This window comes from Aulonocara stuartgranti (genome assembly GCF_965226115.1).
Source record: "Aulonocara stuartgranti genome assembly, chromosome: 8".
Lineage (NCBI taxonomy): Eukaryota > Metazoa > Chordata > Actinopteri > Cichliformes > Cichlidae > Aulonocara > Aulonocara stuartgranti.
The window spans coordinates 8,628,700-8,771,770 of NC_138959.1; the positions used below are offsets into that span (position 1 = coordinate 8,628,700).

The window sequence follows — 143,071 nt, forward strand, 5'->3', positions numbered from 1 at the left end:
CTATGGAAAAACGGAAGATAATAGAATAAATCGGCAATATAGAGTTAAATGGCTCCTAAAATTTAATAAAGCAAATAAAATAAAATGGCTTAATAAATGTAGTTAAAACAATCACAGCAAATATCTCATAATATAAAATGTAGTGGACAGTCCAGCTTTGAAATTAAGCGCAATAAAGAGTATTTTTTGCTAAACATGTGTCACATTATCAAGAGTTACAGCATGGGGTAGAGAAGAAAGAGCTTTTGGCAGCTGCTTCCTAAAAATATCGTTGCTCACTCAGGTTGTAGGCAGTATAAGACACTACTGAATAAACCAGTAGTGCTGTGAAATATTCATTTGGCCAACAGTTTAAATAAATCATTGAATACCTGGTGTTAGCATGACATTCATGTCTATGACAACTGCAAACTTATGATTATAACACATAAATATTGTTAGTGAGACAGCGCTAAACACGCACAAAGGTTTGATGAAAGACATTGTGAAAAGAGCATCAGGAGATTGGGCCTTCAGTGTTCCAATTGCATTTGGTAAACATTTAGCAACACTGCAGCTCTCACATCCAGCCACAAGGAGAAAGAAGAATAGACCGTTCAGGGAAAGGCCTGGCTTTGATCAGCATAAGTATCTGGCTCGTGTATGTGCCAGACACTGTGTTGGTTCTAACTGCCAAGATAGCAAATGACAACAAGAACATCAATGAAAGCAATAGAATATTTTTTATCAGCTTGCCAGACAACGTTTACTGCAAACACTGAATTTTCATGTTTAATAATGTTTAAGCAAAATTTTAATTTGTCCAGTTTGTCACAGTTTGGTCTTGATTTATTAAGCAATTACTTCCAAAGTAAAGTCATAGTGGGGCTTTATTAACTCAGTGTTTTTGATTCGTTGTGAAGACATCTGGTTTGTGTTGAGCTTGTGGACCCCATACCTATGAATGATTAGGCTTTATCATTAGCCCTACTGTCATGTCCATTACCTTTGTCAACCATCTGCTGAAACTTGTGCTGCTCCTGATGTGTTTGATCAAGGCAACCATGACCACATGAACACTCAAACCAATTATGGCCCCTGGCAGCAGCTTACGATCAGGCTCATCTTCTGTAAATTGGATCAGGGTGCTTACAGGGGCTTAGCATGACGTACTGCAACTTTGAGTTTAATCATGAGGATCCCCGGCCATCCTCAACCTCTTTGAGAGAACGCAACATTAGCTTCTCCTGTAAAGGTTTGAAGAAATAAACCCTTTTGAACACTGAAGTTTAGGACTCAATGGTGCAGAAGAACCTTTAAAATAAGGATCCGGTGCTGTTCTCCTGAGTTCTTTATAGCGGTTCTTTTGCCATAGGATGGATTACAGTCTGAGCTGACTCTTCTGTTCTTTCGGACCAGCCAGAGGACATACTGATTACAAACAAACAGGGAAGTGCAGGTTAGCATACTCAAGAACTTTATCTAAACCGAAGTGGAAATCTTGGAACTCCTGCAGTGTTTTTTACAAGCAAGGACACATCACAGATTGAAGAATGGCTTTGTTGCCAGTTAAGTTTGATCTGAAAAAGCGAGTAAAGTTGGCTCAGACAGTCTGGTTCATGTACTGGTTTGCTGTGTTGGCCGGCGTGTTGGTCCTCAGCATGGGTCTGTTCTTCAAGATCGAGCTGCGAAAACGCTCTGAACTTATGGACAACAATGAAAGCCACTTTTTGCCCAATCTGCTTATTCTCATGGGTCTAATAGCCTGCAGCATCAACGTCTTTGGAGGCAAAGTGTGCTATGACTCACTGGACCCCGATAAGTTTGCAAAGTGGAAGCCCATGTTGAAGACCTACTTGGTATTCTGTGTAGGATTCAACGCCCTGCTGCTTGTCACGGCCGTGCTGTGTTTCTTGATGAGAATCCCTATGCAGTTCACCCTGGCTGAAGGGTTGAGGAACGGCATGAGGTACTACAAGGACACCGACACACCGGGACGCTGCTACATGAAGAGGACCCTGGACTTGATGCAGATTGAGTTTCGTTGCTGTGGAAATGACAACTACAGAGATTGGTTTGAGATTCAGTGGGTCAGCAACCGCTACCTGGACTTCAGCTCAAAGGAAGTCAAAGAGTAAGTGACAGAGATTTTTTAAAAAAAAGTTAAATCCTTTATTGTTGGCCTTAAAAGTTGCAGAGTTATTTAATGTGGAAGTAAAATGAATGTGTTTGGATTGCCGTTGAACCTAAGTGCACCAAGCTGCTGAGGTGGGGTGATCTGTGCAAAGTTAGAGTTCAGTATAAGTGGATTTGAAATGAAGGTAGATCAGATCAGGCGTAATACTTACTTTCATCCACTGAGGATTACCATAGCAGAAACGGTGACTGCTATAGTTCATAGCAGAGATGTGTTCTTGGGGTCAGAGAAGAGATCTGGGGGCACTTATATGTGAAGATCTGGACTTTAGTGAATGGTTGCAGAAAAAGATACAGTCAAGTCCCACGAGAAAGCTTTACACTAGCCTGTTTATGTCTCGGCCAACCAGCACCACTTAACTTTTTGTAAACAATTTTGTGTGCCGGGACATAATTAGTGTTTAATCTCCAGGATTACAGTGTCTTGTCCTTCATGAACCAGTGTCTTGTCCAATCAGCAGAGGACATGGCAGCACTCCAATAACAGCACTGCCAGTCAAAAAAAGTGTAGCCAGAGATGCTCACATTAGCATAAACTAAGGACAACAGCGTTATCATGAAAACAGGAAACAGCTATGCTTTAGAGCCTTCTAATTGGGCAGCATTTGGGGTCAGTGTTGTTGTGGTGCCATTACAGGTTTTTGTTGTACTTATACATGCAAGATATCACATTCACTGCCAACTTTCTTTGTAACAGTAACTCCAGAATTATTCTACATCATAAAGTCTCTGTGCTTTTGACCAACAAGTTGTCTGGGTCATAATTCGGAAAGCTCAAATAGGTGGTGACATTTCTTGCAATAACGGATACATATCTGACACCCCCCAGTTCTTTGTGATCCAATTACACTTGTCTTTCCATTGACCTACTACTCTCAATCATAGTCAAGATCAGCTACTCAGACTGAGCAGTGATTCTAATTTCAGTGTTTGAGTGCCTGCCTTCTTGCTTCTCGCAGTTGTTCAGACCTTAATATGTACTCCTTGAGATAGTTTGAAACAGCAGTGTATGATGGAACATTTTAGCTGACGACTGAATGCCAATTCAGGCTAGCTTTGTGGAGGTTGGATAGCTGATTTAATGTTGTTTATTGTCAAGGTAAGATTGTACTGCAAAGTATAATACAACAACTTTTGACCTGGAGTAATGTATGGATTCCAGTTAAATCTGAACGAAGGGAAGTCTAACACAGGTGTGCTAATTCAAGTAACAGCCCATTCCTGGCCTTCAACATCATCTTCCCCTTTACTGTTCCTCTTCTTCCTAGCCGCATTGGCAGTAATGTTGATGGCCAGTATCTGATGGATGGAGTGCCCTTCAGCTGCTGTAACCCCAGCTCCCCCAGACCCTGCATTCAGGCACAGATGACCAACAACACTGCCCACTACAGTTATGACCACTACACAGAGGATCTCAACGTGTGGAAGCGGGGATGCCGCGATGCCCTGCTGTCCTACTATGGTGGCATGATGAACACCATCGGAGCCCTGGTGATACTGGTCACTATGCTGGAGGTCAGTGCCACAGACTTACTTAAATATATTAACTGAAACAATGTTCACTTCTTAGTTGGAAAATGTAGCTCTTTTCAACTTCATTTAAAAGTTAGAACAATCCCATGCACTATCCACTGCATGGAGGAATGGAGATCGTGCATAAATGTCTAATTAAGTCTTCTACTGTAACATTGTCTCTGTCTAATGTTGGTTTTGCAAACAGTATGTCCTCATTAATCTATTCACATGGAAAGAAAATAAACAATAGAGGGGACTGCTTGAGAGCTGTTGAGTGTTTCAGTTGTAGTGGGCGTTTTTTTTAAATACCCCAATTGCAGAAGTGACCTTAATGCACAAAATATTGTTGTTGTCACAACTATTACAGAAAAGTATATATTTCCATGTCCACTGGTGGAAGGCTTGTTTGAAGATACAAACAGCTGGTCTTGGCATATCAATATCTAGAAATAGCAACAACCTTGCTGATAGCTAAATTGAAGCCAGGCAGGTGTGTTAGTCATTTTAATCAGAAATACAGAGTTCTTTGGAGCACTACTCTAGCCTTGAAATCTGTTGGTGGAGCCTACAATAGAAACAACTGATAGGTAAATGGGCACCAGACAATGTTTTCCCATATTCCCAATGGGCTTAACATCCCAAGAATTCTGAACAGGGAAAAGCCTCATTTGAAATGAGAAATAGTCTGGAAAATTGTTATGTTCAGAAAAATAATACAGATAATTCAGCCTATTCGATCTGACAAATCAGAGATATTTATGTGTCTAAGTGTTTTCTAGCAGTACTTCCCATTTTTTTTATATCAACAAAGACAAATTGGTTAGTCTGGCAACTGGTTAACCTCCCCTTCTGTCCTTAACCTATGACTTCAGTCCAATTCACTTTCATGCAGTAGGTTAGACAGTCTCTAACAGGCCTAGCAATACATTTCAGTTTGCAAGAGGCACTTTGAAGAACAATTGGAACTAAATATGTTGATTTTTTTCTTCAAGGAAAATCAGTTCTCAGTTTATTTTTTACTGAAATTCTCGAGTTACCTCATCACATTTGCTCCAGTTGGATAGTGGGCCTAAAACAATAGATACCAACTTATAACATTCCTGCACACATTAAGGACCGCAGCTTCCCTTGTCAGCAGATAAAAGTAACAACAGCCTTCTTAAGTCACAAATATTGTACCTGTATCCGACTAGATTTTATTCATTTTTAAATTGTTCTGCATTTTCTCCTCAGATCATTTTCAGTTAAATGACTGAAATTGAGAGAAAGTCTTTAATGTCCAGCTAGTAGGAAGTCAGGTGAATAAACATGCAAAGCCTTGACCTAGTTGGCATTTCTTCCATCAGTTTCCTCCATCCCTGCTTCTTCCCTTCTTTCCACAGTCTGCCCACGCTATCAGTAATACCCACTTACTGCATCTCCTTCCCAAACACCGCTATCCTCTTTACCTAAATATATTTTCTCCTGCCCTACTATCGAGATACCCTGTGCCACCTTTGGCACGATTTAGCTCACCTGCGGTTTCTCACCTGCTACTTTCTACCTAAATCCTGTAACAGCCATGTGTGTCCTCTTTCCTCTCTTTACTTTCTCCTTGGCCTCCACTGCCAACATCTGTGGTTGTTTGTAAAGCCAAAATATCTGCTTATGATTATGCAGAACAAATAGACATGTACAGGTGAATCCTTGAAGCCAGTGACCACAGCGATGATATAAATTGTTTGGGTTCCTGCATCACCTTGAGGAGACAGTAAATAGAGCCATACAGATAACATCTTTGCTCCAGAAATCCAGCAGACAATTGTTTGTTGTAAAAACACAGCTTCAGCTAATCAGATGCACGCTCGGAGGAATCCTAGATTTAAAAGAGGAGTTACGCAAGCATCTCTGTGCCGACACATATGGGTTAATCTGCAAGAGGTGACAAGGAAATACTTATTTCCAGGAGTCTGATCTCCTGATCTGATGTCTCCATTTACAGTAACTGGATCTTAACTGTCCTAATGAGATGTTAGCCCTATAGGCTATAGATTACTTCAAGAATTTAAAAAAGCTCCTAATTTCATTTTCCTTGCTTGAATATTTGCCTTAACACAACATATTTGCAGTATATTACACAATTTCTGACTCAGATACATTTATTGAAAGATGTAAAGTTGTATCATCTTTTCATGTCCTACTTATAAAAACCATGCAAACATTTCTAAGCATTTAGAAGATATTCAAAATAATAGCTGAAGATTTTTTTTAATTATTAGTGAAACTGGAGTTCTGAATTTAATATTATTACACTGGAAAACATCAGATATTTTCCATTTTTGCTTTAAAATTTAATTAAAGGATTTATTAAATTATCTGAAAGAGCATTATTAATTACATTTCAGCTTAAGTAATCAGAATTGTTATGCTGCAGCAGATTTTTAGCATCCATGAGTGCTAAAATTCACTACGTACAACTGATGCATTACAGTGGACCTATTATACCTGGTTTGTTAAATTAAAGACAACTACATAGCGGAATTATAAGAATGAGGTCATCCCACATCTGCACTGAATGCTCCATTTTTATACTTTTGGATTTGTGTGATGTCTTAAAGAGGGGATATTCAAATGTGGGCATCCCACACAAACAGCACAGTCTGTGAACACCGCCTATTACTCCAATCTTCTGCTTGGGCAGGGCAGCCAATCAGAGAAAATCATGCATCATGCAGCACCAAGACCCAGTAGAAGATAAAAAATTTTTTTTAGCTGAAACAAGCAATGTTATTTAAGTATAGTCCAAGAATAAAATATGGAACTATAGATGAGTAGAACAGGCCCATTAATTTGGAGCTGAGCAATGGTGATACTTTTCCTTTGCTCTGATTTGAAACTTCCAGTAATGATGAGAATACAGATTTTTGTCTAGATATCCTCTGATAATTAGCTAATTGTCTTGATAATATTATGTTCTAAACCGCAAACAACATTTGTTTAACTTCAATTCAATGTCTTCCTTCATATAATATCATTTTTCTATCTTTCTGATTAAACTGGAATTTCAATCAAATTATTGTAGCACAAGTGTATAATAAATTCCCTTCTTAAACGTTTTCTTTCATGTGGCATGGCTACATTTCACATTAAGTTTATCAGATCTGTGTTCCTGTTCCTTGCAGGCTAGTGTGACTGTGGGCATGCAGTATGTCCACAGCTCCCTGTGTAACCTTGCTAATCCGGAGGATCCAGAGAGCGAGAGCGAGGGCTGGCTCCTGGAGAAGACAGTGAAGGAGACGTTCACTGACATCATGGACAAAATGAAGTCCATGGGCAAAGGCATCAAGGTGGAGGAGGGTGAGCCAGTGGTTGAAACAGTGAGCTGAGCTAGCGCCACCTGAACAAACTGACCCCACTCCCACCTGAGGAGAAAATCAAAGACATGTGAGATTTTTCTACCAGCATTTATTTTGTAGGCCTACTCATATATTTGGTTATGAACTCATTAGAAATGGACGTGAAAAGATCATATTGCATATTCATACTTTGATAAATAGCAGCTGGATGGGTTTTTAGTTTTGGTTTTCCCCAGTAAAACAACCACCAGCATGGTTTTTTGTTTTTTTGTTTGTTTTTGCACCAGCATGTTTTTAATTAGGTTTACAGTTCTGCTTTCTGACACTTTGTGCATTTTTTTCTCCAAAAAAAGTGCAAAGTTATAAATCAAGTAAATGTTATATGTATTGAAAGCATGTAATTTTCTCCTTTATTTTGCTGTCACGTAGTTTGGCGGGGATGGTGGTTGCTATGCAATCCCCCCCTCTCATGGAACCCAATGGTGCAGATTGAAGATATTTAACTCAGGTTTTGCAATGTTTTATTTTTGCTAACCCGTCTAGGCTACTTTATAGTCAAAGCAGACAAATTAACCCCTCTGACTTGCCCCCATTTATACTCCAGTTCACTGGATAAGCAGCTGAGATGGAGTATAATTTTCAATTAAATGAATCAGTCATGCATGAACAGTGCAACACATGGATCAAGACTGAGCATGGGAATCAGGAAGTTCAGAAACATGGGGTGACTCCAAACCTGTGGCCTGAAATTGGCAGCTAAATCTTGGTTCCTGACCCCTGTACTGTAATCTCAGATCCTCTTTGATATTTCCCTAGTGCATTCAGTATCTGTATATTGACATATGTGTATGTACAGTATATAACTTTGTATATGACGTAGAAAAGATGAAAAATTACTTTTTTAAAAGAATGTAATTAAGTTGAATCTTTTATTTGAATCAATGTAAAGTTGTTTTTCTTTTTTCCAAATAATTTTCTTGGCTTTGTGTGACTGTGTAGAGGAGAGATTATGCTGACTGTATACGCGAATAAAGGATATTAGAGACGACATACAGCAGTGCAATGATGGCGTTGTGTTGTCTCGACCTTGAGTCATGAGGCATGCTGTGAGTGCCACTGGGTTCCTTATTAAGCCAATAGGATAAGGCCTATTAAGGTATTACTGCTTTCACATGGCCATGGGATGACTTTTCACATGCCCAATGTAAGGACATGTGTGTACAGTATGTGTGTGTGCTTGAGGAGGAGCTATGCACGGGATGCATTCTCAAGAAACATGCAACAAATGTTACTCTCACTTGTTCTTTTCTTTGGTTTTATGCACTTTTTGTGACTTAAACCTACTCTAAAATGAGGTTTGACTTCAGAGGGCGCAAGTCGGAAAATCCTTTGATCTCTTTGGTTGATATATTGGTAAATAATAACCTGTAAGGTACTCTTTATCCATCCTGTTGAAACTAAATCCGCTAATAACGTGTGTATCTGAATCGAAAGCCACATGTTCTCAAAACTTTAGCCATGAGGAATTACGAGCCATGATATTAAAGCCAGTGTGGTGTTGTTAGAGCAGATGTGAGGGAGTGCTGTGAAGAGTCAGCAGGAACGGCAAAGAAGCCAACTCTGTGCTGTATTTTTGTTGGACCAAAGCACATAACCAGCGCTGAGTAGATAAGAAGCTTAATCGGCTTTAGATTAGCATGAACCCCTCGACCAGGTGAGCAGGTGATGTCCTGCTGCAGGATTCGAGACACGAAAGACAGAGATAGAGACAAACAAGGGAAAGTGAAGATCAGGGTGGTATGAAAGAAAAATAAGGCACCACTTTATTGAATTTCTTTCTTCTTCTTTTTTAAATATGTGAAATTAAAGTAACTTCTTGAAGTATCACATAAAAGCATTTATTATTCATCAGGTAATCACTGACATTTTAATGTTGGGGCTTTATAAAATGTAGTAGTCAAAAAATAGCATTGCAGTTCAGTATCTAAATGCAAGTTCTTAATTTCCACTAGAGCTATAGTGTCAAGTATTTAGCTGAGTACCTAACCAAAAATAGCATTGCAACACAGAGAAAGTACTCAGGTGCAAGTGAAAATACTACATTCAAAAGTCATAATTACACAGCTTTATTGTAGGTCTTCACCCAACATTATAAAGAGGTTTGAAGTGTTGGTTGTGATTGTGAATGTTGTGATTTGGCCCGATATGAATTGAATTGAACATGACTCCATATAGGTGTTGTATTACTGAATAATTGGATCATTCTTGTCATTGTCAGTTTTTAGTAGTGGAGATATTTTTATGCTCTTTAATTTCTTGGATGATTTAATCTATTAAAAAATACATACTTTATTAGAAATAGATATGTTTTGTCTGTTAAAATGCAAAGTGAAAAGTAATTGGGTGGCTAAATTATTAAATGGACAAGAAATAAAACATATTGGCCAAAATTGGAGATATTGGAAGTAAAGAACTGTGCTGACTAGATGTAGATACTTTGTTTCCACCCCTGTGTTTATGTTTCTAATGGCACACTCATATTTGTTTGCATACTGCAATAAAAAAAGCATCTTCTCCTTTTAATGGTAATACACCTGCAGAATATGTGACCATGCAAACAAGGTTGAGTATTGTCTTCAGACAGTGAGTACTCCCTCCCACAGAGGCAGCTTCTAAACTTTTAATCTGCTAAGAGCATCCTATACGTCGTCTGTATTCTGCTGCTCTCTGTTGGTGACTGCAGGTAACCAGCTGTGACCAAATCATGCTGACCGTCATGTTGATCTATTTAATTAATTAAGTCCAGCAGTGACAGTGTGACTGTTCTGTGACAATGTAATCTGTAACAGAACAATCACGCTGCCACAGCTGTTCTCATAAGTACAGCTAACTTTTATAATCTGCCTCTTTCGATTTATTTTATTTGGATTCCAAATTTCATATTTTTCGGTGGCAAACTGGGTGCTTTGTAGAGCTTTAACTGAATGATTTCATTTACATTAGAAGCCCACAAGAGGGTGTCTTTCCATCAGTGATAATGCAGCAGGCGTGGCCTTCTCATTGTGGAATGAAGAGGAACTATATTGCTTGAGTTTCGTTTAATTAATCTGTTGACAATTTCTTTAAAAATAATTTAGACTTAGAAAAGAGAAAACTGTTTAAAAAATGACACCAACTTTTTGAAATTGTTAAGTAAATAACCTATTATTTACTTCCTTCCTCATAAAATAGTTTGCATGTAAAACATCAGAAACCATTTTCAAAAAGTTCATTCCAGGCAGCTGCTCTTTCAAAATGTAAAATATAACATGCATACAACGATATGACACAATAACTCTTATTGCTGTAAAAGCTGAGACACACTAAACAGATCGAATCAGTTATTAAAAAACAAATAAAATGAGAAAAAAATGGTCATTTCTAATTGGTGATTGAAATTCTTCCATCCCAGTGAGACATAAGAAAATATGCAGCAGTGTTGGAGTTCTTGCTATGTAAATACTTAAAAAATACTAACCAAGCCCCCAGTCTCTCATATATGAGACTTGTTTAAAAATCAGTGCATTAACAACTGATGCTGAACATTAATTATTCATAAAGGAGTGGCACTTATGAATACATGCAAGATTCGAGGTGTTTATTAATTATTTAACGCGATAATGAACATGCAAGGTGTGATGTGGTTGCAGAGAGGCAATGAGTGACACGAGCTCTAATATTAGCCCGTTGACCTTGACGCTTCTGTCAATGGTCAGGGACGCTAGCTGCTATCACATCTCACTTTACACTTCACTATGGGCCTGAATAAATATGGCAGACAGAAAGAAAAGCAGAGAGAGAAAGTCAGAGAGAGAGAGAGCGAGCGAGAGGCCCGTGACTGGTAGATGTGTGGCCTGTTCAGAGGGGCATTGTTAGAGCTATGAGAGGACAATGCACTGCCCCCGCCCTGAATACTCGCCATACCAGCTGACCAGCCATTACCAGCACTGCTGCACCGTTACAATTCCTGCTGCTCGGACACACACAAACACGTACACACACGGCCTCAATCATAAGTTTGGTCTTACAAGGAAAAAACACACTGTGTGTATAACACTGGAGAGAGGAGAGAAACCAGGTGGGAGGCCAGCACCGCCTGACAAAAGGCTTAAGCTGAGGCATGCATGGGCACACAGACTGTGTCGCCACTATGTGTGTGTGTGTGTGTGTGTGTGTGTGTGTGTGTGTGTGTGTGAGAGAGAGAGTGGACGCGAACATGCGTGTGATTTACAACAAGTTAAGTTTAGACCCTCGCACCTATCTGTTTCTTCAGCAGTAACATTTCTCCTGCTGGAGCAGCAGCAGCAGCCGTAACCACCCACAAAGGACAAATGCAGCACTCACACCATCTTATTATTTCAGTGACAAAAGTCTTCAAAGCAGTGAACAGGAGAGGAGAGGAGAGTTTTCCACTGGAGGATGAGTACAGTACTACCAACAAAAAGCAATTAGAATATATACATATACTAATTAAGAGGCACCTCAATGTTCAATTTAGATCTTAGGGCTGTGTATTCTTAACTGATAAATATAATCTGTGTAAAACTGTAATCTGAAAAGAGAAAATCTGTCAATTTTGAATCTATTGGCCAAAATCTCCTTTCAAATAGGAAATTTTTGCTGCTTTTCTCTCTATAGGTGGCTGGATCAAGTGACCATTTCCTGACATTAAAAGCAATCAACATATCAATCATTAATAAATGCAATCAGCAGTGTTGGGAAGCTCTTCGTTCATTTATTCATGTACTGTACTTGTGCACAGCTGTGAGGTGCTTATATTACTGATTTAACACCTGCATATGAAACACTTTTTTTATTTGACAGCTTCAGCCCACTTCAAGGTTATTTTTTATATACATGTATAGAATACACAGCTCAGAGTAAACCAGTGATTTCCAACATGTGTGGCTTGCGACTTCTTATGAAAGCAATGTTTCAGACATTTAGGAGCATTTAGGTTTCCCGTTAAACGTCTCTGATTAAAGGATCAAATGTAGGAATAAAAGTGTTGATAAAAGCTTAGATTTTTGCAGTTCGTATTCCATTAATCATCTCATGTCCCCTTAAGCTTATCTTAGAGGCTGGGACTCCCTGCTGTATAGGATGAATACTGCTGTTTTCAGTTGCTTCAGTCACAGTAATATCATGTCTGATCATTTGTCAGTCACAAAGGTCATTTTTCAGAATACCTATCTTTGAAGTTTTGATTTTAAGTATTACATTAAATCATGCACAACTTTTTTTCTAGTATTTTTACTGGCTATTATTTGGCAGTTTTACTTTTTATTTATTTCTATGTTGTCATTAGTTATTGTGATTGATTATTGTTGTGTACCATCAAAAATATAATATTTTCCATAAATGCCTTTTCCTGAAAATGTTTGTCAGCATAACCAGTTTGAGGAGGTGTTGGTGCCTGTGTTTAGTGAGACTGGGAGGTATACTGGGAGAGTATACCCCCCCGTCTGTGTTTGTACTGGTGTACCGTTCAGTTCTGAACGTCACATCTGCTACCCCTGACAAAATATAAGCCGTGCTACCCATTACATAACGAAGGAAAAGGAAAATTAGTACTGAAAACTCGTGAAAACTAAACCAAAAATCGAACATATTTATAAGAAAACCTAAACTGTAATGAACAGATCTACTGAAATCAAAAGAAAACGAATCCAGTAAGGTAAGAAAAAGTACAATCGTCCTCTCTGCAGGACTTTAAGTTAAAAAATAATAATAATAAAGTGCATGAACCTCAAAACATTCAGATCCTGGGGGCGTACACCCTTCATGATTCGAGTGATGGACAGTAACTGTTGTAGAACAGGTGTGCATACCTATGCTGAGCTGTTTTATTGTTATTCAGTGTGTGTGTGTGTGTGTGTGTGTGTGTGCGGGGGTCAGGGAGAAAGAGGGGTGCTGCTTCTCAGGCTGCTGCTGCTGCCGAGGGGACGGGCACGAGCCTCCTCCTCCTCCTCCGCCCATCTCACAGATATCGGCTTCGCGCAGCACGCTCCCGATAGCCCACTCGTCTCGCTGCTGTACTGTAATCATATGATAGTGAGCCGATCCCCGCTGCAGAATACCCACACACCGGCGGACATAAGCAGAGGAGCCGCGGCGGATCAGACTAGTTGATGGTAAACTTGTAACCGCCGGAGACGTGCGCGGAGTCGGGCAAAGTGTCAAACCGAGCTGAACTCTCTCCCCGTACAGGAACTTTTTCAAACTCTGGAGAGTCGGGCAGAGGGGGAACCGTGTGGAAGAAGACAGGGCTCGCATACGAGATATTAACCGAGGGACAGTCGATTTTACAGGAGTTGAGAGTTGAATTTTCTCAGTAGGTGGAGAAGCGGTCAGCGGGTCGCGCTCGGCGGAGTCCTCTGGGATCCTCGCATCGCTTTTCGGGGCGTGTGTTTCTCCCCCTCAAAAAATAATAAATAAGAAAAAAGAAAATAAACCCTTCATCAAGTTTTCCCTGCTCGCTAGGTCACTTTATTGCTTAATCAAAAGCCATGGTTGGGGAGACAGAGGTGAAGGAGAGACCCAAGTCCAACCCGGACTATCTAATGCAGCTGATGAACGACCGAAAGGTGATGAGTTCCCTGCCCAACTTCAGCGGCATCTTCACGCATCTGGAGCGGCTGCTGGATGAAGGTAACCCCCGCATGTGTTTGAAGCTTTGAACTCTGTAGCCACTTGTCACACTACAGGGGGAGATGAGGCCATCTTCTCTCTCTGTCTCTCGTCCAGTTTAGTGGTCAGTGTTCATAAAACGTGGCCGTTATCGACTGACTTTATTGAATTAGTCATTAACTGAAGGAATTCCTCAGTGGCTCCTCAGAAACGTAACAGCAGTGTTACCCACATCACACAGTGGTAAATTATCCTGCTCACAGTCCAATAAGACTGTTTGGATATCAAAACATTTGCCGAGCTGTGAGTGTAAACCCACATTCTTGGCTTCAAATTGTGGATGTAGGGGATGTGTTTGTTGCATGAAGTCACATTTTAATTTGTTGAGAGAAGCAAAGCTCTCTCTCTCTCTCTCTCCCTTTCTCTTTCTCTCTCTCTCTCTCTCACACACACACACACACACATTCACAGAGGGGCAGTTGGTGATGGGAACAAACAGACAGTTGTTAGTCTTTCCCAGTGACCTAATGCGCAGGCTTGTGTGAATGCTTGAGCCCATCCCTGAGCAGGAACGAGACTCTGTCACTGTGCAAAATATTTGATATCTGTATCTGGCTGCTTACACACCCTGAAGTCATGCTTTCTGCACAGAGGATCAATGCACCTGATTAGTTGTACTTGTTGATATGCAAGATAAAAGAGAGGAATCGCAAAGAGACACAGCTCAAATGTCTCTAGTTGCCACCAGCTATCAAGGCCTGTTTTTGCTGCGGTTGCTGCACATCAGGATCACAGAGGTCCCGACTTTGCGCTCTGTGACAAGTCTCGTGACGCAGCAAGGTTGTTCTCATATCAGACGACCTCTACAGCTCGGTAAAGAGGTCGAGTTAACATCTCTGGTTGTGTTCGTGTTAAGGACTGACAGCTGAGCGTATTCATCCCTCAGTGGCGATAATGTGACACCCATGGTTAGCATGAAAGACATTGTGCCATTCCCATTTTTGAGGCTGCCTGTGTCTTCTGCTTGAGTTATGTGGTCAAACTGCTCAGACGTAAGGCCTCTATATCAGAAAAAAAAAGTTTATGTAAGGCATTGTCAGGCTACTTGACTCCTCCAAGGCTGCACTCTTGCCCAGTCTATATATAAAGTCCTATGACAGGCTGAAGTGTTAAGATAAGGCCTGCTGCAGCTCCCTGCTTTGTCTTTTTCTCCTTGGACTTTCTTGTTCTTCTTTCACTTCTCATTTTCCTCGAGCTACTTTTAACTCAAGTGTGACAAAAGCCGTGTTTGTCTGCACAGATTTGTTTGTGTGCTTGCTTTAATAGTCACTTCTGGTGTCCAATAGGTTAGAATTGGTCATTAGGGGATCATCGGTGTCACTGCGGCAGTGGCTGTAATTATAGCGTCCTACTGTAGTTATTACGGTCAGACTTATCACTCTCAGAGCAGGGAGACGTGCCTGTCAGCGTGCTTAGGTCAGATGATATTTGCGCCTCAAGGCAGTTATTCTGCCGTGTGTGTGTGTGTGTGTAAGTGTGTTTGTCAGTGTGTGAGTTCAAACCAGGGGTCTGTGTGTATGTGTCACATATGTGTTTGTCTGCTCCAGTACCAGTTATTATTGTGCTAGTGTGTCATTACAAAGGCATCAGAGGCTAGCATTGGTCATCGAGACAGCACTAAACAAACACACAGGCAGACAAACATAGTCTGTTTTATAACGGTGCTTCTGTAGCAAACCCCAGCCACAGATTAGACCTTTTAAGAAATTAATTTTTACACTTAAGTCAGCTGTTCTGGTTTTTCAGTGACTGCGTATGCTAATATGTTTTATAGTCTCTTCTGATGTTTCGTCGAGCTGAAACGTTTCAGAAAATCATTCGGGATCTATTTTTAAAGTTAATTTTAAAGCCAAATTCATTGATTGTAACTTATCCAAGTGATATTTGGACAAAACAAGATATTCGTACACAAAAAAAATGCTGATAAGTGAAAAAAGCGATTACAGATTAAAATTCTTGCTAATACTAGTATTAATACTAATACTTACTCATATTGCTTTATAAGATACCTTTTCCATATTTGCCTCTGAACGACTGCCCTGCACAGGACCCTCATTGACTGGTAGGTCACTAAGGCCCCCAGTAACTTCTGTTTTTCACTCGCATTATTTACACAGCGATCTGATCTATAGTTGTGTGTGTGTGTGTGTGTCACACAGAAAGAAATAGACAGGAGGCTGTCAGAAATGGAGGACACCTTATTGCAAAGCATTCAGATTTTACATTGTGGTGCAGAATGCTTGTCTCCTGCCTGTTTGTCTGTCAGAGCTTCCTTTAATTCTGGCGACGGTGAGTCATCGTCCTAAGAAACGGACAGAAGAGAAGAAAGAAATGTGAAACTTGCTGTCCCCCTCCTCCATGGACAGACTTTCATAGTTCCTCCTCCTTTCTCTCTTTCTCCCCCCCCCCCAAAGAAATTGGCAGGGTACGCAAAGACATGTACAACGACACGCTGAACGGCGGCATGTTCAACGGACGGGACATGGAGGAACTTCCCGAAGCTGTCGGTCCCGTGGCTCAGCTGCAGGAGAAGCTCTTCGTGCCTGTCAAAGAGTACCCAGATGTGAGTGGGCAAATCAGTGACCTTTGACCTTTCTGTTTACTTTTCACTGTTGTCGCTTTATCTCTTCTTAGTGCAGAAAGGATGCCAGAAAATCAGCGTGGCTCCTGATCACAGGGACATTTTGATTTAGATTTCATCTAAAAGCTGATTTCATTCTGAGATCATCTTTGTCTACACCCAGTGATGTAATCTGAACTTAAAATAGATCAATAATGAACCATAGCCAGTGGGTCCAATGGCATATAAATGAATAATTTGCAGGAATATCTCGGTTTGTTTACTCCAAAAGCCAATATTGTGATGTAAATCTCCCCACTGTGACGCTGTTTTCACCTTTAGGTTTATACCATAAATATTTACAGGAGCTCAAAACAGTGGATTAAGATTTTCCACCAAATATAAAGACAAGTGCACTGCAGCGAAGAGACTTTACCATCCAGCACATCCCTGCTCACGCCAAGTACAGCTAAGCTAAGCACTTCAATATGAGTTATGCTGATCCAGATTGAACGACTCACATGATTTTCTCCACGCATCAGCTCGCCAAATTACCAAATACAATGACAGGCTGTCCTCGCTCACATGACAAGAGACTAACAGGACACATGCAGGACTACATTGGAAAATGGTTGAGATCAGGGTTAAATTTAGAGAGGAGTGTGCACACAAACCTGGATTTGTGTGAGTGTAGGTGAAAGTCGAGGGTGACCTTAGAGGTTGAAATATGTTGCAGCCATTACTCAAGTTAACTTCTGGTTAAACTGGAGGGAAGAAAAGGTGGAAGAAGCTGGACAGTTGTTATCAGACAAGTGGATAAAGACAGAGCAATAGGGAATAGTGGCAGAAAAAAAAGACACACACACACAAACACACACAGGGGGGCAGCTGTCCAGTTAATCACTCAGTCTTAGTGACAGATAAGGTTAAGAGAATGTCACTATCCTGTCATGCCACGAGCACCAGCCAGCACCCATATAATGAGCTATTTTTGTCTCTCTTAGTAACACAAACACATCGCAGATGCACAAACCTCAAAGGCACACTCGCTCGTACAAATACTGGCACGTAGTAAAGACACAGTTTTGGCTTGCAGTGCGCATCAAATCATTTCTTCCTTCAGCTCTGTTTATATCTGTGTGTTTCGCTCTTTTGCGCAGTTCAACTTTGTTGGGAGGATCTTGGGCCCACGTGGACTGACGGCCAAGCAACTGGAAGCGGAAACCGGCTGCAAGATTATGGTGCGAGGAAAGGGCTCCATGAGAGACAAGAAGAAGGTAAACGCACCAAGTAACGCTGAAGATACGTGTGTTTTATCATCACATTTAGGACTGTTTTCGTACATCTTCACGTTATCTTTTTTAAAAGTGAGTCTGATGTACTTTTCTCGATTTTCAGTCATCTCTATCCACAGGTTCAATGATGGGGTTAATTTTAATAGGTCATACCATTGCACCAAAAATGCAACTGCTTGGTTGGTTTCTCTTCTTTGATCTGTGAAATTCTAATTCTGGTTGCGACCTTTGAAGCTCCAACCACCTGCTGATCAAACCTTCTGTTTCTGAGGGGCAGCCAATGAGAAGAAGGCTAGCTAAAAGGAGCCTTAAAGGGAGAAGAGTTAAATGAGCTGTTTAATGCAGAAGATGACCTGAAGGGTCTACATAAATAGCTAGTATAAGAAGGATTACTTTGCATGGTGAATCAGGCAAAGCTACTCTACTAGAATCTGACAGCATGGAGGTGGGAGTGAGCAAATATATTTTGGGAAATATGAATTTGAAAGACTATTGATGAAGGGAACTGGTATAGAATGATTGCACCTCCAATCTTTCCACCTCAGATCCATTGTTCACTTGTTTTTTTACATATTAAAGAAAATGATATAACATTTTAACAAGTGGGGCCCAGGTAGGTGGATTTTATTGCCTCGGGGCATTGCAAAGCTGGCTGTTTTCCTCTCTTTTCAGTCTGCAGCCAATCTAAGCTTTTAGCTGTGGCAGTGATGGTATTCTCTTCATGTAACTCTGGAAGAAATCAAATCAAAGTGTAATAGTGTTTCATGGCAGGTTTACATTCCTTTTAGCTTGAAAGTCGACTTGGAGAAACTCTGGCTGAGGCAAGACATTACTGTCAAAGCTTCATTTTTGGTGTGTTTCCTATAGATCTTAGTTTTAGATGCTTTACAGCTCAACAATGAGATGAATCTGAAAAGCCTTTACACTCCTCCAGAGATTTAAAAACTGCTAAGACTTGCTTTGTAACTTGTTAACAGTACCTGTGATTTGGAGAAAGAATGTTTTAACCCACCACACACTGAAACATGGCTTAAAATTGTAGAAATCTATATGATATATAAGCTGAGTGAATCATCAAGCATCCCCATATGGAAAAGAAATAGAAAAACCTTGCATCAGATGTGGCCTACTTCATATAGTGAATCATATAAGGCTTATATGATTCACTCATGAAAGTGTCCACTTTCATATATTGTTTTAGTAAGTATCCAAAACATACAAGTTTCATTTATATAATTTTTCTAGGGATCTTATATCTGTTTTCACACAAGACAGATACAAACTTTATAAGATTTATATATATCTTTTCCATGTGGGTCTATATAATTCTAAATGAAAAATGTTTATATTAGTAAGTGTAATTTAAAAAAAATATGTTATTTTGTGGTTTAGATGATCTTAGTGTCTAACCTTTAACGAGTAGCTTAATTTTATCCATGTTCAGCAGCATGCACGATTAGCTTCTATGTTCAGGACATTGGGGACGTGTGATAGATATAGAGAGCGAGGCTGAAGTGGACGAAGAGAGACGGGTTTTTCCAGGCCCAGAATGGGACTTCTGAGGTCGTGGGGGGGAGAGACAACAATATACGCACATGTGGTTCATGCACAGGAGAAACAATGAGTCCTTTTTCCTTCACTTCATATTTTATTTGCATGTAAAACTCCAAATTAAAAATACCCAAATTTCCCCCTATGCAGGAAAAACCCTGACAGAGAGCAACTAGATGTAACAGTTTTGGAAATCTCGGGGCCTTACTGGGTGAAATGATTAAACTGACGCATAGTTATGCATGACTTTTTGACCACTCTGCCACATCTAGCCACAAACACAGTTTAATGTTTCTCCGAGACCATGATAATTGTCATCCTAACGAGCTGACGTGCACGCAGAAGCAGACCATGTATCCCATGATGGGTCAAAGAGCTGAAAGACAGAAAGAAGGGCGGATAGATAAATAAAATGTAGGTTATATATAATTTTCTAGCTAATTGGAAAAGGCAGTGAGTTGAGATGAGTTGGCTCAGAAACTGAGAGACAGATTAAGTGGGAGCAAATCTATCTATCTATCTATCTATCTATCTATCTATCTATCTATCTATCTATCTATCTATCTATCTATCTATCTATCTATCTATCTATCTATCTATCTATCTATCTATCTATCTATCTATCTATCTATCTGTCTGTCTGTCTGTCTGTCTGTCTGTCTGTCTGTCTGTCTGTTCCTTCTCTCAAACTGAGTTTTGCTGCTCCGTTTTTCTTTCCTGTCCTGGTGTTCGGTCCATCTGTCCTCCCTTCCTCTCCCCTGGTGTCTGCTGTTGGACGGAGTCGGCTCAAGCTTTCCAAACGGCAGGTGGAGCAAGTCCAGCATTCCACCCCCCTCCCCAGTCACTCTCTCTCTCTCTCTCCAGAACATTCCCTACCCTGCACGCCCCTCAGTCAGAGACTCACACATACAGAAACACACAGAGACAGAGAGGGAAGGAAAACAGAGACACAGTGGGAGGCAACTGGGGGAGAAGGGAGAAAGATGTTGACTTTTAGTGCTCTTCAAAAATGATACATCTCACTTGACAAAACAGCCACAGAGGACACAATCTGCCGGAATGCCACACTGAGATCTCGGAATTTCTGTTTTAACTGTAGCTGCACCTCACAGTTATCTTCACTGGGAAAATAGTCTATTTATAATTTGTAATATCTGGCAGTCAATTCTGAAAAACAAAATTACGATTCTGCTGTCGCGTTAGAAGTTGTGTGAAGCTTCACTCAGAGGATTAGCTCTGAAGGACAAGCTTGCTCATTCTTTCCTCGGAGTCAGATGATGAGATTGCTATCACTTTCATTTCTGTATAACAAATTTGAAACTGAAGAGGGTTCACTTATCTTGGCATGAAGACTGAAAGGAAAGAAGCAAGCCTGGCAACTAAACTGTGCATAGTCAAGAAATGTTTCCTCACATAAGCCACGAATTTGCCATTTTGTCAAACTTTTGTTGTTTGGTTTGTTACTCGGCGGATTTTGTTATTCTAGGCTCGACCCAGATCGCTTGTTTCCCTCCCCTTGCACTACACTGCGAGTGTCGTGTCTGCTTGTTTATTCAAGTTGCTGCAAACAATGTGCTGCTCCTCTATGCACCGCTGTGCTTGAAGCTAAGGCTAACATCAACAACAACAATGGCAAACCAAAGCATTTGAAAAAAGGAAATTTGTACTGACAGAGTTGCTGGAGGAAAAGTTGTAGGCAAAGCTGTAGCGGTTGATGCTGGGGGCGGACGTGAATTTCCACAGCAGTCCCATTCACATGCTGTTTTATTTAGTTGAAAACCAAGAATGTTCCTGTCAGACTTGAGTGGAAAAGATCTCTGGTGAACCATGAATGCCTAAGAAAAATCTGAAACCTTTGCTCAGATATTTTAGTCTAGACCAAGGGTATCAAACATGCAGCCCGGGGGCCAGAAGCAGTCCATCAAAGGATCTAATTTGGTCCAATAGGTGGATTTGCAAAGTCTGAAAAATAGTTGGAAGTTCAGCAAAGATACTTACTACACAGGAGAAGGAACCTGCTGTGTGAAAGTAAAGAGTATGTGTATCTGCAAATAAGTTGTGTAAATCTTAAAAAGTACACTAGTATTGTTGCAAGTGAAGAGTTTGTGGCTCTCCACTGTAATCTCTTAATTTCTTATCCACACAGAGTGAGTATAGGCTTACATGTGGAGTTGAACTGAAATCGCACCTTGTCTTATGACATCTCATGCTGCTCATCATCCATTTTCTAAATGGATCACTTATTAAATGTGAAAATTATTAACCAAGATCTATGTCTTGCTTTGTCTGGCAGATTTTTAAAAGAATGGGGTCAGTGTTCAGCTTTTAGGAGGAAATCTCCAGAATGTACTTATTTACATCACTAAAGAAAGAGAAAACTTTGGAGTGTCAGAGTTCTGGTATTTTCTTTTAATAAATAAAGTTTTAATGTAATGTTTTTAATAGTATGGCTGACCGAATCACCCAACAGATTTTGCCAACCCAGGTGTCCATGTGAGGCTGACGATAACAAGCTTATTCCCAAACAGACTTTCTTCAAATTGCTTGAATTACATGATAGGAAATTGCAATTCACCGTTTTCAGTTACATGACTGGCGCCTGTTCCAACATACTGGACACACTCCATTAAACTCCAACACAAGCCTGTTGGTTTTTCCATCTGTTGTGAGCCTTAAATATTTAGATGATCTTCCCAAAAAATAAAAGATGTGTAAACAAACTGCAAGTTTTGGGTACCTGCAATCCATATACTGCATCTGTCACAGCATTTCACTAAAAGCTGTGAAGTCTGTGCCAGAGCTCAGCATTTGCAGTGTTTTACATATGTGTTGTGGGTTATACCTTCTTTTGGAAGAACAGCAGTTTTACGTACAGTTTATTCAATCTGAGCCAACATTTATGACATTTGGGAGATGAGACAGGAAAAGGACTTGTTCCTTGTCAAAGCAATAGTAAGGACTAGTTAAGGGAAGCATGCCATCTAACATGGATTGGTTGTTGTTAGATTGAGAGTCATTGTTCTGGGGCATTAAAAACAAGGCAGTAATATTTTGAAAAGGTTACATGACGTTTTTTAATCAAAACCCATGTCTGATGTCGGTTTTAATGACCCACCATTGACAGAGTTGCTGTGATCAATTGGTTTGCATAGCTGCACTCTGCTCTTCCCTATCAGTTGCGAAAAAAACGAGTAGCTCATTAGTGCATCCGAAAAACCGGCTATCGGGCATTTAGGCAAAACAAAGCTGGTAAAAAAATAACTCGGGCAGTGTAAGAAAGCTTTGTGTTGCCCTCCAGGTGGGCCCTTGTATAATGATGTGTCACATGAAAACTATGAATTATCTGTAACACACAAAAGCAGATAATGGAGCTATTTGGAACACAGATGCATCCAAAACATGTGTGTAACCAGGTTTACCAGGAAACCGACAAATGCAATCAGCTGCAGTGTCGTTGGTGTTTTACTTGACAACGACTTCATAAGCGTTGATTTATTAGTCATTTCACTATCAGTTTTAACGAAGTGACAGAGCAGGGAGAAGGGAAGAAAGGAGGTGTTAAAGACAAAAGAGATTTAGGGAGATGTTACACAAAAACTCGAGAGTGCAAAACCTTCAGTTCAGTTCAATGCAACACCAATCTTGTGTAACCACTGAAGAACAGCACGTTGTTCCACGAGTTTGATACGCCTCCCGAGTTGCATTAGACAACCTTGAGCCTTGTGTGTAGTTTGAGGGCGAACCAGAACCAGAGCCAAAGAAGAAAGAAAAGTGAAAATCCTGTTCCCTCTCCGTAGCAAAAGGACCGAGGTTGTGTGTGGTGCATTCAAAAAAGAGCTTCTTTTTTTTCTTAAACTGTTTGTGTGTTTCAGGAGGAGATGAACCGAGGGAAGCCCAACTGGGAGCACCTCAGCGAGGACCTCCACGTCCTGATCACAGTGGAGGACACACACAACCGCGCCAAGATCAAACTCCAGCGGGCCATCAACGAGGTCAAGAAACTTCTCGTGCCCGCTGTGAGTATCAGTATAGCGTTTTACGTACAGAACCGAGGGAAAAACTGTGTGACTGGATCAGAGTTCGCTGTGTTGGTATGCATGGAAGGGGGAAGGGGGATTGTCAGACCAAAAGTGTGTGTGTATATGTGTGTGTTTGTGCCTTTTTTTGTGTGTGTCTCTGTGTGTATGAGAGAGTATGTGTAAAGGGTTAGGGTAATTAGGGAACACGCATAAAGGGGTTTCCATGGAAACCCCGGGTTGTTTGAAAGGCTGAGGGAATGAATGGAGAGTCTGTTCACTCGTTCTCCCCACTCCATCACTGCTTTCACTCGTTCACAACTCACTTCATTCCCAACTACTGGCTACAGTATTCCTTTTTCTCCATGTTTTTTCTTTTTTTTTTTGTCCACACAAGAGAACATTTTGATTGCACTCCTCAACATTTCTCACATTCCCCAGCCCACCTACTGCCCCCCTACAGACTCACATAAACGTACACAGTGATCACACTGGAACATTGCGCACACACGGGCATATAGACACAGGGACACACACACCAATACTCTAAATTATCCCGTGTTTGACACATAACCACAAAGGCACATATTTCGAAATCACAAAGCCTTTCCTTTTTCATCTCTGCATTATTTGCAACAATAGAAACAGAATGAAAAGCCCAGCGGGAGGGGGGGGGGGTCTATTGCAGCAATCAGCCGTCACTTCCCGTTCAGTCACAGCACGGTACACGCCAGCCCTCAGCTTTAAAGTATGTGAGGAGTGTGTGAAGGCAGTCAGGAGCTAAAACACCTGTTAATCTATGGTTGTGCATGTATGTGTGTTTGTGTGCAGGATAACGTCAATGATATGTGTTAGTTTAACCCAGCTGACCTTCCTCTCGAAATGTAAATCAGTCAAGCTTTTCACCACGCTGTAACTAGAGCTAAGAAGCTAGCGTCGCTGACACTGAATATGTCTTGTGTGGTGGGGCGGCTATGTTCAAGGTCTGCTCGGCTTCGTCACAGGCAGTGTTTAAGATCCCCGACGTTTTTCCCTTTAGAAAACATTTAGCATACTGTAAGATTTGATGACTTCTTGAAGGGAATCTGACAAAAGTTCATTCATTTGCTTGTGAATTGGTCAGTGACAGTCATGGCTAAGGAAGCTGATTGTGCTGCTCTGCTTGCATGTGCTGGTGTAGGCTGAGGGGGAGGACAACCTGAAGAAAATGCAGCTGATGGAGCTGGCCATTCTCAATGGGACCTACAGAGACGCCAATGTCAAGACGCGTAAGGATGACATCATAGATACATGTGGAGGAGGGTTGGTGGGTGACAAAGGAAGGGTCTTGGTACAGGAGTCCACTGTATATATGAACAATGCCTCTGTTTCTCCTTTTAAATAGACTGTTTGTTCTCCCTTCTTCTTCTCTGTCTATTGTATGTGCACTTTGTGTGCGCTCACATGTGGGTGTGTGCTCAGATTTTTCATTATTATATGTTTGTGTGCTTTACAGCCACCGCTGCCTTTCCTCTAGCGACCCCTCAGGCGCCTCGGATCATCACAGGCCCGACGCCCGTCCTGCCCCCCACCCTGCGCAACCCCGCCCCTGTCACCACACCTACACTCATGCCTCTGATCCGTCAGATCCAGAGCTCCACTCTCGTGCCGGGAGCCAATCCACATCCGGCGCTGGTGCAGCAAGGGCCCGAATCTGGAATCATCTACACGCCCTATGAGTATCCCTACACACTCACGCCCTCCATATTGGAATACCCGATTGACTCAACTGGAGTATTAGGTATATAAAAATGGAAAGTCCTGCACTGTCATGCGTAGTCAATGGATGTATTATGAGAACTGGATACTGGACTCCAATAAAAGTTTCTTACCAAACATTAGAAAAGAAAATCCTTCCGTAAGGGTTTCTTTTCCTTGCCCTTCCCATTTACCCCCAAAATTTCACACTGAAATACTGAACAGGGCCACAGCAAAGTTCTGCACTAGCATCACCAAACCTACATTTATAGATTTGTGGTTAGCAGAGTCATATAAAAGTGCACATTATTATTTTACTACATTTAATTTAAAGATAAGATTATCACAGTGTAGCTCACCGTGCAGTGCTGTCAGAGGTGCTGCTTGGGGCTCCCGGCCCCAGGGCTGACGAACTTTAAACTACAGCAATGGAAATGTGCATCCTTTATGATGACAGTAGGAGAGACCTGACCTCCCTAACAGGGCCTCTCCTGACTCCACTCACTCCCCTTCTACTGTGGCACGCATGAATCTGTTTAAACAACCCTACTAACGACTCAGAATATAATGCTAATTGCTAGTCTAGCTTTAACGCTGGTTAACGGACACTTAAATAACATAACTTCCTCAAGCATCAAATAATTTGTTTTGTTTACTTTGATGTTTGCCATTTGTTATCGTAGCTAGCAGAGCAGCCTGGTGTGTCCAGATCTGCTGGCCATGACGTGACAGTTGAATGTGAGTTGGGAAGTCTGTTTACAATTTACTTGTTAATGTAGCCTGCAGGCTAGATGAACGTAGAAGCTAATAGTTACAGTATTAAAACGTCATAATCAGTCAGCTTGGTGCTGTTGCAAAAATAAAAATTAGATTAATGTGTTACCTGTTTGTTTTACAGGACTGCTGTTGGTGTTGTATCAGATTATTTAGTTGGAGAGGCCCTGTTGTGAAATTTTGTCCAAGGGCTAAAAAGATTCTATAATCGCCACTGGACACTATCACTATACAGTTACAATACAGCAATTGTACCAATCTTGATGCATTTCAAGGCAGTTAACTACGATAAATCATGATAACTGTGTTTCTAAACCCTTTCAAAAGATAAAAAGCAGGAATAAATTATTTATTCACTGCACTTTAGCGACAAAGTTTTCAGTTTAACTTAATTAAAGGGCCCAGTTTGCCACAGGGACAAATTGGTTACCATATCCAGTTCTTGTAATACATCCACAGCATATATAGATGCATGCAGAAGCTCATTGCTGGGCTAACAGTCCCTTCTCCCTGTGTTTTTGCAGGTATGGCTTTCCCAACCAAAGGCTAAGCGATAGCAACCCTTCCTAGCACACACACGGACTGGCTTGCAGAGACCCCTCCTCCCCTTTCCTCCTCCTCTCCCTCCCATCCTCCTACACACTTATCCCACAGAGCAAACATGCAAAGTTTGCTTATACTTTAGGATGACAGATTCCTCAACAGTCATTATGTAGTCAAGTGTCCATTCCTGTTAATTTCCTCTTTGTATTAGCACACTAGTGTTGTGGTGTGACAGCTATTTAACTTTTTTTAATAGTTCAGCTTCCGCTTGTAATTTTTTAACCTATTTTAGTGAACCCATAGATATTTTAGAGCTGCTGTTTGTGATTTAACCTATGTTAAAGCTTATTTTGATCACAGAGCTATATAGAGTGACTTTGCTTACAGCTGATGTTGAATCTACTAGTGAAGCTTAATGAGAAATTAGTGGTTTGGTTTAATATTTTCTTTAGAGAACAGAAGACCACAAAACAACAAAAGATTCTCTCTCTTAGAAGCGAGATGTGTTTGACTTATTTTCACCCTCAGCCTTGAACACTTTGTAAATTCCTGGTTTCACTGATGTTGGTGCCATGGGTGGACTGTCTGATGTCTTTCTGATGAGTAACCTTCTGTGTTCTGTTTTGGCGATGCCAATGGCTGTTAGCAGGTGCCATGACCACTAAGGTACGACGCCACGACAAGAGAATCCATCCTTACCAAAGGGTAGTGACCACAGACAGAGGTTAGTTAGCTCACCAGCCACTTTATGTGTATGTGTATCTGTATGTGTGAGTGTTAGCGTGTGTGCATGCAGACCAATGGACCAATTTCAGTTTACATGTGTCTGTAATATGGCATGCCTAAATAAGAAGTAACTGTGTCAGGCGAAAAGGTCACAATGTGAAACAGTATTTGTTGCAGTGAAAGTGAAATAAGTGAGCGGATTGGGAGGAACCATGTTAGGGGTGACAGCTGCAGCGGTTATCTGTGCTCGCCTGTTAACTTAAACTGGATGGCTCTCAGGCCGGGAACCTCTCAATTAGAATGGATCGTTCCATTCATGTGACTCGGTCCTTGTGACTCTGGATTCGGAGTCCTCTCTCAGAAACTTTTATTTTTTTTGTTGTTGTTGTTGTTTATCTCTTCAGTACTACTTTTGACCCTGCAAATACTGTGGGAAACATATTTATACCCAACTTCATTCCACTAGATTCCACAGATATTTTTTTATTACTGATGAAATCCTGTGTTACGCCCACTTACTACATGACACTTAAACGGATTTTCTTTCTTCTAAAGATCTTTCAATTCATGGCGATCTTTAGTTTTTACTACTAAAACACAGCGTGTGATAACTACTGAAGTCTGTGTTACAAGCTCTTTTGTACGAAATACTGTTGTTTGTGGTCTTATCGGTCGCCCACTGGACTTTATCATTGGGGCTGTTTACATCTTTCATTTATTTCCTAGCCAGAGTGGTGCTGTTACCATGTATTTAGCTGCAAAATAAATTTGTATATAGGGATTTTAAGTAAGGATTTAAGTGCTTATATAAAGCTTATGGAACAAGATCGCTTGGAAATACTTGTAGTTTGTTTTTGTTTTTTTTTTAGTTTGTAAATTTTTATTTTTGTTTTTATGGTATGCTTTTTATAGATGAAGTGTCTCCATGTAAAACTTTATTCAAAGTGTGTAGCTACTACTGTTTTAGTCACCGCGAAGGTGGCAATGAAGGCAGTGTTTTGCTCTGTGTATTTAAGATGAGGTGACCTTCTCGATTCACGGGCCTCGTGACTGTTTTATGCAATAGAAATGGACTTAGCTAGCTACAATATATGTGTGTGTGAGCGGTGGCGCTCTTGTTGTACACAATGGACAAAAAAACACTAAAAGGCAATAAAGATGACTATTGAAAAAAAAACAACATCTCTAAGGAAAACCAAAGCCTCTAAATTCTTGCAGATAGACTTGTCTATTGTGAAACTGTTTCTTAAGTCCCTCTAAAATCACCATCTCTTAACCTCTCATTGCTGTCTCTTACGGTGCCTCTTTGCTTACTGTAGTTTTTAGGCGCTCTTCTAATACTTCATAGCAAATGGATCAAACCATAATCAATAATCAGTTAATCACCAAGATCTTATGCCTGCTGCTAAACATGAGCTCCACTTGTGAGTAAATGAAAGTTTTTCTGAGGCCTGAGCACTTTTTTCCTTGGACATAAAGGTCACTCTCTCACCCACATGAAACCATGCCGTCTCCCTCTCTGTCCATGGTTTCACTGTCTGTCTGTGCTAGACGTAGCCCAGCTAGCATGAGTAGTATCACTATAGCAGCAGTCTCATGACAGGAGGGGCGCCTCCTAAACCTCAGCCCTGCTAACGCATTCATGAGCACATGTGAGCATTGCTAACCAGCCATTCCTTATGTCAACACCCAGAGGTTGATGTAAGTTTGCGCGAATGGTTATGCGGAGCTCATGAAGGTGTTGTGCAGCTCTTGTGTAATGCGCCTCCTGCTGTGTGACTGCAGTAGATCTGCCTTGTTGTCATCCCGACGCCACTAGCTGACACTAATCTCTCTTCTATCTTTTTTTCTTTTTATGTCCCCCCTTTTATGTGCCCTTTTTGTTTCCTTTCCACGTCTGTCCGTCTCTGTCCGTCTAACTCTAGCTGCCACGGCAACTAACCCATGACCCCTTGACCTTCTGACCTTTCCGTCCACTGATGACCCACCCATCTCTGCCCGCTGGCGCGCTCATTGGCCCGCGGCCCTGCCACTCCCCCAAGCTCAGCCAACCAGAGACCAGAACATTGGGAGCAACCCAGCTGCTTCTGTTTAACCAACCAACCAGACGACAGCGATCATGGGAATAAACCTCAGGACCCCGCCCATCACCGAGTCCTAACCCAAACTTTACCAAACGTGCCTTCTTCCGATAGCCCAAAGCCAGTCGAAATTACAACCTTAAGCAGTAGACTTTACTGAGGATGGGCCACAAACTGGTGAAGGGCTCCTAAATAACCCCCGGCTGTGCCACACTGTCTCTCTGAGCTGCCATGCCTTCAGTCCATTTGATGCAATAATAATAACATGGTAACTAAACTGATAATGGTGATACTTATCCAGCACAGAAACCCTCCATAAATACTAAACTGACGGAGATATGTTGGTGTTTTGATACATTTTTTTCCTCAGCGGGCACCTCTCTTACCTTATTCACATTATAACATTTATAATTCATTTACAAATGCTCACGTATTGTCATGCTTTCCTTTTAAAAAGACGGTTCCAGATATGCATTTGACAGGTCAGATACTGCACAGCACGTACCGTCAAAAATGTCTCTTACTTCCTCTTGGTAACACATAAAATGCCAACGTGGAGCTTTTTAAAAAAAACTTCTTTCATTATAAAGCGACAGGTGCTCGATGGGGAAAAAGAACAAACTGGAATCCAAAATGCCAAAGTATCTCTGAGTGTTTCCTAATAGGTAACGTGTCTTTATACTGAGACGACGCATACAGGACGAATGCCAAGCCTGTGCAGTATGAATACACACATAAAGGGGAGGGAAGGTTGAACTCCTTTTGTCAAATTCTCGAGGACTTACACAACGATGCCTTTTTTTTCTCCACACTACAGTATTCAGCGAGCTTGAACAACAGTGCCTTTATTTATTGAGAGCAATGGAACAATGTTACACCTAAATCTTTTACTATGGCATCATGGCATTGTGCCCAGCTTGGTATTATATCATCTCCATTTTTACGACTTTACATCCACGGCTCTTCTCAATTCAAATTACGGTGCCAAGAGAATAAATAAAAATAATAAAAGGTGGCTCATTTGAATTAGAAGTGCAGCGCAGTATCGAAGCTACGTCTGAAATGTTTATGTGAGGTTCGGACGCCTTCGTAGAACAGTGTTACATTTTATGTCTTTGTTTTATTGTTTCTTTCGGGTGATTGTGCTGCTGGAGATGAAGTCATCCTTATGTCTCTGCATGTGTTGTTTTTTTTGTTTTTTTTGGAGGGTGTGGTACGGTTTTACAAACACGCGCACACACACACACAAGCCAAGTGATGCCTTGATATAAGAGAAAACATGCATTCGTAACATCTGTAACAAGTTTATAATGTATTTTTATATCCTATTTTGTACGTGAAAATAACATTAAATGACCTTTTCAGATGAGAACATTATGCCTTATTATGGAGAATAATTTGATAACTATCACTATCCTTCATGTGTCATAAGTAATCATGTCACAATGTCCTGATAAACTGGAGTCTCTGATGTTCTCTGTATTAACTTGAGCCTCCTTTGCTTGCCTTCTGTGCCTTTTTGTATACTATGAGTGTGACAATTAACAGTGTAGTACAACATTAATCTACTCTTCAGTGCCAAGTGTAGGTTACTAACTGTTACCACTTCTGTGATTATTAACCTCTTTAATGGTATCTGTCTCTGCCTTTTAAAAAAAAATACATGTGTGTCTAAAAAGAATTAAAATGAAAACAGGAAGATACGTGTTGAACGATGATCTTTTAACTTTTAAAGTATTCTGAGCAGAAATAACTCTTTGTAAACGATTAAACTCATAGTTGTAAAACTAACAAACTTTGTTGCTTTTTCTCTGTAGCACTTAATTATGCAAATCGGCTTCCTTTCCGCATACTAATCACAAAACACTCCTCAGATTCACAAGGGGTGGGGAAAAAACCCAAGCTGATACTTAAAGACAAAAAGGAGGGAAAAGGGCCAAAACATGTTTTTCCCACTTCTCCTTTTTTTTTCTTCCTGTGTTCTGGCTCTCTGTCTTCCTCTGTTATTTAAGTGGACATTACACACATTGATGTGTGTAATAAGAGAGAAGAAAACACCCAGCTCACCATGGTTTCTCACAGGCATGCACATGTATAACAGAAAAAAAAATAAAACCGGCGTGTGGGTTTCAGGTTTGGGGGACGAGATGGCTGGGGAATTGAAGGGAAATTGATTGTGCAAGCTCGCCCTTAAACATCTGCAGAGTAAATATTCCACATGATCACGGTCCGTCCCTGAAGCCTCAGAAAACCACAGCTAATAACCCACATGCTGTGTGTCATGGTAGCGATTGCTTGTTTTCATTTAAACTGAGAAATTTGAGCCTGTCGACACCTGTAGTTAAGTAAAAGTTCTTTTTAAAACTGCAGATTTAAAGTTTCTCACATGTAAAAAAAAAAAAATCACATGAGGGTTTTTTCTGTGGTGAATGAACCCGTGGGTGGCTCATTCGCCCTCTCCCTGCCCTTCCTGCTTTCATTGTGGAGTCGGGGGGTGAGGGGGTGGGGGGGGTTGATATTGAACTTCAGGCTTGGAGTTGAGCCTGCACTGTGGAGGCAACCCCACTGATCACAGAGAGAGAGAGAGAGAGAGAGAGGGGACATAATGTGACCGCTGCTGACAATCCTCTGGACAGGAAGAAGCAGAGTGGAAGCACTGAGTGGACATAGCAAGAGAGAAAAAAAGAGAAGAGAGAATGTGTGTGTGTGTGTGTGTGTGTGTGTGTGTGTGTGTGTGTGTGTGTGTGTGTGTGGATAGAGATGGGTGGGGGTGCGTGCATGTCTGGATGGGTGTGTACCCTTGTCTTCGTTTTTCCTGTTTTCACTTGAGTTTTTGTGCTTTTTTTTAATTCTTGTTCTCTGGTATGAAACACTCTTTAAGCATCTGGTAATGTATTCTGCAGTCAGCGCTCCCCATTGCCAACACTGGGGCCCAGGGCTCCCAGAGCTTACAATCAAAGTGTGTTAGCGTGTGCGTGTGTGTGTGTGTGTGTGAGAAAATGAGCAAAAAGTGAGAAGGAAAGACAGGTTGATTTACATTGCTATGTATGCACAGCATTCTCCACATAATGAACAACCCCTGATTTCCTCTGCTTGGTAAATATTTGATGACTGAGCGGTGGAATGATTTTAGCTGAAATTCAGAGGACTCCTACAAGCTGCTTAAAAGTTGTATTTCAAACCCCTCTCTCTCCCTCTCTTGTCCTCTTCCCATGTAAATAAGGCCAACTCCCCCTAACTCCACACACCCTTCTGAGGCAGTTTAAAGACCCAACACTGTCTCCTTGTATCCTTGGCAACCAGCATACACTGGGGTCCTGTCGTGGCCTCTCTGTCTTTTGTGTTTGGGAGCTCAGAGAGACAGAGAGAGAGAGAGGGAGAGGAAGAAGAGAGGAGAGGAAGGAGACGAAAACAAGACTTACTGAAAAAGACAACAAAGATGACATCACTGCTATTTTATCCCACAACTGAAAATTTGGTTTGTAGCCCAACAGTGATGCTGACTATGATGATGAGTAGCCAGAGGCACAAAATGGGTAGCAGCTCAATCTGAGAGAGAGGGGGGGAGAGGCCCAGGGCTGAATGGGGCATTGTGGGAAAGACAGTGGGCACACTGGGCAGTAACACAGAGAACACTAACTCACAGATCATGCCAGAGAGTCTGAAAACACCCACACTGGGCGACAATGGCAAACTTCATCGCTCCACTTGGCCCCCTCTGAATACACACATACAATGGCAGAATCCAAATAAGATGCTCTGTTATTCGTGAAATTTAACACACTACATTCCTTCAGTGCCTCCATCCCTTTGGCCAGCAGCAGATGGCCTGGTCCGAGCTGCACTGAACGTGCACGTCATGTGTTGCACGACAGGTAGGGCACCCAGCTGGCCTGAAAGGTGTGACAGGTGTCGTGGAAGTTGTTTTACCTCCTCAGCTCTGCTTCCCTGCTTCAAGTAAATGCAAACGGCGTCATGCAAATTTAACTTGTATGTGCCACGACTGGTAACAAATTTAACCTAATCAGTTAATTAAATCAAGCCTAATTAGAGCGAGGACCGAAAGGACCAGAACCAGCAGGTTTGACCCTCTGCAACCGGTTTCATCTGTACGGTGGGCTCTCTGCTGTCGCCCTGTGCCGAATGTGAGGAATTGCACCTTTTACTCGCGAAATGTTTGCAATAAACCGAACAGGTAAGGAGTTAAAAGACAGGAAAATAAAAAACCCACAGCATGCGTCAGCAGTAGAGCTCAATTCGTTATCTGATTGAATGACTAGTTCCAAGAAAGGTAAGACAATGAGTCTTGATGGGGATTTTTTTTTCACAATTTCACAAACTTCTGATAGAAGGATTAGATTAGAAATAAAATAAGTAAAAGTTGCAGTAAATCTATGAGAATTAAATAATGATTAATAATCATGGGGTTATCTGTTGTACATCTGATTTGTTTTATTGCACCATATGTCAAACATCTGAAATTCATCTACTTCATCTGGTGATGTTATCGGTTCATTCAATAGATGTGTCTCTCAGACAATGAGGCATAATGATTGGATTTTTAAGACGTTCAAGTTTTTATACCCATTAAATAAAAAGAAGTGTGCCGTGAGTATTTTGTACATAAAATAATTGTTGGTATATTTGCAAATTGCTCATTAAAGCATTTTTGAAGCTGACAATGGATACTTACAAATCATGAAGTCAAACTTGTTTTCAAGTGCAAGAACAATATTATATATTTACCAGTTTATACTGTATAATCATTATTACCAGGAGTAGCAGAATGTTAAAACAGATTACTTGATTGTTCCTCTTTCTCTTTTTTTAATTATATTTGACCATTATTGACATTTTCATATAATTACTTTTACTTACACGGAATATATTCTTGTACTACCAATGCAGTTTCTATCTTAAAAACATTCTATATCTGCTTTTATTATGCAAGGAATCATGAGGCTGGCTGCAGAACAATATGGATTTATCCTAGCCAATCAGCAAAGATCAGGCTATGTGACAGATAATGACATTATTGCATGCAATCAATCAGCAGTGACCTGGGGTATTTCACACCTCAGTGTTCTTTCAGGAAATAGAATTTTTCTACCCCCTACCAACTCCCACACCTGCGGTCATAACATTGAAACTAACAGTGGTAAAGTTGTTCTATTTTTTGTGGCATAAAAATGGTGGCACCTTATTTGATCACAGGCCCTGTTCACCTGAAACTAGTGCAAGCAATGGTAAGAACATTTTTTGACATACACCGGATGGATCTGTGAACCGTACTTATTTCGTATTTCAGACATTTTCAGGCTATAATAGTTAAATATGTGTAATTTTACGTTTTTTTTTTTTTTTTTTACCTTTTAGCAGTTTTTATTATACTTAAGTTGCATATATTGGTGTTTATTTTCCCTGTTAGTCTTATTAATGCTAAAAATGATTTAGTAATTCAATATTTGTGATTTACTTAATTTTGATTTGATTTACTTAATTTTGATTTCATTACATGTAAGAAAAAAACTGTACCACCAGTAGTTCTAATGTTTTTTCACTTTGTATTATATATTTAAAATTTCTGCGTCAATATTTTATCATTTCGTTTTTGGTAGATCTATTTTTTTTTCTTGTTTCTTTTTGCAGTGGTCTACTTGGCTCTTGTATGGAAGCTTGCCCATTCAGTACTATGCAAGAGAATAACATAACATATTTGGGTTTAGACAAAACTGTGTGACTGAACTTACATTAACTTAAATATTTGAAGAAATGTATAAATCATTTGCCAAATTATCTTACTTGAGATTACAATAGCTTCACCAAGTACCATGAAGCAGTTGGCTGTGACTGGTGATATGCAGGTTTGTGTGTAAATATGTTATATACCATAATAACCACATTGTCTTATTGGATACTACTACCTTAGAGTAGTTTCACAAAGTATCACAAAGTCTGTCACTGGTATATGTAATATTCTGATTCATCAGAATTCTGATTTATCAGAATATTACATATATTATTATATTATATGATCTCTATAGGGTTGAAATTCTGAATTTCCATAGGTTAAAAGGATCTCGTGTCCACAACTACCATGCAGTCAGTTTTTTATGCTCTGCCTGCTCCTCAAGTTTGCCCTTCAGTTAAGTCAACAGATCCCAGATCCGTTGAACTGTCGTAAAACCGTGGTTTTATTAACGACATCAGAAAGACTTTTTAGTCGACTTATCACTAATAGATACGCAGTAGTACGAACTTTTGGTGTTAAAAATAAGTCTGAGCCGATTTTTTCTCTCATTTTTCACAAGTTACTGTGGGTTTTGATGACGTAACGACAGTGCAGCACCGGTCATCGCTTTACGGCGGAGCGTGCTGCTGGAGGTCAGAGGCATGACGATAACGCGAGATTGGTAATATCGAAGCAAAAAAGACGTAGTTTTCGCTCCAAAAATCCAGCAAGACCAACAAATACGACCTGTGTTGACGTTTCCTTTTGACAGCAGTGAATTCAGGAGCTCGTCTGATATACGTTTGTCTAATAGCTTAAGGGTTTCGACATATCTTGCTAACGTTAGCCAGTCGGCTGCTGTAGCAGCTCCCCTTCAGCCTCCTGTTTGACACTCGGAACATTTATCCAAGCATGGATAACAACTCACAAGGATCAGGGGGTGTTAAAGCAGGCCTGGGGAGTCTTTTTGGAGGGGGTGCACCTCAATACTCCAACACAGAGCTCGCAGGTGTCCCACGTAAGTGTCATGTAATCTAACTGTGATGCTAGCTGCTGTTACATTACTTCAGTGTTGCTGTACTGTCATTCAGTATCTGAAAAATCAACTCGGTCGATAATTGATCATTTACATTACAGTGACTGGAATGAGCCCATTGTCCCCTTATCTGAACGTGGACCCACGTTTTCTGGTTCAGGTAAAGCTGAGTCTGTCTCCTTTTCTTTGCTGTGAGTGAGAATGTTTTGGATTTTTTTTCCGGGCATCACTGTTTGAATCTTGTGTTTTAGGACACAGATGAATTCATCTTACCTACAGGGGCCAATAAGACAAGAGGAAGATTTGAATTGGCTTTCTTTACCATCGGAGGCTCCTGCATGACTGGTAAGAAACTGGTACACTGACAAAACGGGTTTAATGCTGAATATGACTTGGAAATACAAATTAAAGTACTGTATAGTACAGACTAAGTACAAGTATGTTGATGTCCTTGTTTTGTCTGTCCAATTGATCTACATTTTTTTCTGTTGAGAGTGACAGCTGTGGTCAGAAGATTACATAAAGGAGGAATGATTGCACTGCATACATCTTTAGTGAAATCAAGATTTAATTTATTTTTGACACAGTCTAAATTGCATTTAGAGGCTCAAATATAGTATACCAGCTATTATTTGGTTAGCAAGTTCCACCTGGATCAGATGCTTTTGGTTTCCATCAACAAGCTTCTGGTATAACTGTGGCTGGATATTTGATGACACTTCTTGGCAGAATTGATAGAGTTTATTTGCTGTTTCCCGCATGGACCTGGCTTTTAAGCAGAGTCTGTAACTTTGGAACATATTCATGTAACATTTACAGATATGTTCATATGGGTAACTGCAAATTTAAGACGAGCTTGAAGGTTTTTGGAGCAGGGGATCTTTCATGGTTGGCACTTTCTCAGCCCATGGTAATGTAAAACTGGCTTTTACATTGAATTTGACTTATGGACAGTGAGGCTGGTGTTTCGGTTTCCAGTTCATGGTAGGCTTGAGCCTTGGTGGTTCCTAGGTTGTTCCTGAACGTGTTAACCAATTTCCTGTCATATGAGGGTGACAGTTTTGGTCATCTTCCAGACCTTGAGCTTCAGCTATGTTTAAAAAGCAAAACAAAACAACAAAAACACAAGAGACAGACATAAAGTGTGGGCATAGAAACACAAATGCAACAAGAACACACACAGTTAATGGCATATAAATCTGTCCATGTTATTTATTAAACCCAAAGCATGATGCAGGTGGAATAGTGTGAAATAATTCTTTCACTGACTCTTTGTTGACCTGTTCTGCATCCTTGTTTGAAATGCAGGGGCGACATTTGGGGCTTTAAATGGCCTTAGAATGGGCTTGAAGGAGACCAGAGACATGGCATGGTCCAAACCACGTAACGTACAGTAAGTTTGGTTACAGAATTCAGTTTATCGAATGGTTTTACGCTTGGATTTGGGTTGCATATTGTTCAAATGTTTATCTTCCCTTCCCAGGATTCTCAACATGGTGACAAGGCAGGGCGCTTCATGGGCCAACACTCTGGGCTCTATTGGTAAAGCTTTATTGTTACTTAAAAATGATGTAGAGGTGTTACTGTAACAAGAATATCTATGAATCCCATGGTTGGAAGATCTTAGTGTTACTGATTTAAATGGATGGATGTATTTATAGGATTTTAAGTTTTCTAAATCAGTATATAATCATACTTTAATTATTTTGTTTTTCTTTATGTCACTGCAGCCTTGCTGTATAGTGCTTTTGGTGTTGCAATAGAGAAAGCCAGAGGAGCAGAAGACGATATCAACACAGTGGCTGCTGGGACATTAACGGGGATGCTCTTTAAATCCGGCGGTTGGTGTCTTTTCCTTTTTTCTGCTTCTACTTTATATCTGGCATTAATGTATATTAATGTACCTCTGTGTGTTTTTAACCTTTTAAATATTAGTTTTTACAAATAAATGATCCAAACATTAGTTTTAGCAAATATCAGGCTGTCAGCAAGCAAAATGGCATTTACCAATGTTGGTGTTCATCAGTTATTTGTCATTTATTTTGCTCTGCAGTTTGATAAAGACTGAAAATTTCTTAGGTCCTTGTTTACGAAATGGGTGACAACATAAACAAAGTAAACGCAAACATGTATGGAAATGCTCAGTTTGTTAGGTAAGCCTTGCCGGTACAGACTTGGACCCCATTTTACTTTCAGAGCTGCCTTAATTGTTCGTGGCATCGATTCAACAACGTCCTGGAGATTTTAGTCCACACTGACATGATAGTATCACACAGTTGCTGTGCATTTGTCAGCTGCACTTCCACGATGACTCACCACTTAGGTGGTCTGTTGGATGGAGATCTGGTGACTGTTGCCATTCAGCTGGCGGATTAGACAGTTGCGTTAACAAGCAGGTGAACAGGTGTACTAAATAAAAGGGCCAGTGAAGATGCTGGTTTAAGTTGTCAGTTAGCAGACGTTTAAAATCCTATTAAAATGATAGTTTGTTCAAAAGAATTTGTTAAATGTGACACATACAGTGTTCTTATTCTCTTATTTGAAAAGCTGTTAGCAGGGATTCTTTATATTAAATCAAGGCTAAATTTTGAACCACATGTCGTAATCATTAATACTGCACTGACTTTTTCATCTTATGCTGTATAAATGTTGTGTGGGCATGTTGTGACTTACAAAGGGCAGTACAGTGAATGCGCAGGCACTGAGATTATCTTTGGAAAGCACCTAAACTTTGTGTTATTAATTTACTTCATGCTGTTTGAAGTATTAGGTTTATCTTTGCCCACCTGGTACTTTGGCTAAGCTGAAGCAATTATTGTTTACTGTAATTAAAATGATTATTGTGATGCATGTTAAGCCGTATGACTCACTCTGTTTGTTTTCTCAGGTGGATTAAAGGGCGTAGCCCGTGGAGGTCTGGTCGGTTTAGCCTTGTCTGGTGCTTACGCTCTCTACAACAACTGGGACCATCTCACCGGCTCTCCTTCATCGAGGCTGTACTAAACTCCCCCACACAGCTGCTTCAACATTAGGGCCAAATATTTTGAGGACACAGCCTTTAACCACAGCGCTAAAAGACATTAGACTCTGGTCAAATGCTTTTTCTTTTTTTTTTCTTTTTTGTTTGATTTTTTGGGTTTTTTCATGGTGCGAATTGGTCGCAGTTCACTGGTTTCCCATCATAGCTGTTTTCCAGGAGCATTCTGGGAACTATGAGATGTGTCTTGGAAAAGTTTTGAACTGAATTAAAATGAAATCCAGACGTAGACCATCCAGTGACAGTTCTCCTTTCATTTATGTTGATTCTCTGAGGTGTTCCTGTCACTGATCTGATCAGTAATGAGAGCACTCTGTGAGGATGCGGTATAAAAATATGACTTTTTGTGATGATTGTTAATGTTACGCTAGATTTTAAACACCCATGATATTTGAGTTCAGTGAGTCAATTTGTAAGATGACCTCCAACATCTGTCGTGTTGTTTAGCCCTTGAATAACAACAGATTCATGTTCTGATTCATGTTGGACTGAAAGACTCTTCTGTAATAGAAGAACAGCTCAGACCTGCAGTCAGAGGGAAGCCTTGGGGTCAGTTTACTCTTCTATTTATTGAAACGTATTGGCTTCTGGCCCACTGTGGAAGAAGAAATCTCTGTAAACTGTACCTTGAAGTGCATGCTGTTAATGTGTCCATCAAACCCACTGTATTATAGATTAAAATAAAAAACAAAAACAAAGGAGCGGTTCAGAGCTTTTGCTTTTAACCAATTTTATTGCATAAATGAGATTGGATGTAAAAGGTGGTGAGCAGTGTGTACTATGCAGTGCTTCACCAGAGTATAAGTATATACTGTAAGAAGATGACAACACATTCAGAACATGAATTAACATCATGGAGTGGAAAGAACTGGCTGTGAGACTGTCTGTAGACGTCGGACATTTAACGGCAGAGCTTATGCTTGCTGCGAGCGCTCAGTGCAGGAAGAAGTCCCTGATGCGCGTTGCCTCGATCCAGGGGATGTAGGCGACGGTGCGGGTGAAGACGCTGGGTTTGTTCTCCACAGTGCAACCGATGGGGCCGAAACTCACCACGCCGTGCACCTCCCAGCGGTCCCGGTCCAGCTGGCACAGCAGAGGACCGCCAGAGTCACCCTGAGAAAGGAGGATGGAGACAGGTGTTGGAAGATGAGATGAGAATTGAGTCTGGTGGATGAAATTTGACTTCAGGATAGTTAAAAGTGTAGTCCTACCTGGCATGCAGCTGGTGGTTCCTCGGTGTCTCTGAACCCGGCGCAGATCATGGAGTCTCGGACGCGGTCTCCCCAGAATTTCTTCTGCCGACAGGTTTTGAAATCAATGATTGGTAGACGGGCTTGATTCAGAGCTTCTGCCAGAGACACGTTCTCCTTCCCACCTGAAAAATGACATGATTTAAGAAATTATATCTCTTAACGTCTTTCTGCTCTTCTTGACTTTTTAACTGTGTTTACATTATATCAATGGACATTTTCTTCGGTGGATGAATACTTCTGACATCCCTTAAAGCACCAGCTGGAATCTGAGATAGAAGGCTAAAAATATTTAGCTTATTATACCAAACATGATCGTTCTTTAAAAAGGTGTTGCTGTTCCTCTACCACTAACCCTCTACCAATAACCCTAGACCCTAGAAATTTTCCTAAAAAATGCATTAAGTTGCTTTTAAGATTTAAGCTCAAAGTTCTGTCATTGCACAGCATCTCAGTACCTTTCTGCACTACTCACCCCGGGTGTCTCCCCAGCCGGTCACCCAGCAGTAGTGTCCTGGTTTGAGGCTGGTCTGCTTGCGCGGCAGGCAGGCGTAGCGGATGAAGTTTGAGGGGACGATATCTGTGGCAGACTTAACCAGGGCAATGTCGTAGTCCAGCTCGCTGTGAGTGGGATAGCGGAAGTTCTCGTGCCGGTAGATCCTCTTCACCGGGATAATCCTCTCTGCAGTCTCTGAACGCTTCAGCTGGTGCTTCCCCAGGACAATCCTCCAGCTCCCAGCATCCTCAGCTTTACCCCTGATAGACGAAAAACACGTGTAGTTTTTGTGTAGTTGTTGAATTGGTATAAGCATGAAATTATAAGTGTACTAAATGTTTTCTTACTTTTGGAAGCAGTGAGCAGCAGTAAGGACCCAGGTCTTGTGGATGAGAGTGCCTCCACAGACATGAATGTACTGTTTACTTCCTCTAGGCCGAACCTGTGAGAAACAACCAGCTCAAAAAACGTGGCTTCTTACTGCTCAGATACTGAAATTAACCGGCTTTCCTTATTTTTTTAAAAAAAAATGAGCCTAGTCATACATATTTCTCTCATCACTAATAAATGTAAATTTTAAATACTACGTTCTGCAAAGAAGTTCCAGAGCAAATAAACTGAATATCACATAGAGGAACTCATCAGTTTCCCTTGTGAGCAGCAATTGGCTACAGTAAAGAGGAGAGTCTCCAAATTCCGAGTGGGCGACCATCTGTCTCGCCTGGTTGGGGTGTGAATCAGAAACAAAACTGCATCTGCTGATCAAGTAAATTTGTTTGTGATTTTTCCTCCTTGTGTGGTGTTCCAAAACCTGAGTGGAAATTAGAGTCCAGAAATTATGTAGTTCTGGGTGGAAGGCATGTGCTGGGTAATTGGCTAAATGTTCAGGTCATCTATGACTTTTGACTGTTTTCGGCCAATTTGGCAGATTAATATTACTTGAGATGACAATAAAAGTGAAGACTGTGTGCTTTAAAGGCTTTTCATGGTCACTTCTGAATAAACCAGTGATTCTCAGAAGCTCCTAAAATTCCCATCCCTAAACCACAATTGAATTCTCCTTAAGAATACAGATAGGTTAGACATATCACTTAAAATGATAATGAAAATAATGATTAGTTACAGTCTAGAACTGATATGACCTTTTTAGGTCAATGTAAGACCTCCAGATTCTTTGAATACTGAGCCACGTCAAAGAGGTTTACCTGCAAAGAAACCTGCCAGGGCCAAGAGTGAGGCCTGGCCTCATTCCCAGACACAATCCTTTCAGCCATGTTGGGCTTGAAGTGGGCCATACCACAATCCTTAGGCCAGTCTAAAAAGAGAAAGGCAGAAAATATGAGCACCAAATATTTTGTTTTCCTCATATATTTAGAAGTGTTTTCAAGTCCTCACCCAGGTGAAGGATTTTATGCTGTGGCTGTTGTTCAGAGGTGAGTGTGTATGCAGCTGCAGGCAGGGACGCCTTGCTCAACAGCAGCGGCAGCAACAGAGACAGCAGCAGAAGCAGAGGAGGTCCTGGTACAGCCATCGTCTTCCAGAGAATCACCGGCCGGCCTGCGTTCCACGCTTTTTATACCAAGCACATGCAGATGTACATAAACAGGTACACACACACGCAAAAACAACACACCTCCAGGGACAATGAGCCGTGTCACAACAAAGGCTGAGCGCTGGATAGTTCTCCTCTAGCTTTGGAGTTTCCACTGTAAATGAAAAACAGGGGATTTTGGGGAGTCCCATCAGCACTTTCACACACATATAGTTTGCTCACATGACACTAATTTGCATGCAAGACAAAGACAACATAGTACTGTATGCAAACAAACATCACATCATGTCACGTGACTTAAAGCAGTGACATAGTGACCTGAAAATGACCTTTATCTCTGCATGTGGACTATTTAGATAAACTGGTATTCCAAATAACCAGTGTAGTTCTCACTGTGTAAAGATGACCCAGAAGAAAACATGTTTTTACCTTGAGCTCCTATGATTAGTAGTGTCCCTCGAAACTGGCAGTGGGGAAATAAAAACTGGGCTGGATTCTAGAGGACAAAATACAACACCCAGTGTATAAATGACTCATATAAACTCAAACAAACTTTTACTCTGGTCAGCTAGAACACGTAACAGATCTCACGCTGTCAACATCATTGTGAAGAGATGTCAAATATTTCAGTTGTTCTCATTTTTAGGTTTTTAGATTTTCAGGTTTTCTTACACATACAAATTTTCAATAAGATTAAATTCATTTCTCACTATTTACAGAAATACATAAAAAATAAACCCATAGCTTTTGGCTAGACTGGCATAATATTTTGTGTGAACATGAATTTTTCGCAGAGGATGATTCCTACGTCAACTTCCCGATCATAATGTCCACAATCAGGTCAAAATTCCACTGCTTTACATTTAAATATCTGTTGAACTAATGATAGCATTATCAATAATTTTAATAGTTTTGCAAACCTCTCTTTTTACAGGAAGAAACCTCCATCAGAACCAGGTCTGAGAGTTGCAGCCATCTACCATGATGGTTTGGAGGCGTCACCATCTGGTTGGAAAGCAGTTTGAGCTCCTATATTGAGGTCTTCTCTGGTGGCTGAGAGGGTTGCTTTCCTATTCATTTGTGAATGGACCTTGACTGTTATTTGCACTTGTGTGCCAAATCACACTTCCAGCCTCACAGAGCTGCTAGGTTTATTTTTGAATTGTCACTCACCTCGTGGGTATTTTGGTGAAGGACGTTAAAAGCCACAAGTGTTTGAATACTTTACATCTTTATTAAATTTTATGAACTTTTAAATAGCACAAAATATATCAGCTTTAAAGAACCATTATTGATTCTACTACAGTCCGTTCACCCAAATATTAACAACAACGTGTTCATGTGTTTATGTCACCTAAATTAAATTCTTTTGACAGACTATTTTGTAAATTATTTATAACTTATTGGCTTATCAATTTTCATAAAAATACAAGTGACCCTCCTGCTTCTTCTACACACAAATCCAGATCTGTGAAAATATGACAACAATAACTGCAGTAGAAGCCACTAGTGAGCTGAGCCTTTTTACCCTTGGTGAATGAGAGAGAATGTGCCTGCTCATCTGAATGGCAATGCCTGAATGGCCAAAACTCACAACTGTGGTTCACCAAGTTTACATACAGTTGAACGTTGTGTGTGTGTTTTCCCCCCGCAGTGAACGAGTTGAGTGAGGTGATGTGTTGCTTCAAAAGTTCAAACAACAAAGTAGCCAAACAATTACACATTTTAGAAAAGAGACCAAAATTATAAAATGTGTATTTCTGAAACATTTTCATTTTATTATTTTGTTGTTGTTGCTGTTGTTGAAGATTTTTGTAATAGGTTTTGAAGGACTCAGACCTTTACTCCAGGTAGCACTTTTTAAATAAAAAACCCATTTACAAACACATTCGTGCATTCATAGTTTTAACACAAACGCGCAAAAGTACATTTTTAAGGGATTCGTGCTTAATAACATAAAACACATATTTGTGCAGAGAGCTAACTTAGCTACCGTGTATATTCCTTTGTTGTGTTTATTAAAGTCATAATGTGCGGAGTGGTTGGTAACCAGCAACCTGCCCAGTACATAACAATTATTTGCAGTGAAATGTCAATGTATGTATTTATTTTGCTTGAACTAAACAAACTAAGCAAAAAGAGTTGGGCAATAGTTCGACTGGCCCCCAACTCCAATGTGTGTAGGAACATCAATCCATCCATCAATCTCTTTTCTGATCTGGTTATTACACTAGGGCTCAGTGAGGCTAGAGCCCTGGACAGTTACGAAACCTTCAAAGGGCTAACAGGCTGTTTTTACACATGTACTTTTGACTTTACCCACAGCGGTGCATTTGAAAATACAAATGGCCAAGTGGATCAGACATTAACTGGTCTTATGGTAGCACGCCAATTCTCTTGAACAAAGTCAAAGTAATGTCAGATTGTAGCGGTGTGAGAATAATAATGCATTCACTGCCAACCAGTGGACAACGTGTGTACTGCCTTGCTAAAGGCTACATCAAGGAAACTCCCTGACCTAAACAACAGAGTTTTTCCAGTAGTACGAGTATGTCTGAAGGAGAGTGTGGAAAATATCTCGACTTGGGTCTCACAGATGTCTGAGGCTGTGAATTCGATAAGACACATAAAAAATATTTAGATTCAATTTAGAATGACGAATGAACCCAAAAAGCATGTCTTTGCACATAGAAAACTCTTACCCTTCACTTCTTATCCTTATGTCCATTGTGTTGCTCATTTGTAGTAATCACTCACAAACCAAAGAATTTCAGCAATGGACACCAATATTTTATTGTACATCTACAGGAACAAGTTTTAGTGATGACTGTTGACTTTTATGAAAAGTTTAGCAGAGTTACATCTATCTTCAACTAAACAGTGAATACCAGTGAGAGAGGAAAACATTACTAATGTTGCACCTGTTGAAAGATGTACCTAATAACAGAAAACATGCTGACAGAAAGTCTAGAATAGAGCTGAACAGAACTCTGAAACTCTTTCAGCTTCAATCCAAGGTTATGAATATTGTGCAACCTGAGGATTTAATTAGTTATCATAGATTTAATTTAGCCAGCTATATTAGTCATCTGCCTTTGTGGAGGCTCCACACCATCTTGGCCTCCTCAGTGACCTTAACACACTCTTCTTCCGGCTGTGTCCATTCCCAGATGAGGGGGACTTAGAATGGTGGCTGCCTTCCTCTCCACAAATCTCTTGCTCATCTTCTTTTGCTTTGTCATCTTCTGCTGTACTCTTTTTCTGTGAAGCTTCTTCTATTTCTATCTTATTTCCCCCTCCTTCCTGCTCTTCTTCTCTACCCTGTTCTGCTTCTGCTGTTCCTTCATTCTTAGGGGACACAGTGATATCAAGGTTTTGAGGAGGTTTAGGTGCTTTCTTCTTCTTTGAGGAACGTCTTGGCGGTTCTGGGCTGTTCTTGCTTTCCAGATGTTTTAGTATGGCTGTGTTCAACTCTTCAGGGTCCACAGATGCCCCATGAACATCCCATGTCATACCATCCTCATCCCATTGCACCTGCTTCATACTGCTCCTCCTTCCACCTAGCTCATCCCTATCCTCTGCCTGAATCTTCAGACACGGCCTCCTGCTCTCCAGATCATGTGAAGAAACAGAGGTAACTTCCAATGCAGGGTCTTCAACTTGTTTTTCCTCCTCCTCTGCACTGCTAACTGGGAACATGCTGGAAGATGCTGATACTAGATTGGAGTTAGACCCTGCTGAAGACTTCAGGTTCAGTCTGGATCCAGGTGGCGAGCCCAAGATAGAATGGGACCCCATGTTGGATGTGGAAATGTTCCTCTTGAGGTCCCACCATGAGCCAACAGGAGAGACCGTCTGCACAGCTGCATCTGCCATTTCTGGCCGTGACACTGGTGGAGCTTCTTGTCTGAACAGCTCTACCTTCATTGCCCTTTCAGTGCCCTCTCCGGCATTTAAGCAGCACCTGCAAGTGTCACCCAACCGTGAGTCACTCAGGGAAGAGACAAGTGGTGACCCCCAACCTCGACCTGTTGCACAGATTTGCTCTGGCTGCCACGGCAGCTCAAGATAGCAGACAGATGGTCCTGTTTTTGACTGCTGCTTTGGAGAATCAGGTGTCAGGTAGCTAAGCATTTGCACAGGGCTTCTTGCTTCTTCACCCTCCAGTATTCCTGTAGGGCTGGACAGCAGTTCTATCACGTCATCAACAAGACATTCGGGATTTGAAGACACTCCTGCTTCATCTAAACTAACAGAGGACAGGATTGGGGAAGGGAACTGAAATGAAAGGGAATTATTCTCCAAGAAGCCTTCATCTTCTGTGCTGGTGAGCTGGAGTGTTTCAGGAGAGTGGGACTGAAAGCTTGAAGAGTTGTCAATCTTTGGGGATGAGAATGCAGGTGAAAGTTCTAGTAAATCTTCCTGCTGCAGTGAGTTCAGTGGAAGTGGTGAAGAAGAAGTTTGTACAGGTGGTAAAGTAGGCGTGTTGAGCGGGGAGATGAACGGTGAGGGTGTGGTTTCTGGAGAGGTCAGTTTGGACATCGGAGAATCTGGTGCTGCAGAACAAGTGGCTTCATGGATGAGACTGGAGGGGCGTGACACGACTGTGTCTGGAGTGCTGCTGCGGCTATGTGTGCTACCACTACACCCACTCCATCGCTGCATGTTGGAAACCCAATGCTCGCTGAGAGCAGGAGAGCTATTGATGTTAACATTATTGGTTGTGGATGCTAACTGGTGGCTGTTGGTGGTGTTGACATGTTGCCACATGTAAGCGTGCAGCGGCTGCAGTGTCACGGAGTTCTGCTCATAGTGGGTGTTTGTGCTTGAGCTGCGCCTCAGGTCCAGTCTGGTCCACGCTGGATCACGCTTGTGTGGCGGACTTGCAGCCATTAAAACATCCATGGAGCTCTTAGAGAGGGAGAAAATCGGTGCCTGATCATCTTCATCCTCCACCTTTGGAGCTCCACTGGAGTAAGAGAGCGACTGACTGACAGAAAAGCAAGCTGGCTGGTAGCTCTCAGATGCAGGGCGCCCAGCCCTCGCCATGGTAACGGCACTAACCTGTTTGGGAAGACACACCTTTTAACATTAATTCACTGTTTTTCACTGATGCAAAAGTATTGGCCACTAAGAGGGAAGCAGCAACACTTCTATGACACAATACTGACATAGAGTATCATCACCATTGTTGGGAAGGTTATTTTTGCAACGTAATAGTTTACACATGACTAAATACCCTGTTGATTACTCAATCAAAGTCACTTTACTATATTTTGATTATTTTTCTTATAAATAGTTGAAACTACTGTCTTCCTTCTCTCACCCCAACCGGTCGCAGCAGATGGCCCCGCCCCTCCCTGAGCCTGGTTCTGCCGGAGGTTTCTTCCTGTTAAAAGGGAGTTTTTCCTTCCCACTGTCACCAGAGTGCTTGCTCACAGGGGTCATATGATTGTTGGGTTTTTTCTCTGTATGTATTATTGTAGGGTCTACCTTACAATATAAAGCACCTTGAGGCAACTGTTGTTGTGATTTGGTGCTGTATAAATAAAGTTGAATTGAATTGAACTAGTCTTGTGTGTGTTTCTTAATCAAACATTTCAGTGTTAAATGTCAGAATTTTCAACAATAATTAACAACTCTGTGCAGTGATGTCAGGACACTTTTATGATGATTTAAACATTCAGTTAGTAAAAGTCATTGGTCATCAGTCAAAAAGCTATTTGCAGGCATAGCAGGTTGTTTGGAACAATGTGTATTATTTATGGTGTCATACTCAAATTACAGTTTAAATTCATGGATATGTAGGTTAAAATAAGTAGCTTATTTTGATTCTAGTAGAGAGGTAGAAAAATTGTTCCCCAACTAACCACTCAAAAAAGTAGGTAGTGGGTGTAACTCTAGTTTTATGTGTTTAGCCCCCTTACAGGTACCAAGTTTGATACTTGTACAGCTCCATAGAGTCAAGGGAAGCTGCAGATTGTCATAATGTCACATGATACAGTTCATTATTGAAAACATCACATCTGACCACCTTACTAAAACTAAATTCAACAGTTTAGGAAATGCATGCCAAGACTTGGATGAGAAGGCCGATGCTCGCACTGAGTGCACGTATATGCTCACCCCCACACATCCGCAGGCACTCCAGATTAGCCAAATAAGATTACACAATCCAGATTATTTGGTCAACGAGACAAAGGGTAAATTGTTTGAGACAGAACTACAAAGCCTGTTTGGGACTCATTTAACAAAGACCCGAAAGAGACAAAGAATGATAACTACAGTGGATGGTGGAGTTTAGAATAAATTACAATCAACCTTTTTTAAATCTTTGATTTGTTCATGCTTTTCCTCTTTTTTTCTTCTATTCATTCATGATTCATAACTATAATGCTACTATTTCTGATAAAAAAAAGCCTGCATTCTTATTTCATTACCTAGCTGGCTCTGTCCAGCTCTGTCCCAAACTGACCTAGTAGTATTTAGACCACAACTGACCCGATGGTACCCAGACTACCTAATCTGCACAACATAAACTCTTAGTTACCCATAATGGTTATTCACATAAACAAAACAGTATTACATAAGACAGAAAAAAACAAATAGTAAAGTCCTACCTTTAAGTTCACAAGTTATGTCCTGTTTTAGCCTCTGCCATGCCACAGAGCGGGTAGCCCTAAATGGTGTCTTTCCTTCCTCCCCTCATTCCTTCCCCTCTCTTCCTCCCTCACTTCTTAATAAGATCACCTTTGCTGTCTCTAGCATTAAAACAACCCACAGCTTCGCACTCTGTGTCTGTCTGTTGTCAATTTGCTCAAGCTTAATCTCCCTCTCTGTCTTAGCTGGACTTCATTTGAAGCTGGCATCAGTGTAAATGTGATGATTTCCTTTTGTGAATTTGAGTTCTTTGGTATGTTGACGTGTGGGGGAAACAGAGGGGGCCATTACTCTACCTTTAGCCCAGAAGATTAACGGTCATCTTATTAGCTGCCGTCCAATCTCTGAGCAGTCTGAGCGTGTGGATGAATGCGTGTGTGTAAGTGATCAGTGGGTAAGCAAGTGGCTTATTTTGATTCTGAGTTAAGGTCAGGCCAGCTGTCATGACCACCATTGTATGTGTGTGCAGACTATTGTACTAGCAAAAGAAATCATATAGATGTTTAAATTAATTATGTTCGAAAGTCAACCATTCGAGAGATATATTTTACAGAATGCGTAGAAACTTTGAGCTCCTAATGGTTACAAAGGTAAAGTCGGGTGTTTTCATTAAAATCAGTCACCTTTCTTATACCATGAATGTTGATACCACATTTTAAGGGCAGTGCAGAGGCCCCTTCCACAAGATCTTCATTTCAGGATAAAGCAATGTTCTAATCAAACTGTATATAGTGGGGTGGGATGCTGCTGATTTCAACTGAGAATGTAATCAGGCAGTTAAAGGAACACTAAGGAACTCCTCAATCCCACTGCCTTGCCTTCTGCAATGGAACCAGAATCTGGGAAAGAGAGTGACCATCCGCTTCTTGTTGGGGTGAGGTTACTGATGCAGTTAAACAACTGCTCAGTGGCAGAGCCCCTGGGGTAGATAAGGTAGATAAGGTTATCCAAGACTGGCGTGGTGGTTCCCATCTTTAAGATGTCTGCCCCCCCGGCAAAGTCTGAGGCAGGGTGCTGGAGAAGAGTTGAATAGTTATTGGTAAATGAACTGGTTCTTATATAGTGCTTTTCTACTTTACTTGAGCACTCAAAGCACTTTATACTTTGAGTATGAAGTGCTTTTTCTGCATAAATGCACAAGTGCTTTCTATCTGACATTCACACACATTCATACTTTGAATGATAATCGGTTAGTATCTAGCCCAAGGGTATTTGGCATGCAGACTCACCAACCAGCCTTTTGATTAGTAGATGGTCTGCTCTACCTCCTGAGCTACAGTCACTCTGAAATGAATCCCTGGTTCACCAGTTGAACCTCAGATTCAGGAGGAACAATGTGGTTTTTGTCCTGGTGCTGGAACATTGGACCATCTTTTTATCCCCTTGAGAATACTTAAGGGCACCTGGGAGTCACATACTGATTGTTTGATTTAAACTCAACTGTAGAGGTGTACGGAGAAATCACAAAAATCCTGCCATTATCCAAAATCTCATGGACCTTACTGTTGCTACTCTTATATTAGCTATGAGGTACTACAGAGCCCCCAGTGACACTAGGTTGGATAATTCTTTGAATAAAACAAGTTCCCTCAGATTCAAAGTCTAATAAAGGATCAAAAGAACAGAAGACATAGTCTTGTTTTAAGATGTGATGCAGCAGAGTCACTTCAGCACTTAAGTAAGAGAGACACAAACAAGAGAAATGCAGCTGAGACCAAAATATCCTGACTTATTCTAAGAATAATTTACCACAACACAGCTAACAGCTTGATGACATTAACAGGGTTTTTTTTCGTGACGTTTTTTAAGGACACTCTTCCAGATCTGCAATTTTGCATGACTGGGTGCTAGTCATGGTTGGGAAACTGACCTTCATGTGTAAAACTGAAGCAATGGCTCACTAAGGAAGTTAATGAATGCCAGTAGTTGCCAGTCTCTAAGCTGGATCACAAAAGACTGTCAGTTCTGACAATGAACAAGAACAAAAATAAATCCTTAAAACCAGAAAGCACCATCAAACCCAACGAAAAAATGTCTCTCTGCAAGGAAAAAATGAGACAAAACCATTTATTAAATGTTTCATCTTTTAATTTATGCAAAGCAAACAATTAACAAATAAATTCCACTCTAAAGCTCAAGTTAGTTTCTGGTTGTTTAGTGAATTAATTTAACTTAGAATTAATTTGAGGCTCCACTGGAGCCCAAAGGCAAATTTTTGCCCGGTGGGTCCTCAGGAGATTAATCCGGCCATGCATATAACAGCATGGGAACCAGCCAGATGTGTCGCACCCTCACAGCTCTGCGGAGTCACAAACGGTAACCTCTCACATTAACAATGAATGCTAAGCAGTAGCTTCATTCCTGGTGAGTCTGTCTGAGTCAAAGCTGACTAGGAAAGAAAAGTTATTCACGTGTTGGAGCTGACCTCTTCATGGCTGGTGAGCAGGAATCTAGATTAAACCTACTGCCTGTGATACACCTGTATTACACCCTATCGTTCCTCCTCTTTGTGTTTTGTTCAGATCACATGTTACAGCTTGCTGTTGGTCTGTCTGTGGGTGTCCTGTTGCTGTTGCTGCTGCTGATTCTGATAGTGTGCTACCTAAGGAGGAGGAAAAAAGAGCAGATGCAGTATGAAGAGCTGCTCTCTGCAGTGCCTTCAGTCCCGGCATGCTCTGCTCCAGTGATCCTGGTGTCTCAGGGCTCCTGGGCCACGTTAGTGAGCATTTTACATAAAATATCTACATACGGGCTCTTGAAGCATTAATTTATTAATTAAAAAAATATTACATATTAATAAGACTCAGAGGCTTTCCGCTTTATCACACGGTCCTCATCAGTGATTGCAGGTGGTTCCCAGTATTACACTATGGCTCATATTGGTTTGTCCTTGTGAATCTGTGTGGTCCTGGAGATACCTCCTGTAGCAGGAATCACTAAGGCAGATTTGAGTTCTTCAGCAGGTGTTTGCCAGCACACTAACACTAAAACTCAGTGACAAAACTATAACAATTTGGGTTGTGATTGGGCCCATGAGTACTGAGAAAATATCAATCTTTATAGACTAAAGATTAAAAATGTATTTCACGACATAAAGCCAGCATATCTTCTATTGGCTAGTATATGTTTAAGTCTTTATCTGTTAGATCTTGTTTCTAGTTTTTAACAGATGTTGTTTAATAGCCCATATTTCCCTTTTTTTCCAAGATTTTTTGTGTGAGAACGAGAGCGTCTATTATTTTCAGTTTGTGAGGAATTTAGTCAGACTTTTACTGACATCTCTGACCACTGACAGCTATTTGCTAAAGGCAGTTGCAGCACCACTCAACACTCATTTAATATTATTTGTCTCTATGTGTGGAAGGCCCCGTGAGATCGCTTTCACTCTACCTCCTCGCTTCATCACACAAAACCATGGAGATCGGAAAAATAACGAGCAGGACAAGAAAGAGGAGGAGGATCCCCAGCGGGACGTACTGGCTCATCGTGGGTCGCTCTCAGTGAGGAGTAGGTCATTGCTTCTTTTTATATGACAGCGTATCAAGACAGTTAGAGCCACTTTGTTGGTGCTGGTTTTATGCTTGTGGAAACATAAGAGGATAATAAGAGCATTCACCTACGATCACCTGAAGAAGATATTATTGTTGTTAAGACGTTTCAGTCTGGACAGATGTGGCGCTTTGGGGGGGACCAGCTCACCTACACTCCTTCAAACCAACAGGGCCAGTCCTGGGCCTGACAATTACACCAAAGTATCACATAGCTTTCATTAAGTTGAAGAAAAACTGTGATATTTTGCTGTTTCCTTCAGGCTGGTACCCAGTGGGGACGGTTTTGGCTGGTCTCTACTCTGTACCTCCTCTAAATGAGGTGGTGGCCCCCCCTCCCGGCATGGTCTCCCGCCTCTGCTTCTCCGTGGAGTATCGACACAGCAGCGAACAGCTCATGGTCTTCTTGCTCCGCCTCAGCAACCTCCCTCCACGTTTCCATGGCAACGTCACGATGGTGGAGCTCAGACTTCTCCCTGATGACAGGCGGCCCCGTCAAGCCAAGGCCCGGGGCACGGGTCCAGACCCCGAGTTCACCGACTGCTTCATTTTCCAGGTGAGGGCAGAAAAGTTTCCAGAAGTTCACATCTAGAAGTTAGAGACAAAAGAGAAGACAAAAATGATTTCCTTAACTTTTATTTAAAGCTGATATCATTTATGTTTTTATAATGTTTTGACTGGAGATGTGAAAGGGGACAAATACTGCTACCCAGGTCCCGAGTAATACACCCACTGAGAGAGAGGAAGAAGAGATGGAGGGTCAGATGGGCACAGAGATTTTTCTAATTTTTAGTATAATGATCATAAAATGGCAGCACGGTGGCACGGTGGTTAGCACTGTTGCCGCACAGCAAGAAGGTCCTGAGTTCAATTCCAACATCAGGCCGGGGTCTTTCTGTGTGGAGTTTGCATGTTCTCCCCGTGTTTGCGTGGGTTCCCTCCGGGTACTCCGGCTTCCTCCCACCGTCCAAAGACATGCAGCTTGTGGGGATAGGTTAATTGGATAATCCAAATTGCCACTAGGTGTGAATGTGCGAATGAATGTGAGTGTGAATGGTTGTCTGTCCCTGTATGTTGGCCCTGCGACAGACTGGCAACCTGTCCAGGGTGTACCCCGCCTCTCGCCCTATGACAGCTGGGATAGGCTCCAGCGCCCCCCGCGACCCTGAAAAAGGATAAGCGGAAGTGAATGGATGGATGGATGGATGATCATAAAATGCTTGAAGGATATCATTCTCTGAAAGTTTAAAGGGAGCGTTGGGAGTTAGGAGCAACAAAACTGAACGCAGTCTGTGCAATTTCACACTTGACTTCAGAATCATGGGTGAAGGTCTAATTTCTGTATTGGCAACAGTATTGTTCCCATTCTGCAGTGATTAAATACTAAGAACAACAATTTATCAGAGTTCATTCAGTACACAGAGAAAGACTGACTGAGGTCATAGCTCAGATAAATATTGTGGATATATGAAATCTGCTTTTTGATGTTGAGGAATGAGTACAATGGCTCCACAGGTGTCAGCGTTGCGTGTGCTTCACAGCACCCTGAGTGTGTGTGTGCTGAGTGTGGAGCAGGATGGTAAACGCCATGTGGTGGGTAGGGTGCTGTTTTCTCTGGAGGGGGAGTTCGGTCAGGCTGGCAGGGTGCTCTGGAGAGACCTTGAGACTGAGGAAGACCCACAGGTACACACCAAACAACCACACACACACACACACACACACACACACACCGTACTGCACATGAGTGCAAAGCTAAAAGTTCATGATTGCTGTGCTTGTCAGTGTTCAGAGCTGGGGGATGTGCAGATATCTCTCAGCTACAGTAGGTCCCTGCAGCGCCTTTCAGTGGTGGTTTTGAGGGCTCGAGGCATACAGCTGCTCACAGACGCAGGTACGAGATGATTTATGGTTGTGGATGGAGCTTGTGTGGAGTACACAAATCCACTGTTTATCTACAAAAGAAAGAAAGTATGAGATAAATCTGGTTATGACCAAAGGAATGTCCGGTAATACAGCACCTGTGTGTGCTTCTAAGGTGTGTGTGTCCAGGTGAGCTTACAAAAGCACACTCAGGTGGTGAAGATGAAGCGCAGCTGTGTGGTGAAAGGTGAAAATGACCCCTACTTCAACTTCAGGTCGACCTTTAAACTGCGACCTCAGCACCTGGACGAGGCCTGCGTGAGGTTTGAGCTGCAGCAGCCGAGCAGCGTCCGCTCAGGTGACTGTTGGATGGGCTGAACTTCAAATCTAAACTTTGTTTGGAGATTAATGGAAATGATCAATGTGTCAGTGTTTCATAAGATAGGCATTAAAAGCTTTTCATCAAACACTCATCTTTGTCATTTTAAAATTTTAATTTCTGACATATAACTTCTGACAATAACAATAAGACCTCACCTACCTGACATTTAAAGAATGTCGAGTGTTTTAGGGCTTCTTTTAAAGAAGTAAAATGTTAGAAAAGCTCCAAGTATACTGAAAAGCATGTTTCTTGTTTATAGTTATATTATTTATATTTATTGAGTTTTTTGAGTTGTTTATTAGTAAAGGTATAATCATATTTAATAAAATGTTATCAGTCTGGAGAGTCCAAGGTTAGGCATTACTGTTAATTTGTCTTTAATGCTTTACGGGTTTTTACAAACTGTCCATTGGAAATAAAGGTTCTTATTCAAAGTTTATGTGTAACAGAAAAAAACTTATTTTTTCCCTTTTTAAAAATGTTTCCTCTTAGGAATTTATTATTAAAAAAATAAGTAAAAAACAGCATCTTCAGAAGATAACATTTCTCACTGGTTCTGTTTCTTTTCCTCTCAGAACCTCCGACCCCTCTGGGAGTGGTGGTGTTGGGTCCCTTCATGTACTCCAGGGGTCCTCAGCTGCAGCACTGGATAGACATGGTCAACACGGCACAGGAGCCCGTCACACTGTGGCACGGACTGCGCAGACCCACCTAACGCTAAAAGCATCCTCATATGAGTAGATATCAAAAATGAAATAAAATAAGTATGAATCAATCATCTACCATTTGTTAAGAAAAATTTCTACAGGAAACTCTGGAATACATCAAAGGAAAAAAGCTGAGAAAAGCTCATTGTTTAGTTTTTTGACCTGTAGCTTTACTCTCTTCGTTCACTGCTCTCAAAGTGTTGTTTTCAGCTGCTGCTGTGCAACATTTAGCAAATGTATTTTCAGGTGTCATCTTCTGTAGCTGATATTGAACAAATCAGAACTAAAAAAAATGGACTTAAATTCATCAGATCAGCACGAAGTTGAGTTTTTGCTGCCCCCAAATGGTGAAAAATAAATAAATAAATACATAAATAAATATTTGGGCTCCTACAAGTTTCAGAAACATTTTTTGTGCAATTCTCTGAAGATTCATGTATTACTTTAAAACAAAGGAATATGAATTCTAATGTGAGAAACTATGTAACATAACAATTAGATGATAGGGTTTAATAAAAATGCTGTAATAAGACTCAGATTTTAATATAGATCATCTTAAAGCCAGTGTAGGAAAGTCTTATTTGGCTTGTAAGCATTTCAAATGTAGAGATATTTTCAGTCTAAACCACCAACATAAGAGCAGCCAAACACAAAATATAGACTTTGATATAAACATTCTCATGTTCCTGCTTATTATTCGTCTTTCAACCTCTATGATTTATCCTCAGATCTTTCCGAGTGAACTCCAGAGTGCATCGTGTGTGTAGCAACGTTAGAAAGAGGCATGCTTGCCATATCAAGCTGGGATAAATGGTCTTGAGTTTGTTGTTCCGTGATTTTCTTTTGTGTGTTTTTAAAATTACATTATATTATACTATATTATATCTTAAAATGACTAGTTATTACAAATTGTAATTATTATAATTATTATTTTTATTACAAAAAATCTTACAAATAAGTGGATGGGATAGTCACTTTTTCTTTTTTTTCTCTTTTCTTTAGAAAAACAGAAAAAACTTTCATAATCTTTACGGTACTGTGCAAAAGTCTTGAGCCACTCATCCTTTCTTTGTGTTTTACAAAGAAAATGGGAAATAGGTTCAGCAAGTTATTAAAATATGTGCAAACATAGATGAAAATGCTGTAATTTGAAAATTCTAACTAAAGTCAAAATTTGGTATGACTGCCTTTATTCTTCTACACAGCCTGAAATCTCTCAGGTATCTTCCTTGTAATTTATCTCAGTAGTCTTCAGAAATAGATCTTCAGGATTCAGGAGATTCTTACTTGGATGTTGGCTTCCTTTTGTTCTGTTCTATGTCAAGATGATAACAAACTGCTTCAATAATGTTGCAGGAGGCCAATCAATGACTGGTAGCGTTCAGGTGTGTTTTTCACCCTGCTATGCTTTTACTGCATTGGCAATATGTTTGGTATCAATGTCATTGCTCAGAAATAAAGACACAGTCCTTTCCAGATGGTATTACATGTTGGCAAATTAAAATGCTCGACGCCACTGCTTGACATGCAACTCCAAACCGTGATTTAGCCTCAGCTTTGTTCCACAGATGGCTGTAGACACTCACTGTCGTACCGCTCTCCTCTGATAATAATTTAATATACAAAAATGTACATTTGTATTCATCACTTCATCAAACCTGTTGCCACTGATTTTCAGTCCAGTTCTTGTCTAATTTTGGATACCTCAGCCTTTTCTCCCCATCTCCCCTCGCTAGAGATTAGCCTCTTGACAGCCACCTTTCCACTGAGGGTGAACAGACAGATGAACTGAAGGGCCTGATGCATCTCTCAGGTCCTGTTTCAGGTCTTTCATTGATTTGTTTGGGATATTTCTCAAGGATATGACTTTCAGAAGCTGCTGATAGTTGGTTAGACTTGTCACTTCTTTAGTTGTCCACACTGTCCAGCTTCCTCAAACTTAAGGGCACACTGTACATCATGGAGGTTTTATGCTAATATCTTGATACAAAAATGCTACAAAATTTTATACAATTTAAAATCATTTAAAATAGTTTCTTTGCCAAAATGTCTGTTATGTGTAAGCACATGACTGGTTCATCCATGAGTCACAGGTTAGTGTTAGAAGTTTAAACTCCCCGGAAGGACATTATCACTTACTTTGAAACCAAAGAAAATAAATTATGTGCCATTGTCAATCTTAATATCTTACTAGGGAAATTCCACATGCATAAATGTAAATTTCAAAACTCAATCCCAATATTTAGTTTGTTTTTAATTGAAATTGAATATTACTTAAACTCTCTTAAATGAAATTCAAATTAAAAAGGTTTATCATTAATTGAAATTCATCCAGAAATTTTCAACAAATGAGCTGTCACAGATACAATTTTCAAGCACAAAGCTACTATGAAGTCTGTCACATCCCTTTTTTTCTTCTTTATTTATTTATTTACCCCTCTTATTTTCATTTTCATTGTATTGCTTATTGTTACTCTTATTTGCCCTGAATGTCTACTGTACAAACTGAACTGGAATGATTGACTGTTCACTTTACAATTTCAAATAAAGTTCTGCAAAAACAAAACAAAACCTCCCTGCCTTTCGTGCTTCCTAATCCTGTCCGGCAGGTGGCGCCTCCTGTCTGTGTGACTCCTGTGCGCAGCTGCAGGAAGCGTGTATGCGGAAGCGGTGTCTGAGCAGAAACGTGGATCGCTTTTAAAGTTATTACAGCTTCATCAGCGGTTTGATGCCATGAAGATAAACGAGAACACTTTACTGGAGGGACACAGAGTCGTGCTGGTTCCTTACAACGTAAACCACGTGCCCAGGTAACGTGAACAGCTGTTAGTGGAAGCGATCCCCGCATCACAGCTGTTTACTGTCCTCTGCCCCTTTTATTCCTCTTCTTATCACCACATTTTGTTACAATGTGTGTGTCTCTTTATGTGACAGTCTTTTAGTGCTAAGTATAAAACATTTGTTTACAATAGCATTTACAACTGCACAAGGAAAGGCAATACAAAGAATAAAGATTAATCCGTTCAGGTCATATTTACTGCTTAATGACACATTATTTGTCTTTAGTAAAGAGTATGTTTTAAGGCAGAGGTATCAAATACGTGGTCTTTCAAAGGCTTTGCGAAGTGTGAAACCTGGAAAAAGGAGGCATAATCTTAGCCTTTTCTCTGCTTTTGCACTATTAACTATTGTGTTGCAACTCGTTAAGATGTATTGCACTATAAGAGTGTTTCTAAACTGGTCATCCCCCTAAATTAATGTTAGAGATAACCTGTCATATAACACTGAAATAAAATGACTGAGCCACACAGTCATGCAGATGTTTTTCTCTGAGTTCTCATTCAGCTCATCGTTTGTTTTTCCATCGGATGCTTCTTTACATGTGAGTGTGGCTGTAAAAGTTAGTTAAATAGTTTGTCATGCAGCAGTTTTATTGACATAGCCAGCTGGAGAACTCCTGAACAGGTTGAGCCAGAAGCAAGATGCATATCTGCCACAGTTGTCTTCTATTATAGCCTTTTTCACAGCAAAATCACAAGTACCTCCCATATTAAAACATATAGTTCATAACTACCGTAATTCTGGCAATAATAGATTTTTCTCAACCCATTATTTATTTATTTTTTATTATTACAGCAAATGTTTCAATTTCTGAGTAATTTAGTTTGATCATAGTAACCAGCTGTCTTTGTTATTTCATATTTCCTGGGCGTCTTTATTAGTGAGTTTAACTTCATCCAGGTATCATGAGTGGATGAAGTCTCCGGAGCTGCAGCAGCTGACCGCTTCAGAGCCGCTGACCCTGGATCAGGAGTACGACATGCAGAAGAGCTGGAGGGAAGATGACGACAGTGAGGAGCCGTCAGTAGACATGATAGGAAAGCAATGCCAAGAAAAGCATTTTCATTGTGTTTGTGTGTTTTTATGTTGCCTTTCCAGAGTGCACGTTCATAATTTTGGACAAGCAGCGGTGGGCTGACCCCAGTGTGGAGGAGGAGCAGTGCATGGTGGGAGATGTCAACATCTTCCTGACTGATCCAACAGACCCTTCGCTGGCTGAGCTGGAGATCATGATAGCAGGTTCTTAAAAACATCTATAAGAGAGCAATCAGTGCATTTTTACATGCTCGGTGCAGACTTTTTGTTCAGTTGTTACATTGTTTTGATTCTGTGATAAAGAAGAAGTGTTTTTATTGTTTGTTTTTTAACAGAGCCCAGTTACAGAGGCAAGGGCATCGGAAAGGAGGTGACACGTATGATGATGTGCTATGGTGAGGCAGCCAGAACAGTCTGTCAGACTTTTAAAGATTTCTGTATGGAAATGAAAGATTTTTTCAGCCTTTTTTTAAGTACTGTAGACAGTATAGTACAGTTTTTACATTACATTTGTAAAAAACAGTTATTTTATGGTGGTGATTAGCGTGTTTTCCTCCATCAGGAGTCACCAAACTCGGAGTCAGAAAGTTCCAAGCAAAGATCGGGCTGGAGAACCAGGTCAGCATCACCATGTTCAAGAAGCTCCACTTCCAAGAGGTAACCAGATCCCACTGTGTGGAATTGTGGATATGCTCTATAAAATAAACCTTTTCTTTGGGAATTCAATACAAAGTCTTGCTTGCTGCAGGTGTCGCAGTGTGCAGTGTTTAAAGAGGTGACACTCGAGCTGACGGTAGATGAGTCCGTTCGGACGAAGCTGCTGGACGATGCAGCTCACGTGAAGGAACGAGATTACAGACAGACCTGCAGCAGCGGACCTGAACTGCTCTCACAGTGAGGTTCTATACTGAGCTTCTCACTCACCTTCTAAAGACTTCAGCTTGTGAAGCAGGATGATGTGACAGGATGACATGTGAATCTGAAAACTTGCAACAGAATTCTGTATTCGAGTCACAAGAAATGTTATTTTCTGTCACATAGTGGCAAAAAATTCTGATTATAAGACAAACAGAGGCAGACAAGGACAAAGCCATACCTCATTATACAATTTTAAATAAGGAAATCCAGATTCACAATAGAGTTGAATGGGTTCTTCCTTTTTGGATACGCTTCACCAGGTTTGTGGAATTCGTCTTGGTGGTTTTGGTGTGATCTTGCTGGATGTTGGACTTTGCGGAGGAAAAAACCTGCAAATTGTAACCTGAACACTGTTGAAAAACAAATGCATAGGTGTGAATATGACATCAAACTTTCATCCTCACGTATCAAATCGTGTACTGTAGTCGAGACATTGATTTAACCGTTGTCATCTCCGACCCGAGGAGTAAAATGAAATGAAAGATGCTGTGGCTGATGTTTTTAGTGGAGCTGGTTCACTTTATATTGATTGCGTACCACCTTAGCAAACTAGAAATCACTTGCCAATGCAAAGATTTGTGCTTCTCTATCTATAAACCAAGTTAATATCTTTGGTGTCCTTTGTTTGGAGAAGCTTTACACTTAAAATTGAAAGGTGATGTTTTTATGTTTGGTTCAGTATTTCTATTGACCAGTTCTGACTTTTTGAAACTAAACTTCAAATTGGACCAAACTGATGGTTTTAGTCACCAGCTTTCAGCAGCATTAGGCGCTACTTCTTTTTAATTATTCACTCTGTCCCCAGAATGAAATTAAGAGCTTTTTTCCACTTACTGATGCACAGCCATTAAAAACCACAGCCTAATGTGTTATTTACACATCTCTTATACATTAAAGTCTCATATTCCTCTTAATGTCACATATTTTTCTCAATTTTGTTGCTGAAAACTGGTTGGTGTCAAACATTAAATGCCAGCTGCGGGAGCTTTATTGCCATGTTTATTTTCATACTTCATACTCCTAAATCTCACTGTCCTCCTATTCAGTCAGCAATGGACATTCATGAGGTCTTGAGATTCAGGAAAAAGGACTAGATGTTACAGTCCCTGATGCATTGCTTTAGATGGAGAGACTCTTGAGGGATGGCTGTCATGAGGAAAGGCAGCCCAGAAACTTTACCAGCAGTACACATCGTTCTGTGCCTCAACTTTCGGTCTTACCCAGGCTAATCTGCCATTTTCCTTCCTTGGTTAGGTTTAGGGATTAGAGATCTGATCTAGATTATCATTTTAAAGTTTAGGACACATCGTCAGTAGTGGACCTTGGATTCATCGGGTGTTTCGGCCATTATCACTAGACCCCCTCATATAAGGAGGCCCTGCCAGGGTTGATCAGGCCCTAGAGCGTGTCACTGGTTTATGTTAAACTGTTATTTTTCTTCTCCTTTCTTCTGTTTAGTTTCCTACAGTTTATTTTCTATCTATTCACTGCAACTGAGAAATAATACTTACCTCTTTAGCATTTATGGAGCCTAAATTCTTCAAAGGGGTAGAAATGATGATAGAGAGAAGTAACACAAAAGGGACAAGATAGGAGAGAGCAGAGAGGAGAGCCGGAAGGGGGGCGCCCAATCTGGCTTCCCAGACCTCCCCGCCGGATCGGGCTGTACGCTCCACCTCCCCACTGCCTCCCAGAAAAGGGGAGAAGGGCAGAATATAAGATCGTAACTAACAAACTAATTAAAATTTTCCTCTTCTCCTCATCAACTTCAGTTAAGTCGTATCATTACTGTGTGATATTAGCACAAGTGTGATACAAGCTAATGCTAGTCTACACCTTAAGGGAGTTCTGCAGTTAGGTCCATAAGTTTTTGGACATGTCATATTTGTGATTTTTGTCCCTGTACACAACCACAGTGGATTTCATATCAAAGAGCAGAGATGTGATTGAAATGCACGCTTTCATCTGCATCCACCTTCAGTTTCTGCTTCTTTGTGGGTCTTTCGGCCTTCAGTAACTGAAAACCATGCTACACTGGGTTCAGATCATGTGACTGACTGGGCTATTGAAGAATACAATCCAGATGATTCTTAAACTGTCAGGATTTCCTTTTTTATAAAGACATCTGTTGATTGCTGACCTGTGAAAGGTTTTTTCCCCATCAAGTTTAAGACTTGAAATCAACTCCAGATGAACTCCAGATTTATCTGCCTAATTTGTCATTAAATAATGATGGAACAGGCCTCATGGAGCTGTAAAATGGATTACTTCTGAGCCCTTAAAATAGGGAAAAGATATATAGAAATTCCAAAACAGGTGATATAATGTACTTTTTTTTCTCAAAATTACCCTCAAAAAAAGTAATTCTCCCAAAAACATGGACCTAACGAAAAGCAGATTGCAGTGTGGCTGCTTGAATGATTGTTCAAGACTGAAATGATTTCTTTCAGTCTTGTTTTGTTAGACTTGAACTGAGAGGTACTTTTTTTTTTTGAAGAATTGCTACATTAACTTCAGTTGTGACACCAAACCTTTAATTGAATTTCCTTCCAACCCTATTTTGGAAAATCAGATTTAGGAAACACGAACCGCCACTAAAGGCACTTTCCACCCATTTTCTTTCTTTTTTTTAAAAACTTATTTGTTGTGGTTTCCCAGACTTCATTCACACAAAATGGTCGTATTAGACAAAAAGCTAATGGATGGCAGCGGCAGCTAAAACGGAACGCTTTGTTGGTCATATTAGGTGGTTTATAGTCTCAGGTTTCAATTGTCCAAGGAGTGCATTCTGAGTAATGTTTGTGGTATTGTTTGCAATTTCTAGCTCGTTTAGTTTAGTTTTAGTCTAGTTTTGGAGAATGGCTCTAACAGCACAGAGTCCTCTGAGGTGTCTTAGTGCAGCTGTAAAAGTGGATCAAGATGTTTTCTTAAACAATAACAATGATCATCAATGGTAACTTGAATATGAGCATTATAGTTCTTTTTTGACCTTCTAAGCTGCATTTCACCACCAAGCCCATCCTGGTGCTTTAACATATAACATACCAAATAATCACATGAGCTCCACCTGTTTGTCACATTGATGTAATAAAGTCAGAAGCTCCAGAGAAGCTACATTCAGGCTCATTACACACTGATTCTCTATTACTTTCTCCATCACCTGAGTACTTTATGTTTCACAACATTTTACAACAACGTTAAACATTTCACCAAACTGCAAAACCCAGGAAGCCAACTATCCAACTTGTTGGGGTTATAACTAAAGAAACGTGTCAGCGTTTACATAAATGACCAGGATGTTGACCATTTCTTCTATTCCATATTGCACCACCTCAACACTATTTTGAATGCTATGCTAAAGCTGAAATATGTCAAATTAGCAGAGGAGAGATGGAACTTAAAAAAAAATGCATAGTACAAGTCCTGCCTTTATTTATTGTCTGCAGCTAATGTCATGAAATGGCAGTGCAGAGACTGAACACTATATTTTACATTAACAAAGACAAAACTAGACCTGAACCTATTGACGGCATTTTCTTGTCACCAAGGTGTTATTCTGTCACAAACAATATATGAGCCAAATATGTTTTGCAGCACATTTAATTATGCCGACAGGAAAATTACACAAAAAAACAGATTTTTTTTAAAAGGCTTTTTATTTACACTGCTAATTCAATATGCACATTGAACTAGCAGTCTTGGGGGTTAGAAAGACATAGATAGACATGCCACGCTTTTAAAAACAGCACACCACTCTTTCAATAAAGTGAAAATGAATGAAATTCACAACTAAAGATGTTTGAAACAGAATATCTGAATGAGTTTTATTTGTCCTTCACCGCTGCATCTGAATTAAACATTCATTTATTGCGACAGTAGCAAAGCTTGTTTATTGGTAGTCCAGTTTAAAGACAAATTTACAGTTTGTACATTGTTACTGAAAAATTAGGTCTGCGATAAATACTCACAGTTGGGAAGCAGGAAAAATCTATGAAATGATACAATCTGTGCAGGATTTATGAAAAAAAAGAGTTATCAAGTTTAAAATGACCTGTTGTATTAGAATCATCAGCATTGGCTGAGCTTTAATTTATATCAGAACTGAAATTATTTAGTATTTCTAAATTTGCACATTGAGCTTTCAAGGTAAACGTTTGTTTTCTGATTTGCTGTTTTTTTTTTATTATAAACGCACATAAAGGAAACAGAGCTTTATAGTGAAATGGAAGACATCGAATTCAATCTTGGAAGATGGTTGTTGGGCCACTGGATGGAGGCCATCCTTTCCTATTGATAAAGATCTCTTCCTATGACATTCATACACCATCAAAGTAATGAATTACACTTTATTTGTGCAGACAGATTTCTTGCACGTACTACAGCAGCATTTATTTATTATGCAGAAAAACCGAGATGTGCTGTTGAAATTGCCCTTTTCTTTTATTAAACGGGATTCGATTTGTGGTTAAGCAACTTTACACCGTCAGAAAGGGGATTTTTGCTCTTGTTAAAGATCTGGAAGCAGGAAACAGGATGTACTAAACAAGAGATTTTGCTCTCTGCTGGATAATACCGACACTTTTTCTTAATTACCTCTGATATCTTTGGTATTCGTGTGACTGAAAATGTTTTGCCGGCTGAGGATATAAGCTGTGACAACATAAAATCCACTTCTATCATTTGGACTCCAAAGTGCAAAATTAAGGAGGGTTGACTATATGGCTGGAAAGGCTTTGTATTGACACAGCTTTTACTGCACATGCTCAGACTGCCTAATCTAACACTGGCAAATGGACAACTGTGACTGGCAGCTAACATGTGACTGGTGCAGCACAGACAGGGCCCCCTGACACTTCACTGAACGTCTCTCAAATACAGCCTGTGCTCCGTGTAATGCACAGAAAACAAACCAGCTGGCTGCTGGTCAAAGTGCAAAACATGGTTGACAGGGAGACATTTAAGATGATTACTTCTTCTTCTTTTTTAAAAAACACACTGTAGTACAAAGAGGGTACAAGAGAAACAATTCCATAGGAATTTAAGATGGTTTTCACACCTGTTCCATTGTCATTTATCTGTACAGACCTTTCACCTCCCCAGCATCACAAACATGGTAAGGAGATGCAGGGTTACCCATTTTAATGAGACTCATGATTTCTCATATTTAAAAAACAAACACACAAAATCCCTTGGTTCACAGGTGATAGTGGAAAACCTGGAGCTCTGAGCTTTGATGGAGGCTTGAGTATTTAGTTCTTAGATGTTTGTGTGGATTCGAGAAACTCTTTCGCTGCAGTCGACAGATTCTGCACCAGCTGTCTGAGCACAATCTGCTGCTCTTTGGCCCAGGATAGGCCGTCGTCCACTGCGGCGTTTATCGGCAGACAGAAAGCTTCCTTTTGCAGGTCAGTCAGGTGACAGACAGCGGCGACTCCAGCCAATCCCACAAGCAGCAGGAGGAGGAGCTTGAAGATCAGACCAATGACAGAACGGCGAGGTTTAGGCTTAGACTCCACAGCGACCTTTTTATCTGCTGTAACGAAACACATGCTTGATATCAGAGTGACTCGTCAAACCAGAAATAAAAGATTTTCTGACCACTTTGAGTGATTTGTGCATTTCAAAGAAAAAGGAAAAAAGAAAAGGCCTGTTACAAGCTGAATAAAGTCTTCAAACATAGATACGAATACTTTCTATTTCAATAGATTTACCACCTGCTGCCTGTCCGTTCTTCTTCTTCTTCTCCTCACTTTTCTTCTTCTGTTGCTCTTGTGCAGCCAGTGCTGCCTTCTGAGCATTGTACTCTTTCCTCCTCTTCTCCTTCTCCTCTGCCTTTTCCCGTTTGCGAGCCTCCCTCTCTCTGGCCTCCCTCTCCCTCTGCTTCGCCTCCCTCTTCCTCTCCAGCTCTGATTAAAGGATGAAGGAAATGTGGCCAGAAGAGATGCAATTACACAGATTTATTCTTGCTGGGACATTATAAGCTTGTATTTCAGGGAGCTTTTTCCTGCTGTCCATAAATGAGATGAAGTGCATTTACTTCTTTTCACAGCGGCAACAAGACTCCCATTAACAACGATCCTCTCAGTCTGTTGTTTGCGATACTTTTTCAAATAATCCAGAACAAAAACAACCCACAAAATTATTGTGCGAGTCTGCACTAACCTTTAAATACATTTATCTAACTGAAAACTCAGATTTTTAACAATGATAGATTTGAGTGGTGGAGCAATGCATGACTGAATGAAAGAATTCATGAACACACTTTACAGTAAAGTCGTAAGTATAGTTTTCCTTGTTTCATTTGTCTTGATGTCTGCTTTTTAGATTCATACTATTTAGACTTTTTGTGTTTTAAACCTCCAACTAGGAACATAACATACTTGTGCCTGTGTAAAAATAAACTAGCGCAATAGCAGTCTTATTTTACACATGTAATCATTCTGTGTCACTGCAACTTTTAACCACAATGTTTTAATAGTAAGAACAATATTAATTGTGATAGAATTCACCCTCAAAGTCCCACATTTTCATCAGAATTATTTTTTATTATTCATTCATTTATTATTTATTTTTATTATTATTATTTTTCCTGTTTTATGGGGTTTTTTTGTTTTAATAGCACTTCTGTAGTATTAATTCTATAATCCTCCATTTTTATTCAGTCAACATTTTCAAATCCTTTTATAGTCTGTTCCAAGGGCACAATGAGACTCGTGCTTCATTAATGTACATCAATCGGTGTGAATACTAATGGTTGATAACATCTAAGTTTCCTTACTATACGCAGAGCATTTTAAATGTGCGTTTTCATAATTTCTACAACCCTGGATCTCAGTAAGAAATACTTAACTTCACTGTATTCCACTGCATTTGTTTTTTTAAAGCTACAGATGAAGTTTCCGCTACATTTCACACAACTTCAAAAATGTGTTGTTTGTGTGGACGATACACAGGATAAATATGTTCCTGTAACACTTGGGGAGGATATGACCCCACTTTGCAAATCAGTTTCTTTTAATGTATCAAACAGTTTTCTCAACCAAATGCAACAGTATACTTGTTAGTTTAAAATAGCTTTTTTTCTCCTAGTTATTACTTTTTTGAAGTTCTCGAATGATTATGTTGCCTACCTTTTTCTCTTAAAAGTCGTTTCTCTCGAGCATGATCGACCTCCTCCTGAATGGCTCTCATGTGCTGCAGAACCTAAAAAACCCCCACGATCTTTAGTATTGGACGCATTTATGGTAATATCATCAATTTGCTGACTCGTCATTCTCTCTGTCACCTTAGTGGCGCACTGTTTGCACTGTTTCTCATCCAGACAGTCTCCTGCTGCCTTGGCCAGGCCAAGCTCCAGTGGGTTATCCTTTAGGTCCAACCATTTGAGACTCTGAACACAAAGACACACACAGAAAGAGCCAAAACTGAGCTTGGGAACCTCAACAACCACACGCTTCACACCTTGTAATTATAAAGTAAGAAAACAGCAAGTTATCAGCAGCAAAGGTTAACAAAAAAGCAAAGGATTTTTGTTTAGAAACATATACTAGCGTCTTCCTGAGATTTAGGAGATTTACATCCAGTAGGTCAAACTCTGGCTATGAATTTAGCTCTTTATGCTAAGCTAAGGCTGCTGGATGAGGCTAACTTAAACAATGGATGCACATCTATCAAAGAACACCCACCCTGAGCTGAGAGAAGCTCACTGGCAGGTTTGTCAGCTTATTGTTGTACAGGTCTAGATGCTGAAGGTTCACCAGGTTCCCCAGGTCATCTGGGAGACCGGTCAGCTGGTTTTTACTCAGATCCACCTTCACTAGGTGGGTCAGGTTGCAGAATTCTGGCTGCAGGAGGATAACCCAGTCAAAGAGACACACAGCAGTTATAAACATCCCAGCTCATTCATTAAGACATTTGAATGCATGCAGGGTAATTCAACTTGTCGCTCCCAGAGTTTCAGAAAATGTAAGTTACTGAAAATACTTCACTAAAGCAAGAGTGATTACTTTTTAAAACAATGAAAAAGTAACTAAGACAAAGAAATACTTAAAACATTTGAAGATGATCAATTACCTAATAAGATAAAATAATTTTGACCTCTAAAACTTCTCAAACAAACAGTCTTTGCAAGAAATTGTATTATTAAGAGCATCAACTTGATCAAAAACAAACAAAATGTTTAATCTGAGTGTTCAATACTCACAGGAAGGGAGGTAATGTTGTTACAAGATAAGTCCACAACTGTTACTTTGGGGAACAAGGCCTATTGGAAAACATCACATTACAAGTCAAGTTTGACATTAGTGGCAGGTAATTATTTAACAGACATTTTAACCAAGAAACAGAAATGGGAACAAACCACAGCAGAGTAACGGTGAGTGTAAAACTACAGTATGCTTTGAAGCAGCTGAGTAACTTACCAGCTCCCTGACTGGCACCTCAGTGAGATTACACAAGCTCAGGTCCACTTCATTCCCACTGATTTTATCCTTCAGGTTCAACACTTTGCTGTTTTTACTCATCCTGGAGTCTGTGGTGAGTAAACACACATCACAAGGACTGTCACAAAGAAATACTGACATGAGTGGCCAGTTTCTGTAGTTTTTTTACTGCAGATACTTCTGAACTAGCAACAGGAAAACCCTGCAATGTGAACATTTTACGCGACCTGCTCACCTGTTTCGACAGCTGCGGCACAACTGTGTTAAAAAGTGAAACACGACGAAAGAGAGCGACGGATTCACCTTGTAAATGTGGTTAAAATGCGTTAGAAGGAGAGCTCTATAAAGCTGGAGAAACTGCTTCTGGCAGCACTGACTGCTTCAATGAAAATCCACGTCACTAACTGAGCGACAATACGGAGATACTGAAGCGAACAGCGCCCCCTGTAGCAACGGAGGAAACAGCGCACTGCAACCAGTGCTATCTTTGATCTTATTCTTAAAAGTCATAATATACTAAATTATAAATGATGAATATGATAATATGAAATTATTAAATAAAATATAAATTGTGAGTAATAATTATAAACAAATTAAAATAGTTAGTGTGTGGGGGCAATAGAAATGGCAGTTATATTTGATGTGTCAATCCATGCTTCTCTTCTTGACATCCCTCAAGTGCAAAAGAACCCAAACTTCAGCATCTTCTCTTAAATTTACATAGATGTGAAATTAAGAGGCTTAAACTGATTGTACAAGAGGAAGCTTTAATGAAAAGTTTTGCAATTGTGCAGCGTTTCTAATGGAAGAATTAATGAAAGAGTCCCTTTAGCGCTGAGCCCAAAGACAAATGATCTACTATATCTTTCACCAGGCATTGCTATTAAATTGAATGTTGAGAAATTCTGTAATTCAGAATTTGTGAAAATTTACATTGTGATTTGTAAATGTAAATTTACAAATAATAAAATTCTACCACCTGCAACTTTTAAAATACAACATCAAGAAATAGCCAGAACCAATGTTTTATCAATGCCAACTTTCTAGAAATTGGCAATAGTCTAACACTGCACCAAATTTAAAATATATTATATAATAAGAAGAAGAAGAAGAAGAAGAAAGAAGAAAAAGTATTTACCATTTTGGATAGCTTACAGCGTGGAGGTAGATCTCTCTGGACTGCACACTCACCCACACACATACACTCAACAGGAACACTTTCCTTAATTCTCTGTGACACACATTTAGACATTGCTCAAATATTTTGGTTCATATTAACATGATAGTAGGACAAAGTTGCTGTCGATTTGTCAGCTGGACATCCATGATGTGATAATGTTTCAATACATCCCAAAGGTGCTAGGTTGATTGGCTGGTTATGTTTGATTGGCTATTTAGACATTTACAACAACAAGCAGTTAAACAAGTGTACCTCATAAAGACCGCTGATTGTACATTCCAATTTCCATTTATTTTATTTTTTTCATTTGATCACCTTTGATACATGCTCCTGGTTGGTTTTTTGGTTGTTATAGAAAGACATAATGACTACGCATTAAAAGAGCATACAGTTGTAAATGTGCACATAAAGCAGCAGTAGCTACATTGTTTTACATTCCCACAGATGAGCTTTTAACTCGATTTGTCAGCTACACTTACAAAACAATAGACTTTAAATAATTCATTGTGTACTTGAAGAATAAACTGAGCATTTCACATCAAAAGAGTGTAATACATACAGTAATGTATAACAGGTCAGTAAATATTAGATGCATCAGATGAGACAAAATTGACCTAACTGGCCTATTCCTTGGTTTAATCAAAAGGAAATGAACTACAGGTGTGAACAAAGACCACACATAAGTACATGTAATCGGCAATATTTATTATTATTATTATTATTATTATTATTATTATTATTATTATTATTATTATTATTATTATTATTATTATTATTGTTGTTGTTGTTGTTATTTCATTGGACTTTAGAGATACTAGTCTTCAGCAGTTCTCCACAATGAAAACATAGTTCCTATAAATACAGTAGCTGCTATGATATAGCAAATTAAGAAAACCCTGTTGATGACTTTAACCATTCTGGTCCAGTAGCCGGATTTCTCCTCTTTGCTCTCGTTGCTGTTGAGCAGATTCACAGTTTTCTCAATCTTCTCCAGCTCATCTGAGATCTTTTCCATATCAAATGACACCTCCATCAGTTTGTTGGTGCTACCCTAATGTGGTTTTGTAGAAAGGCAATTAACAAGGTTTTAGGCCATATATGGTCTATTAGTTGCTGCTACATGCAATAAACATTTTTTGCCTTATAATGTAATTTTTTTCTCATTCAGTATAGGGATATATTTCTTCCATGCTTATAATAGCTGTTGTACTTTAATCTAACCTCTTTGGTCACAGGTGGTGCTTCATCAGTAGCTGCATCATAGACAGATGCACAGTGAATGAATTTTGTCATGTCTAAAGGACATACAGAACGCCACATCATTAGAATGATACAAACAATCAGTATATAGTAAGCTCTGAAACAGTCTGAGCTTGTAAACCGTACCTACACATACAAGCCTGCAAGGGCAATAGAGGTTTGTATGATAAGCTTATATGATACTATGGGACAGCATACCTCTAAAAGAGCACTGAAAGTTGGATTTGCGCTGTTTTTCCCCACATCTCTCAGTCAGGCTTTGGTCCTCATTTGTCTCATTGTGTTGGGCTGTTGAGTCTTTCTCAATCAGATACATCACCAACATTGTCTCCAGTAGGCTGAGCAGCATGAGAGCAAAAATTCCAATACAGTAGATTGCTGAGGAGAGCAGACAGCATCAATAAGATGGAGAAGTAAATAATTATTGAGTCTGTAAGCCAGATTAACCAACAGTCTACAGCAGCACATAACCATTTTTTAAAGTTAAAAACTGCTATTGGTATCTACTAAAGAAACATTGTATGAATTTTGCAGTTTTTTAATTTGTATTTTATTCTTTTCCTTTTCAGAGTGCAACATTTTGAGAGTAGAGTATTAAAATCATACAGATATGACTTATTAAGGTTTGCACAACAATTAGCCCTGAAAAATAACAAAAACACTCATATACTGGTAAGTTTGTTTCCTTTATGTGAAATGCCAGGGGATGTATAATTGACATGATTGGACTGCTCAAAGCACTAACTCTATTGGCTGTGTACTGGTATTTTGATGTGATACAGCAGAACTTAACTGAAGTGAAATTAGACTGGAGCACAGAGTGAAGGCCAGAATCCCAGTAATCACAAGGACACATAATGTGTTGAGTCAGCAAAGTTACTTGTTGTTACAGTGAGATGAGCAGCTTGAAGTGTTTTGCGGGTGGATCAGTACATCTTTGGTTGCTTTGGTCATTATTAAAATTAATTGTGTTTTAAAACAAATAGCTCAGTGTTAAAAGATCTCAACTCTGCAGTAAAACTGTGCACTATGCACAGTCAAACAAAGGATAGATTCAGCTGCATTACCTATAAGTGGAACCTTGTTTGAAGAGCAGGGCAGAATCTCATTGAGAATAAGTTGCATCACTGTGACAGCGAGCAGGACAGTGATCTTAAAGCCGAGTTTTTCGCCACCACTGTCGGAGATCAGGAAAGAAGCCAAGTCCAGAAACAAGAAGAAGAGGACTGGCAGCAAGAAATTGGCAATGTAGAGTACAGATCTCCTCTTCATGGTAATCTGCCAAATTTTATGTCAGGTGGTTATGTTGGATAGAGGTAACTATACATATGCTAACAAGATAGCCACAGAAAGACAAGTAACAATATCAAACATTTTTTTTGCTGCAATAAACAAAGATTATGTGACAATGTGCAGTAACAAAAAGAATATTATATTCAGTTCAGTTCATTTTTATTTCAAACATGTGACTTCACAATCATTACAAAATATCATTCCATTCTTTTGTTTGAAAAGGAGTATTCAGAAGTATACACGTATTAGTCCCTACCCCCTCAAATTTTACCTCTCATTGATTTAATTTTCTTTTAGCCTTAAATTAAGCAAACAACATATGAAGCAAAAGTAAAGCAAAGACAAAAACAAAACAAACAAATAAACAAATAAACAAAACAAATAAACAAGCCCCACCACAGAATAGTTACTTTCATATAAATGAGGACTGACGGTTTGCAGATTGACAAATTATGAGACAAACAAACTAAAACACTATTACGAGCAACATTACCGCCCTGGGTTAACCCTGTTTTCTTCATTCTTATATTTGTTAAAAATGTGTTTTTGATATTTCATTTTAAACTGGTTTATGTTGTTACTTTCTTTCATTTCTTCTGTTAGACTGTTCCATAATTTAACTCCTGCTATAGAGATAGACAAACTTTTTAAAGTTGTTCTAACACTTTGTATTTTTAAATTCCATTTCCCTCTTAAGTTATACTCACCTTCTCTATCTATAATCAATTTACAGATTTCTTTTGGAAGCATTTTATTTCTTACTTTATATATTATTTGCACTGTTTTAAACTCCACTAAGTCTTGGAATTTAATAGCTTGCATTTTGAAAAATAGTCTATTTGTATGATCCCTGTACCCTGCATTATGTATTAATCTGATGGCCCTTTTCTGTATTATATTTATTTATAAATTATAAATAGCATCTTCTATCTGAGCATCCCTCCCTTGCACAGCTGTTCCTTATACCGTTATAGGAGTCATATACATGCCGCCGCTGCCTCAGTCTGGACTGGCTATATATTTTTGTTGATTGATGCAACTTGTAGTTTGTAGAGATCACCTGCAGATTATTTGCCCTGAGGCCTTCCATCCATCTATTTTGTGCTGTACATTCAGTTATTTTACTTGGTAGTTAACAATGTCTGCTTTCTCTGAGAATCAATGTCGTTTGATCGGTATGTAACTTTGACTTGCAAAGATCTTAGCATTATTCCTGTCACCATTGTTATGCTACATTTAAAGGAACATTTCTGTACACCTACACTCTCTTTTACAAATGAAGTATATATATGAGTAATTTATGTATATTAATAAAGTGACTATCCATCCATTCATCCATTCTCCTCCACTTATTTTTTTCAGGGTTGCGGGGAGGCTGGAGCCAATCCCAGCTGTCACAGGGCTGACACATAGACTCAGACAACTATTCGCTCTCACATTCACACCCGAATTCACACCTATGGGCAATTTAGAGTTTCAAATTAACCTATCCCCACTAACTACATGTCTTTGGACTGAGGAAACCTGAGTACTCAGAGAGAACCCATGCAAACATGGGGAGAACTCAGGGGAGAACTTCAGTTTTCAGGCCCCTCTTCTGTGGAACCAGCTTCCAGTTTGGATTCAGGAGACAGACACTATCTCTACTTTTAAGATTAGCTTAAAACTTCTCTTTTCGATAAAGCATATAGTTAGGGCTGGATCAGGTGACCCTGAATCATCCCTGTAATGCTGCAATAGGTGTAGGTGGCTGTGGGATTCCTGTGATGCATTGAGTATTTCTTCTTCAGTCACCTTTCTCACTCACTATGTGTTAATAGACCTCTCTGCACTGAATACTACTTGTTTTTAATCTCTGTCTCTCTTCCACAGCATGCCTTTTATCCTGTCTTCCTTCTCTCACCCCAACCGGTCGCAGCAGATGGCCCCGCCCCTCCCTGAGCCTGGTTCTGCCGGAGGTTTCCTCTTGTTAAAAGGGAGTTTTTCCTTCCCACTGTCGCCAGAGTGTGCCCCCCCTTAATAAAGTGTATTTATCTGAAATATATCATTGCTAATTTGAACCAACTAACTTGGCAACAAGCACACTGCATTGCTCTACAACTTACTAAACCGCAGCAGCATGGATAGTGATATCCTTTAATTGCTGTAGAAACATGAGTCATCATAGTGTGGCTAAAGTATGCAATGTACCCGATTGAAAAACAACTTTTTTATTCTGCTTTTAGCAATACTTACAGTGTAAATAATCGTAGTTTGGTTGAAGCCAAAATGGTTAACAGTTTTGTTGGTGACTGACATGTTGATGAACAGCCACTCGTACTGTGTGTGCATCACCTCACGAGACCACTCTGAGATCAAAGTACTGTTTTCCTGGTAGAATAACAGAATTTCTTCATCTGTAGTGAAATATAAAAATAACTGTGAGCAGTCCAACAAGGAAGGAATACATGTTGTGGTTTCTGATGCTGTGTGCTCATCAGACCATTGAAAACACATGCAAACAAAATGTTATGGGCTCACCAGAGTGCATGATAGACTTCACGGAGAGGTTGCAGCTCTGAATGTCAAAGGGGAATTTGTACACGTGCATCTTGCAGGTGCTTAGCACTACCTGATCATTCCTAAATTCAACCCAACCGTAATTCCTAATGTTGAGATAAGGACTTGGAGAGGCTTTGTCCTTCTCTGTCCTGAGTAACCAATGAGAACAAATTAGATTATGGTAACTAAAAATAGTATATTATCTGTTACGGACTGTAACAAGCTAAGTACACCTACTATGTAAACAAAAAACTCTCATGTATAAGAATGGTATTTTTTTAGTATCTATAGCATAAAACAGCTAACTAGCTACTGGTGGGAGGAGCTTAAATGGAAGATTCATCTAGCCACATCTTAGTTACTCACTGCGCTGCTTTAAACTGCTATGAACTAAAAATAAACTAGGGTGACCAAAGTCTAATTTCTGAAGTTCGAACACATTTTGATATTTTTTAAAATCAGCAGTTACACTGTCTGAAGGCTGCTGCATACAGCAGATACAGCACAGAAGAGAATATTACAGAAGAAAATGACCTGAAAAATATCACTTCTACATTTGAGAGAGATTTCAAGAGGCTTACAAGGTGAGATAGTGGATAGTTAATAATATTATTATTAATAATAAGAAGGATGCTACCGGTAAAAACTTTGAACAAAGAGGACTTAAACAGTTTTGTCTGCAAAGCAGTGATGTCTGACAAAATCACCACATTCAAGACAATGGATGCACTGTGATCATTGCATCATATTCCCTCTTTGTTTTTTGTATGGTGATTCAAAGTTTCAAAGACAAAATTAATGTCTCAGGTAAAGATTGTTTTTTTCTAACCTTTTCATTAGCTATATTTTCTATTCCATTAGCTATTTGATGACTGAAAGGTTACAGCTTGATGAAAATGTATGTTTTCCCTGCAAATTAATCTAAATGTCTCAGGCTTTTGTCATTTCTAAACAATAAATTTCTTTGGTAGTGACTGTTTGTGAATCAGTGAGTGTTTATTAAACTTACATTTCTTCAATAGTTAGATCCGGCATCCACAAAAGCTTGGTTGGAACTAATATATGATCAAGTCCACAGAACTCATTTGGATCCCACCAAATGTGCTCATTGTCCCATCTCTGCACAGAGGAATGAGAAAAAGAGAGACGAGGTACAAGTAGAGGGGAAAAAAAGCGAGGAAAAGATGAAAATGTCATTTTAAAAATAATACTTTTAATTTCACCAATAGAGTGAGAAATTATGTATTTTTAAGAATAGGCTCACCAAATAAACCCAAATGTAAGAAATGAAGGTCTGATCAGTTTCTCTCTGTGAGCAAAGAAATTGAGCAGTGTTACTTCAGGGAGAAGCTGAGCTTTTCTCAGTGCCATCTCACACCATCTGATGGCTAATGGCATACGGTTAATTCAGTTCAATTTTATTTATATAGCTGTAGCTAACTGCCACGACTGATTGGGGGTGAGGGAAGGAAGACAGGACAAAAGACACTCATCCGCAAACCACTGTGCAACCAGAGTCCACCACAACCCCCCGTTCCATGTCTTTTCTGACTTAATCAACAACTTTCCATGTAGTCAGAGAGGGGGGGGGGGGGGGGGGGTGTCGGTCACATACAGATGGAAATGACAGTAATTAATTGACTTAAATTGTCCAGACTGAAATGCAGTATTTAAAAAATTTCCAGCTCCGTGAATGTAGCTGAAAAAGATGGTTTGCTATGATCCTTTTAATCAGCTACAGAGGAAATAACATTAAAAACAAGAGCAGTCATTAAAAATAAACAAAACAGTAAAAATAACTTACCACATCTAGGATGGCAAAAATTTTCATTTCAACAAATATCCATGTAAGATGATTGTGGCGTTTAACAGGCCGGCTCAGAGTGTATTTGTGACTGTCTTGGGTTAGGTTCAGGTAGTTTACAACAGCCTGAGAACTGCAACTTTCATCTGTGTCCATTTGTCTATCTGAAATGAATACACATATAATGCATTAGAGAGTAAATTCCTGCAAGAAAAAGAAAAAACAAATTCCACCTTCCACTCTTCCATGCTAATTAAATTTGCTTTCAAAAAGCACTTCAGTGATCTGGTGGTTATCGAGACTTCAAACTTCATGTTTATCCATGTTAATGCTTATGAGCTAATGGTGTCAATGAACAACAGAACAACACTTCTGTGGGTACGTATAGACTGCTTCAGGAACCTTTTAACAAGCCATGAAAAGCATGGGATCACAAATGTAACCCAGGATCTAGGGGCTTGTGGTCACAAAAAGGCCTGAATTGAGCATGTATATGTAATCAATTCTCTAATGAAATTATTGTAAATGTGAAGATCTGAGCAGACAATTAAATTTAAAAACAGTCTTCATTTAAAAATACGTTTTCTAAACGCATAAGTTTCAGCAAGTTGTTGTTGACTCAATACAGGCATAAACACTCAACCCAGAATTAAAACAATAACCTGGTTCAGTCTCCACGTATACTCACAGTCTACAATATTAGACAGATTGAGAAGAAAGACAAGAAGAAGAAAAAGAAGAAGTTTTGCAGGTTTTGTTTCATACTTCGCATTCGTTCAAAGATCAGAATATCTTCAGGATTCTTTATCTCTGCCGAGTAATTAACTGAAAGAAGAACATATGGGATGTTATTTTCCACATTTTTCAGTATATGGTATTTGGTAAGTGTTGGTTTAATGTATTTATCTGTTAGTATATTTACCTTGGGAGGAGCAGCTATATTTTATGGCATCAAATCCATTTAAAATGCTCACAAGTACATGTGTACCTACTATTTTTTCTTTATTTAGTCAGGAAAATTATCCACAACAAAAACACTGCCTGGCTAAAGAAATGGGAAAGTTTAATGATTACACAATATTTATATAATTAGATTCTTACATGGCATTCCAAAATCTTGTAGCTCAGGACTGGAAGCATTTCCATCTGGCAAAAAACAAACATATAAACAAACAATACACATCTATTAGATTATTCATATTTCATCATCTGTTAATAACATCTAACTATGTTCTTATCCACTTGTACAATTCATTGTCACTATGGGGCTGGCAGGGTATAGGGCACAGCTTGGAGAGGTTGCGAGCTCATCACAGGGCAAACACAGAGCAAAAAAGTTTTGAAGTGTTTGTTCTGTACCATAATCTTGTCTCTCTAAACTGGAGGCATTTCCACCTGAAAGAAATGAGTTTTTTAATACAAAAATGAAAAGCAAAATTTCCTACTTTGCGTATTTTATCATCCAGGAAGGACAGTAAGATGACAATAGTTACAAATATCAACCATATTGTCAGTTTATGCAAGCCACAAAGAAAAGCTGCACTCGTGACTGATCTGGGCTGCCTCTTTTACTGCCAGCCCAGATCAGCTAATTGCTCAGTTTATACCATTTACCCACTTGGCAAATCTTATATATAATATTCTTTTAAAAGTAATAGTTTGTTTGAGCAGGAATTTAGCAACCAAAACTTGGCATGAAGGTTAATCATAGGCCTTTGTGTAAATATTGTCAGTAAATTATTCCAACTGGATACATCACAGAGATGCCTACAAGATGCTTAGAGAAGCAAGCATCTATCCTAGACTAAAATATTTATAATAAGTAAAAACAAACAGTCTTTCTATAAATTTAACACACATGCAGTACACAATAACGTCTCAGCTTACCTTTGAGGAGGAGTAGAAAAAAGAAACCCACAATTCTCATGGCTGTGAGTGTGTTAACCTCTCTATGTTGTCTGCACATGCTGCACTAATCTCACTGTCCTCACTGGAAGAGGGCGGGGCAAATGTAAAGACTTACTGCACATCCATGTCCACATCAATTGTAAGAGCATAATGGCTGCAGCATATTGGCAACCAGTAACACCAATGGTGCTGTTACAAAGTCAGTGAAAAAAAAAACTGCCTGAATGTGAAAGTAAATAAACAGAGCAAAATCAAAGCAAAATCAATATTTATTAGTAGAAATTAATAAAATGTGATAATCATTGTTTTGTACTGGTGCTGTATAAATTCCACTTAAGACGTGTGGACTACATTTCACACTTACATACAATCTCTTCAATGCATGTGGGCAGCCATCCACTTCCTCATCAGCTTTGCTAAAAGCTAGATGTGGTGAAGGACTTTTTTAGAAACTTTAGCTTCATCTTCCAGCAGAGGAAGATTTGAAGGGGGCAAACTCAAAAAGATAAAAAAGCGAATTCATTTCCCTCCACTTGATATTTGTTTATCATTGTTTGCATCTATTCCCAATTACCTTGTTGTAGTTAGAGTGCCCTGCACCAGCGTGGTCTTAAAGGTCATAACTGGAAAACACAAAGTAATAAATTTAAAGGTGGACTTCCACTTTTAACAGTCCAACATAATAGTTAAAGCTTCTCCTCTGTCTGCAATAAAGGTGGATGGAAAAGAAAGAAGGAGAAGTAAAATGCTTGGCTACAATCTCATCTCCATACAACTGGCCAATCACTCTTTACAGTCACTTTGTTTGTTTACTACTATAAATTGATGCATGCTCAGTAATCCTGCTTTCTTGACACTCTTCGGTGTACCCTTTTAAATAGTCTTAATTTTTTTCTAGGACTGAAAAGTGTCAGTTACATGATTTACATTTTAAAATAATCTTTACTTATCGTATACTCGGTCTTGGGGCAGCCCTTCAGTTCACCACTGAATGTAACACCACTGTAATAATAATTATTGTCATAGTCCATGTGTGCAAATTCAGCAGTGGCTTTAGCACGGAGAGAAAGACAAAGTACATACTATGGAGAGAGTAGAGATGATTTATTGCAGTGACATATAAAGACATGGAAAGTGAAAAGCAGTGAAAACTAAAAACCAGAATAACTAAAGGTGTTTCAGGGTCACCTAATCCAGACCTAAATACAACTCAGCTCCTCTGGCCACTGCAGGTCTATGAGTTTCCACTGACCCATGTTAAGGATTTGAGAGGAGGATTAGGCACTACCTGCACAGATTGTCTCAGCAGCATTGAACTTTATCGCAGCAAGAACAAGCTGAAAACTTCCCTTCACCTTGTGTTTTGGAAGAATTCACGGTCACCCTGCCAAGCAAGTGATGCTATACAGGGACTCCAGCAACAACAAAGTCTCTGCAGCAGGCATTGAGGTCAGAACCAGCTAAAAGTGGAAGACATGGGGCAGTCAACCAGGTTGAATTGTGGTTGCAGCACAAGCAAGTTTATGGGAAAAGTGGCATCAGGATGAGCAGGGTTTGGAAGCTTTCCAAGGTCTGGAAGCCTGGAAGATGAATTGGACACAAGCCAGGGGCCTCATCATCACAGGCTGGCTGAGGGTGTCTGATGTCTTGATGACTCTGTCCAAGTTACATCAGAAGATATATGTTATGTAACCAGAAATAGTCTGGTTGAAAACCGAAAGTTTTATCCTTTTGATAACAATGGAGAGTGTGTCATTTCTGGATTTAACCTTAACCTAACCGAGTAAACAGAAATAGAGGGAAATATGATCTCTCTTTTCTAGTCCATGTTAGTACACTTGCTACAGCAAGAAAAAGAAACTGATTGAAAATCCAAGGCTTTTCAGGGAGTTTCTAGAATATTCAAATAATACAGAATTATGACAGTGTGGTCTAGAAGTGATTCACGGATGAACTAGGTTGAACTAGTATCATTCTGAGATTGAATGTTTCTAATTTTATTGATATGGCAGAGATGAAAGAAAACAGTTAGTTAGAAAGCAAAACTTTAAAGGATGTCCTGGGCAAAAATGACTCCAGGTTTTCTCACAGTGTAACTTTGAAGCCAAGGCAATCTCATCCACAAGAAGTACTGTATATGGCTAAATTCTCATTTTCAATATTTGGCTAAATCATTTTTCCAATCATATAATTAACCTTAACCCAGCAAGAAAAGCCATTATCACATAAAAATATGCATACACATACACATACACAAACTAACAGCCCATCAAATGATTTCCAGACTTACAGCAACAGATGTCACTTTACTAAAATTCTCATCAAAATAAATACACATTTTAAATGAATTCAAAGAAAATGAAAGTACAATATAGAGGAGTACCAGTCAAAATTCCAATGACCAAAATAATCATTGAGGTCAGACTGGGTTCGACCCAATGTGTACATATCAGCTTTCGGTACAACATGTTAAAAAAAAACAACAACTTACAGTTTAAAAATAAATATTTTAAAATAATATATCATATTAATCTAGTTGGTACATTTTAACTTTAACTGTAAAAAGCAATTAATAAATATAACAAACTTGCAACCAGTTTGAACTTTAGAAGCTTAAACAGACTTGTTTTGTAATAATGCTTTAAAAGTCAGTATTTTCTACAGTGGGTCATTTTAAATTTGATGATGCATAATAGATAACTAAACATAACTACATTATCAGTGTGGATCAGACTCCACGTTTACATCTTTGGATTACTTTGTAACATGCCAGTATGAACTCTCACCAGCCTACATTGCATCAATGACTGTTCTGTCTTCTTTGGTTTGAATACATGGAAACTACAGGTGTGAAAACAGACGGTGCATAATGATTTCAAAATGTTTAACTTTGTTTTTAAACTAGCAATTTATTTATTGAGAGGGTTTTTCTTCTACCCATCATCATCTTCAGAACTGTTCCACATTATAAACATAACCCCTAAAAACAGAGTGACTGCTGAGACATAAAAAATCAAGAAAGCCCTGTTAATGATTTTAACCACTCTGGTCCAATAGCCTGACTTCATTTCTTCCTTCCTGTTACTGCTGAGTCGATTCATTGGTTTCTCAGTTGCCCCTGGTTCATCTGAAACTTTTTCCACAGCAAAGGACACGTCCGTCAGTTTACTTCTGCTCCCCTGAAAGCGGTTTTGGAGAAAGATAATTAACATTAGCAGTGCATATTTGCAGATGTTTTTTTCCCACTCCATTTGGAACAAAAGAGATCATTCCAGATATACAAAAATGTTAAGAATAATCTCTTCCATGCAAACACAATGTCTGTTAAGATTTTTTTTACACTTAAAAAAATAATAATTTAAAAATCCTTTAAAAGTGTAATATAATCCTCACCTCTTTGATCACCGATTGCATTTCTTCAGCAGGTGCATCACAGACAGATGCACAGTGACTATCTGGAAAAAACATATTAGGCATAAAGATAAAGGCAACACAATTTAAATTTATATAAATAATTAGTTGTACAATGAACCATTATTAATGTGTCTTTGAGTATATAAACCATAACTATACATCCAAAATATACCTGAAATTTCAAGGTTTCTGTGTGGATTGGATTTGTCACCACAGTTCACATCTGTGCTTTGGTCTCTACTAGTCTCGTTATCTTGAGCTGCAGAGTCTTTCTCAATCAGATGCATCACCAAAATTGTCTCCAGGAGGCTGAGCAGCATCAGAGCAAATATCCCAGTGCAGTAGACAGCTGAGGAGAGCAGGCTGTGTCATTAATGTGGATATACAGTCATTGTAAAAAGAAAGTACATGGTTTCTTCTAAGGTTTTACATACAGAGGGTAATAAAATGTAATGTGGTTCTTACCAGGTGCTAAAATTAGGTAAATGGTTCAGATGAACAATAATGCATGACATGTTGCACTACGTTGCAAAGTAAGGTAAATACCCTACAATATTACAGAGGACACCCGAACAATCAGATAACCCCGTATGAGCAAGCACTTGGTGACAGTGGGAAGGAAAAATGTATTTTGTAACAGGAGGAAACCAGGGAGGGGCAGTCATCTGCCACGACTGATTGAGGGTAAATACAGACAAGAAGCAATTGCTGCTACCCATCAGTCTGGGAAAAAACTTTTTAAAGTCCAACTTTCTAAAGTAAGAAATGTTAGTTACAATTGGAAACATTTAAGATAATTGCCAGTGTTGCCAGGAGTGGATGTCCCAATTCATCTCTAGGTCAGACAATGTAGCGCTCAGAGAAACTGCCAAAACACCCAAGAATTACATCTCAGACTCAGTCACAGGCCTCAGTTAGCATGAGTTCATGGGAGTACAGTCAGAAAAAGACCAAACAAGCTTAGAATGGTTGCCAAGAGAAAGCCTGTTGCATCTAAAGAAACCGCAAGACTTCTGGAACACCGTCCTTGGGCCAGTATAATCATAGTGGAGATACTAAACATAATGCACAGCACTACATTTGGAAAATGAACAAACAGAGCATGTTAGTGTCAACTGTCAAACACAGTTGAGGAATGATGATTCAGGCTTGTTTTGCAGCCACAGGACCAAGGCACCTTGTAGTCCTTGAGTCCACCATGAATTCCTCTGTATACCAAAGTATTATAGAGTCAAATATGAGATTATCTGTTTGACAGTTTGATCTTGTCTGAAACTGAATGATAACAGGACAATGATCCCAAGCATTTCTACAACAGAATGGGTGAAAAAGAATCAGTGCTACAATGTTCCAGTCAAAAACCTCAACCTGATTGAAATGCTGTGGCAAGACCTTAGGAGAACTATGCATAAATTAATGAACTAAAGCAATGATGTAAGTAAATCAGCCAGAATTCCACCAAAATGATGTGAGAGACTGATAAAGTCAGAGAGAAAACGATTACTTTAAGTTCTGGCTGCTAAAGGGGGGACTACAAGCTACTGGCTTAGTTTCCTAGTTGAGCAGATAAATAATGACAGTGAAATATGTCATGTGTTGCTGTTCATCTGGGGTTCTATTAACTTAATTTTACTAACTGGTCAGGACCAGATGATCTTCTGATATGTAAATCCTTATAATTAACTGTGGCATGAATATACAACTGCTGTAACTATGTGCAGTTAAATACATTTCTTTACCTATAAGTGGAACCTTGTTTGAAGAACAGGGCAGAATGTCATTGAGGATAAGCTGCATCACTGTAACAGCCAGCAGGACGGTGACTTTGAAGCTGAGCTTCTCACCCCCAGTATCTGAGATGAGGAATGATGCCAAGTCCAGACACAAGAAGAAGAGGACTGGCAGAATGAAATTCACAATGTACAGGATAGACCTCCTCTTCATGGTAATCTGTGAAATTATGTTCAATTGGTTAATCAGATATATTGGTTATCCTCTTATATTTTTGACTGTAACATGTTTACCCTGTATAAACTAGCTCTTTGTGGATTAAGGTTTTACCATGACCAGACTAAGAGTAGTGAATGTTAAGATTACCAGAAGGGGAAATTTAACAAAATTGTGCATATTAAACGATATACTATAGTGTCTAAATGTTTAAAATAACTACTGAGAAGCAGGTTTTTTTTCCAATCTGAACCGAATTATTCAATTACATCAAAAAAGCAGTTTTTCCATATTTATCTAGGGATAATTAATCAGTTATTCATGACAAAGAAACACCTCCATTTGTACTGGATAGTCTATATTTTGTGGACTTGAAAACTACATTCAACCACATCTTAAAGTTTCTTGTGGGGAAGCTGTTGATTTACTTGTTGGTCTTTGTTCTTATCTTCGTTTACGTTAACTAGCTCTGGTGACTGATATAAGAAGATTTTGGGTACGTGTGGGGAAATGAGCTTCATATGAAGGGTTACTAGGCTCAGCCTTACAGACAGACTAACAGACTGACTAACAACTTGCTCCTCAATGGAGCAAGTTGGGGTGATTTGGGAATCCGAACAGGGTGTTTGATTGATGCCTCCTAGGTGAGGTTTGTTGGGTAGAGCCTACTTGGAGGGGTCCAGGCGGAGCCTCATGACATGCTGAAGAGATCTCTCAGCTGTCCTGGGAACATCCTTTAGTGTTTCGCTGATTTCTAGTCTTTAGCTTTTGTTTCTGTGCCTTCCTTGTGTCCTCTGCGTTACTTCTAGTCATCCTTGTTTCTATGTTCGTGTATTTCCTCTTTCCTATTTCCTCATTACCCTCTGTGTGTATACATGGTCTATGTTGTCTTTTGTTCCTCCTCCTCTGTGTATCTCCCTCTGCATTTCCTCTGCATTTTGTCTGCTATTCTTCCCTCCGTGTTTCCACGTTTCAGGTTTTTCTAGTTCTATATTTCAGGTTTTGTGTTTGAAGTTTCATATTTAGCTTTTCCAGTTTAGGTTTTTCTTAGTTTATCTCAGCTCCCCGTGGCCTTTTGTTTTGCAGTGTTTTGTGCAGCCGACAATAAAGACTTGCTTTAAAAAAAAAAAAATCCACCTCCATCTCTGCTTGTCTGCGCTTTGGTCCACACCTCATTCTCTCCACATGATCTGCCCTCACAAATCGTGATAGATATAAGGTGATTATAATTGTATATTGATGCATACAAAAATAAGGTCAGCAAGTAGGGTTAAGATGTGAACCTGTGGTTTTTGCTACAAGACAAATCTATCAAGAAAATATAGAAGAATGTGTAAATAAACAGAAAAGGATGGTGTAAAATTCTTAAACAGATGAAGAAGAGCCTACATACCAAATGCACTGGTTTTTAGTTGGAACTATGAGATGTATTTGAGCTAATTCTTCTGTGTAAAACAGACCCAGTTGAAGGCCTGTAACATAGGCAAACGGGACAGTTTCCATTGATGTGTCTCTGCTTGAAAAAATACTTACAGTATAAACAACAGAAGTTTGGTTGAAGTTCAAGCGGTTGGTTTTGTTGGTGACTATCATGTTGATGAACAGCCACTCGTACTGTGTGTGCATCACTTCCCGAGACAACCGTGTGATCAAAGTGTTGTTTTCCTGGTAGTGTAACTGTATATCTTCATCTGAAATGAATATAAAAATAACTGTGACCAACTCAAACATGAAGAAATATGTTGTATATAATGTATATTGTACCTATATGATATCTGATGGTGTGAGTTCACCTAAACAAAACATGTTATGGACTCACCAGTGTGCAGGATAGACTTGAACGAAAGGTTGCAGCTCTGAATATCGAAGGGAAATTTGTAAACATGCATTTTGCAGGTGCTTAGCACAACCTGGTCATTTCTGAATTCAACCCAGCCAGCTGAGCTAATGCTGAGATAGGGACTCGGAGTAGCTTTGTCCTTCTCTGTCCTGTAAGAAAGCAAATATGGGACAAATGAGATCACTTGTATACCATTTTACAGACCATGAAAAACAAGTAACATTGTGGTGTGAGATGCAGTTTACAATGTAAAGCTCCAGGAGGCAAATCTAAAGATGTAATAAAAAACCCAACAAACACAAACTAGATCAATAGAACAATACACAATTTTTTTTTCTGGTTGCCAGGGTGTCACTGACTGGTACTTAGATCTGGATAAGGAGTTGTGAGTTAATCACTTTAAACTATAGGCTAAATGAATTGCCGAAAGAGGTGTCAGGGTAACATATACCATTTTGAAAAGTTGTTATTTTTGTCAGTTTGCACGTACAGCATGCAAGTAGGCCAAAGAACAGGCTTAAGCATATCTACATAAGACACAAGCTATTAGTTTGGACCAAATAAATATTTCAAATAATAGTTTTTATACAATCTGGTATTGTCCATATTCTAGATTCAGTATGCACCTTAATGAATAAATGGATAGGCTTTTTTGAGTTTGGAGCAGTAGTGTATTATTTTATGTTTTATACAAGTGAATCAATAATGTTTTAGCTTTGTTGACATTTTTAAAAATAAATGAATGTTCTCTCATTACTGCATGTGGATCTGTCAGTGTGAGTGCATGTGCAAATATATTACACTTACATCTCTTCAATTGTTATGTCTGGTATCCACAAATATCCGGTAGGGACAGTTATGTATTTCAGTCCACAGAACTGATATGGGTCCCACCAAATGTACTCATTTTTCCATTTCTACCCATGAAGATGTACCAGATATATAAGAGGAGAAATACAGAAAGAGGGCAAATAGACACGTTTTCAAATAAATAATTTGAATTTCCACATTTCAGTAAAATATTGTGTATTTTAAAAGAAGAGAATACTGACCAAAGAAACCCAAATGTAAGAAATTAAAGTCTGGTCAATTTCCCTCTGTCAGCAAAGAAGTCACAAGTCAAGCTTAATAAAATACAATATACATACAAATATAAGTTATTGCTTATGAAAATACTTTTCTTTTAATTGTACCGCAGTGGTCCCAAATACAATACAACATGTATGCAAAGCTTTCCGGCTGCCCATTTAACTGTTAAATGGCTGCATGGAAAATACACACACGACATTTATTTTTAATAAATGTCATTTGTCAAATTAATACGTTAATTAAAGAAAAAAAAATCATTAAAAAAAAAACTCTAAAGAAGTACAACTTACCATATCTAAGATGGCATAGATTTTCATTTCAAGCACTACTGTCAAAGGGTGAGTGTGGTGTCTAACTGGCCGGCTCATGGTGTACTTATTATTGTCTTTAGTCAAGTTCAGGTGGTTTGCAACAGCCAGGAAAATGCAAAGTTCATCAATTTCTACTTTTTTATCTGAAATGAGATTAGATTTTGTATTAGTGAGGCAATGAGAGGAATGCATAAAAAAAAAAAAAAGGAAACTTGAACACACTCAATTATGCTTTTCAATAAGAACTGCAGTGTCCTGGTGATTATCCAGGCTTTAAAATTGATATATGTTCTCTTCAGATCTGCTGAACATACGTCGTATTAAACATGACAAACACAGTAATCTCTGTGGGTAGATATTGACTGCTTCAGAAACCTTTTATCAATCTATTAAAAGCACTGACTCACAAATGAAAGCCGATATCCTGATTCTTGTGGCCACTAAAAGGCTTGGGTTGCAGGATGTGTCTCATCAGTTCTCTAATTTGAAATATTATTTGAAATATAAAGATCTATACAGACATTCAGAAAGGGTTCATTAATAATCTATTTCTTATTAATGTTAAAATTTATATCAGGAACTCCATACTATACACAACAAAACCCTGGCATAATAATTAAATTGCGTTGAGGCTGAACAAAAGTCTTGTTTCATGGCCTCACCATATTCCCCCCACAGCTACTGTCAGAGCTGCCCCCCGTCCGCCTGCTATTAGTACCATCTTACAGCTGCAGCTTCTTACAGCTGCTTCAGCAATGGAATTGTGAACATTGGACAATCACAGACGATGTCTCTGTTGGATTGGGATCAAAGTGTTGTGAGTCTTGGAGTCTTGTGACCCTCATAATAAGTTTGGAGTCTCCTGCATCCTTCCCCACCTGATCCAACTGAACACCAGGTGGTGACTGTTTGACAGCTCAGCTTGTCTCTCTAACCAAGTCCAAGAAATGTGGTTGCTGGACTGATGACATTATTACTAAATCAATCAGCAACCTGTGAACTTAGGAACACCCTTATGCTCAAACATGTTTAGTCCATAGACTAAGTTGATCTGATAGGTTAGTCCTAATAGGGTAACCTCATATTCATAGATGGACTAACTATGGTTTAGTTAGTCCATAAGGTAAATATGGAGTAGTCCAGTGTTTCCTTCACTTTTGGAGCCATGGCACATATTTCACATTAGAAAAATCACACGGCACCCCACCAAACAAAAATGTTACAAAAAGCATATTGATAATTTTTCCACGTGCACCAGGTATAGTGGAATTGTCTTGGCTTGTCCCCAGTATATCTTTTTTGCTTTCTTCAAACCACTACCCATGCTAGGACCTTCATCTGGGTCGGAATTATCTCCAGGACCCAGGTCAGACTGACTACTTTTTCTTTTCAAATATTTATCTATTGATATTACGCGCTGTCATCTCACTCACAGGATGACTATTATGTAATTTCTACCTTGTCTTTTTCCGTTTTACTGTAAGTTGGCAACCCATTTAATTGGAGCAAGACGTTATACTGCCCTCTAGAGGAAGATAATATAATTGTTCTGCCCGTTACTCATGCCGGTCGCTTAGAGTACCAATCAGGCGAAACCAGATAATCTTCCACAGCAAACCTGATCATTTCTCTTGGCACACCTCTGTACCGCGGCACAGTGGTTGGGAAACATTGGACTAGTCTATGGACCAACTATGGTTAGTCCATAGAGTAAGTTAGTCTTCTTGGTTAGTCCTCTGACTAACTTTGGTTATTCCATAACCCCTGGGGGAAACCCCAACATACTGGCAGCAAACAAACATACCTCTCACCAAGGGCGACTCCACATTGGAAACATAAACTAGACAGCTCCAGATTGCTCCCAGAGCCGAAGTTGTGTACTGAGGTGAGCCTGACTATATCTAGTCACCGTCTCTCAACCTTTTCGTTAGGTCAGGCTCCTTTCTCACAAGAGTGCTGATGTTTCATGTTCCAGGAACTAACAACAAGCAAGTGCCCTGCACTGCCACTGAACACTTATTGCACCTGACCTATATGGTGCCTCCTGCGGGTGATCAGCCTACAAGAGAAAAATATAAATGCACACATCTATAACTTCTGTGAACTCAAAGTTAGTTTTACTTACCTCTGGTCATGGTCTCATTGGGCATCAGTTGAGCATCATCTTGTAGCTCTAAAGTGGAGGTATTTCCACCTGAAAGAAAATAGTACCCCTGTTTTTTTTTAACAACTACTGTGTTGCAGTATATATTATGTCATCTTTTAACACTATTTATTTTAAATTTCCACAGATAATCTTCACAAGAGGTATGGGCTATTAAATGTTAAAAAAAAAAATCACCTCAAGATTTACCCTCTTAATGTTCCCGCAGTGTTTTTTGCATGCCTGAGCTGGATCCAGACTGGAATAGCAACATGAGCCTGCCCTCCAGTGGGCATACCAGTTACACGATGAATGGTAGAAATTTGGTGTTATGTGGATCTATTTGTATTCAGCAGTGGTGAGCTGACTTTTGTTTATTTATTTATTTATTTATTTAAAAGTTAGTTAATCTGACCTCTGCTCATAGCTTGGTTCTGAAACAACTCAGCCGTAGAAGAGCTAGACTCTATTCCACTCAGCATTTCCTCTCTCCTATTATCTCCTATTTCTATTATAAAGCTTCTGTACTAATCACTGTTTGACCATAAGGCTGTTGCTAAAGCTCACTTGGCACCCAAAACCGTCAGACAAAGACTGAAGTTTAGTTTTACATTGCACCATCGGATGTGCGGCTGGATGTACTGGAGACTCAAGTAAAGAGAACAGTTCAGCTGTCAGCTAACTGGTGGTAAGTAAAAAATGCTGGATAGGCCCGACATGCCTAAATGTGCAAAGGATATACACAAAAGGGCTCACAAAAAAACAAGAAGGTACAAATGGGGGAAAACATGCAAGAATGTAACAAAATACATACTTTGGGCTAGGTTTCAAACAATATGAGACCTGGCAACATCGATAAATCCTTGCTTGGCTTCCCTGAGTCTCACTTCTGGTTTCCAATTACTGCAAAGATTAACTCTAAATGTTCCTCTGTACCAACCCAAGTGTTCTGTCCAGCCTGCACCGTCCCAGCTCATCTCCAGTCACAGATTCTCCTGTTTTCTTTTTGTGATAATAAAGACTGAAATAACATGTTTTGTGATCTCCTTCTCAGTTTCTGGGTTCTTCAACCATGGCCAGGTTGTTTTTAATTAGTTTTAATTTTTTCCACAATGTTTTTTGTGTTTTATAATTGTTTGAGAAAAGTAGGAAGATTATTTGGACAGTAGGTTTTATATATGAGTTTCATATCAAGCAGATTAAGCAGGAGAGCTTCTATTCAAACTAAATAAATGTTTCTATGGAGAAAAAAAGAAAAGAATAAAACTTTCTTGGTAAAGCTGAGTATCTAAATGTTACCACCTCATCATTATGTTGTCCCGATCCTCCTAATAACCAATTAAAATTGTGTTAAAGAATGAAGCTCACAACACAACAGATTTAGTAAATTGAAGCATTTAATTAACGGTTGTCAGCTGGTAGCTACTAGATGCTAACATAAGCCATTGTCTTACACTGAAAAAGATTTTACTGGTCAAAGCAAAAACAGTGTTTCTTAATTGAATTAAATGATAAGCTGCATGCATTGTACAGAAATAGTGAAACTTACCTTTGAGGATGAGGAGAAAGAAGAGAGATACAATCATCATAGCTGTGAGAGATCAATGAGCCCTGTCATGCTCTATGTGCTGTCTGGAGAGGCTTCCTGTTCTGCTAATGTCACTGCCACATACTGGAAAGGGGGGAGGGCAAATGTAATCACCAACTGTGTGCCTACCACATCCATCCTTAGAGAGTAATCACCATCAACAGTCAAAACAGCAGCAACTGCCAACTTTTGCTGTTACAAAGTCAGTGAACAGTACTGCCTGTAGCAAACACTGAAACATTTTTTTTTACATTTTAAAGATAAAAAATTAAAAAAAAGTGTAACTGAGACCCAGCAGAGCCGTTGTTGTAGCTTCTTTCATGACAAACCACCCATGTCTTGTGAGCCACAGTGTTTTTTAGCCTCCCTGTACTCCAAACAGGTACAGAGGATGGCTTTAACAATCCTTAAATATGGTCCCCATCCTCTAAGGGGTGAATTTCAGCTTCTTTCCACAGGACGGAGGTTTCTTTTTCCAAGCTGCAGGACAAAGCGTTATAAAAACAGCTTTGTCCCTGTTGCTGTCACTGAATTAAATAAGAACTGCTTTTGTTTTTGATTCAAAACGTTTAAATTACTATATATGTTCTACAGTGAGGTTTATATTTTTCTTTTAGGTATGTGTGTTTTTGAAGGGATGCCAAATGCTATCATTTTTCTGTAAAGCAAATTTACCTTGCCTATGGGTATAAATACAGTTACCTTGAAACACACAAACACAAATTGACTGGTTCTTTAGCACGTTTCTACTCATAGAGCTTAATGCACTTTTTTATACAACTTGCCTCATTCATCCTTTCATATAAGCACTTTTTTAAAAATGCTTTTCATATGTAAGTGATTTCTATCTTGTCCAAGGATGTTTGGCATGCAGACTGGAGCAGACAGGGGTCAAACCACCATCTTTCCAACTAGTAGGTGATCTGCTCTACATCCTGAGCCACAGCAACCCCAACATACTCACAATCACACATAAAAAGAACACAGCAAGATTTTTGTGAAGTTTGTACATCCATTTTTCCCCTCTTAGCTGTGCTGAGTAGTTGATATACATAACAAATGAGCAAATTATGTTTTTCAACATTTGAAACTGACATTTTTTTTCTGCTAAACTGATTGCACACTTGTTGGAAGCTGTTGGAAACCCTTTAATGAAGACTTCTTGACCTGAATTAGAGGTAAAAAAATTTTTTGTTAATTGTCAGTCATTTAGTCATTAAAAGGAAATAGGAATAGGGGTTAAACTCCTGGTCCTGATTTGAAAGTTAATGGACCGAAATGCAACAACCAGGCTTTCTTTTTTTTTTTTTTAGCAGCCAGATTAATCTATTTTGGACCAGCTGAAGGGAAGCTGGGAAAAGCTTAACTATATGTTTTTTTGGCAATTGAAGGGACTGGCTTCCTTAGCCTATTGACATTTTTGCCACATTCAAAGTTTAATGAAGTTAAACATCCAATCTTTGATGATAATTAAACATTCACTGAGGTAAGATACCTTTTTTAGTTTGTTAGGTGAAGCATACTAATAAAAAGTTTAAGGAGGTGGCTCAAATGTAAAATATAAATAAAATAAAAAAGAACTGGTCTAGGGTTTGACCCTAGACTAGTCCCATCTGCAAATTCTTCAACTTATATTTGTGATTCCAATATAATCATAGAAGAAGTTATAGAAATGCTGAGCGGAAATGGGAAACAAACTTCCATGATCATTACCTTTACATGGAGTGCACTTTATAATTCAAAGAGTCAGTTGGTTGTGCAACAAACACACAAACACACAAAGATATACATAAGAAAAAAATAAAAAGCTTTTTAATGTTTATTCCAACAGGATACAGATGTAAATGAAAGATATACAACACTCATGAACTGCATTGCTTTATATTGCCATGCATATAATGTGATGTGAACTAAAGTTACAGTGAATAAATGTGAGTTCAAAGTGGACCGAAATATGAGGTCCATCACACAGTACAAATGTTATAAAGTGTAGGAAAAGGGGTCTAAATTAGGGCTGGGTATCGTCACTGATTTCTAGAATCGATTCAATTCCGATTCACAAGGTCCGAATCGAATCAATTCGATCCACGATTTGATTCAATTTGATTAGTTTAGATTTGAGATTGCCTCAGACAGTCAGAAATATTATAATTCAGATCATGCATCGGTACATCTCCATATTTTTACATCTATAATAAGAAAGCTGACACTTTCAAGACTTTATCAAAGGTGTGAGCATCACAGCAGAAGCCTTTGTGTCAAAGTAGATGAGGATAAAACACAGAAAAACATGAAGGCGATTTTCCAGGCCTCGGATTTTATAAAAATATTCTGCCGTAGATCAAAAACCAAAGAAAAACGTTAATCAACATATGAACATTACCTGATGCTGCTGAAGTGAAGCAGCGTCAGGGACACAGCTAAGCATTTTGCAATTTTGCATAAATTTAAAAAGATTAAATTTGTTCAGTAGCCTATTGAACAGGAGAAATTAGGCTTTCTTTTCAGAAGAAAGTAAAAGGAAAAAAACAGCGGCGGACAGCGCTGTAAACAACGGTAGACTAGTGCATAACAAGCAAGCGAATAATGCAGAAAACAGATTTTTAGACGGGAAACTGTTCTTGAAGTACAAAGAGAGAGAGAGAGAGAGAGAGAGCGCTGTGCATGAAGTGTGATTTTATCCTGGTGGAAGCAAAACAGCAAAAGTAAGAGGGAGTTCATGACGATGTTTATGTGAAGCCTAGTTTGGGTCTTCTTTTGCTGCTGGTTCGGTCAATATTGTTTGGAGAGAGATAAAACTAACAGCTTTAGAATCTAGCGCTAAACACAGAGCGCGGACCGGTCGAAACATCAGAATCAGCGAGCTGTCGGCTTTCAGCCCCGACCGTGTCCGTGCTGTCGGGTGAGAAAGGCGACATCTCACTGATTCTGATCCACGGTCCGCGCTTTGTTTTACGTCTTTGTGCAGAATCCGTGTACCTGCTCTCATTTACTGTTTTAGCTGTTTGGTGGTTGTTGAAATTTTGTGAGGTTTAACATGAGAATAAAATATATTTATATTAAAAAATCGATTCAGGATTTTAATGAATGATATCACGTTATCCAAGCTAGAATCGATTTTAATCGATAAATCGATAATCAAAACCGACCCCTAGTCTAAATGCATACTTTAGACTTGGACTTAATAAAGGAACAGAAACTTTTAGTTAAGTAAAGTTAATCCTCATGCTAATGATTTAAAGTAAAGTAACTTTCGGCCTATTCATCTTCAGCACTGTTCCACAATAAAATCATAATTGCCAAAAACACAGTCACTGTTGTCAAATAAAAAATGACAAAAACCCTGTTGATATGTTTTACTATATTGGTCCAGTAGCCGGACTTCTTGTTGGTACTGTGCAGAGTCACGGTTTTCCTAGTCTCCCGCAGGTCACCCGAGACTTTTTCCAGTGGAAAGAACATCTTCATCAGGTTGCAGCTACAACCCTGAAAAAATAGTTTTGTTGAAATGTAATCAATAACATTACATATACAGCCATTTATAGTCTAGTTGCTGCTACATTTCACACACTGATTTGTTTTCACATTGATTTAGTGAAAGTGTTTACTTTCAACACCCATGTTAGGGTTTGGGATAATCTCTCTCTCATGCAACATGATGTCTTTCATCAGTTTTTATATTTCACTTGAAAAACACTTAAAAGTCCAATTTAACTCCAACCTTTATAGTCAGTGGTGGCAGACTGTTGATTGATGTAGACACAGTTGGTCTTTCATCCACAGATACATCATGAACAGATGCACAATGACTACATCTCTTCATGTCTGGAATAAAAAAAATAGACGGGAAGAACAATGCAACACAGCTAGAATTACATAGATAGGTGACAGACAACGACTGCTACAATTAAGCACACCTCTAAAACAGCTGTGAAAGTTGGATATGTCCTGTTTCTCCTCACAGCACTCCACCAGGCTTTGGTTTCCATCTGTCTCATTATCCTGGGCTGGCGAGTCTTTCTCAATCAGATGCATCACCAAAATTGTCTCCAGGAGGCTGAGCAGCATCAGAGCAAAAACCCCAATGCAATAGACAGCTAAGGAGGGCATCCAGCATGAAAGTGGACAAATCACTTAATGACTTGATAGCTTGATTAATTCACTGCATGAAGTCAAATATGCTCTTCTTTACCTATAAGTGGAATACTGTCTGAAGAGCTGGGCAGAATCTCATTGAGAAGAAGCTGCATCACTGTGACAGCGAGCAGGACAGTGATCTTGAAGCCGAGCTTCTCACCTCCACTGTCTAATATCAGGAAGGAGGCTAAGTCCAGAACCAAGAAGAAGAAGACTGGCAGCAAGAAATTGGCAATGTAGAGGACAGACCTCCTCTTCATGGTAATCTGTCAATTTGCATGTGAAGTGGTTAATCATCCTACTCCTACTCTATATTGGACATGTATTATGGTCACAAAAAGGAAAGTAATGAAAAAGCAGCGAAATTGATTAATGCTTTTTTCCCCATTTCTGTGCAGCTGCTCCCAGAAATACTCACAGTGTAAACAATCATAAGTTGGTTGAAGTCAAATTCATTGACAGTTTTGGTGGTAACTGACATGTTGATAAACAGCCACTCGTATTGTGTCTGCATCACATTTCGAGACCATTCTGTGACCGTATTATTGGTTTCGTTGAATTGTAACTTTATTTCTTCATCTGAAGTGAAACATAAAAATAAAAGATCAGCAAGAAAGAAATATATATTTTTGTATCTGATGGTTTGGGTTTATAACTTCATGAACGGCACGCATATATGCTATGGGCTCACCAGAGTGCATGATAGACTTAAAGGAGAGGTTACACCTCTGAACATCAAAAGGGAATTTGTACACGTGCAGCTTGCAGGTGCTTACGATCACCTGGTCATTTCTGTATTCAACCAAACCACCGCTTTCAATGGAGAGATAAGGACTCGGAGAGGCTTTGTCTCTCTCTGTCCTGTAAGACAGAAAATTACAATCAGTTATAGCCACTCAAAAAAGCAGCATCAGTTATGACAAATAGGTAGACAGAATCCTACTCAAATCTTACTCTCCAGCTGAGGAGGATTAATGCATTAAGCCACCATGTCTTAATTACTTATGTTAGAATCCAGATAAAACCTGCAACATCAAGTGGCGACTTACACAAGAGTTTGTGTTAAATTACTTAATAATTTCAGCTAGAAATGATGGACTAGAAATTCTGACAAAGTTTGGTAACCAATGATCTCTTCCCTCCCAATTGTCCTCAGACACGCCTTTATCCACACCTCATCAAGCTCAGACCACCAGGATCAATACGAATGACCCACACAAACATGCCTGCGTGGGACAAAAATGAACCCTAGGGCTGTTCCACACAGAGTCCAACTGGTAATACCCACACATGGACCACAGAAGTTTTGCCCTTTGTTGCCCTCAAGAGCAAATCATACCTTTTCATCTCTGCTCTGGAGAATACAGCATCTGTTACTATGGAGAATGTACCCCATTAAGAACTGACCCATTTTCGTAGTATAAGAAAAACTAAGGATTTAATCTGTAGTTACTGGATAAGCCATGAGTACCATTCAGAGAAAGTTGGGAAATAGCTTTAAGATGGTGAAAGATGTACCCATAGGCCTCTTCCTTGATTCAGACATGGTCTTTCTTTTTTCATGTAAGGGAGCTACTCTAACTTGCATTCCTCTCTGTGCAGGATGTGTAACTCTTCATCATTGAAAAAGTAGCCACTGGTCTGTAGGAAAAGGCAGATCTAACACAATATCTTTTGGATGTGTTGTTTTAGGTGTGTAAAAAGAAATAGAGCAGTGGGCAGGCAATCTGTCCATAGGTTTGTTTGTTTTGTTTTGTTTTTTTTTTTTTGGGGGGGGGGGGGGGGGGGGGGGGTTGCAAAGGATTTAGCACTAAAACTAAAACACTAAAACTTTAGCAACACAAGGATGAACAAGTGCAGGAATATCACTGCGAGATTATCTAAATGACAGAGGGATATCCAAATAACTGAATATTCAGGTGCATCCATATAGATATGTGCTGGACAAAATGGATCTTGGAAAAGGAAGGTTATCATTTCATGTTTCAAAGCCACCTCATGTACCTCATGAATCCTGCTTGGTTTGAGCTGATTGCGCCATGACAAAACAATTATCCAGGACAGCATTTAGTTGCTATTCTTTTTTAATGGGATGGTCAACATAGATATAGTCTTTATTAATGTCTTGGAGGGCTCAACATGACCACATGGACTTGAAGGGCTTGCTGCTCAATTTGCAACATATTTAATGAATTATACAATATCTTCAAGGATAAAAAAAATTAATGATGTTAAGATTTTGAAGAGCAGCATATACGTTTCTAATAATGAATTATAAATGTTCAGCTTTGGGTTTGTTTGTTTTTTAGCTGTAGCTTAATGCCTTATTGCTAGTGACTGTATGGTCTGTGTGAGTTTATGTGCATATATGTTAAACTTACATCTCTGAAATAGTTATATCTGGCATCCACAAATATTCAGTAGGAATTGTTATTTGTTTAATTCCACAGAATTGATCTGGATCCCACTTAGTGTACTCGTTTTTCCATGACTAGTCAGAGGGATACAAATAAGAGGAAAGAGATACAAACAAGGAGAAAAAGACAAAAGATGAAAACACGTAATTTCAAGCAATTTCAATTTCAACAATACTGTGAAAATTGATGTATTTGAAAGAGAAAACTCACCAAATAAACCCAAATGTAAGAAATTAAGGTCTGGTCAATTTCTCTCTGTGAACAAAGAAATCAAGCAGTGTTCAAGCTCAAATGGTTGAGCCTGACTTGTGCCACAGTAATCCTAGAAAGACCTGGGTAAGATCAACAGTATGCAGCCTCCAATAGACAAGAAAAACCCAACATCTGGGAAGTCTTAAATGGTCTTAGACAACTAACAGAAGCATAGAAGGCCACAAAAAGACAGACATTGATGTATTCATAGATGAAGCTTATGGATCTCCATAATTAAGAGAATACCAAACTGAGAGAATACATGACATGGAAAACTGAAATTATGCATATGAAGCAGACAAATATGCACCAATTGAGCAGACTTTTGACATTATTTTATTATCGAAAGAAACAAACTATTTGGTAACAAAAATGTCCATTATCATTTATTCAAACTAAAACACACAAACATACACAAGTAGCTTGAACAACTTACCATATCCAGAATAGCGTAGAGTTTCATGTCAAGCACAACATCTGTATGATGACTGTTGTTTATAATGGGCCGGCTCACAGTGTACTTAATACTGTCTTTACTTAGATCCAGGTGCTGTACAATAGCCTGAAAATTGCAGAGTTTCTCCACTTCCACTTCATTATCTAAAAGGACACATAAAAAGACATTCTTGACATTGATGTTATGATATGAAAACAATAAAGCAGCTTCTGTGCTTTCATTTCAGATTTTCAATTTATTGCAGGTCTGGATAACTGTGTCAAGAAAACAAAAAACAAACAAACAACAAAAACAGACGACATCACTTGTTGGCATGTACAGTACTGTGGAAACGCCTTCAGTCATCTTTATTTTCTTTATATTTTGCTATTAAAAGTGAAGAGATTAATTGAAAGGTTAGCAAGCATACATGTAATTACTGTATATGAAGCAAAAACTTCATTTATACAATTCCAGCTTGAAATTCAACACTTCGTATAAAAAACAATATTATCCAACATAGTCTGAGCTCTCTTAGGCAAACTTTCTTGTAATTTCTTAAAGTAGTCTTCAGTAGTAGTTTTCTAATCTTCACTAAGGACATTCAAAGCTCTTCTTTGGATGTTAGTGGCCTTTTGTTCTATTATCTGTCATAATGATTTCACATTATTTAATTAATTTCGAGGTCTATCTTTGACTGTTAGTTTTCCATTCTGTGCTTTTGTATCCATTTTATTCTTTTACTGCATTAGCAGTGTGGTTGCCAAGCTAAAAAAAATAAATAAATAAAGATGCTGATCAGCTGCTCCTGTATACCTGATCAAAATCTGACAGTACTTTTCTGCATTCATACTTCAAACAGTTTTGACTGGCTCCCGAACCCCACTGGCTTGAGTGAAGCCCCACATCATAACAAAACCTCCATCATGTTTCACAGTTGGCTGTGGTACCTCTCTGCTGAGCTCCTCTATACATATAGACAAAGGTTTCAATCCAAAAGTACAAATTTTGGATTCTTCAGTCTACAAAACTTGTTGCGACTGATTATCAGTTCTTGTGTAATTTGACATACCTCAGCCTTTTCACCCTGAGCCTCTTGACAGCCTCCATTCCACTGAGACCATTTCTGTTGAGGCTTTGGTGAATGGCAGGTGGGGCTGAAGGGCCAGATCCATCTCTTAGCCCTGTATCAGATCTTTGTTGGATTGTTTTTTGTTTCTTAAAGCCATGAACTTGAGATACTGTTTGTGTGCTCATGTTCGGATGAGGTTTTTGACTAATAGCTCTTTGAGAATTGCTTTGTTGGTGCAAAAATACTATTTTATGTCAGTCAAACTGTGTTATCCTCTGTCATAGGCTTAAGAAAATGGTTAGGTGGAAGTGCTGGAATGAAAACGACTCCCAAGGAGAGAAAAACTGAGAGACTGGAAATAAGAGGTGGCAAAAGACTTTAAGAGAGAGAGAGAGAGAGAGAGAGAGCGAGATAGAGAGAGACGCTATGTACCTCTTATAGTGGTCTCACTGGTCATCTGTTGATCTTCCTGTAGCTCTGAACTGGATGCATTTTCAGCTGACAATGAGTGTACTAATTTTTAAAAATAAAAAATGTGTTAATATGACTTGCTTTACTTTAATATGTGGTTAGAATTAATTTGAGGTTTTATTTAAAAATGCAGTGTCATGAATAACTGTGTGGCAGGCAGGATGCTGAACCAAACACAAAACTCTGGAAACAGTATGAACTCAATTCAATTGCTGAACAATGACAAACAAAGGAAGTCCAAAAACACACACAGAGCGAGATATGAAAATTAAAAACTAGGAATAATGGAACCAAGAAACACAGAGCAGGGGAGCACACAGCAAAGTGAGATGACACGGAAAAGGGCAAGAGGAGAGAATATTTACACAAGGTAAAACAGGTGGGAAACAAATCGGTGAAAATGAGACAAAGGAAATGAAATGAAATGAAAAGCACAAGAAACCAAGACACCAAAATCTGTTTGATTTTGGTGTCTTGGTGTCCAAAAACAACCACAGAGTTAAGACTGGAGGAACAGAATGGGGTCATGAAAGAGAACTAACAAATATAAGGAAACATTATGAGCAAAGAAGTAAAGGCAAAAATATCAGAGACATAAAAGCACAAGAATAAAATCATAAACAACAACTTTGATAAAATCCTTTCACGAAGCCCAAAGCAAACCTTGAACCACAAAACTGAAAAACTCGGGTTTAAGACTCAGGGATTATGACACTAATGGATGTTAGATATCACAGGAAAATATATCGTACGGTTACAGTGTAACCTTGGTTCTCTTAGTGGGAGACTATCTCTCCACACCGTTACATATTCCATATGTACGGAGTACGAGCCCCCTTGGTCGTGGTGTGTGGATATTTCTTTAAGACACTCCAGCACGCCCGGCTACGCCCCACAGCTTACGTATAAAACAGCTGTGTGGACGTGACACCGGTGATGATCAGAACGCATCTCCGAGCGGCCTCACGGTGGAGAGATAGTCTCTCACTAAGAGAACCAAGGTTACACCGTAACCATACGTTCTCTAGCATATCGAGACTATCTCTCCACACCGTTACATATTCCATATGTACGGGGTAACTCTGTAAGACACCCCGCGAGGAGACAGTGCACCACCGAGAGTGAAGGTGCCGGGAGTCAGTGACAACGCACCAAGAGAGACACCACCCTGGTCAGGGCTTCGCAATGCGAAGGCCGAGCCAGGGGGTGGAGGCAGCAGTCTGCAGACGCTAGACTGCTCTGAACCGGTCATGCAGGACACAGGACCGCAAGTGATTGGCCGCTCAAGGTCAGCCCGGGAACCGCGAGGCAGACCGGCAGGGAACGCAGCACACCGAGCTACCAAGTAGCATCCCGCTGGTCGCATAGGCCTACGACATGAGGGCAATGCCAGACAGAGAGTCGGCGCTACAGGCTGGAGAACTCTCACTCGCCACAGCGAGGTCCGACTGGCGTGTACGCCGGCGAAGCGGGCAACACGCCAGGGGAACACAGCCAGCAACCGCAGGTGAAGCTTTGGATGTGACCCGTCCATCCTCAAAGCCGAAGCCACCCCGAGCTGTTCACAGACAGGGAGGGGGGGGCTGGCAGCCTAGCCGGCATAAGTGGAGGGCTGAGCAAGGCGATGACCCGAAGGTCCACCCCCAGCACCGTCACCACGTGCTTGTCTGTAGACAGAGGAGCCTCAAGAGTGAACTCGCAATGAGACACTCGAGATCATACACAAAGTCCCAGCTACTGGGCGTCCCCGTGCTGGCCGTGTAAGTCCGTGACACACAGGCAAAGCACAGACAGGGAGCCAGCATCGCAGGCTGGGGGACACTCACTCGCTTGCTAAGGCATCAGACACAGCGAGGATCGACCGGCGGGCAAGCCGGCAAATGCGGCAACATGCCAGGAGAACACAGCCTGCAGTCGCAGCAGCCTATATACCAGACAGAGACTGGCCAAGGAGGCTGGAGAACACACATTTGCTGGCTGACGTATCAGACATAGCGAGGCCCGACTATTGCTGCATTCGCTGGCTTACACGCCAGGGGAACACAGCAAGCAGCTGTAGTGCAGCCGCTGGAGAGGAGCTCCAAGCCAGGGACGCGACCCACAGGTCGCCCCAGGGCCAAGCGGCACAACACACTCGCTGGCTGACTTATCAGACACAGCGAGGCCTGGCTAACACGGAACGGGTGAACCGCCTGCAGGGAGCCAGGCGCTGTGGGCTGGAGAACACTCACTCGCTGAGCATCAGACACAGCGAGGTCCAGCTGGCGCGTAAACCGGCGAAGCGCGGGCAATACGCCAGGGGAACACAGCCTGCAGCAGCAGCAGTAGCAGCAGCAGCAGAGGCTGAAGCTGCAGTCAGAGCCGAGAAGCCGCCCCACTCGAGCAATGACAGGAGCCCTGCTGGCCGTGTGAACCGCGCACTGCGGGCAACACACTAGGCTGTAGAATGCCACTCGCCGCAGCGAGGTGCGACTGGCGTGGAAGCCAGCGAACGTGGGCAAACACCAGGGCAACACAGCCTACCAAGCCACTCGAGCACAGCAGCTGGCTATCGCTGTGACAGAAGCCCGCGATATGCGGATGATGCCCCAGAACGGAAGGCGGAGCCACCACCTAGAGAAGTCAAGCCACAACAGAGACTTGCCTGGCACTAGGCAGTGACACAGTGCCAGGGAGAAAGAGCCTGTCGAAGCATCTCGGCCACTCAGTGGATTAGCCCAGGGAGGACGAGGCCCAGGGCCTGTCCCAGGAGTAGAGCAGCTGACCTGCACCAACCACGATAGGGGAGGTGCTGGTGGCTCAGGCCACTAAGGGCCCAAGTGAGGAGCAACCTAAGGTTCATCACCAGTGCATAGCAGCCACTCTGCAGAGTCTATAGACAGGGGGCCAGCAGAGGGGGCCTGATGAGACACTAACGGACAGACGGGAGGTGTCAACTCACTGAGCGGGCACCTGCTGGCCATGTGACCCGCGATACAGGGGAAACCCACTAGATGGAGAGCCAGCGCTGCGTGCTGGAGAACACCCACTCAGCGACTGACATATCAGACACAGCAAGGTCCGACTGGCGTGTGAGTCGGCGAACCGTGGGCTATACGCCAGAGGAACACAGCCCGCAGCAGCAGTACAGCTGCAAGATGCAGGGCCAAGGCAGGGATGCAACCTGTAGGGTCCATTCAACCACGGAGCCGCCCAGCCGTCCACAGACGGGGGGGCTGGCAGTCCAGCCCGCTGATGGCTAAGCGGGGACTTAACCCAAAGGTCTGCCCCAGGGCTAAGCGGTCGCAAGCGCTGTCCGCAGACAGGGGAGCAGCAGGTGTGAACTTCGAAATGAGACACTCGTGCACAGTGCGGCAGGCTGGAGAACACTCACTCGCCGGCTGAAAAATCAGACACAGCCAGGCACAGCCACACTGCTCGTGCCTACCGTAAAAAGGCAAAATGCCATTCACAGACATGTTTGGGACGGTGGGCTGCCATACTTCTTCTACCAAGCAAGGGGGCGGGGCCACACGCTAACCAGGAAGGTAGCCGGTGTCGTGCCAAACTAGATATCACCAACAGAATTTGTTTCCCCTGCGTCGGGAGCACACGCTGGACTGTCCAAATCACGGACAAACAGTATCCCACATTGTTGATTTTTAGTTTACAAACACTTCTTATAATGACTAACTACTCCTGACATTTTTGAGATGTTAGCTCTTTATACAACGAAGTTATAGTGGGATACAAATAATATCAGGCTGATCCTGACACAATTTGTTCCCCCTATGTAAATCACGGACAAACAGTATCCCACATTGCTGATTTTTAGTTCACAAACACTTTTTATTATGAAGCATTACTCCTGAAACTTTGGAGGATTTAGCTCTTTATATAGTAAAGTTACAGGAGAATAAAAATAGTTATCAGCCAAAATGTTAATGGTTTGTTAAAATAATCCCATCTGATACCCCGTGAGCAATAAATATATAATTTTCTGTTGTAACCCCCAAACTGAATGGTAATGTAATGATACTAATTTTTCACTTTTTCACAAAATGAATGGTCAAAATGAATGAAGCGTTGGCCGGCACTTAAGCCTGTTTTTTTTTTCGAGGCGATATGCCAGGGAAGGGGGACCAACCAAGGGAAAGCAAGGGCTAGCTAGGGGGTACCAAGCTAAGGGATACCAGGGGAATAGCGGGGAACACCAGGGCACACAGGGGGAATCTACCAGGGGAGAGGCAGCGCCCACGGAGGATGCCGAAGCACGCTCCTGACGGACGCACATTCATACCCCACTCTCAAGGCTCTCTCTCTCACTCACTCTCTCTCTCTCTCTCACACACACACACACACACACACACACACACACACACTCTCTCTCTCTCTCTCACTTACACACACAAACACACACACACTGGTGTCACGTCCGCACAGCTGTTTTATACATAAGCTATGGGGCGTAGCCGGGCGTGCTGGAGTGTCTTAAAGAAATATCCACACGCCACGACCAAGAGGGCTCCTACCCCGTACATATGGAATATGTAAAGGTGTGGAGAGATAGTCTCGATATGCTAGAGAACAAATGTTTAAATTAAGTCATTTTACAGTTGACACTGACAATTATTAGTTCAGTTTGATTGCAACACATCTGAAAAAAGCTGGATGGGGAAAAAACGGCTGAAAAAGTAAAATAACAAAAAAGAACTAGCTGGAGAAACATTTTGCAAACCATTAGGTTAATAGCAGGAAGCCAGTGAGCATGATTAGATGTAAAAAGACCGTCTGAGCAAAGCAGATTTTCTCAGAAGTAAAGCTGGGCAGAAAATCAATAATCTACGAAAAAACTGTATTTTAAATAGTAGAACAACTTCAGAATAATATTCCTCAATATAAAATTGTGAAGACTTTGAATGTCTCATCATCTACAGGACATAATATCATCAAAAGATTCTAAGAATCTTAAACCTCTGGGAATTTAAGACTTATCTATAGCAACACATTTGTAGCTAAAGAGTCCAGGTTCCAAAATGCCTGCCTGCAGTCCATCTGAAAACATTTTGTACATCTTCATATTGAATATACTTTATTAAATATACTTAATATATACTTATAATATATACTTAATATACTTAAGTTTAAATCCATCTGAGTTACTAGATACCAGATGTGTTATCTTTCTTTCTCTCTTTCTTTTTATTTTATATCTCTGATCTATTAATTGTAAAAAAGGGGAATTTAATTTAGTAAACAAGATATATTTACTGGGAAATTATAGAGGAACCTGTTCTTGCACTGAAATGCAATCTATTACAAGTAAAGAAGCGTTACTGATTAAAATAAAATAAAATATAAAAATATATTTATACTCATAAAAAATAAAGTAAATTAAATGGTATAAATTGTCATCTCCATTTAATTAGAATAATCTCAGCTTACCCACAAGTAACAGCAGGAAGAAGAAACTTGCAATCATTGTAGCCTTGAGAGACCAGAGAGCTTTTTCACCCTCTCTGTGGTGTCTAGAGAGTTTTCTATTTTCCTCTATTGATGTCATAGCCCTGCCCAACAGAGGGTGGGGCAAATTGTATCTATCCTAACAGAGTGGTAACAAAAGCTTAAACACTAATTTGTTTAAGCTTTTGTTTTTAAAAAAAGCCATGGAATTAATATTTTTCCTGCATTCAACCAAACTCTTAATATTCTATTTTCCAGCTCAAACTTTTACGTTCCTGTCATTAATCTGGTTGATTATTGTATTTTCTTTCTATTTTGAATAAAAGTTAACTTTTTTTTAAACAGTATCAATATTTAATCATTAAAAGTAATTGAATCAGACTGATTACATACTAATCTAAACAATAGAAGAGCTTTAACTCTGGCTTTTAATTAAAAACATTAATAGAAAACAATTGAAAATGTGCTGGTATTATGGATGATTATGAATTAAGAAAACAAAACATTTTTTCTAAATTTATTGTCTATTTCCTTCTGCATGTGTCTTTAAATAGATGTTTCTACAGATAAAATTTCACTAATGTTCATTGTACTGGTCTTGTTTGTGGAATTGGTGTGCTTTATAAGAATCTACAGATGATTTTAGAGCATTTTAGAGCATCCAGGTAATAAAGGCATGTGAATCCACAATTCATGTCCAGGTTGTGTAAATGTTGTAAAACTGTATCAGACTTGCAAACAACAGATCCTATGTCACCGGAATATACAAAACTGAATTATATCTAGATAGCCACACATTTCTTTATCATCTTTCAGATGTTCAGATATTTATCAATCAAAGCAGCAAAATATGAATGTGAGGAGAAGAAAACATATTTCAGCGCTCGATCAGGAGACGCAGTTCGGTCCCATTTGGCAAAAAGAGAAAGTTGATAACTGTGATCTTATTGTTGCTTTATCAGTAATCAGTGATCAGACACTGAAAATATTCAAGTTCATTACGTACTGCTGTTCCAATGTCAGCATTCATTTTTATCCATTAAGATATCAGTGCTTTAAAAAAAATCAAGCATGAAAATTGTGTTTTCCTTGCACTAGGAAAAAGCAAAACAAATACATTTATGTTAAAAGAAAGAATTATTATGTGACAGTGTAGTCTGACCCTAATAGGAACAGTACACATTCGTACATTCAGAGTTGTGAGTAGTGCAACCATGCTGAATGGATGTTAAGGTATGCAATTAGGTTTTGCATCTACAGTGAAGTAGGTAGAACACGGACAATGACATTTCCAGGAATACTTACAGTGTAAACAACTATAGACTGACTGAAGCCAAAATGGTTGACACTGTTATTAGTGACTGACATGTTAATGAGGAGATACTCTCACTATCATATTCCTACATGTAAACAGGAATGTAAAAATAACTGAGCAGATCAGGAAGGAATATATATATATTTTGTGGTATATGGTTGTATGTGTTCTTGACACCTTGAACACTCATTGGTTTTATAAGCAAAAGAAACACAAAATATTTGGCAAAGGAAATATCAATATGAAAACCATCAAAAAAGCAATCAATGGTTTCATTTCAGTGATTACTTCTGCAATATAATGAGTGTGGTTCATAATAGGTGTCTTCTGACTGTCTTTGCTCCATTTCCATTTCTTCAGAAATCATATCACGCATGCTGTGTCGGAGATTAAATTCATGACATTAAAACAATGAAGCAATTTCCATGCTTTCATTTTTTTCTCATTAAAAACACTGGAACGCTGGTTGTCATCAGGGATCCAAATGACATAGTCACATGTATTTACACTGATTTGTGTTCATACAGTTATGTGTAGCCTATTTGCACAGTAAAGTGCTATGTATTGAGACATAATGAAAAAAAAGTCACCTGATAATTAAAAAAAACCCCACATGAGTGTGTGGTTGTTTTGCCCTTTCCTTTTTGTATTGCTCCACCCCTAGGTCACAAGACTCCTCCCAGTGGGTGTGTCTTAAGTTAAAAGTTAAAGCACTCTCACTAGGAGGGTGGACATTGGTAGGAGCTGATTATTGTCACTATTTCTGGACCACCATAAAACTGGAAGTTGAACCCTTACCCTGTCATCCTTGATTTTTATTCAGTGGGAAGACTGGAGAGCACTGCAGCGACAAATGGTAGGTGGTGTGTGTGTGTGTGTGTGTGTGTGTGTGTGTGTGTGTGTGTGTGTGTGTGTGTGTGTGAGAGAGAGAGAGAGAGATAGAGACCATGTGAGAGATATGTGGGTGTATAGATTTCTTTTACAGACAACACCACAGTTCTCCCTCTGGATACTTGTAATAAAGAAACCTCTTCCTCTTCCACCTCTATGTGATTTAAAGGATGCACTTGACTCAGCTGAAGTGCTTTGTAGGAGTAGGAGTGTAGGATGGATGTGGTTATACTATATCTGAGGATTACGGACTCAGTGGTGTTGCAGAGACTGTTCTTCATGAACTGAAGCATTACATAAGCCATGTGTGAGCCCAATGCCCCCCAAGTGTCCCCACCCCCAGATTTAAACCTTAGCCAACTTTTAACAATTTAAATAGTTGCCTTGAAGTGGGGTTAGTTATAGACATCAAAAGTTTGGACTAGTCTGTAAATATGTTAATTTTATAGATGAAGCTAGCCACTTTAACATGACAGTCTCATCGGTAATTTTAAATTTGCTGGAAAGATGGGTTAGTTGTGCAAGAAACATACAGAGAAAGGAGAAGTTTATTTATTTATTTTTTACATTTTTAGAACCAGATAACAGGACTGATTATTTCATGCTAATACACAAAGTATCTAGGAAGCAAATAGATTTACAGGAAACATGAGCTACAATGCTTGATGTTGCCAGAAATAAGCAAGCGTGGCTATTGTAGCGCAGGAGGTAGAGCATCTACTAGTTGGAAGATTGGTGGTTCGATCCAGGGCTGCTCCATGCTAAATATCCTAACCCCAAGTTGCCTTCTCTTTTGCCTAAATAAGGCAAGTTGTATAAAGCACTTTGATTGCTCAGGTATAGTAGGAAAGTACTATTTATGATCCAGTCCATTTACCATATTTGACACAAGTCATAAAAGATCTACACTTCCAATACACTGTACTTTAAATATATTCATTAGTTAGAATTGGCAGAACATTAGCATTTTGTTTATTACTTGTCAAACATGTACATAGATCAGTAATTGGTGTCAAAATTAATGAAATGAAATATTCCATTATAGGCAGACATTGCTCAAGTTCCTGTCTGAACGAATACAAAGTTTAACTGAGCTTAAAGAAAATCTTTAAAAGAAGTGGAGAAGTTAATTCACCATTCCACTGCATACCAGACAACACAAACAACGTGTTAGACTGTCTTAACTTCACCCATTGTGTAAATATGTTATAAACCTTATTTAAAGGGAGCTAAAAAAAAAAAAAAACAGACTTTAAAGGCAAGCCAGCAGGATTAAAGGTAAATAACACAACATTAATACCTAAGACAGAGATAGAGTAGATAATAAGATGGGAGGGAATACTAGAGAGGCTAGACTAAACTAAAGAAAAGAATCAAATATAAAGAACAACTCTAACACCAACCAAAAACAGAATACAAACTAAAAATAATGACTAAGAAGCTTAAGGACCTGATATTACATTGCAGCTAACATGCAGTATCTGCTAGCTGTTAGTTACATTACAGCTAACCACTGGATTTTCCCTTTTCAGTGCAACTAGTCAAATAACAAGGAGCCAAATACTGCTAGAGACAAAGACAGTCAAAGTGGACAGTATATCCTTGGTTTCTTGCAGCCTGAAACTGATCCCCTTAAACTGATTTTTAGGTTTAGTGTCCTTATTTTCCTCCAAGTTATCAATTCTGTCACTAGTTAGCTAAGATAAACTAATGTAAGTGTATTTGCTGCAACCAACCAACCGACCGACCTGGTGACATAACATCCCGTGCTGACAGAAGATGGTGCTAAACATCCTTTTAAAACTTTAAGCAGTTATTTCTTAAGTCCAGCTTCACAGACACTGTTACATCCCTTTCAGTTTTTGAGAGTAGGGCTCCATCCGTAAATATCCTCTTTAAACACTTCTGACTGGTTTTAAAGTAAATTACTGTGAACCATCATCAACCTGCACCTTAATAGAACGGGTTTTATTTGGACCAATGGGAAAGAACAGCAGGGGTGAACACATTAAAAATAAGTTCATGTTGATCTTAATCACTTCATTTTTTTTGTTTGCTTTTTACTTCAGCCCTAGTAGTTTTCACTGTTCCACAATGAAAACATAGTTCCCAAAAACACAGTGAGTGTTGTGATATAAAAAATTAAGAACATCTTATTGATTCTTTTAGCTATTCTAGTCCAGTAGCCAGACTTCACGTCTTTCCTTTTACTGCCAAGCAGATTCATTGTTTTCCCGTTCTCTTCCAGTTCATTTAAGACTTGTTTGAGATTAAGGGATGCCTCCATCAATTTGCTGCTGCTATCCTGTAAAAGTATAGATTTATTTTTTTAAGAAGGAAATGAACAAGCTTGCAAATTATATACAGAAATAAATTAAGTATTAATTTACACATAACCATATCTCTAAGGAAATATATAACTTTATTTGTGGGCAGCTACAGTTTAGATTGGATGGGTTGTTACCAACATCTGCGAAGAATTTCATATCAATAATACCTTTAAAAAAAGATTTACTTAGAAAATTGGTGATGTGTTTAATATTTTACCTGCAGTACATGTATGGTGAAATGACTGCTGGTACTTTTTAAAAACTGGTTTGTTGCCATTGTGACTGGAATAATAGTTTAACTGATATGCAAACACACATTTTAACTTTCATGCAACATGACAACTTTTTATATGGTTTTTTTTCTTCCTAAAAACGTGTTAATTCTCACCTCTTTGGTCACAGATTCTGTTTCATCAGGCGATGCATCATATACAGGTGCACAGTGACAACATTTCTTCATCCCTGGAATGACATATTAAACACAAAAAGCAACATAATTGAAACCATAACCAGAAATGTAAACTTGCATACATGATATCTTTTAGATCCAAAAGTAGAATAACTGTTATGATTAAGCTCACCTGTAAAAACAGCATTTTAAGTTTTAAGTGCTACTCACTTAGGCTTTGGTCACCATCTGTCTTGTTGTTTTGTGTAGCAGAGTCTTTATCAAGCAGATGCATCACTAAAATGCTTTCCAAGAGGCTGAGCAGCATCAGAGTAAAAACCCCAACGCAGTAGAGAGCTGAGGAGAGTAGGTTGTGTTAATGTGATTAACTAATGTCTTCCATCAAATAAACTCGTCTTCTTTACCTATAAGTGGAACCTTGTTTGAAGAGCTCGGCAGAATGTCATTGAGTATAAGCTGCATCACGGTGACAGCAAGCAGGACAGTCACCTTGAAACTGAGCTTCTCACCCCCACTATCTGAGATCAGGAAGGAGACCAAGTCCAGAATTAAGAAGAAGAGGATCGGCAGAATGAAATTGGCAATGTAGAGGACAGATCTCCTCTTCATGGTAATCTGTGAAATCATGTGTCAAGTGGTTAATCATCCTTCTACTTTGCATTAACTATTAAGGCAGGCACAAAAAGTAAATAAGGAAAAACAAGTGTGCACAGAGAAAAGATGCAAATGCAGAGAACGCTGAGTGAGAAAAATCACCTTCATGCTTATGACACTGACTTTTGTTCTGTCCTCATCACAACTTCAAATTACACTGAGAATGTTTCAGAAAGCCAGAGAAAGTATAGTATAGTATACATGGGTATAGCACCTTTATTTTGAAAATCACCAAATTCTCAATGCCCTATGACTGGCTTCCTGCCCTTCTTCAGCTTCCATAAAAAATAGACCGGATTGTAATTTAAGCCACATGAAGCGAGACTTGCTTAATGCGACACTGCTGAAATGCATTGCGGAGCATCTAGAGGAATTGCAAATATCTTGAATGGATGTAACCAACTCCTGCAGCCACGTTGGCACCAGAACACTTTATTTCCTTCTCTTACAGACTTTCCTTGGCTGCCAGCACCCATTTGGTGCCCCTTGGTATCTCTTGCCTATGCCCCAATGTGCCCCTCTGTAAATAAACCCAACTCTTAGTCTATTTCACCAGTAACCATGATAGAACAACCCGGCCAATCTCCAGGCCCAGCAGACTTGGAAACAGTCCATATACCCGTCATGGGGCCATGTTAGGTGAGTATGACCAAGTTCTCGGTGCTTTGGTCCAGCAACTAAAGCCAACTTCACAGCAGATTAGTCAAATGGATTGTACCCTGCAGGCCATTCACTCTAAGTTTGGTTGAACTCCCTGCTTGAGCTTTACCAAATGATTTCCCATATGGTTGGTCTTCTTGTGGGACCAGTTGTTAGATTAGCCTTGGGCATATTTAACAACTAACCCAACATCTTGAGTTTATTTTGAAAGCTTAACCAGGCTAAACCAGGCTATCGCCCAAAAGCGATCATCTGTCAAAACGTGATTGCCTGTATTTAATGACTTGTTGGCCTATAATATGTGAAACAAATATCAAATGTATCTCTGATGAATTATATTGATTCTTGAGCTACAAACAACATTCCTGTACTAATGTTTTGGCAGACAATCACGTTTTGGCACAATACCTTGTTTGATCACATCCTCTGTGAGGATGAGATTATTTGCCAGCTGTTTGCTCTCCATCTGGGAGAGGTTCAATAACATTAAAATATTTTTGGATTAAAAAAAATCTTATAATAATCATTTTATTTGATACTGATCTAGTTGGTTTTGTAGAATTGCTGCAGTATACTATTAGAACGCAATGACTTTTCTGACAATATACTTCTTCCCATAATCATTAAAGTAATAATCAGCAATAAATAAACATTTGGTACATTCAGTATCCAGTGCCATTTTTTTTATCAACAGGGCAAAAATTACTTTGTTGGAGCTTAAGAACGCGGCAACCGAAGTAGGTGTCAGTAATCATAAATGTGGTGAAGAAACCTAGGCATTGAAAGCTGCCGGGGGGAAAAAGCTACACAATGGATTACCTTTGTTTTCATGACGAATGAATTAAACTAGAAATATGGTTTGGCTTGATGCTGTGTGGCTAAAGTGGATAAATGTTTTCAAAATACTTACAGTGTAAACAAGCATAGATTGAAATGAGTCCAAATCACTGGTTTGGTTGTTGACTGTAATGTTGAGGAACTCCCATTCATCCTGTGTTTCTATCAAGTCTTTGGACCACCTTGTTATCACTTTATCATTTTCCAGTGTTTTCAAATTTATTTCTCGAGCTGAAGTGGGAAAATGCAGTAATCACATCAGTAAGGAAGAAAAATATGCCGTGGTATCTGATGATGTCTATTCCTGAGACCAAGAAAAACAAAATCTGTTATGAACTCACGAGTATGTGTCATTGACTTGAAGGAGAGGTTGCAGCTCTGAATGTCAAAGGGGAATTTGTACACATTCATCTTACAGGTGCTTACTACCACATGATCATTCCTAAATGAGACGTTGCCATTTGAATAAATCGTCAGAAAAGGGTTTGTAGTAGCCCTATCCTTCTCTGTCCTGAATGAAAATGAAAAACAAATTTTACACGAGGTATAGTGCAATTCCATAGCATCTATCATAGACCATGAGAAATGAAATTAAAGCAAAAGCAAGCAGCACATTTTATAAATAAATTTTTTTTCTAACAGTCTCCCCCCTCTTTTTTAACACAAAGTGTAGGCACAGTTTTCATATTTTTTCCATGAAATAACAATGTTACAGCATCACCATAACTGTTGGTGGGTCAGTGAATGTGAATACATTCCGACCAAGTGACCGAGTCCTTTTTTATTCGCGGGGCGATTGTGGCTCAAGAGTTGGGAGTTCGCCTTGTAATCGGAAGGTTGCCGGTTCGAGCCCCGGCTCGGACAGTCTCGGTCACTGTATCCTTGGGCAAGACACTTCACCTACCAGGCCAGAAGGGCCGGTGGCGCGATATGGCAGCCTCGCCTCTGTCAGTCCGCCCTAGGGCAGCTGTGGCTACAACTGTAGCGTGCCTACAGTTGTAGCATGTAGGCCTCCACCAGTGTGTGTGAATGGGTAGATGACTGGCTGTGTAAAGCGCCTTGGGGTCCCTAGGGGGGACTAGTAAAAGCGCTATACAAATACAGGCCATTTACCACTTCTCTTTAATAGTTGTTCTTGTGTTTCTTGTTTTTGTTTATCTATTGTGGACTACTGCCCCCCTAGGTGGAGCTCAGAATTTTATAGACAATTGTGTTGATAAACTCATTAGGAAGGCCAGCTCTGTTCTGGGATGCACCCTGGACTCAGTGCAGGTGGTGGGAAACAGAAGGACTCTGGCCAAAATAACATCTCTGATGGATAGAGTCTCCCACCCCATGCATGTAAATGTTGCTGAACTGCAGAGCTCCTTCAGTGACAGACTGCTGCATCCTAGATGCATGAAGGAGCGTTTCCGCAGGTCCTTCCTCCGTGCAGCTGTCAGACTGTACAATCAAAACTGCTCCCAACAAACACAGATGTTTACATCAGTGCTTCTCCTGTTATAACTGCACATTACTTTTTCTCAGCCTATATATACACTAACTTATTGTAAGTTACATGTCTACTTTTTAATGCACAGGTACAATACACAATCTGCACTTTTCTAATTATTCTAAATATTCGTAACTATTTAAACATCTTTCACTATCCTGCTCTGTTTGCACACTATCTGTACGCTAATTTTAACAACTGTACTGTACTCTGCTCTGCTCTGGTAACTATTGTCCATGATGTAAATATGTAAAAATTGCGTTTTCTGTCCTATGTCCTGTTCTTTTTGTATATGTGTGTTTTGTTTTTTTTTTGCTGCTGATACAACCAAATTTCCCCTTGTAGGACAATTAAAGGATTATTTTTATTCTGTTCTCCTATTCTACATCTAAGAGTGTATGGATAGAATATAAATATTAAGCATATTAATATTAAACTTACATTTCTTCGATAATTAAATCTGGCATCCATAACAGTTCAGTAGGAATTGTTATGGATTCAAGTCCACAGAATTCCTTTGGGTTCCAAGAAATGTGCTCATTTTTCCATCTCTACACAAGGTTTTGTAAAAGAGAAGGGAGGGATGGAAGCAAGAAAAACAGATGAAATCCATATTTCAACAATAGCTTGAAATTGTGTATTTCTAATGAAAAACTTACCAAAAATACCCAAATATAAGAAATGAAGAGCTGTTCGGTTTCTTTCTGTGTGCAAAGAAATCAAGGGTGACGCTAGATTAGACTAGGTGCCTGAGTATTCCATATGTGGTCACAGAAATGGTGAAGAGGTCCCAAAAACAGACCCAAATAATTTTTATTCCAGATGGAAATAACAATTCTTTATTTATAGTGGATCTTATATCTTGCCAGCGATGCAATTAGCAAACTGTAGCTAACAAAAGTGCTGTAAAACTAGGGATGAGTACCAGTATCGGTTCTGACATAAACAGTAGTAACCAGACCGAAAAGCAGCGCACATTTTGGTGCTTTATTTCGGTCCTTTTTTTCCTGAGATGTCATGCACTTTGGATTCTAGCCAATCATTTTACCTTTGCAAGGATAGTAGGCGGGCCCAGGTGCGTACGTTCTTTTAGAGCAGAGCTACAGATTAAAAATGCCCAAGGCGAAGCGGTCAAAAGTCTGGCTGTACTTCACAGCAAAACATGCAAACTAGATCAGTATCAACTCAGATGATACTGTGATACTGTGCAAAGGAGGTAACACCTCGAATCTGACGACGAACGACGAGCACATATACTGCGGGTGTGGTGCCTGTTATCGGACCCGGAGTTATCAACATCCCCCAAGAACCCGAAGAGGAGACTCCTGGCCCGTAGCCCTGCCAGTGTAGCAGAAATGATGACGGATGATGATGGCAGCAGTAGCTGTTCTTCTTTGGGGGAGTAGCTTAATGTTGTTCGTGTGTAATTTACATTGAGTAGGCTAACCACGTTATTAAATTAATGCATGTAAGGTGAACTAGCAAACACCGTCATAGTTACATGTGGCTGTCTTGTTGTTTTAATGGCAGATACTCCCTTCACCCTGACCAAAAAGGCTAAAATGACCAAAGAAAAAGTGGAAAACAGCTAAACATGAGAGGTTTTTGGACAAAGTTTGTGTTTTTTCCATTGTTTAAGCACTGCTTCCAGCCAACAGTGATACCATATATGCCCTATAGCTGCAGAAAAGGCTAACATTGTTATCTTTTTACACAAAACAGCTAAATATGAGAGGTTTTTGGACAAAGTTTGTGTTCTCCATTCTTTAAGCACCGGTTCAAGCACCGTTTAAGCACCGGCAACATACTGGTTTGGCACTGGTATCGGATAAAACCTAAACGATACCCATCCTTATGTAAAACACAATACCTTTCCTTGTATAAAATACAAATTCAAAATTTGTAGGGCTCTAAAAACATAGCAATGTATATCTCTCATCATTAAACTTCAGAGTGCAAGCAGATGACCAAAACCTGAAGACAACCCACAACAGTATTAACTAATAATAATAACTATAAGTATAGAGCATTAATAATAGCAAATAACTAGAGTAAAGAATTAATGTTTGGCAGAAGGGAATGATGCTTCATGAGCAAAAATAGAAACTACTTACCATATCTAGGATCCCAAAAACTTTCATTAGATGTGATATCTCTGTAACAGTATTGTAGTTTTTCACAGGCCTTGTCAGAGTGTAGTTATCATTGCCTTTGTTCAAGTTTAGAAACTTTACAACATCGTTATAACCACAGTTTCCATTATTGTTCTCTTCTTTTTCTGAAACAGCATCAAGACACTCTGATGATGATATCCATACAATTTAAGTTAAATTAAAATTAAAATGTATTTATAAAGCACATTTAAAAACAACAACAATGTCGATCAAAGTGCTTCACAAATTAAGAGCAAGAACCAACAGTGAGACAACAGCAACACAAGACAAACATAGAAGCCTGCCAAATGATAATCAACTAACTTGAGTCAAGGCCAAAGTAAATAGATGAGTCTTTAAGCAAGATTTAAAAGACTGAATAGTATCAGAAGTACGAATGGCAACAGGGAGATTATTCCATAGTCTAGGTGTAGCGATAGCAAAGGCACGATCGCCTCTGGCTTTCAGGCTAGACCTGGGTTTCATTGAGAGCATCTGATTAGAGGATCTTAGTGCTTTTTTGGGTTACACAAATGGAGAAGTCCTGTTAAATAGCTAGGTGCCATACAGTTTAAAATTTTATAAGTGAGTAAAAGAATTTTAAAATCAATACGAAATTTCACAGGAAGCCAGTGTAAGCTAGTTAAAACTGGAGTAATATGATCATTCATTCTGGCACCTGGTTGTTCATATCCTCTATGTAACCCAACTGTATATACATAACACTGTTTATTACATATTGCTTTTTAAAACTGGCTTCTATATTCTTACATTTCATATATTTTTTCTCTGTTAATACTGTCCATATGTATGTAGTGCTGCAGACCCCCCGAGCATGTTTGCACTGAGAAGGAGATGCTCTGTCTTTCATTGTACAAGTGTATAGTGACAATAAAGGCATTCAATCTATTCTAATTGCAAACAGTTAAGAAAATAGTGTGGGAGACCAAAATAAAATAAAGGGAGGTACAGTAGTCTAGTCTCGAAGTAATGAATGCATGAATCAGCTTCTCAAGGTCCTTAGGGGGGAAGAAATAGCTTGGCTTTAGTAAGATAAGATAACCTTTATTAGTCCCACACGTGGGAAATTTGTTTTGTCACAGCAGGAAGTGGACAGTGCAAAAGTTATGAGGCAAAAATTAGAATACAATAAGAATAAATACAGTACACAACTGTACAGAATAGAATAAAATAAAATACTATATACAGTAGAATAAAATAAAATAAATATACAATAAGATAAAAATAGAATACAAATACAAATACTATATACAACTGAGTAAAAATACAACGATGACAGAAAGGATTATTGCAAGGATTAGTAATCAACTTAATCATTACCACTCTGCATATTACCCTTCATTGTTGATAGTCATGTACAACAAAATATGGAAAATTATAAATAGAGTTTATTTTCACAAAATTTAAGTGAATCTTTGACTGAATCTGAAGTTTATTTTCAGATAGTCTGCTTAATGAATCAAAAATAAATTGGCAGAGAAAGCAAATTATTGCACATGTATTTAAAAATAGACCTGTACCTCTGTTAAAGGTCCCGTTGGATATCTGCTGATCAACATGTTGTGGCAATAAACCAGAGGCATTTCCACCTGGAATAAATAAATAGATACTGTTGCATATGATGAGTGTATATAACAACTGTATGTATGTAGAATCCCATGAAAAAGTCTTTATTTCCCATCTTATTTCTTAGTTTTTTGCATATTTGTCACACTTACTTGTTTCTGATCAGTAACCTGAATAAATAAGAAATGCATCAAGGGGAAAAAAGGTTCTCTGAACAAACCTGGTCCTATTCCAACAATATCTTACAAACAGTGAAACATGGTGGTGGTAGTGTGACAGTCTGGGGCTGCTTTGCTGCTTTATTTGTCATCATCAATAGAACCATAAATTCTCTTTTCTACCCAAAATGAGAATTTCTAGCCACCAGACTTGGACTGTGAAGTATTTGATCCAACTTCTCTGAATGGCTCAAAGAATAAAATGAAGACTTGGAGTTGCATACTGCAAATCCAGACTTAAATCAGACCCCAGTGTGGTTGAATTAAAACAACTCAGCAAAGAAGAGTGAACCCAAATTCCCCCACAGTGATTGCTTGACGCTTGATTGCAATTCTTGCTGCTGAGGGTGGGACAAAGGTAGGTTGTCCATAACTTACACCCCCCCCCCCCCCCCCCCCTCCTGAAATCATCATTTAAAAACTGCATTTTGTAGTTACTCTGGTTATTGTTGTGTAATGTTAATGTTGTATTTGCTTGATGATCTGAAATATATGTGTGTGACAAACAGGTTTCTCATATACATGTATTGTCTTCATGACATATATACTGTTTCTTACTATAGAAAGTACTAAATTAACAATATAAACAATAAATATAATCTAATAATATAATCTAAATAGTCAAAAGAAGTAATGAATACATTTGTAAAACAGAAAAGCTAACTGGCTAGATAATTAATTTAAAATGCATATATTTATAATTCCTGACAACTTCTGAAGTGCTCTTTCTGTACCTGTAGTAATGGTGTCATTGGGCATCTGTTGATCATCGTGTAGCTCTACAGTGAAAGCATTTCCACCTGGCAGAAAAGAGTACAAGAACATGTCAGTTTCTTCCCCTTTATTAATGAAATCTGGATGTTTCGTTAAATAGTGATTAAAAACATACACTTCTACTGCATTAAATGTTGTAACATTTGTAATTTTAGAGTTTATAAAATATATAACTTATAGGATGAGGTAAAAAAAAGAAAGTAAACCCTACTCATGGAATATTTCACTTCATCACATTTCTTAATTCATTATACACAGTGCTACTTCTTGTAGCGAAATCACATGATATAATATTACACAAATAAAGCACAAGATGATGCCAGGCCCTCCATAACATTATATATATATTTCTATACAATTCTAGATGCCCCCACTTACCAAACTCATACTTCTAATAGGGTTTACTATTGTGTTACTGGTGATGAATTTATACCTTGAATTCATTCAAATGTACGCAATTTTTAACTGACCTTTGCCAGTGCTAAAGGCAGTGGAAATATTGGCTGCAATATACAATATACCCCATGAATTCTCTTAACTCCAGCCAGACCTGGCTGTTGAACAGGCCAAGGAAGATATAGCTTTACACAGTTATTCTTTTTGGACCTTTATAGTTTGTATTTCACTTAATGATTCATTTAATTTCCATTTGCGTTATACAGGGTGGGCCATTTATATGGATACTATGGATATACTATGGATACACCATAGTAAAATGGGAATGGTTGGTGATATTAAAGTCCTGTTTGTGGCACATTATGTGAGGGGGCAAACTCCTCAAGATGGGTGGTGACCATAGTTGCCATTTAGAAGTTTTCAATAGGAAGAGGGCCATGTGACACATCAAACTTATTGGTAATGTCACAAGAAAAACAATGGTGTGCTTGGTTTCAACATAAGTTTATTCTTTCAGGTTTTATGTGCGTTTGAGAGGCAGCTGAATGAAAAGGCAACCTTGATTTAATGGTGATACTCTCCAATGAAGGCTTATATTCTTGTTGCAGTGTTGTCCTGAATGATGTTGTCATTTAGACAAAAGCTCTAAATCAGTGCTGGTATACGGGGAGAAAAAGACAAAGCTGGAGACAAAGAAATTGTAGAGTTTTAAGGTGGTTGTGTAGTTATATGTAGTAACCTATTATGTTATAAACTGGTTGGGTATAACTAGCAAAAGACTTAATCCTGATATAAATGGTGGTTAAGTCATATCTTAAAATTGCTTATAATAGTACTGATCGCATCTTGTAGAGATATACTTTGACAGCTGATTCCACTTTTGGTCTGTACAGCTAAATTGTTGAACAAAAAGCACATTTAGAGGGAACAGAGTTAACTTCAGCCTGTCAGTTCGGTGAACCACTTGTGCACCTCAATTAAACAACCCCTCCTCCACACCGTCCATTTTAAAGTGATCGACAAACCCCAGCATTACAGTGACAAAGACAGATTAACAAAGACAAAACAAAGACTTTTCACACTTTCTTCCGTGAATGTCTGCCCTGCTTTAATTGTCTCCATGTCTGCTTTGTTCCCAAGTGTACACTATCTCTTGTTTTAAACAGCATGGTTAAGATAAGCTTTATTTAGTCTTGGTTGTTTACATCCTTTTGAAAAATTTTCATAATTATTTGTCCCCGGTGTCTTACATGGAGTTCTATTTCCTCCCCTGCCATTGTCTGTTGATTTCAGCTGTGTATTGTTTACCCCCTGCTCACTTACTGATTACTCTGTGTGTAATCAGTAAGCATCTAGTAAGTCCCTATGTGTTTCCATGCCATTATTCTGTGCTTTTTCTTGTTACTTTCTTGTCACATGTTTGAATTTTTAATCAAATATCTTGCTTTTTGTTTTGTCTTCCTCCCATAAATGCATTTTGTTTTTATTAATGTGTTTAAAAGCCCTGATCCATTAATATTCTTTTTTAAAAATCTGGTTTTAGTAGGAGCCGGAAAAATGTGTAATTTATCAAAAGGATATTTCTGTTCTTTGGTGGTAAATGGCTGGTTTCAGAGGAAAACAGACTTCATACTGAACTACATACTTACTACTTACTTTTATGAAGTTAAAATAAAGTGTTGATTACTTATATTTTAAAAGCACCATAAGTCAGCTCTATGAAGCTAGATGGAATTATCAGCTTACCTGTGAAGAAGATCAGAAAGAAGAAACCTGCTATCATCATGGCTTTCAGAGATTAATGAGCATCCTCGTCCTCTGGTTTCTCGAGATGCTTGCTGTTCTATCACTGTTGTTTTTTACATTTGCCCTGCCCTAAAAGAGGGCAGGGCAAATGTAAAAAACAACAGTAATTGTCCTCTATAGATCCCAACAAAACAGCCTTTTCAGTGCATTTGATCCATTAACTGAACTTGATGACAGCAACTCAAATGCTGAGACAGGGCCATGTTTACCACTGTATAGTGTCCCCACTTAAAGGTCCATCAATCTAAGAACTGAAAATTCCAGTTATTGGACTTTTGGGAGCAGAATGTTGTCCCATTTTTGTCTGACATAGTATAAGATTCTATCTTCTTAACACTCTTGACTCTTTCAAGGCCTTTTCTTTGCATGATGCACAAAATGTTTTGACTTGGTGAAAGGTCTGGACTGCGGGCAGGACTGTCCAATGGATATTTTATTTATATAGTGCATTTCATATATTATACTTATAAAGTGACTTCAGTACTGGGGTAGCATAGTGAAAGTTCAATGGATGTAAAAGAATTCTAGCTGCTGGATTCTGCAATACCTTGACTCTTCTATTAAGAGGCCATGCTATTGTAATAGATAAAGCATGTTGTTTACTAGAGGCGGGCAGATCAATTAAAATATTGATAGTATCGTAACTAACATTGGTATTTGTATTGAACACACACACACACACACACACACACACACACACACACATATATATATAGCCTGCTGAATTGTGCAAAATAGCTTTTTTTATGAAAAAAAATTGCTCAAACATCAGTTATGAAAAATGTCTAAATCTTTTTGTGTTGACTGTGAGGTGTATTGCATTTAAACAGCATAAGTTGTGCTTTAGAGACAGGTACATTTACATTTCAGGTCTCCAAAAATTCCAGTTTCAAAATGCATGAAAACCTGAAAGGTACCCTGCATAAACTGCCTTCATAAGTTAAAAGCATAAGTATCAGTTTTGGTATCTGGTGCTAAATTATTACCAAGATCTGCAGTATTGCACATCACTGTTGTTTACTATTGTCTCTGTAAAATAGCAAGGTATTTCTCCCAAAAAGATATCTGGATGTAACCAATGTGTTCTTGGGTTGTGTCTGACGGTGAAAGATAAAAATAAAGACCTCCAAGTCAATAACTTGCCCGTTCCAGCTCCTCTCCCGCAGGGTAATTGTAATTGTAGAAAAGGGCTCGTATTTATTTTTACATTAAACATAAAGTACAAACTTACATGAAACATATTTGACACAAGATGAAAAAACACCAACACAAAATTTGACATACCTGATAAAGAAAGGTAAAAAGAAAGACCTCCAAGTAAATAACTTGCCTGCTCCTAGAACCAAATATAAACAGTTGAGATAAGTTAGCTCACCCCACTACAACTTCCAAGCTAACTTAACCCCTAAATAAACAAGATTTGACAGCAAGTAAGATCTGTATTAAAGCGAGCCAAAGTGATTTATATAGTTTTCAGCACTGAGAGGTCTGTGCTATGCAGCAGGATTTCATGTTAAACAGGTAACTTTCAACATCACAAAGATGGGGTACTGGGGTAGATCATCATACTTATTTATGCTGCAGACGTAATGTTCCATATTAGAGATCAACAATTATTAAATCACTGCCTACTGTTTGAATTGGAATAAAATACAAATGGTAGGCAGAGAGCATAGGCCTGTGGACCGAGTCAAACAAGTCTCATTCATTAACATAGGCACAGCTGTAAGAACCAAACTGGCCATTGTACATAGATCATGTTTCTGTTGATGACTTTTCTATGAAAACTAATTTGTTTGTAAGAACAATAGTGAATGAAGCCCAGTGGTGTCTGGAAATGTTTCTCTGCCAATGTCTTAATACCCAGTTAACCATACCTATTTTAATGTAGTGGACTTTTGATAGGTACCATCATAAAATATGCGTAGATTATATATTCAAAGTCTTAACAGTTTTACATTGCAGATCATTATTCTGTTCCACAATTTATAGACACCGCTCTTGCTGATTGAATCTCTGCTCAACCTGTTACTGGCCTTTTGCCAGTAAACCTAACAATTTGCAAAGTTTTTCTCCTGCTGTTTCTTTGTACCATTACACTGTATAACTACCAACTTTTTGTGCAATAATTTCTGCCATCATTTTCAAAATGGCCTAATAGTTTTCTTTTCTTTTCTTAAAATCGTACAGTTTCTCAGTTTAAACACATGATATTATCTATCTTTAGTTGTGAAAAACATTAGTTGGATTTATGAGATAATTCCAAATTTGGATTCTATTAACATTTTACACAACGTCTCAACACTTTTGGAACTGGTTGTAAAAAGTGTCCATTTCGATGGTCCTGAGCCACATATAGAATTTCAAAATCTATTCAGCCACAGATTTCAGGATGTGGGTAAAAGCTTTCATACAGTCACAATAGCAATGTGAAAGAACAGGGAAGTGGGAGAGACCACAGTTAAGTGCTCCATCAGAAGAGGCAGCTGGGTCATGTTTAAGAAAGGCAAGACAGCTATGTTTTTTCCCCCTCCTCAAGCAGAACATCTTTCATGGCAATTTCCAAGTTCCCTTCATGCTGCCATTTACTTTCACCACGATAAATGCATCCACTTTAGTCAATTACTGACATTATTGGCTCTACTTAGGTTACTGGGCAAATATCTTAACCCTCTCAGGCTCAAATTAAACTTTGTGTTGCTAATGCACAACCAAGTCCTGCAGTGGTACTTCTGAGTAAAAAAAACCTCATAAAATATGTATGTGGGGTAATCCGGTTGTTCGTTGCAAATCGGCAACGCCTGCCTTGAGAGGGTTAAAAGGACATTAAAATAATACTTTTCCATTAGGCATCAGCATATAATGTTGGTTTATTAATAGCAAAACATGTCTTATAGAGGGAAGGATACAACAACAGTTGAATCAATTGCAATATGATATGAGATGGTATTTGCATGCCCCTTGAAGAATGGTGCATATGTTACACTGTAAAAAAAGAGATAAAAAAAAAAATGATGTTTTTAGAATAGTTCACGGACCTTTCCATAAGTGGTAAAATGGAAAGTTCTGTAGATTTACAGTACACTCTCTGTACTATTTATGGACATTTACTTCAACTATACAATGGAAAATTATAAAACTGAACAACTAAAGAAGGCGCTCCTGAAATTTGGGTTATTAGAACAAAACAGATGGATGACCACAGCCCTCTCAACACAAGCCTGACTTGTTCCCCATATAATAGTAAACCACATAATAAAACATTAAAATAAAAATAGATAAAGACAGATTACTATACCAAACAACACATTTCAACAAAAGTTAGAATGAAGACTGTCACGGCTGCCGGGGCGAGCCGTGAGGTGTTGTGAGAATGAGGACTCAAAATGCAGGCAGTAGACTGTTGATATGAGTGATGTTTATTTACAAAGTGGCGGAGTGACAAAACAGGCAAGGAGGCATGACAAATAACTGAAGGAACCTAAACTGGGCAAACTAAGAGCTAACCTGAAAATAATGACAAAACAGGGTGAAGGGCAGGGTGAAAACAGAGAACCAAACACCATGAAACGCAGACGAGCCGACAACAAGCACAGACCGACACCCACTATATACACACACACACACACACACACACACACAAGGTAATCGGGTAATCACACAGAGGAGGGAAGCACAGCTGATCCTAATAGAAAAGACGACTGGAGGATACAAGCTGAACACAGTAGCAACAGACACAGACCTTCAAAATAAAACAGGAAATCCACAACACGAACTCAGGGACACGAACCGGCCACAAGGGGAGGACACAGGATACCAAAATCAGAATAAACTAGAACAGAAGACAATAATCATATTAAACACAAAATGCTGGGTCAACGACCATGACAAAGAAATAGTTGCAGAGAAAATGTGTCTGCTTGAAAATGTTAATTAAATATTTCTATGTGCTACAACATGGACATAATGATAAATATGCTGAGGTAAAACTGCATCTGCCAGGCAGGTCTGAGGCTAAAACTGGGTTTAGTGAAACTCTGCCTGAAACCCTTTAAAAGTCTAAAGTAGAGACAACTGTAAAACAGAAGTATTACTGTAGAAGTTATTAGAGTCCTAAAACTATTCCTTCCTGTCTATACCTAAGTGGAACCATGAATTTTTAACTTTTCCCAGTTATCTACATTAGTGTTTTGAAAAAAAAAAAAAAAAAAAAAAAAAAAAAAAAATCACACGGCACACCACGAAAACATTTTTTTCACAAAAAACGTATTGATAATTTCCCCCCACGGACCAGGTATAGCAGAATTGGCTTGGCGTTTGCCCTGGTATACCTTTTTTGCTTTCTTCTTACCACTACTCATGGTAGGGTCGGAATTTACTCCAGGACCCTGGTCAGATTGGCTACTTTTTCTTTTCAAAAACGTATCTATTGTTATTACGCGCTGCGTTGTCTTACTCACAGCATGACTATTATGTAATTTCTTCTTTGTCTTCTTCAGTTTTACTAGCAGTTGGCAACCCATTTACAGTTTTTTCTGATGGCTTAAGCACGTTTTTTGTAACTATTGGCTATTTTTGCAAAACCCTTCACCAAATCAGCAAAACGTTGTAGTTTTCTTGTAAAAGCTAATAAACATGCTTAACTCTCCAAACCTTCGTAAAAATGGTATTTTTGTATCAAACAGTTAACACAAGCCATTACATTAATAAGCACACAATGCACCAACTACACACTGATGGTATGAATAAAAACCACATCTGGCTTTTGCTTTTCTGTGCAAAAGGTAGGCCATGTCAGTTTGAGGTCATACTTTTGTCATAGGTCCGTAAACACAGAGGGATCCAAACTTCAAGTACTGGTGTTTAGTCACACACATCAAAACAAACACAAGTGTTTATTTCGAAGTCAAAACAAAATAGTAATTTCAGTGAGGAAAAAAAACAAATCAGTCTACATTGTGTCGTCTCTCTGGATCCGGCTACAAAATTTCGTCTACATCACATGCAATGTCCTCTAGTCCAAGGCACCGGGGAAATTATCTTCTGGAATTTTACATCTATGGTATTGTTGTGTTTCTCATTAGCATATGGCAGTGCTACAAGTCTTTGTGCAAAGTGACTGTACTAACCGATTCTCATTTTGAAATGTCCTTATGATCTTGCTACAGTGTAGCAGCTCAAGTAAGGCTGAACCTGTTGGCCAGCTTCCCTCAGGGTCTTTCCATGGTTGATTACATGGTCCACTATTGTAGCTCTGATGTCATCAGTAATTCTATTTCTTCTTCTTCTTCTTCTACTCGTCCTCCTCTTGCTCCTCCTTGTCCTTGTCCTTGTCGTCCTCTTCGTCCTACTTCTTCACCTCCACGTCCTCTTCCTCAGCCTCCTCTACTTCTCACTCTTCCTTCTCCCTCCATTGTACTCCACACACACAGCTTACCTGTAGCTTATTTATAGTGCTTAGGCTGATTGCAAAGTGAACTAATTATCTAAAATAGTTTTCACATGTGACAGTGTGCCAGGCAGTTGGCAAAGTAGTGTAAATAATAGCCATAAATGTGTATAGTTTTGCTAGAAGTGTGTTGATCATTTGGAAATTGAGTGCAAAGCAGTGAGTTGTGTTTACAGTTCTGCAAAAAGAGTGCTTTGCAGTGGATTTTACCTACAGTTTTACAAAGTCTGTGTTACAAAACGGCAAACTGAGTGCAAAGCAGTGTTTGTGCTTTTAGTTTTGCAAACTCAGTGAGTGGTTTTGCTATAAGTATTAATAGTTAATGAGGTAATGTTCCACGGCACACCTGATCATTTCTCACGGCACAACAAGTGGTTGGGAAACACTGATCTACAACACTGACTTTAGCTCATTAGCCAACTAGCAGTCAAAGCTGTTTAAAGCCCAGAGAGAAGCAGGCAGCTAAATATAGTATTTATGAATACTGCGCTTTATCCAGTGTTCTGTCAAGTCAAAGAAGAATGTGCCTATATTAAAATAAACATAATTTACTTACTCTCTGTCATCTGTATGCCGAACTGATAGCTCCTATTGACATGGTGAAATTATTGTACAATGCATATGCGAATTAATGCAATGTATGCTACTCTGAGTTGTATGCTAAAATGACTGAACACCAGCCTCTCACGGCTAAAACTAGGGGTATCATAAACAATAAAATAAAAAAACTGTATTATTGGCTAGAATGGAAAGATTAAGTCATATTAAACTTAAATCATGATTATTTTCAAAAAGAGACAGCAAAATATTCCAGACTTATCTGGCAGATCCAGTTAACAAAGATATTAACAATTATTTCTAAATAAAAACACTGAGTCTTTTGAAAAAAAAAAAAAACCGTTATTTTAATAAAAGCTTTAATATTTAGCACTAAAATGAAGCCTGTCAGTGCAATGGCTGGCCTCCCTCTTACTTTTGCCTCCTTTCGGGGTTTGCTACCGCAATGCAATATTTAAGAAATACAATACCTGTAGATAATTAACAGAGAAAATTCCTTCACATTTATACAGTACACTGTACTGTATTTTTACAGAATGTCATTTTACAATGAATTAATGACACATTATACTGAAGTAAAAACAAAACCAAAAAAGCCTGGAGTAGAACTGAATAAGCAGCTGTCATACAGTACTCAGCCCCTTGCATGCTGCTGGAAGCAAAAGTGACTCCTGTGGCAAGCAGTGCAGTGTTGTTTCAACATTAAAATACGAAGCAGTTATAATAAAAATGACCTGGCAGATAGACATATTACCTTTAGCTGTTTACCTTTGCAGTTATCTGATTTTTACCTAAATTAATTGCCTATAAGTTTTTTTTATTCAGGTAGAAGCTGGTGGTTTAATAATAACAAGATAATTCCATTGTGAGAGCTAGTATGAAAATTTTATGAGCGCAGCTTGTCTGTAAAATGAATAGACTTTTCTAGACAGGCTGGTTTTATTTCCTTTTGTTTAATCTCTCTTGCCTCTTTCTTAGGTGGAGAGATGGACTGGCTCTTTCCCATCCTTCAACTGGCCGTCACACCTACAATCCATGAATTCATCACCTTGATGTATTTAAGGATTTAAATACTAGCCTGCCTACAATCCTGAATTGAATAAGAAGAAAATGGATAAACAAATTAACTTAAATTATAGCAACTTTTGTTAGCAACTTGTTTTCATTATGAAGGTTAAATTGGAAATATGTGTGATCACAACTTGGTAGGGTGTGAACAAATGTGGCTAATGGCAGAATTGGGGGTTCAGGTATAATTTCTTTGTCATGGTGATGAATAACCACTTGTGCTGTGTCTACGTCAGCATCATGTGACGAGGCTCTAAGCAGGTAAATCTGAATGAATTCTAATTCTAACTCATATTCCATCTGTAAGATAAACAATGTCATGATATATGAAGATGTGATTAAGAAACCATGAAAAACACATGCAAACAGAACATATTATGGGCTCACCACTGCTGGATAGTATTAAATTCCGTTCTTTTGAATTCTTTTGGCGACAGGGGTACGTCTTCGTCTCTGCGAAGACGTTCCCCAGTTCTGAAAGCCTTGCCAGGCAAACTACATATCTATAGTTCTGCTATACGTCACACACACAGTTTTTATTTCGTAACAATAGACTTGGTGGGCAGGTTGCACCTCTAAATGTGGACCTCTATCCTTAGCATCCTCTTGTCACACCAAGCCTCTTCATGTCCTACTACAATACATCCATGAACACAGTATGTAAAAGCTGTCACATTTGAAAATGTTTGCCTTTTATCATAAAACCATACATTCATTAAAGATTTGGAAAACTGTCCTGTATTTTTTTCTGTCTGAGATGCATCTCCTGCATCTCCTCTGCCCTCCAACCCACAGCATTAGAGACGGTGCATTTCTAGTTTAGTTTTTTCCGCATCACATTCTGTAAATAAACTTGTGTTAACCTTTTCCCAGTGTCCTATGAGTGAGTCCATCATTCTATTAGTACATGATAGAACAATCAGGCTACCATAGACTCAGCGGACACTCACTCACTCCATGATACTGTCACTTTCCAAGGAGAGCAGCCGGGAGAACATGAACGTTTTCTTCATCACCTCGGTTCAAACCAGGATGTACTGCTACGAAAGGTAGTTAAGTTTGGAGGAATTATGCAATTTGTGTGTTTAAAAACTTGCCTTTACCTGCAGCACCTCATTTCATGGAAATTTACACTCTAATTACTCTAAATCTGTTGGTTGTGCCACACACACACAAAAATATACAATGAAAGGAGCAGCAAGATGTTTCTAACGTTTACTGCAATGTTCTAGTAGGATGCACATGTAAATGAAGGATATACAGCACACACAAGTACATTTACTTCATATTGCCACGTATTTATGTTTAATTGTTTATTAAAAGCCTAAACTTCCAGTACAGTATACTTTAAACATATTCATTATGTATGTAAAAGAACATCAACAGTGTGTATATTTCTTATCAAGTGAATATTATCATACCCTTTTATTATATCCTTAAGATGAGTATATTAAACATACTACTGGAAACAGACACATAATTAAGGACTATGGGATACATGTATACAAGTACATAAAACATGCAAAGACACTGCTCAAGGAAAGTTTGGCCAAAGCCAGTATGAAAACACCTATGATTCATTTTGAACAGAACCTTTTTATATGACTGATGTGTAATTGTTACGTATACGTATGTTTTGTTTGTTATTGTTACATATTTATTACAATATTGTTAGAAGAAAATTAGCCTTTTCTCTTACAATTGTAAAAGAAAAGGCTAATTTTCTTCTAATAATATTGTAATAAATATGTAACAATAACAATCTGCTATATTTTCACTTTGAACATTATGTCCTGTGTTCTCTATTGAGAAAGCACTAGCATATTAGAACATGTTATACTCAGTCTTTTATTCAGATAGGCTGAAACTAGTGATTTAGAACTTTTTAGAATTGTTTAACTTTTAAAACCAGCTTATGTACAAAAGAGAACTGGAGACATTGGAAAAAACAAAACAAAAAGTGGGGACGTCTTTTTCATCCAGAATTCCAAGAAAAAAAGTCAGCATTGTTTCACAATTTATGAGATAAATCATCATCAATAAGTTAAATATATTAAATGTGATAAATAAATAAATCTGAACACACTTTAATGACCACTAAATGATGTGATTTTTTCTATGTTAATTAGACAAATAAAGCTCTTTGGGTAGTATACTGATACAAAATACTCTAATAGAAATCAAAGAAAGGGTAAGGTTATAAATACACTGCAAATACAGAGAGTGGAAACAGGAAGGGAACTAAACACAATACCACAAGAATAAATAAAGTAGGAAAAATAAAACTGGAACTAGCTAATACACTCAAACTCAACAAGGGCAAACTGTACAAGGAAGCATCAGGTCAGGAGCTACACTTAAATAATAAACTATGAATATACAACTAATGCTCCATCTTATAAATCGTGAAACAATGCGTACTTTTTTCTCTGAATTCTAGAATCACTGTGGCGATGGTTTTTTGTTTTTTTTTTAACAATTTTTGTGCTGGTTTTCATCTTTGCTTGTACTGTCAGCTTTGTGTTCATACCTAAATACTAAGAGAAAGATCATATGTGCGTCCTTGTCGCGATAGGGATTTGTGTTGCTGTGGTGGACTGTAGACTCAGTTTATACTTTTAAATGGTTATTATGAACGTTTGTTTCAGGTTATTTTACAGAATAAGGTGAAAATAATGTTAATGCCAGTATAATTAATTATTTTCTAATTGGAGTAATTTATTGCATTACTTTTAAGAATAATTGGAGTAATTTATTGCATTACTTTTAAGAAAAGTGTTCTGGGTAATATGTGTAATACATTACTTTTTTGACTATGACCTGACACTGATCACAACACTCCTAACACTCGAGATCAGAGTACAATTTCAGAAATTTTTTCTGGTTTCTAAAATGTTTTTGTTTCGGACAAATAGAAATTAACTGCAAATATATAACACAGAGTAAGAAATACGTTTGTGTGTTTTCTTTTTTGCTTTAGTTCTTTTAGGTTTTTTAACTTTAGCCCTACTTACCCTCAGCACTGTTCCACAATGAAACCATATATGCTAAGAACACAGTGACTGCAGTCAAATAAAAAATTAGGAAAATCTTGTTGACTTTTTTAGCCATTCTGGTCCAGTATCCAGACTTCCTGTTGCTGCTGAGCAAAGTCATTGTTTTCCTTGTCTCCTGCAGCTCATCTGAGACTTTTTCCAGAGCAAAGGACACCTCTGTCAGTATACTGCTGCTGCCCTGAAAGAGTGGTTTTGTAGAAAGGCAATCAACAAGATGTTAGGCCAATAAGGTTCATGATAGCTTTAACATTTGACACACTGGTTTGTTTCTACATTGATTTAATAAAAGAATGTTTGCTTCCGATATACAGTTTAAGATACAGGATAATCTCTGCAATGCAAACATCCCTTCCTGGAGTTTCTGAAAAGAGAAAAAAAATGTGCATTTTTTCCCAACCTTTCGGGACAGAGACACAGATGGTGTTTCATGAGAAGATACCTCATCAACAGAGGCGTGGTGACTGAGTCTCCTAATCTCTGGAAAAACATTAGGCATAAAGATTAATGCAACACAACTAAAACTGCATGCAGATTTGTGGAATGTTTGCTATGATTAAGCTCACCTCTAAAACAGCTGTAGAAGTTGTGGCCGCCCTGGTTGTTCCCAGAGTTCTCCCCCAGGCTTCGGTCTCCATCCGTCTCATCTTCCTTTTCAATCAGATGCTTGACCAAAATTGCCTCCAGGAGGCTGAGCAGCATCAGAGCAAAAATTCCAATGCAGTAGACAGCTGAGGAGGGCAGACAGTATTATTAAATTTGTGGACAAATAAGTATTGACTATATGTGCAGTCAAACACGCTTCCTTACCTATAAGTGGAATACTGTCTGAAGAGCTCGGCAGAATCTCATTGAGAAGAAGCTGCATCACTGTGACAGCAAGCAAGACAGTGACCTTGAAGCCGAGTTTCTCACCCCCAGTGTCTGAGATGAGGAAGGAGGATAAGTCCAGAAGCAAGAAGAAGAGCACTGGCAGGATGAAATTGGCAACGTAGAGGACAGACCTCCTCTTCATGGTAATCTGTGAATTTGTTTCCCCAGGTGGTTAGGCACAATAGACAGATTTACACTCAAAGAAGTATTATGTGAATTTGTATTCAAATAGTAAAGAGAAAGGAGTTAAGTGAGAAGTTTTGGGTGGTGTAAATGTGCCAAACCATGCAGCGTTATTAATGTTGTTTTGGGTGTCTGTAACACCACCACAGGATGTACAGTTGTGTTCAAAATAATAGCAGTCCAACATGACGAATCAGATCAGTGTTTTTGATAGGAATCATTTTATTACATGGCAAATAATTTACCAGTAGGTGAGTAGAGTCAGAGAAACCAACAGACTCAACATTCACAATATGAATGCACCTGAGTCTGTGCAATTGAATAATTAAGTGAAAGGGCCGTGTTCACAATAATAGCAGTGTGGAGTCCAACCAGTGAGGTCATTCATTATGTGAAGAAACAGATGTCATTCATGTGGCCCTTATTTAAGGATGAAGCCAGCACATGTTGCACATGCAATATTCTCTGAAAACCTTAGAAAGATGGGTTGTGCCAGACATTGTTCAGAAGAACAGCATGCTTTAATCAAAATGTTGATTGGAGAGCGGAAAACATAAAGAAGTGCAGAAAATGCTAGGCTGCTCAGCTAAAATGATCTCCAATGCTTTAAAATAGAAAGCCAAACCAGAGAGATGTGGAAAAAAACTTAAGGGGCTTTTTCTTTTACTATGGTGTTGAGCCTATTTATCTCATACCAGGGATCATTGATTAGTTTGCTTATATCAAAATACTTGAAGAGGTCATGCTACCTTATGCTGAAGACAAAATGCCCTTGAAACGGGTGTTTCAACAAGACAACAACCCCAAACACACTAGTAAGTGAGCAGCATCTTGGTTCCAGACCAACAAAATTAAGGTTATGTAGTGCCCAGCCCAATCCCCGGACCTTAATCCAAAAGAAAACTTGTGGAGTGACATTAAAAATGCAGTTTTAGAGGCAAAACCTAGAAATGTAGAGGAATTGTGGAAGGTTGTCAAATCATCCTGGGCTGGCGTACGTGTTTACAGGTGCCAGAAGTTGATCGACTCCATGTAGCACAGATGTGAACCAGTTCTCAAAAACAGTGGTTATACAACTAAATATTAGTTTAGTGATACACAGGAAGGCTAAATCTTAACATTTTTTCCACTTTGAGTAAATATTTGAGTTTGTAATGAAAAAATGCAGACAAGTAATTGAAATATTGATACTTTTTTCCTTCATGTTTTGATGAAAAATATAATGTGCAGTGTTACAAATGAAGGGAAATTAAAAAAAAAATATGGATTTCGAACTTTACTCACATTTTAACATACACTACTATGATTTTGAACACAACTGTATATAAGGCAGTGGCGTGCAGTGACATTTGACAAATTATTGCTGCACTCTACATGGACTTCTTCACCGTCATGCACTCCTTCCTGGCTGAAAAATTGCAAAAAAGTACTTCTATAGTTAAATAAATATCTGATATATTACCAAAAAATATTTGCTATTAGCTGTCAGAGACAAGTGGTGTAGGAATTCAAACCACTCCTTTAGGAAATAAACAACACTGTGAAAAATATCACTACAAATAAAACTGTTATTTAAAAACCAAGTATAAAGTATCAAAAGTAAAACCTGACTTATCTTCCATTAAAGCTGAATACAAGTCCTTTAAACCTCACATTAACAATGATAACGCGTTGATATCAATGGTTAAAATCAACGAGACCACCTGATCCTACACACTCCTAAATATATACTGCAAATTATGATAACTAAATGATACGGCTGATAAATCTGATGAATAAAAATTATTTTAATTGATGTACATCATAGCATATTGTCCACTGCAAACTTGGCAACTCAAAGATTGGCCCAGTTCAGTTGTAGGGCAAACACAGCAGCATGGTTCAGCACATCCATCACCTGCTGTGGAAAAAACTTGAGTGCTTGACCTGAAACCAGGTGGCTAGAGTAGATGGATAAAGGGAAAAGAACGAGTTTTCCTTTCTGTTTTCAGAAATACTTACAGTGTAAATGACCACAGTTTGATTGAATCCATAACCTTCAACAACTTCGTTGTTGACTGACATGTCGATGAACAGCCACTCATACTGCGTGTGCATCATCTTACGAGACAATTCTGTGACCGTTGAATTGTCAATAGAGTTGTTCCGCAAATATATTTCTTTATCTGAAATTGAATATAAAAAGAAATGTGATAAAGGACAAATAATATAAATGTGAGCAGACCAACAAGGAATAAGTGCTTTATTGTTTTACATTTTTTGTAGTGCTCTTTCTTATTCTGGGGTAGGTGGGGTGTCTAAGATTCTGTTGTTCTAACTGTTGCTTTGGTATTAGATGTTAGTGTGATGTTATTGAGAAAGATCTGAAAACTGCTGTTCACAAACACTGTCCATCTAATCTAAGAATGGGCAAGGATTTCAGTCTCTAGATGTGCAAAGCTGGTAGAGACAAACCCTAAAAGACTGGCAGCTGTAATTGCAGCAAAAGGTGGTTCTACAAAGTTTTGACTCAGGGGGCTGAATAATTACGCACACCCCACTTTGCAGTTATTCATTTGTAAAAAAATGTTTGGAATCATGTATGATTTTCGTTCCACTTCTCACGTGTGCACCACTTTGTGTTGGTCTTTCAAGTGGAATTCCAATAAAATTGATTCATGTTTGTGGCTGTAATGTGACAAAATGTGGAAAAGTTCAAAGGGGCCGAATACCTTTGCAAGCCACTGTAATACATGTTTTTTTTTGGGTTTTCCACCAGCGCGGAATTACCAACAATAGAGAGGGCATAGCCTAACATATGAAACAGGAAAAGACCGTCATGTAATCCCTTTATTTCAACAAAGTAACTGTATTCTGAATACTACCCTTTTAAACGGTAACTGTAACGGAATACAGTTAATCATATTTTGTACTTTAAATACGTAACACTGGTACATGTATTCTGTTACTCCCCAACACTACGCCCCTTCCCTTAGGTCCACCAATCAGCAGCTCCTTAAGGTAACAAAAAATAAGTATAAATTTAGAGGTGACCATGGCTTTGCTGTAGCTGCTCCAAAGTTGTGGAATGAAATGCCCTTGCACGTTAGGCAGGCCTCTTCTGTTTCTGAGTTTAAAACTCTTTTTAAAACATAGTTATTTGCTGAAGCCTTTGGCACTCTTTAAGGGGTTTACTCAACTTGTTTTATCAACTTGTTTTAACATGTTTTATTTTATTTTGTTTATGCTATTTGTATATGTACAGCACTTTGTGAACCCTGGCTTTATATTAAAGTGATTTATAAATAAAGCTGGTATGCTATGGTATGATTGGGGCTGAATGCCAGTTTTGGGTATGATGTGAGTTTGTTGAGCTGTTTATTGTTGGGTTGATAACTGTGTTTAAGTTTCCACCTATGATTATGGCAGATGTGGAGAAATCCTGTAATGATGTGAAGAAGTTATGATAGAATGTGTGGTCGGTCATCTGTGTTTGAGCCATAAATGCTTGTGATTGTTATGTTGGAGTTAATTGTTTCAGGGAAAATGTCTCACTTTTGAAGCAGATGCAACCTAACGAATCCAGACAGATGCACTCATTGATGATTACTTGTCCACTGTCTCGCAGTTCCACCTCAGACTAGTGATGGGATTTCCAGCTCTGTTTAGAGAACTCTTCGGCTCGGCTCACTAAAAAGAGCCGGCTCTTTCGGCTCCGAACCAGCTCTTCAGGTTTTTTTGTTGCTTTAATTAATTTATTATTAACAATAATATAAAATTATGCACAAAAGGAATTACTAATGCAAAATAAAAAATAAAAAAAACCCCAAAAAACCCCCTGGTTTTATTTATATATGTTTATATATAAATATTTGCGGTGGCCCCTAGAGACAAAACACGTCTCTAGGGGCCACCGTAAATATACTAAATTTCTTTTAGCAATTATTGTTTATTCAATGTCACAATTCCAACCCTTCTCCTTTACCCGGGCTTGGACCGGCAAAAGTGACCCGAAATAGGCACTCTGGTGGAGTTACTTTGTGTGTGTGTGTGTGTGTGTGTGTGTGTGTGTGTGTGTGTGTGTTCATAAGTAGTTTTAAACCTTGTGATCCACAAAACAGCATAAGAGTAAAAGAAGAACTGACTGCGTTACAGCACCCGCTGCTTGTTGAGAGTAAAAGCGATACGCGCTTTCACGTCTTTTATTAGCGACTTTTTTTTAGAAAAAAGTCGCTAAGGGGTCTGAAAACTCGCTAAATATAGCGACAAAGTCGCTAAGTTGGCAACACTGCGTTGTTGTCCCTGGCTCCCTTTCTCTCTCCCTCCCGCTCTGTTCCTGTGCTACTGCGAGTGTAACTACCGCCCCTCCCCCCCTCTTCCCAGCGCAAGCACAAGGCTCACATGCTGAGTGAAGCGGAAAAAAAGTGTGTGAGAGAGGGTGAGAGAAGGGGAAAAAAAACAAACCAAAAAACACGGCTTGCGATAAGGAGCCGGCTCTAAGAGCCATTTCGTTCGCGACCGACACATCACTACCTCAGACACTTAACCTGACTTTAAAGTTCTTATCCAAACTCAGTAAAAAACTGCAGATCAGCTAATTCAACTACAAGAAAAACAGTAATATCACTAAAGTTAAAAGTTAAAATGTTATAAAAACATGCTCATTCTGTTTAGTTGTTGTGTGGAATATTGATTAAATCCCAGCATTTGTATAATGCCTATTTCAAATTTTATTGCTTACTTGCAACATCCAATCTTTCTAATGGGAGTTTTTAACAAGATAAAACTAATATTAAACAGAACTGGATCCAGCTTACGTGTACGGCTCTCTATAGCAGCTCCAGGGTTTCATGTGACTCTTTGGAAATTCCCAATTCCTTTTCACACAGTTGTCCAATTCTAACATCATCAAAATAAGATGTTGGCCCAAAATATGTGCAAATTTGGATGAAAATTAGTTTTTTGGCATTGGATAACCTTCCTGAAATTATGCATGACATCATCAAAGCAGAAACAGAAAATTAGAGCCCCTCCTTTTGGCCGGGCAGTATATGTTAAAATATCTAATGTTGTGCTTTTAAGACCATACAAAGGACATGTAAACAGAAACTGTTATGGACTCACCATCGTGAAAGATAGACTTGAAGGAGAGGTTGCAGCTCTGGGTGTCAAAAGGAAATTTGTAAACATGCATCTTGCAGGTGCTTAGCACCACCTGGTCATTCCTGAACTCAACCCGACCATTGTGATATATGCTGAGATATGGACTCGGAGACGCTTTGTCTTTTTCTGTCCTGTATAAAAGAATATGTTTGTAATGAAAACAATGTATTATCATACTATGGAAAACAGTTTGCATCATGCTATAAATGACTATTTATTATGTCTGCAGCTATATCTTATTTTATCTTAGTAAAACCTGCTAGTACTAGAGGTGAAGAGATACCATTGACTAGGCCAGTGGTTCCCAAACTTAGTTTTTGCTAGGCCCTTCTTTATTTTACAAGAAAATCCCCCCCTTTCTGACACAAACACATCCTCCAACCAGTCTTTGGATCTATTGCAGTAGAGACAGATGTGTTATATTTTGTCATTGCTTTTGTATGCTGAATAGTCTTTCATTATATGATCCAATATGATTTAAAATCCAATTGTAATAGATTTTGTTGAAATAAATAAATAAATATATATATATATTTTTTTTTTTAATTTATTTATTTATAAGTTCAAAAGAGGGGTGGGTTCGGGGTGTGGTGTCAGAGGAGGCTGATGCACACAGCTATTCTCCATCACCTGGTCATACCTTTCCCATTTCGAAAGGATGCCGGGACCCGACAGGAGAGCTGCCTGTGTTTGTGCTGAGCTGGAAGCAGCAACTGGAAAGCTCTGTTGTTGAGCTTTGCTGAAGGCCACATGAAGTATGGAGGTCTGTAGCAATTTAATGTGCATAAAAGGTTGTGACATCTGCGCACTACGTGCCTCAGCATCTGCTTACCTCCCCTCCCTATGTGATTTTAGTTACAGTCGTTCCTACTTTGTTATAATACAGTTGACTGGGGATTAATTAGTTGCAAGCAAGTTTCATTTGGACTTGTTGAACAAGTGGCATCCTATTATGGTACCATGGTGAAATTCACCGAGTTCATCAGAGCAGATTAGAAACAGTCTGCTTGTTTAGTTGCTTCATTTATTTATTTATTTTTACACACATGGCAATGGAAGTTATTGGATCAACTGAGTTCAGTGATTTGGATGATATTAATACTTTTGGCAATATAGTGTGTGAACTGCCTATTAAACCAATCCAACTTGTGAAAGGTGCTTCAAAACAGCTTGAGATGAATTACCTATAAATTCAACAGACAGCTGATAATTGCTCACATCCTCTGACTCTGTTTGAATAAAGTTATTTTAAGTAAAAATGGTTATTTCTAACCATGTCTTTGCTATTTTTCCTTCTTCAATTTGTAAATTATTTCATGAATTACAATAAGGAAAACATTTTCTGTCACCCTATGGTTTTTACAGTAGCATATATTTATAAATATGATTATAAAATGACTATATGTGAGTGAGTTTATGGGCATATTGCATATGTCAAACTTACATCTCTTCAATAGTTATATCTGGTATCCACAGATATGAAGTAGGAATTGTTATATATTCAATTCCACAGAAATCATCTCGTTTCCATTTAATGTACTCATTGAGCCAAGCCTACACTCAAGGGTACAAAAAGGCAAAGAGATGAGATGATGAAAAACAAATAAAATAATTGAAGAAAAAAAAAATAGTATAGTAATAGTAGTATAGAATTTTAACAATACAGAGAAAACCATATATACCTATGATATATTTAAGAGAAAACTCACCAAATCAACCCAAATGTAAGTAATTAAGGTCTGGTCAATTTCTCTCTGTAAATAAAGAATTTGAACATAGTGTTTATTGAGGCAGACACATGTCAAGCTCAACAGGCAGGTTAGCTAATGTTAACTCATATCAGCTAATGCCTCAGCAGTTATCCTTTGCTGGTAAATAGACAGTTTCTGCTAAAGTCCAAGCTGCCTCCAAGCCAACTCCTCATGCAGCAATATAATTATTGTTACTACTACTACTACTACTACTACTACTAATAATAATAATAATAATAATATAAAGACATGAACCAAAGACAGTTAACTACATATATCATGTCTGATTGGAAGTGATGGACAGTAGTGCTTAAAATTTTTTCAAGATTTCTTCAGCAGAAGTAATCCAGTGATACCTGTCATGTATTAGCATGGAGTCATAACTCAACCTATATCTCTGTACTGTGTGTCAAATAAATGTCTCAGAAAAAACTAAAACAAAAAAAATACCTAAATAAAAATGAAACAGCACTGATGTAAGAAACTGTAAGTTACAAACAGAAAAACGGGTCGTGGCAAGAAACACAAGCCAGAGTAAGTAATAATAACAATAATAATGAGTTGTTCTTTTGTGGATGAGTGCTGTGACATTATGTTTCATGAGCAAGAAAACTAATTAATTAATTGTCATTAATAATAAAAGAATACCCAAACAAATTACCATATCTAAGATGGCATAGAGTCTTATTGTAATAAACACTTCTGTATAATTTTTGTTGTTTATAATGGGCCGGCTCATAGTGTATTTAAGTTCGTCTTTTTTCAGATTCAGGTGATTGACAATATCCTGAAAATTACAGACTTTCTCCTCTTCATCTTCGTTATCTGAAATGATATCAAAATGCATTCTCCATTAGAGATTTATTTTAGGAAATAACAAGAAACAATGTCTGTGCTTTTCATTCCTGATTTTAAATTTAAAAAAAACAAACAAAAAACATGCTCACTGGCTGCTTACATCCATCAAAGCTAATGTACATCTGCACTAATGCAGTATTCCTGAGAAATGGCAGTAGGCACCAATTTAGAACCTTTTGATATGCACAGAACTTTTTGTTGACTAACAGGCCATGTCTGCAATGTTTATCTTATCAGTCAATATTAAAAATGGGACGTAGAATACATGTAACGTACTCTTTATAAAATTGTTTTATATTTTAGATCAATCACCTCAGGAAGGCATGATATACATTATGGCAGACCTCATAGTTAGCAGAATATGGTGTAATGTCATGTGCTTTTGTTCATCTGATGTTTTGTTTAATTAACGTTAGAACCTGGTATGGACTATATGATTTTTCTTTTTTTGTTATGTTACACCTTAAAAATAAAAGATACAGCATCTACAACATCTTTCATTTCTAAGGTTTAATGTATCAGGTTTCTTTGTCACATGTTTGTATGTTAATACCATTTGTTCCTTTGTTAAAAAAAATACACTTTATAAACTCAGGGACATAGACATGACAATGGAAAAACAGTAAATGTGTCATATACATACTGTTTTTGCATATCCATGTTTATTTAAGCCAAATTTAACTGAAATCCACCGAATAAGCTTTGAGAGAATAAATTAATAATACCTCCAGTAATTGTCCCATTGCTTTTTTGCTTATCAGCATCTGGTAGCTCTACATTGGAGACATATCCACCTGACATGAAAGAACATAAAAGAAGTTATACATATGTACAAAATTAGGTGCATAAGTGTTGGTTATAATAATAGATGAACTGAAAGAACACATGATGAGAAAAACAAACCTAAAAAAAACAAAAACAATTAAATAGATTTTCAGCTTACAATTAAAATAAATAAGTGACTCGGCCAAATGGAAAGGCTCAAACAACCAAACCAAAAATTTCAAGATTTGGAAACAGACCTGGGAATTTTAATAAACAGCAACCGCTGGACATATATAAGCAATAACATATTATAGTGTCCTGAGGAATCAGTAACAAAAGAACTCACAGAAAGACTTATACTGTACTTGAGATGTCACTTCAACCCTTACACAGCCACAAGCTGATGCCATCCAGACCTCTTGCAACACCTGTTTCCGTTCTCATTTCTGCTCTCTACTTCCTATATTTCTCTCCACAGTGGCTTCCTTCTGCATGCTACACCTTGCTGTATTTAGATCAGCTTTACTTTTGGCTGGCAGATACCAACCAGAGTCCTGTTTTTCAGCCCAGCGTCCTATTTCCTTTGACCAATCCAGTTGATTAGTATTGCGTTGCTAATACAAATAAACAGTTGACTAGGTGTCCGTCTGTCTGTTTTGTGCCATAGTGTCTGCAAACTGTTTCATCCGGAAAGATTTAGTTGTGTTTTACTCAATATTCTTCAACCAGATAGATAAACTAGATCAAATCTATATTACAACTGTTAAATATTTTGACTGGTTCAGTTAGTAAAATATAAGATCTCATACCAGTTTAAACAACTGAAGTCCTTCAATTCAGATTTCCAAAAGAGTAAATACATAAAATCTTGTCTGAATTCTGTTAATGAAGGCAAAATTAAAAAAAACAAACATTGGTGTAAAACAAAACAAAACAAAAATGCATTTAATTGCACTTTACATGCTATGGAAGCCCGTTTCCACCACTAAATAAAAAAAAAAAAAAAAAAATCCTTAACTCAATTTTGTATTAACACTGCAAATCAGTAATCTACGTGAATTGCGTCATTTCCTTTTTACCCGGACGCTGAAGCCCTCAGTTACAAATGCTACAGCTAAGCTACCAGCATTACAGCCAGTCATGAATGCACAAATTGCTGAGTATTTTCAGTGTGACCTTCACAAATGATGAAATCCTTGTGTTATTAGCTGACTCACATGGTGTTACTATCAGCAAACATACTATTGAAAGCACCAATTTGTTGCTATACATTGGTAGCTCACAATCTGGCTTTGAGTGCACATTCCTCTGTGCCAGATCCTTCCGTCTAACAAGAAAATTACGTCATTCACATAGATTACTGACTGGCAGAGCTAACTTGAAATTTTGAGTTAACTCAAAATTTTGAGAAAAGTAACTTGAAATAACTACACCAGGAGCAAGCAAGACTGGGTGTCAGATTTAAATTGTTGGATTGTCATGTATGCTTAGAAACATATACTCATATATGCTTAGAGATATATAATCGATTGCATATTGATAGGATGTCTGATCCTTAGTTGTCTACAAAGACTGTGCATTCCAGAGCACTCTGGCGCGCGCGCGCACACACACACACACACACACACACACACACACCCTAGAGAGGTCGTACCTTCTCTTTCTGATTTATGGTATGGGAGGACACTTACTCTGTATCTGTTTAAGTATAAGAGCATTTTGTGTAGGTGGTCCGCTGGACTCCTAACACCAGCTTTGGTGAGTCAATCACAGGGTCATATCTTGACCCACACACGGGCACTCTTTGTTCACGTGTATGCCTGTGTAAGATGTTGTATGTTAATGAACCTGTGAATATTCATGTAACCTTAATAAAGAGCAGTGCTGCGGGGGAGCTGACTGAGAGTGACCGCGGTTTGAGCAACAGGAACAGCACTCGTCTCGTTTATCTCCCTCATGCAAGAGTTGTGCCTGGTGTCCAATGCGTTTGCCATTGTAGTAGAATTATCTTGGCTGTTCCAGCAACAGGTTTGTGCCAAACATAAACATAACACTGGGGCAACAGACAGTCACTCATGAAGGATGTTTCCACACAGTGGAATTGGATATGGTTTCTCGTCTACTAAAGCAGCAAGAGGCTGTTTTTGCTGCTTTAGTCAAACAAAAGCCAGTCATAACTTCATCACAGCTGGTAAAACGCAAAAAGCTGATGACTTTCATGTAACCATTCAGGTTACATGAACTTACTGTTACTTTTTCTTCAAAAAGCTCTATAGGTGGCAGTTATTGTGTAGATTAATAATCACTTTCTTGAACTGTCTACTACAGGTTAGTGACTGAACTTCTTGGAGGTGAGACATGTGTCTCATGTGGAGTGTTTTTACCTGCTTTCTGCCACCTGCATGACACCATGGAGGTCTCTGATGATGACTCACACTACATGGTGAAATTTAAGACTGCCTTCCCTATCCCAATGTTAGCTACACCCAACCATCAGTGGCTCAAGAGCCACTGTACTTGACCCACGTTTTAAGGATTTAAAGTGTATTGCAAGGGGAGCGCGAGAAGAGATTTGGACCAGCCTTGAGGCCCTGCTGCAGGAACTTTTTAAAGATGCCACCACAAAGGAGCCAGCAAAGACAAAGAGCCTCCTCTCTTCATTGTCTCCAGACTCTGATTTAGATGAGGAAGCCCTGTGTAACAGGACCCTGAGTTTGTACAGAGCAGAATCAACTATCAGCGAGACAGACTGCCCACCGCAGTGGTAGTCCAG

At 39.0% G+C, this 143,071-nt stretch overlaps 10 protein-coding genes and 1 long non-coding RNA gene across 24 annotated transcripts in view; 6 read left to right on the forward strand and 5 right to left on the reverse strand.

The window, feature by feature from the left end:
* Positions 1-914: 914 nt before the first annotated feature.
* prph2a (peripherin 2a (retinal degeneration, slow)) lies at positions 915-8,073 on the forward strand. The gene is made up of 3 exons (XM_082543118.1): positions 915-2,113; positions 3,444-3,690; positions 6,852-8,073. The coding sequence occupies exons 1-3, from the start codon at positions 1,533-1,535 to the stop codon at positions 7,053-7,055; spliced, it is 1,032 nt and encodes a 343-aa protein (XP_082399244.1). The 5' UTR covers positions 915-1,532; the 3' UTR covers positions 7,056-8,073.
* Positions 8,074-13,056: 4,983 nt separating this feature from the next.
* Positions 13,057-30,409, forward strand: qki2 (QKI, KH domain containing, RNA binding 2). 7 transcript variants are annotated; one of them, XM_082544301.1, is made up of 10 exons: positions 13,057-13,467; positions 13,548-13,715; positions 16,169-16,317; positions 17,475-17,591; positions 23,033-23,176; positions 24,357-24,444; positions 24,672-24,956; positions 26,188-26,211; positions 26,877-26,954; positions 28,882-30,409. In XM_082544301.1, the coding sequence occupies exons 2-10, from the start codon at positions 13,574-13,576 to the stop codon at positions 28,902-28,904; spliced, it is 1,050 nt and encodes a 349-aa protein (XP_082400427.1). In that variant the 5' UTR covers positions 13,057-13,467; positions 13,548-13,573; the 3' UTR covers positions 28,905-30,409. The 7 variants fall into 7 exon arrangements, with proteins under 7 accessions (XP_082400427.1, XP_082400426.1, XP_082400428.1 ...); XM_082544300.1 differs by having other exon boundaries at positions 13,057-13,715; XM_082544302.1 differs by having other exon boundaries at positions 13,057-13,715; positions 26,880-26,954.
* A 1,179-nt stretch (positions 30,410-31,588) lies between these two features.
* LOC309712373 lies at positions 31,589-32,027 on the forward strand. Its single transcript, XR_014278278.1, has 2 exons — positions 31,589-31,763; positions 31,796-32,027. It is a non-coding gene; the product is annotated as an uncharacterized lncRNA (long non-coding RNA).
* Positions 32,028-35,369: 3,342 nt separating this feature from the next.
* On the forward strand, positions 35,370-39,539 carry timm23a (translocase of inner mitochondrial membrane 23 homolog a (yeast)). The gene is made up of 7 exons (XM_082543482.1): positions 35,370-35,786; positions 35,906-35,964; positions 36,056-36,149; positions 37,113-37,197; positions 37,288-37,346; positions 37,535-37,645; positions 38,692-39,539. Exons 1-7 carry the CDS (start codon positions 35,681-35,683, stop codon positions 38,805-38,807), a joined length of 630 nt encoding a protein of 209 aa, XP_082399608.1. The 5' UTR covers positions 35,370-35,680; the 3' UTR covers positions 38,808-39,539.
* Positions 39,540-39,581: 42 nt separating this feature from the next.
* LOC309713267 (elastase-1) lies at positions 39,582-49,057 on the reverse strand. Of its 3 annotated transcripts, none has more exons than XM_082544765.1 (7): positions 48,760-49,057; positions 41,983-42,156; positions 41,793-41,902; positions 40,935-41,029; positions 40,567-40,847; positions 40,053-40,216; positions 39,582-39,954 (listed from the first exon to the last, which is right to left on the reverse strand). In XM_082544765.1, exons 2-7 carry the CDS (start codon positions 42,116-42,118, stop codon positions 39,775-39,777), a joined length of 966 nt encoding a protein of 321 aa, XP_082400891.1. In that variant the 5' UTR covers positions 42,119-42,156; positions 48,760-49,057; the 3' UTR covers positions 39,582-39,774. The 3 variants fall into 3 exon arrangements, with proteins under 3 accessions (XP_082400891.1, XP_082400892.1, XP_082400890.1); XM_082544766.1 differs by lacking the exon at positions 48,760-49,057 and adding an exon at positions 42,569-42,581; XM_082544764.1 differs by lacking the exons at positions 39,582-39,954; positions 40,053-40,216; positions 40,567-40,847; ... (1 more) ...; positions 41,793-41,902; positions 41,983-42,156 and adding an exon at positions 44,908-47,203.
* Positions 49,058-51,089: 2,032 nt separating this feature from the next.
* Positions 51,090-55,650, forward strand: syt15 (synaptotagmin XV). The gene is made up of 8 exons (XM_082544147.1): positions 51,090-51,237; positions 51,322-51,514; positions 52,164-52,306; positions 52,611-52,903; positions 53,863-54,030; positions 54,130-54,238; positions 54,383-54,565; positions 55,165-55,650. Exons 1-8 carry the CDS (start codon positions 51,231-51,233, stop codon positions 55,302-55,304), a joined length of 1,236 nt encoding a protein of 411 aa, XP_082400273.1. The 5' UTR covers positions 51,090-51,230; the 3' UTR covers positions 55,305-55,650.
* Positions 55,651-57,918: 2,268 nt separating this feature from the next.
* nat9 (N-acetyltransferase 9) lies at positions 57,919-61,080 on the forward strand. Of its 2 annotated transcripts, none has more exons than XM_082542960.1 (6): positions 57,919-58,106; positions 59,038-59,147; positions 59,236-59,376; positions 59,508-59,567; positions 59,735-59,829; positions 59,921-61,080. In XM_082542960.1, the coding sequence occupies exons 1-6, from the start codon at positions 58,030-58,032 to the stop codon at positions 60,068-60,070; spliced, it is 633 nt and encodes a 210-aa protein (XP_082399086.1). In that variant the 5' UTR covers positions 57,919-58,029; the 3' UTR covers positions 60,071-61,080. The 2 variants fall into 2 exon arrangements, with proteins under 2 accessions (XP_082399086.1, XP_082399087.1); XM_082542961.1 differs by having other exon boundaries at positions 57,994-58,106; positions 59,019-59,147.
* Positions 61,081-63,674: 2,594 nt separating this feature from the next.
* lrrc59 (leucine rich repeat containing 59) lies at positions 63,675-68,958 on the reverse strand. Of its 2 annotated transcripts, none has more exons than XM_082542959.1 (8): positions 68,767-68,958; positions 68,511-68,620; positions 68,294-68,353; positions 67,776-67,934; positions 67,376-67,480; positions 67,221-67,293; positions 65,805-65,996; positions 63,675-65,620 (listed from the first exon to the last, which is right to left on the reverse strand). In XM_082542959.1, exons 2-8 carry the CDS (start codon positions 68,610-68,612, stop codon positions 65,340-65,342), a joined length of 972 nt encoding a protein of 323 aa, XP_082399085.1. In that variant the 5' UTR covers positions 68,613-68,620; positions 68,767-68,958; the 3' UTR covers positions 63,675-65,339. The 2 variants fall into 2 exon arrangements, with proteins under 2 accessions (XP_082399085.1, XP_082399084.1); XM_082542958.1 differs by having other exon boundaries at positions 63,675-65,623; positions 68,767-68,954.
* A 13,218-nt stretch (positions 68,959-82,176) lies between these two features.
* LOC309713068 (5-hydroxytryptamine receptor 3A-like) lies at positions 82,177-90,847 on the reverse strand (the record flags this gene model as incomplete). Its single annotated transcript, XM_082544405.1, has 8 exons — positions 82,177-82,280; positions 83,671-83,881; positions 85,412-85,569; positions 85,698-85,867; positions 86,526-86,635; positions 87,098-87,261; positions 89,244-89,312; positions 90,811-90,847. Coding segments are annotated over 8 exons (1,023 nt in total), but the record flags the coding sequence as incomplete, so codon positions are not given.
* Positions 90,848-94,107: 3,260 nt separating this feature from the next.
* Positions 94,108-105,095, reverse strand: LOC309712934 (5-hydroxytryptamine receptor 3A-like; the record flags this gene model as incomplete). Its single annotated transcript, XM_082544148.1, has 11 exons — positions 94,108-94,335; positions 94,571-94,674; positions 94,767-94,946; positions 95,042-95,252; positions 95,405-95,565; positions 95,678-95,847; positions 97,368-97,477; positions 97,614-97,658; positions 98,092-98,255; positions 99,596-99,661; positions 105,059-105,095. The coding sequence occupies 11 exons, from the start codon at positions 105,093-105,095 to the stop codon at positions 94,108-94,110; spliced, it is 1,476 nt and encodes a 491-aa protein (XP_082400274.1).
* Positions 105,096-128,961: 23,866 nt separating this feature from the next.
* Positions 128,962-143,071, reverse strand: part of LOC309712735 (5-hydroxytryptamine receptor 3A-like) — a 16,157-nt gene continuing 2,047 nt past the window's right edge. For 3 of the 4 annotated variants that reach the window (XM_082543783.1, XM_082543782.1, XM_082543781.1), the window contains 10 exons: positions 140,259-140,327; positions 139,337-139,500; positions 138,634-138,678; positions 138,369-138,478; positions 136,886-137,055; positions 133,784-133,947; positions 131,537-131,747; positions 131,293-131,457; positions 131,127-131,206; positions 128,962-130,907 (listed from right to left, as the gene is read on the reverse strand). In XM_082543783.1, coding sequence (XP_082399909.1) covers positions 130,680-130,907; positions 131,127-131,206; positions 131,293-131,457; positions 131,537-131,747; positions 133,784-133,947; positions 136,886-137,055; positions 138,369-138,478; positions 138,634-138,678; positions 139,337-139,414 — 1,251 coding nt within the window. In that variant the 5' untranslated portion in view covers positions 139,415-139,500; positions 140,259-140,327 and the 3' untranslated portion in view covers positions 128,962-130,679. The remainder of the gene's footprint in view (positions 130,908-131,126; positions 131,207-131,292; positions 131,458-131,536; positions 131,748-133,783; positions 133,948-136,885; positions 137,056-138,368; positions 138,479-138,633; positions 138,679-139,336; positions 139,501-140,258; positions 140,328-143,071) is intronic. The other variant, XM_082543784.1, reaches the window with a different exon arrangement.

Excerpts from the sequence above, each read along its gene's own strand:
- timm23a (XM_082543482.1), top strand. The coding sequence starts at position 35,681 with ATGGATAACAACTCACAAGGATCAGGGGGTGTTAAAGCAGGCCTGGGG. Across the intron at positions 35,965-36,055 it reads ACCCACGTTTTCTGGTTCAG|GACACAGATGAATTCATCTT; the intron begins GTAAAGCTGAGT and ends CTTGTGTTTTAG. Across the intron at positions 37,646-38,691 it reads GATGCTCTTTAAATCCGGCG|GTGGATTAAAGGGCGTAGCC; the intron begins GTTGGTGTCTTT and ends TTGTTTTCTCAG.
- syt15 (XM_082544147.1), top strand. Across the intron at positions 52,904-53,862 it reads CCGACTGCTTCATTTTCCAG|GTGTCAGCGTTGCGTGTGCT; the intron begins GTGAGGGCAGAA and ends ATGGCTCCACAG. Across the intron at positions 54,239-54,382 it reads ACAGCTGCTCACAGACGCAG|GTGTGTGTGTCCAGGTGAGC; the intron begins GTACGAGATGAT and ends TGTGCTTCTAAG.
- qki2 (XM_082544300.1), top strand. The coding sequence starts at position 13,574 with ATGGTTGGGGAGACAGAGGTGAAGGAGAGACCCAAGTCCAACCCGGAC. Across the intron at positions 16,318-17,474 it reads CTGTCAAAGAGTACCCAGAT|TTCAACTTTGTTGGGAGGAT; the intron begins GTGAGTGGGCAA and ends TCTTTTGCGCAG. Across the intron at positions 24,445-24,671 it reads AGACGCCAATGTCAAGACGC|CCACCGCTGCCTTTCCTCTA; the intron begins GTAAGGATGACA and ends TGTGCTTTACAG.
- nat9 (XM_082542960.1), top strand. The coding sequence starts at position 58,030 with ATGAAGATAAACGAGAACACTTTACTGGAGGGACACAGAGTCGTGCTG. Across the intron at positions 59,377-59,507 it reads GCTGGAGATCATGATAGCAG|AGCCCAGTTACAGAGGCAAG; the intron begins GTTCTTAAAAAC and ends GTTTTTTAACAG. Across the intron at positions 59,830-59,920 it reads AGAAGCTCCACTTCCAAGAG|GTGTCGCAGTGTGCAGTGTT; the intron begins GTAACCAGATCC and ends TGCTTGCTGCAG.
- prph2a (XM_082543118.1), top strand. The coding sequence starts at position 1,533 with ATGGCTTTGTTGCCAGTTAAGTTTGATCTGAAAAAGCGAGTAAAGTTG. Across the intron at positions 2,114-3,443 it reads AGCTCAAAGGAAGTCAAAGA|CCGCATTGGCAGTAATGTTG; the intron begins GTAAGTGACAGA and ends TCTTCTTCCTAG. Across the intron at positions 3,691-6,851 it reads TACTGGTCACTATGCTGGAG|GCTAGTGTGACTGTGGGCAT; the intron begins GTCAGTGCCACA and ends TGTTCCTTGCAG.
- LOC309713267 (XM_082544764.1), bottom strand. The coding sequence starts at position 47,188 with ATGGCGAGGGCTGGGCGCCCTGCATCTGAGAGCTACCAGCCAGCTTGC.
- lrrc59 (XM_082542958.1), bottom strand. The coding sequence starts at position 68,612 with ATGAGTAAAAACAGCAAAGTGTTGAACCTGAAGGATAAAATCAGTGGG. Across the intron at positions 67,294-67,375 it reads GCAAACAGTGCGCCACTAAG|GTTCTGCAGCACATGAGAGC; the intron begins GTGACAGAGAGA and ends GGGGTTTTTTAG. Across the intron at positions 65,624-65,804 it reads GAAGAACGGACAGGCAGCAG|CAGATAAAAAGGTCGCTGTG; the intron begins GTGGTAAATCTA and ends GTTTCGTTACAG.